The sequence below is a fragment of the Plectropomus leopardus genome, chromosome 7 (genome assembly GCF_008729295.1).
Source record: "Plectropomus leopardus isolate mb chromosome 7, YSFRI_Pleo_2.0, whole genome shotgun sequence".
Classification (NCBI taxonomy): Eukaryota; Metazoa; Chordata; class Actinopteri; order Perciformes; family Serranidae; genus Plectropomus; species Plectropomus leopardus.
The window spans coordinates 25,515,889-25,658,830 of NC_056469.1; the positions used below are offsets into that span (position 1 = coordinate 25,515,889).

The following is a 142,942-nucleotide window of genomic DNA, read 5'->3' on the forward strand; positions in this document are numbered from 1 at the left end:
CATTGGGCAGAAATAGGTCGAATAAACCCGCCCGCGCGGATTCCCCCCCGTGCATGCCACTGCCGCGTGAGACTAGTTCGAAACACAAAAAAGCGCGAGGGCTGTCTCGTCTACTGTACAGTTGCAGAGCACATGCAAAACACCGCGCGCCACAGGAGTTCACCTCTTTGTTTTTTTCCAGAGTTGGACATGTGGGAGTTGACAATAGCTCACGAGACAGTATGAATAATGTGAAATAAATGTGAATATTATTAAATGTTACAGTGCTGTCAGCTGTGTTTTTGAGGTCCTGGGTCCCTTTAACCATTTGATTCCTGGGGAAATTAGTTTGATCTCATAGGGAGAAGGAAATGAGCAACTTTACAAGGCATGGCTCAGCTGTTCAAGGTTATTTCAGTATAGATGGTAGTTTACCTTTATTTTACTTATTTTAATGATTGTTATTGTCAATTTATTTTTTTGTTTTGTATTTTTTGTCTCTTAAAAATAAACTGTCTCTGAGAATGTAAACAGCACTGTTGTTAAATTTCAGTTCTTATGCCAAAAATCAATGAAAATGTACTGTACAAACACACACACACAAAACAGGACATGATTCAACACTAAGCAAGAAATTAGTAAAAAAAAAAAAGAAAAAAAAAATCTGTTTACCCCTAGGCAGTCAGACTACTGACCAGTGGCACTTAATGATTGCAGATTTTTTATGTTTTATTATATGCTGCTATTGTTTTTCTTAAAATATGCTATTGATTTTATCATATGTTGCTCTTGTTTTATTCTCAGGTAAATTTTTGTTTTATTGTGCTATTTTTAGGTTGTAAGAGTTTGAGAAAGAGCCACGGCATAATGCATTGCTTTGCATTGAATGCACACTGTTCTTTTTAATGTATATGACAAAATAAACTTGACCCTAGACTTGATACTTTTCTACTCCCCTCTCCTTTTTGACAACTAATTTTGAAGTATTTATTGTCACCTTTTACTAATTTCTTGAAATTTGTGGGACATTTCTTGCCAAGTTGCCTTTTACCCCATGGTTTTTTAAAATAGAAATTGGGCCAATTTGCTCAAGTTTCAAAGGCTTAAATAACTTGTGCAAGGTGCCTGAAAGCATACAAAAACTGACATTGAACAAGGTTTCAAAAGATTAATTAATGTCCCGAGACACAGTCTTGCTTTCTTTAAAATAAAAACTATCCAAATGGAAGTTTTGTCCAGCTGTGGGGCCCTCACATCTGAACCACCTGGGGCCCCACCTAAAACAACAGTAGATATGAGTAGGTTTGAATGCAAGATAGATGGATTTTAAACTCAATCACTTCAAGGTCTAACTGTAACTAAACTACTCAAATGTGGCTGGTGTCACTTTTATAAGTCACAGACTTCACGGTTTTATATTTTTCTATCATTAAATCACTAATCTGAAAGGATTTTAGGCCTATATTTATTATTATTACACTGTTTTGACAATACAAATAGATGGAACTGACAGACTGCAATTTACTAAAATCATATTCTTATGATTTTATGTGACCATCAAATTGACTGACAGTGACAAATGATCTAATGCTCAAATTCTGTACACGTTTAGTTCACATAAATGCAAAATTACATGCATTTATTTACACCCTTAAACCGAATTCTCTCTATCTCTATGCATGCTGCGAGATTACAGACTGATACTGGAGCATTTTGTTTACTTTTTGGCATTAATCTTGTAGTAAACAGCAGACAGGCACATAATTCACACAGTCATACAACACTCAGTCCACCCCCCATCAGTGCACAATCCATGTGACTGCCACACTCATCCACACCAGGCCAGGAGTACAGTAAATGAGTTGCTTACTGCCACCTTGTGGAGCTAGGAGTGAGACGTTTTACACAGCCATTTATTTCAAGTATATTGATAGTATACTGTGAATTTTAAGTATTGAAAACGATTCATTAGGGACTGTTCATTATTTATGAGAGGGAAGGGGTGGTGCAAAGTGGGGCGGGCACTTCAAATAAATCTTAAAGCACTGAGGAGTGTTTTTTAATTTGGCTTAGAGGAGGGAGATTTAATTTTAAATTATTAGTATTTTGTATTTAATTGAAATACCTCCAAATCGCAGGTGGCCTTGAAAAGCATGTTTTCTTTGAAAATCTCCAAATTCACACCCTTTGTCAGAGCCAGAAAGTGAAATATGGTTATTTATGGCAAAGGGGGGGTCATTAACTTTTGCCGAGTCACTCAAGGAAAAAATATTTGTAGCTCTGGGAGGGTCATGATAAAAAAAACAATCAAACAGAAAAACACAAAGTCACACCTCAGCCACACCCAACTCTGATAAATAATGTACAGTCCCTTACCCTGGAGTAATCTGGCCAATAACATTGGTAAACCTAATTCCTTAAATGCAACTTATTGTATTAACTACATCCTGAAATCCACTGAATCCACAGAGTGATATGAAATTCATAAGGACATAAAGCTAAGTATAACTGTAAAACTTCAATACTGACTTTGGTAACAGTTACAACTTACTGGTGACTAGCAGTTTGTACCATCTTCTGGAGATTGCAGCGCTTTGAACAGGAAATGAAAGGAAAACAAATGATTACACTTAAGGTTTATTCATTGCTGAAATATAATCAACTACTGACTTCTCAGTAAATAATGTGATAGAAATCTACTAAAACTATCATTTTTCTTTAGAAGAAAAAAAAAGCAAGGCTTGACAGGGGTATGAACATTTCATATGTGAATAAAGTGACAAAAAATGTACTTTAAACATATTTTCTTTAGAAGAAATAAAAGGCTTGACAGTAAGAACATGATTGCAACTCAGCAAAAAGTAAAAGGTTGAAGGGGTTAAGTATAAGATTGGCATGAAGACTGATTGGGTTACACACATAAATACATGGAATATTACATTTGTTTCTATTATGATAGGTCCTTGTCCTTAACACACTGTGAAGTACTGTAGAAATAATCACTGCTAAAAAGAGCATACAAATAACATGAGATAAACATGTGTTACAGTCCACTTGTTTAACCTGTTTTCAATCTCTTGGTATAAAAGCTAGGAATATCTCAAATAAATGAAGTCAAGTGAACATACTAAGCAAGGCTTGTTGTAAGTTTCTTCATTTTGGCAGGAGAGGGATCCTTGAAATGCTAATTACCAGCCACTTTGACATTGTATCTATATGTGATTCAATCACTAGGGAATATAGAGCAACCTTCAAATCAAGTTTAACACTACAAACTTCAGGGGATATACTGAATAAACCATCACATACTGTAGGAGTGATTTCACAACCTCAGCAAAAACTTGACCAGAGAACAAACATGCACTGACAAACTATCAACAAAAGTCTTTGTCCCCATGTCCCTACTCCTAATAAATGCACTTTACATTTTTAAAAAATCCTCAGAGCCTCTAAGTGAACAACAACAAGACAAAGTACACAGCAGAGACGTTTATCATACAGCAAGGAGGTGTAGCAGGGAGTCTAGTTATGGGGAAGAGAGAGATACATTAGCAGGTCATTTCACCTAAACTTGTCTAGTAACTGCACAGTGTCAGTCAAGCATAGTGTCAATGCACTTAAGGGGTTAATGAACCTATGGAAACAGTCACGTCTTTGAAAACGCCTTCCAGTATAATCTGGAAGAGTTTCTGGTGATATTTTATAGGATGCTCTACAGTAGTTGTTAACACACTCATTCTAATAGTCAGCAGAGTAGATGTCAACAGAGACATGAGGCAAATTCTCCTAAAAGACAGAAAATGCCTTTTCAAGTCCCTTTTATTTCTCACCTTCCCATTTTAGATCTGAGATATCCCTCTGGTACGCCATTTGTCTCAGCTACCAGGACGCTCAGTATCTGTATGGTCCCTGTAGGTATGGCATCTCCCCCTGACTGTCTCGGGGCTGTTTCTCTCCTTGTCTTTTTGAAAGCTTCAGCCTGTTAGCGTCTCCTCGGTGCAGTCCTTTAGCCCTGCGGCGGCAGGACACCTTGTGCCTGTAGAGCAGTGTGGCATTCCAGAAGCGCATGGAGCAGCGCCGGCAGGAGAAAGTCCCTTTGGCGCGATGGGAGGCCCGATGGATGAAAGCTGCCAAAGGCCTGTGAGACTGCTTCCCACATACGCTGCACCTTAGCCGCTCCTGAGTGGTCAAGGCTTTCTGTGGGTGTTTAACTGCCATGTGGATTAGCAGTCCCGCTTTACGGGAAAACACAGAATTGGGGCATATAGGACAGCCGAAACGTTTCACAGGGACTTTGAGAGACGACAGGATCTGCACCTTCATCCCGCCAGTGTTGACAAGCTTATACCCACCGCCGCCTGATCCTCCTCCTCGCCTAATTGTCAAACGGAGAGAGCCTTGTTTTTTATTCAACTGCCCTCTTATTGTACAACTTATCTTTCTCTTCTTTTTGCTGCCATCCAATCTGACTATATCTTGGGACTCCCACTTATTTTCCCTCCAATCTTTCCTGTTGGACTTTTTTTTTTTCTTCTTGTGTCGTCTCATTTCATCGTGTGTTAACTGGACACTGCAGTCGAGGTTTTGGTGAGGTTCTGGCTGAGTGCCTGGCTGATGATGGAGATGATGGTGGGAGGTATGATGATGATGATGCAGATGATGATGTTCAGTGGAGGGCAGTTCCGTGAGGGGCTGGAACGGGGCGGTGGTGTGGAGCGTACGGCTACGGGATCCAGCTGGGTATATGTGCTCTCCTTTCACCCCGGCTGGGGAATGCGGGTGCTGGGGGGCCATGATTGTGGAATTTGGAGGCAGAGGCTGACAGTAAACTGGAGCATTAGAGGCTGAAGATTGGGCTGCTGCATCGTAAAAGAGGGGGGAGTAACCAGCTGGTGGTTGCGGAGGTGGCTGTTGGTGGCTATGAGTGACAACACTAAGACTCTGCCCTCCGTGGCCTTCTGTGGAAGGCGCCATCTGTAGCAGGGCATTGGTAGCAGCCTCGCTCTCTGATGCTGACTGATTAACATCGCTTCCACCTCTGTTGTCTCCAGACCCGCTGCTGCCTTCTTGCGGGTTTGATGATTCAGGGCGGGTCATACCGTGCTGCGACTGCCTATGTCGGGTGAGGCTGTTGGAGTAAGCAAACGCTTTTCCACACACCTCACAGCAGAAGAGCTTTTCACCCCCGCCTTCATGAACCGTCTGGTGATGGGCAGTCAGGTGGAAGTGGTGGCGGAAGGACTTCCAACAAATAGCACAGGTGTAGAGGCGAGGCGGAGGTGGGGGCTGGGGCTGGGGTGGAGGTGGAGGTTGCGGCTGGGGGTTGGTGTCTTGTGGCTTGACGTCTTGAGGGTAGGAGTAATAGGATGAGGTGCTTGGTGCTTGGTTCTGGCTTCTGTCTTGGGCCACGCTACATTGAGGGTTTGGGTTAAAGCTGTTGAGGTTCTCCGGAGCGGGTGTCGTAGGCACCTCTTCCATCTCCCCTTTCTGGTGGAGTTTGCTGTGCCTCCTGAGGCTCTGGGAGTAACCGAACTCTTTCCCACAGATGCTGCATTTGTAATTTTTTGCCCCGGAGTGGACTGTTTGATGCTTGCTGAGGTGAAAAGCCTCTCGGAAATACTTTCCACAAACAGTGCAGTGATGCGGCTTCTCTCCGGTGTGGATGCGGTCGTGCCTGCGTAGGGTTTCGCGACGTGCAAATCCCTTACCACAGACGCTGCAGAGGTGAGTGCGTGGGAGGCCACTGGGCCCCATTCTGGGGGTGTATTGCCTACGTTTAGGGGGCTGTCCACCAGCAGTGGGATCTTTTTTAGCTCTGGGTTTGCGAGGACGTTTTGGTTTGGCGGTAGGATTCTGTGGATTGCTGCTCATTGCCTCCTGGCTCCCACCACCTCTGAAATTCTTATCCATACCAGATGTAGATGAAGGTGAGCCCAGAGGACCTAAACCAAGACCACCTAGAAGACCTCCTATGATGTCTCCCCTATCATCCCCTCTATTTCCACTGTTACTAGCTGCTGTTATAGCTGAGATTGCATTATTGACAGAGCTAGTGACATCATCCTCTGAGTCATCCAGTAGAGACGAAAGGGGCAGGTGGGGCTGTTGCTGCGGGTGGTGGTGCTGGTTGTGGCTCTGTGAGTGTGGATGCAGTGTTGGGGCCAAGGGTGCCTTTCTCAGAGCTGGGCCCGCCATCCCACTTCCACAGGGGGAGGCACCAGAGTAGCATGGAGATGGATTACCTTGAGAACGATGATCATCATGGTAGCCTGTGTAACGATTCCGAGAGTAGTCAGTGGGGTATTTAGCATCTGTTCTGTCCCTGTCATTTGAATTCCCTCCCCTTCCAGACTGAAACAGACCATCACATCCTAAACCTGATTTTGGTTCTCCTTCCCCCACAATGATTACACCATCTTCTTCCTCAGTTTTCCCATAAATAACCCCTCTATTGCTCTGATAAGTTCCCCCTCCTCCATTACCTCCTCCATCCCCTCCCCCGACTCTGTCCTCACCATCAGATCCTGTCTTGCTGCCCCTTTGTTTGGGTCCCCTACCTGGCTTGCCGCAGGTGCCTGAGGCAGCATGGTTGAGTAGAGAGGTGCTCTCACGGAAGGCACGACCACAGGCGGGACATCGGAACGGCTTTTCCTCATGTATCTTCTCATGGCGTGTCAGTGACTCTCTACGATTAAAAGCCCGAGAGCAGGTGGAGCAGCCATACGGGCGGGCTGACGAGTGTAAAACTCCATGTTGCAGGAGGTGCCCTTTTTTCTTAAAGCCTTTGCCACAATCGGGGCAATGAAATATTTTGTCAGGGCTAGGACAAGAATTGGTTGAGGACTGGGGAGTTTCTTGGGTCGAATGGGGGAGGCTCGGGTCAGACTGCGTTTTAATGTGAATGGGGTTGGGGCCAGTAGTGGAAGAATTGCTAGTACCTGCCGTGGTTGGCTCATGCATGCGCAAATGCCTGCGAAGGCTTGAAAGGTGAGGGAAGCTTTTGCCACACTCTCCGCAGCTATAAACGGGCTCTGAATCACACTCTGTGTTGTTAGGTTGCATTGAGCTCTGGTTATCAGATTTAGAAAGGTGCGAATCATTAGTAACCAGTACTGAGGCAGCAGTGGAAGAGGGAGCAGAGGAGGAGGAGGAAGAAACTACTGATGAGGATGAAGATGATGAGGCAAGAAGGGATGATGGGTCTCCGCTCATATTAGATAAACCAACCCCAGTTCCAATTAAAGCTGGGGGCTGACCATGACCAAGCCCTCCGCCGTTACTACTATTGGCGGGGTTACCACTGTGGCTGCCGTGGCCATGCCCAGTGCTGCTAGTGTTACTATTATCAGATTTTCTCTGTGGCAAATAGCCGGCCATAGCTTTCTTCCTCCTACTGCTACTGCCACTGCTACTATTACTCCCACCTCCACTGCTTTCCCCTTTACCGTCATCCTTAGATAAAGATAAATGAAGTGGTAAAGGGAGCGGCAAACCTGCTTCCTGCTGCATCAGAGAAGCTATCTGATTTGACGAAAGTACAGGGATGCCCTGAAAGTCAAAGCCACCCAGCGATGAAGGCTGGGAGCCTGGGTGGAGCGGGTGGTGATGGGAATGAGAGTGAGGATGAGAAAGAGTGTGAGGTGGAAGCTGTTGCTGCTGGGGCTGCTGCGTCGCCTGCTGTGGCTGGGGAGTGGAGTGGCCATGTGAGTGAGAAGAATGCAAAGCGGGAGGCGGAGCGAGGCTAGTGCTAGGCTCCCCGCCTGTCTGACTTAAACCAATTCCTAAGTGGTTATGGGTTCCCTGTTGTACCAGAAATTGCTCTAAACTAGCGTTAGCAGGCACCCCAGAGAGGAAATACTGATTAGCGGCTAACATGCAACTAAACTGTTGGTGAAGGCTTCGTGCATCAGACTGGGCCCCAACCAACTGGTGTCCCAATGAGCTGACTGCACTGCTGCTAGAGGGGTTATTAGAGGTGGCCACAGATGTTGAAGGGGAAGGAGAGGAAGAGGAGGGACCAGATGATGCCTGGGGGACAGAGAGGCCGGGATGCAGAGGAGGAGGGGGTGGAGGTGCTGATGTTACTAATCCTCCTAATCCCCCAGCACTCCCACTACTGCTACTTCCCCCAGCAAAGTGCTCAAAGCGACCTACACCTGGGTGTAACTGCTCCTGTGCTAGTGCTGCCTCAGACGGGTGGAAAGAGCGCAGGAACTGTGGGTAGCCTGAAGAATGGCTTGAGCTGCTGCTGCTCATCTTGCTTGACTTTGAACGAGAGCTCTGAGATGAGGAAGGCTGTTGTTGTAAAGGTGGGGGAGGAGGGGCACTCATCTTGGCAAAAATGGAGGCAGAATCAGAAAAGGCGTTACCTCTTGACCCCTGCAGGGGGCCCAAGCCAAGTCCAGACAGAAGAGCTCCAGAAGATTCAGCCTGCTGCTGCTGCTGCTGCTGGAGTTGATGCTGGTGAAGTTGCACTTGCTGTTGATGCTGAAGTTGTCGATCTAAACCAAGGCCTTTAAACTGGTGGGCTTGGTGCCCACTTAACATCTCTATAATGTCCAGATTGTATTTTCCAAATTGGAACATTTCCCACTCACTGGCACATGGGGGTGCAGGGCCGAACCTCCAGTGCTAGGAGTGGCAACAATGATCCCACCACTGACTGGTGAAACCCAAACTTTACCCTAAGGGTGACGTTATGCTACTGTATGTTCCAGAACTACTTGAATGTCTTAAATCTTAAGTTCGTCTCTCCAGATAGTTTACTTCTGGTGCTGCTACTCCCTGTTGATTATCCACTGCCCACACTCCAAAATGAGCGGAGTGGCCTGGAAGATGAGTTTATGATCAAAGGGTAAAAGTGTCTTTTAGACAGGTAGAGAAGTTCCACCTATTTTCAACATTGCTTAGAATAGTTTTTATTGAGAAGCAGTTCAAATGACTTCTTCTTGTTTCCTTTGAGAGTTACTGCGTTGACATTATCCTTCATCTAAGCAAGTTTCCTCATCCGTGTTCAGCCAAGACGTTCCTACAGCTGAAAACACAAAATTAACAAAGAGTGAAAGTCATAGAGAGGAACAGAACTATAGCTTTTAATAAAATTTCACTTACTGTCCCTTGCTGAGAGGCTTTTAACCTGTAACAAGGTTCCCCATCCATTAAAGTGGAACTCTGGTATTTTTCAACCTGGACGCTATTTCCTGTGTTTTTGTGTCTATGTGACTCATGGGAAGAACCATTTTTGAAATTGGTCCAGCATTGACGGAGAGGGCTGCAGCAGAACAGGCTGGTGCGTCCAGTCAATTTATGTCCATTAAAAGTGCTTGTTCTGTCACTAACAGGCTCAGCTTGTCATTATGAGTGTCTTAAAAAATTATGGAAACAACCTTACAAAGAAATTGCATTGTTTTTTTGCCAAAGCTTTTAATTGCTCCATTCTGTTTTGTGTCCAAGACTTGCTCAAAGAGAAATCGTTGTACTCCAATACAACAAACTATTACCTGCACTTCTCTCTCCAGCTTTTCTTCCGGCAACAAGTCATGAGATTTCAGAACGAAATTTCTCCTTTAGCAAGACTTGGACTCAAAACTATGGAGCTCCTTATGCCCCAAATGGTCATTTAAAAAAAAAAAAAAAATCTAATGCAAACAAGTTGTTATCTTGTGGTAACAAGTTCATTGTTTTTTGTGCACAATATAATTTTCTCTGCTACATACCAAACAGATCAAACAAAAGGTGCGGAAAAAAATTCTCTGTAGGGGCCACTCCGAATAACAATCTGAGTCTGTTAGTGGCAAAAATAAACACTTTTAGTGGACCAAAATTGACGGGGTGCACCTGCCCTGATTGGTTACATTGTAGCCTGCTTTGTTGCTGCCAGCTGCAGCCTTTTCTCTCAGTGCTAGACCAGTTTCAAAAATAGTTGTTCCCATGAGTCATACAAACATAACGTGGGAAAATAGGGTTCAGGTTGAAAAATACTGGAGTTTCTCTTTAATGTAAATCTATAAAGACGGAAACCAAAGTCTGCACTGTAACATTATGAAACAGAGATTTACCTGACATTAGATGACATGATGATTCAGTATGGTGATTGTACATCACAATATTTGACTGGAGAGAGTATGATGACATTAAGTTAAGAGGAATGAGGTTTAAGGTGCCTTTTCTTATATATGCAATTAATTTTATTCAACCACCACATTATTATCTTTAATGTTAAAGATGCCCTCCACAAATTATGTGTTTTTCCTGTGTTGATGTACCCTAAAATGTTGCATCTTGACTTAACTGATTTGTGAGATTCGTCACTCGAGAAATACATTACGCTACTGAAGAGGATGAGTGCTGAACACTAAAATCTGAGGTTCAAACGTACACCAAGCAAACTAAATGAGGTGTGTCCCAAATTCAAAAGCCAGTCACTGTCTAATCTGTAAATGCAGGCAAAGAAAGGTAAAACCTCCTGTGCAGGGTGAGTCCTTACATGTCATAAAAATCTCAGCCAGACAGAAAGTATCTTTCTGCAAACTTTGATTAGACCTCTGGTTTATAATTACATTATATCAATAAAACAGCATGAACACAGTGTAACATCAGACATTATTGTATGTTTCACAACCACTGATGTCGTGTCAACCACTGCCAGTTACAAGATAACAAACCACATAAAAAAATTAAGTAATACTAGCTACACTTACCATTCTGATAAATCTGCTAGTTGCCGATTTTGGGGCCAAAAAGACTCGTCATGAGTCTGACTGAGACTCAAACCTGTATATGGCCTAGCACAAGCAGCGAACGAAGGCAGGCAGTGATGCCAGATCAATTTCTCAATTACACAGAAACAGTATATCTGCTTCCATACCTCTTCAGAGTTTATTTTTTTCTCTTTTCCTTTTTATGAGGGAAAACCATGTTACACAAAATATTAGTATTAGAGTATTTTTTTAAACATGTCTAGAAGGGAACTTCTTCTTCTTCTTCTTCTTTTATCCCTAGTTTCTTTTTCCATAATGCAATCAACCTACCAAAGCTTGCTTAGTATTGTGAGACAATTAGTCCCTCAGTTTAAGTGTGCATTGTGACCAATATGTTAGATAAGGGAATATAAATTTAAATAATTTCAGTTAGCAAATTTTGACTATTACAGTCACTTTAACATGTTAATAAACATATGCAACCTTTTACGTTTTTTAATAACTTACCACAGCGTGGTTTTGCTGGATTGCAGCACAACCAGAAGTGAATGACAATTCTTTTAATCATTAGATTCATCTTTCCTAAGGAGGCAAACGTTACTTTACCGTTACTCAGCACTCTTACTGTCTGTGCATAAAGCTGTCCATGAAGGTAAATTAGCAGTGACCTTTTTTATTTAACAAATCTACTTCGAGAATGTGACCCAATTTGCGATAATATTATAGACTTGACCCATTTACCCCTATATGCTGCAGCTGTTCTGTGATGTATAGGTTATAATACATTATACAAGGCTATCTCTGCAAGTAGCCTAACAAATGTTTATGGAGGAAGAGGTAGAGACAGAATATAGAAAGATTTAGCAGTGTTGAGTGAAAACCACACCAGACAGCAGATGTCTCGCTTTTGGTTAAATGCAGGTGTGTGTACATAACTGATTATTTGTATTTTATCGGCTCTACTTACACTGGTGGCGTCCCTGCTACATTTTACCATCTGTGCTGTCATAATTCTGCAAATCATGACTTGGAGTTATTATCACAATAAAATTTACAGTTTTCTGGTCTACATTTTGTGCTAGCAGAACATCAAATTCTAGCCTCATACTCACCATATTATCTATCACCACTGACTTTTTTTGTCATTTTTGTTTGAATGTATTTGTTACCACATAGTCATAAAGGCTACTGTCCAGTATTTTAAAAGTATTACATGCAGGATTCTTGGTTACTGTTTTTCACAAGTGAAAGTTAAAAACCAACCCCAGATTCACTTTGTGCCGTTTCTCCTCACTATTTTTGCATTTTTTGGCACTGTTTCTCTTGGATGCCTTGTGCTTACAGTCTGGCAACTGTTTGCTACCTTTTTATAAAGCCCCGACCTCACCTGAGCGCTGCGGGGGTACACACCCAAGAATGGCCCGAGCACAAGAAAAAAAGAAAAACAGATGAAAATACAGACAAAGGGCAGAGTCTTTGCGGAATAATTATATTCCTACATGCTTCTAGTGGGCAAAAGTGATGATTGAGGGGAATAACTTCTGTAAGAGTCTATTTAAGGGTGCAACATTATGATATTTTTAAGGCACAACAACGACCATATCAGAAAATATCACAGTTGAATGGTATCACGGTATATCTTATGACAAAATTACCGGTGAACGAAAACAGAAGTGTTTTTTTTTTATTATGTGCACATAATGTGCTCATGCTGGTTTGAGTTTCCAACCAGTTGCCTTTTTTTCCATAACGTAGATAAGCAAATGCACACAGCATGATAACCTTCAATTTTTATGGTATACTTTGAAACAGATATACTGCTGCAACTCTTATCTGTACATTGTACATTTAGGAAAATCCTGCATAGTATACATTTAAACAACCATCAGTTTCATTCTTAGCCGAAAACCAATTCACATAATGTTGAAATACTCTATATGGGATTGTTTTTGATTCATAAATAATCTGAAAAGAATATTCATAGTGGTCAATCACCTGAGTGGGCAGATTGGGGGATAATTACAGAGTATCAGGTGCTGTGCAGACCCTTAAAGTAGGTCAAGAGGATGACTGGCCAGCAGATATCAAGACACATCCTGTGAAACTGCACATTCTCCATACTGATTATAATTCATCTTGTGCATTGACTCATTTTTATTTATATCTGGTTTTAACTACACTAAACTGTTTTTGTTATATATGTATGTGCAGTGATGTTAAAGTGGATTATGTTTAATCTAAACCCAACTACCATTGGTGTTGTTAGGTTTGGCATCCAAGGATTCAGCCCCAAATGTTTTACATTACACCACTGTGTAGGCATATTTTTTAAACTCGACACAATACATTTTTGATAAATAACAATAGTAAAGTATTCTGTTTTTACTCATTACTGGGGTTGCAATGGTATACCAATTTCACGGTATACAATGGGAAAGAAATTGACGGTTATCATACCATGCAAATTTGCTTATCTTTAGTATTGATAATAAAAATGCAACTCAACTTTATTTTAGTTTTTTTTCAAAAGGAAGGCTTTTTACACACTTTCATTTATACATATTGGTTTCAAGTTTTACATGGTAATAAAATATTTGTTAATATTTGATACTTCTGTAATTGTGGACACCATGACACGGCAATATTTTCTTAAAGGCGATTATACCATCTCATACTGTTGGGGCACCATATACAAAGGCCATGTCCTTTCCACAGCGGCCATGTTCGAGTCCACCCTCAGTCCTTTGCTGCATTTCCCCCTTTCACGCTAAAGCTGTCCTATCTAATAAAGGCCAAAAACACAGGAAGCAACTAAAGAAATTACCCCAAAATTAGCAAGATATTTATAAAAAAAAACCAAACAAACAAAAAAGGAAAACAAAAAAAGAAAGTTGAAAAAATAACAAACGGAAACAGGAAATGACCTGATAATTTTTTATCGCTTAAAAACTATAATAATGTGTATGTAACATAATTTTAGATAGATAAATACTTTTCTCCTTTTTTGTTTGTTTTACAAAACAACAACTATTTTCTAAATTTACTGATTTCTTGCAACTTGTGAAATATTTCTTACCAAGTTGCTCATAGCCTTTTTCCTATGTTCTTAAAAGAAATTAAACCAACGTGCTCAGGGATTAAAGTTTAAATACTTATAAAAAGACATCTGAAAGCTTCTAAAACTTATGTCAATTCAGGTTTCACAGGGTTAAAGTGTATCTATAAGGTGAGTTAACTAGCAGCATAATAGAGCCTGTTCATGGAAAAAAAATGGTGGAATGATCCCCACAGACCCCCCTCTTTACAAAAGGTCCTCAAATCCTAGAAACTCCCCTGAACAACCACCAAGAACAACATGATAAACCTGTACAATTTAAATAAATTAATCCACTTATACCGACTTGTTGTAGCCAAAAAAAGGAGAATAGATCATTTAACTGTTGCGTTATCCATTAGTCTTTTACTACATAGAGGTAAGTTGTTGTTGGCATTAGAAATTGTACTTCTGAAAAGGCAGAAAGTGCACTGCCTACGGTAAAATCACTCACTTTGCTCACCTCGTTATATCTTACCGTTTCCTCTAATCGATGCGATGAACCAAGCGGGGAGTGAGCTCCCCTGGCAGATGAGGAAGATAATCTTTCGCACATTTGTCTGCCTCTCATTTTAGTCTAAATCACCAATCCTGCAAAGAAAGGGCAGAAATGCTAAAATTAACACCAGTGTCCCTCCCGCTGCACAATGTAAACATTAGCAGTATCTTACAGGCGCAAGTAATAACGGATGCACTCGAGGAGGCATCCTGTAATAGTATTGGCTAACATTTGGAAGAAAAAAAAAAGAAAAACATTGGACGCGCTTGCATGCGAAACTTCACGGTTCTCCTTAGCATCATATTTTACACAGGCTCGGCGTGTTTAGCCATTTGGTGCCACACGCAATCTAGAAACCCCACACGAGCTAACGTTAGCCATCTTTGCAAACCACTTTATTAAAAGCATGCCGACTACCGTTAACATCACGACGCTAGCGTTAGCATATACATAACCTATATTCGGCAAATGTTTACCTACACGCCTCCGGTTGCAGAGTTGCAGATGGATGAGGCCTGTCACGCCTTCTTCTAACCGCCTAGCTAGCTATCGTCCGCTTCCATTTCTGCGTGCTGTTTTCCAGTCGTTAGCCAGAGCCATTTTCACTGATGCTGAGCAGGCTCAACACTTACACGGTTCCCACCAGAAATCAGCCGCAGCCGCCTCCTCGCTATTCGGTTACGACCGTTTGCGCCGTCGGGGAGCTTTTGCAAAAGATTTCGACGGCCTCAGGAAAAATTTGATGGTCGTTGATAATATATTTTGGGCAAAAGTGAGTGACGTGTGCTCCCTTAACATCGGTCCTTTCCGGCCCTTGTAATATTTCCGGGTAGCACGAGCGGGGCTCACGGGCGGCTGTGTAGGGCTCACAGCGGATTCACTGTTTGTGAAAAAAAAAGGTTAATCCTCTTTCACAAAAGGTGATCAATCATATTATTAGTGCCCAGTCCACTTCCACAACCCTGCCGGTTTTATCAAAAGTAACCCATCCTCAGTGAAGACTGGAGACTTTCCCCAGGATGATAATGGCTAATGTCTTATAGGCCTGTTATACGCAAAATTTGAATATATTTTAGAGCACTTGAGTAAAAGTAGTAATACTGCAGAAATGAAATACTCTGTTACAGTTTTGCATTCGAAATTTTACTCGAGTAAAAGTACAAAAATAGTAGCATCAAAATATACTTAAAGTACAAAAAGTAAAAGTAAGCATTATGCATTATTATTTTATTAGAATTATTGATTAATTAATGTGCCATTGCTGCAACTTGTAAAGTACAAAAAGTAAAAGTAAACATTGTGCAGAGTGACCCATTTTAGCAAATCACATTATTTTATTATAATTTTTGATGCATTTGTTATTGCTGTATGTTGCATCTCGTAAAAGCTACTTTAAGTACAAAAAGTAAAAGTACGCATCATGCAGAATGACCCATTTCAGAAAAACACATATTGTTTTATTATTAATGTGTTATTGCTGTAGTGCTGCATCTGTTAAAGGCTATACTTAAAGTACAAAAAGTAAAAGTACACAATAGAAAGTGCGTCTTCAGAAAAATACATATTCTTTTATTGTAATTATTGATGCATTAAAGTGTTATCACTGTAGTCAAAATAGATTATTATCAGTTAAAAGCCAAATACTTAAGTATAACACAGAATTGTACAGTACAGTGTCTGAGTAAATGAACTTGACTCCACCACTGGAATTATAGCCTTTTGGCTATACTGAATAAATATACAGCATAGGTTTTAAAAATGTGTTAGTTATTGAGTATCTGAATAATTAGGGTTAAAAAAATGGTCATATTTTGAATTATGCCATAAAAGAATACACATTTAAATTGGAGTAAATTTCAGGGGGGATGCAGGGGACATGCCCGCCTCAATATTTAGAACAAGTGCATTTGTCTCCCCTAATAAAACCATGAGCACTTTTAATTAGACAAAATTAAAGACATTTACACCATGAGCTTATGCAGAAATGCACAAATACTTGCATAAAAACTCACACCACTGTAAAAGTAGCTACAATGAGCTCTGCATAATCTCTGATATACATGTTTAGTTTAATTTGATCGTTTGGTGGAAGGTTTTTGTAGCAGGGGCATGGACCCCTACGTTTAAACATTTGGTTTTTTTTTTTATACAGCCATTCAGAATGAATAAATATATATTTAATGTAAATGTATGCAAAATATATGTGTATTGGGGAATGATATATATTGATTGTGATTAATATCACCACCAAAGTACATTTTATTCAGAGGGGATATAACACGTCCATCTACACCACATCCAGTTTACTTACAGTAATCTCTGTTTTCAGTCCCATTTGTTGCTGTAAAGATAAAAGCTATAATACTGATTCGTTTTAACAAGAAGTTCTCCATGAAATAAGAACTTGTAATTTCATTCACTTTGGCCTATCAGGCACACATCCATAACTCTGACTGTTTCAAAATGTATTGTAATAGTTACAACAACAAAAGTCAACAAACTTTCTCAAGGTATTTAAGCTTTGAAGGACTTCTTTTTCAATGGCATCTCTGCTGCTGTTCCTCTCTCCTAACAACACATCTTAGCCACACATCAACAAACTCCATCACCAGATCAATATGATGATTAATAAATCTTTACAGATAGAGACGGAGCTGTGAGAAAAGTGGTGGGGAACTCAGGAACTTAACCTCAGGCTGAATCATCGTGTTATCATCACAAACATCCTAGATTTGATTCAGTCATTATAATCACAGCGATGTGAATAATTTGAGCTCGCTGCCTCTCTGATATGTAAGGATGGTAATCATGCCGAGGTTAGGATGCTAATCATAGCATGTAGGACTCAAAATCTTTTACTCAGGACCATCAAAGACCCTGAAAGCCTCGACTAACACACATATATTTGCAATTTGAATATTAATTTGTCTTTTACAGCAATTTTGCAGTCTTTCTTGTTGACAGTCGGTGTCATGAAGTGAGCATAAATTGTGGAAAATGGGGTTTAACTCAGCAGATATATAAAGCATTAACATAGAAGGTGACAGGTGTTGGACAGTGTGGGCAGCTTATTAAATTATTTGGAGTGAAGGCTTCATGCAGGTTTTGTCTCAGAGCTGAGGAGCCACTGAACCTCCTGGTGGTGAAATGTGCAAATTACAATGATTGTACTGCATCAGTGGCAGCCAGAAATCAAACATAATATTTTTCGTGCCCTTTGAGTGCCTCCTGTAAAATTTATTTCTGTATCAGTACAATGTCGCCATCTGCTCTTTTATTTAAGCCTTCATACATCTCAGTGCAATAAATGTATTCACAGGAGGTTTTAAATATGAGCTCCATAGCCCTCACCTCACTGCGAGGATCCAGCAGGTACGCTGTGATATAACTCTGCACTCAGATGGTCTCGAGCTGTGAATTATATGAAGACAAATTTCGCCTTTTCATTTCATTTAAAAGCACAGTTGTCCACTCCCACTGGCACTGTATAGCCTTAATGTGGCTTATACAATATCGCCCATCCTCATGCTGTGGGGTTTTGTCACAGAGCAGCTCTGTGTGCTCAACAACTTACTCAAGACTAAATGGCTTTTTTTGGTGATATAGAGATGTTGTTTATTCCTTTGAAACAACAATTGGTTTGATTTCAATGAGCAACTTAACAAGACTTGGGACAAGGGAGTTACCTGAAAATAAGCAAAAATAGTCCCCAAAAAGTGCTCACATTTTTTTTTCTTTTTTACAAATGAATTATTTTTCTGTAACATGATTCTAAATATACAACTACAGCAATTACAAATACAGTTTTCTGGACATTTTCCCCTATTTTTGTGATATTTTTCTAACCCCCCCCCCATTTTCCTACTAAATTTGACATCATTTTCTCATCTTGAAATTTGTGGGACATTTCTTGTCAAGTTGCTTTGGAAATCAACCAGTTTTCTCAGGTTTCAAAGGGTTAAACGGTTTGTGAAAAGCATCTGAACGCAGCACAAGAAAACTGATGTCAAATGTTAAAGTTTGTAACATAAAACATTAATTTGTCTCTTCATTATTTTAGAGTCTCAATTTCAAAACATATCACTGCTGACCAAGCCAAAAGTGAGGCTGGCTGCACAAACATCTTGGTCTGATCTGTCACACGTAGGCACACGTGTCAGATCAGTCTTCTTCTGAGTCTTGGCCTGAAATGAGGAAGACAATTTTGCAAAATTACTTCAGGCTAAGACTCAAGTAAGGTTTTATTTTTTCTTTAAAGTGGCACAAAATGTTGCAGCGTGATCAGAAGTGGCAGATGTTTGTAGGACAACAGTCACATCACACCGGTTTATCCTTTACATTGGCTCCCTGTCTGTTTTAGGGACTAATTTTAAGATCTTATTGATTACTTTTAAGGCTCTTCATGGCCTGTTTCCAGATTACATTTCAGACCTTGAAATCCCTTATGAACCCTTGTGCAATTTGAGATCCTTGTGCAGAGGTCTTTTGTCAGTCCAGGCTGAAGACCGAAGGGGACAGAGCTTTTGAAATCAGGGCCGCGAGGCTGAGGAACGACCGGTATAAGGCTGTCTGAGTCATTATCTTTTATTGCCATCTTATAGATTTTAATTCTCATTTATTATCTTAATTTTAGTTTTTCTATATTTCAGTGACATTTATGTTGTTTTAGTTTAATTAATTCTCCTTGTGTCTTAAATGTGTTTAGTTTTACTGTAAAGCACGTTGTAACTGTGTTTTAAGGTGCTGCATAAATAAAGTTTATTATTATTATTATCTTCCTATAGGTGGAAAATGATCTAAAGATATGACAGCTGATCTGTATGAAGGGTACCAGCTCTCGTCCATCTAGTTAATCAGCGATTATCAAATATGACAAAGCATTTATGGGTATAGAGTAAGAGAAAATGAAAAAGCAGAAGCCATCTGGGGTACAAAAAAGAATAAATAAGAAAGGGATAACAACATTTGCTTATTTTATTGTTTGTTATTTATTATTGTTTGTTAGCCAAGTTGTTTATTTGTGTTGATGTCTTGATAGCTCTTGATTTGTGATAAATGCAATAAAATGCACTGAAAGTGCTACATCCGGCACCGGTGATCGACAAGACTTCACACAGCTTCTATCAGGTCCGACAGTCAACACTGAATTTTATGGGAAATTGTCTGTGTGACCAGCAGTCAAACTAAATCTTGTTTAAAAATAAAATATTGATATCATGTTAATAATACACATATTATGATAATATTGTGTAAATAATTCAGCACCTTTTAAATCATTTCCTTTTCTTTCCGGTCTCGCTTTGTCTCCCTCCCCCAACGCCATCTGGTTGCCTTTTCACTATCCATTAAGTGTAATTTCTCTTTTTGTATGATTTAGTGCAGTTATTGTCACAGACTCTCTGCAACTCCCTACGTTCACATTTTGAAAGTAAAAACAGACAAAATGCCCAATAAACAAATTTAAAGATTAATTTGACGGATGCCTTTATTTATTTTCTCTTTTTTTAAATGTTTCTATAGTTATCATGATAATATTGTTATCATGACCTCTTATGCCCACGATAATCATGTAATAAAAATTCCAATACCATGCCAGTCCTATAATTAAATACTATATTTTGCAGCCTTGCTACATCTACTTAAGTAAAGGGTTAAATATTTCCTCTGGCTGAAAATGTCTAAATTCTTTCAAGAGGACATATACTGTACACATAATTGTAAATTAAGAGTTGCAACTGTAACTTTATTTTGAGAGATTTAAACTAAGATTAAAAACATGTTTTATCTAGTTATTTTTTTAATCATTATTTTGAATGGCCAGTGGAAAAAGTTATTAGACATAACGATAAATTGCTTAAAGCATTCTATTAAATGTTCCAGTTCTCTGGTTTTTGCTTTAATTAAATGTTCAGATCATTTACATTAGTTATTTCATAATTTAAACATTTTACCAACAAACCCTGTGAGGGGGCTGGTTGACACAAATGCATAACATGACTTTAATACAGAATTACTAAATTTTAGAGAGAAAAACGGGAACATTATGTGTGTTTTAAGATGAGAATTTAACCTTTCATTTGCTGCTAGTTAGAATATTCTCACATAAAATTTTCCAGTGAATTGCTACATCAAATGAAAAGTGTGCCAAGGGACTAACCGTTCTCAGTCTCTCCTAGACATAATAGCAGAGGTTGTAGGTGACTCAACCAATTACGTGTCTCATGTAGGAAAAACAGAGACTGGATTATAACTAACGTAATTTAAGAAAACTAATGCAAGAAACCTCATACTCTGCAAGGAATGACAAGACATTTTTTTCCACCAACTTTATTATACAAATTCTTTGTAAGTCACTGTCGTATCCAAGGGGATCAATGCATTGAACAATAACAAAAGGGTCGTTTTCCAAATTTGTAGGCATGAAAATAAATCCTTGAATTTCATTACTGGACACGGTACCTGTCGGTACAATTTACCATCAGTAATGCTTCACATTTCAGGTGGCCGTTAACCATCCTCTCTCTAAATGAATTCATAATGGTTAAAACACACACCATATTCATTCATTTCTGTCTCATAACTAGCTCTGTAGCTCACTTGCCTGTGTGTTAGTTCTCACTTGTGAAAAATAAATAACCCCTGTAATCTTTTAGGAGGCTATGGCAATAGAAAGACAACAAAATGTTATGAGTTTGGCACTGTACAATTCATTAAATACTAACACATAATTTGTTGAATCCTCAAATTAATGCCGAAGAGATCACTCAAAATATTCTGATTGTACTAGCTATACAAAATACAATACTTGCACAAATTAGATTAACCATTTATAAAATTGTGATGATGATGGATATGGCTTGTGAGATATTACAGACTTTGCTACAGACCTTTTGTGGCTCTATTAAAAAAATCTAATACTACTGTATGTCATCTGTCCTATTTCCCTGAAAAAGACACTCAAAGCATTCAGGTTTCCGTTGGCTTTTTCTCCGCCTTTTGTAATAAACATTCATCCGTAGCACACATACATTATGGCACTATGGGTTTTGTGTGTACAACCCATAATATTTTTCTGGGTCAGGCTGCTGCAGCAGAGACAACAGGCCGTCTCCAGTCTGGCTAATAACTCCTGGTCTGTCCCGAACACACATCTATCCATCTCTGGCTGTTAAAACATCGTCTACACATACGTTTAGAAGGCTGCAGATTTTTTCAATAGATATTTTTGTACCCGAGTGGAAACCTAAGTCATCACTTGAGATCAAGAAGTCATAAGGCCGATGTCTAGGCACAGTACACACAGCTGGAGAATTGGCCATATAATAAGCGTCGATGACCTTAAAATCCAGGCATACTGTAACTGCCTCTCTATGAAATGGAGCTGGCATGCATCAAGATCTGGAATAAAAATTTATGACCAGATGTATGAAAAAAAAAAACAAAAAAAACAACTAGTCATGAGAATGCTAGTTATCTAGAAACAATAAACACTTAAATCCCACCAAGTAAAAGAACATCACATCATAAGATAATTGTTAATAATAACCATAACAGTTATAATAATTATTAATAATAACACTCCATCATATTCATAACAACTACATTTAGCACTGTGTATAGGAAGATTGTCCGAATGTGTTTCTGTTTATCTCGTCTCTGTATCCTTCCACATGACTGAACATAAACCGAGCAGTTTCTTCTTTAATTATCTCTGATTTCACATTGATTTAAAAATAAATTTTAAAAAAATCTCTCGATACAATACCCTCCATTGATCAGTCAGCCGTGCTTGTACAGAATGTAAACCTCGAGGATACAACGCTTGTATCAGGTGCAAAGATCAGGGGATAGATTTGTGCAAAGTTTCTTTTTTTCTCTGTGTTTCTCTTTGAACTGTGCTTAAATTGCTCTTGTTTTTTGTACACGTTAATACTTAATACATCATGACAATATCAACACAAAATCAAGAGAAAGAGATAGCTTTTTATATGGACCACAGATATCACATACTACAGTATATAGGATAGGATAGCCCTTAGTATTGATAAGCCTTGTTATTGATGTTTTTTTCTCTTTTCTGTTTTTTTTTTAATTTTTAAAATTTTTAATTTTTACTCATACTGGCTTAAGTGCGTTATGATACAGCAAGGTCTTCGTCGTGAGGATGGCGAGGGCTTCCTAACCATCTGAGTCTCTTACACGCAGGAGAAGGCCTCAGGTTGCCCTCTCTCTTCTGACTCAGCGGCGGTTTTTGTCGGCTTGTTTCGAAGCCGATCCCCTTTGACTGTACAAAATATCACTGACTCGTGTAATTTGTCACCTGGCGAGAATAATAAAATGGTGATTGTCAGACCAGCTTCCTCTGTGGTATTTTCTTTGTATCTCCATAAAATGGCTTTGAAGGACAGTTGCGTAAGTGCAACCTCCGTGTCACGCTTAGTTTGTGCTCTGTAGAAAAAACCTTTGCTCTCCGTGCGCAACCTGCATTAAAGCATGTTGCCATTTTATTGGTAAACTGAACACACGTGTTTCTTGATGTTTAGGTCAAGATATTTTGTGTAATAACGTGACAGATGGCTCTATATTATTTGGTAGCCCATTGTTTGTACAGGTAGGTCCTGATCTATAGATGGGAACTTCAAGGGGCACCCATAACATCAGTTTACACTCCTGTTAGTGTAAATCAGAGTGTGAGTCCCTCTGGGGATCTAAGGTCACATGGAAAACTAGGCAACCCAGGCGTCAGATTGGTAATGTGGGTGTGTCCGCAGTTTAAATCGGGCGCGGAGTCCTGCCAACAGTGTCAGGGGCTGCAGTGTCCCAGTCAGAAGCAGCCTCGTTCGCTCATTAACATAGGAAGCAACAAAAATCAGTTCTGTTTCCTCGTTGTCAGATCTCCAAAATCCCTCATGCTCATCTGCTTCTCACCCGTGAGGTTCAGTTTGATAAATCATAGTCGGCGAGAGCTAAGCAGGTTGACAGTCCAGCAGGTAGTTGGCTCAAATCTGTTAAATTCTGTGATATTCCACATGGTCCTCCTCCTTATCAGCCTCTTTTATCTGAGTATACTTTCATCTGTGAGTGTATATATATATATATATATATATATATATATATATATATATATATATATATTATACAATATATATATTCCTATCTAATATGGCTCCTGAGTACTTTTTGAAAAACATATATAGAAACAAAATTATGAACGACACTTCTGTTGTTTTGTTTCACCCCCTCCCAGTCAGTCTTTCTACAAATAATGGCACCACTGTATATATGGCAATATGGCAAATCTTATTACAAAATATGGCTGATGTAGGCTATCACATAATTGGAACAAATATTCCTCACCTAGATTTTTAATTATACTGAAGTTATTTAATTACAAGATAACACTAATTTGAATAGCCTAAGCACTGTCACTATACTTTACACTGCTAGGTTTATTTCTTGTAGTCGTATATCTAATAGTTAAATGCAGTAGGGTGATCTACTCCCACACCGTTGATGAGGGCTAAACTCTACATTAGGCACAAACCTCACACTGTCACCTCATTTTTACTCCCCGTCCTGATCCCCTGACTCCCTCCTCCTCCTCCACTTCCTGCCGACCCCCCGCCGCTGCCGCCACCTCCCGGTATGAAATGTAGCTGCTCGATGGTGTTCTGCCTTTTCGCTGCAAAAGCCATCCTCCTGGCGCTGTGGCCCCCTAGTGTTCCCGTTCCCATGACGACCCCTTGCCCGGGCATCTCCCCCGCCCAGCCCATGCCCCCGCTCATGTGCCCCGTCATGGCCGTGTTCCTCTCCTGCTCCCGTCCGGACGTGGGGTGAGAGTTCATCTTGATCATGTGGTGCCGGTCGAGGGAGGGCGTGGCGCAGACGTTCTGCTGGGACTGGGCCTTCTGCTGGCGAGGCAGCGTGGGGACGATGCCTCCCGTGTGGGCGTACGGATCTACGACCCCCATCCCGCCCATCCTCTCCTCCAAGTGGTCTGGGGACATGAGCAGCCGATCCTGTCTCTCCTGTCTCTCCTGCCTGTCCTCCCTTCCCCCCCTGTCCCCCCTATCCCCCCTATCCCTATCTCCCCTATCCCTATCTCCCCTATCCCTGTCTCCCCTATCCCTGTCTCCCCTATCCCTGTCCCCTCTATCTCTGTCCCCCCTATCCCTGTCCCCCCTGTCCTGGGTCTTCCTGGTGAGCGTCTGCGTGTTGGAGTTCTTATTGGAGGCAGCCATGGCTTTGTAGTACTGGTGCTGCTGGTTCTTGGACAACCTGGACAGGGTCCCAGTGTTGCCAGGGACGTCACCCATGTTGAGCAGCTGGTCGGTGGACTTCACTTTCCTCGCCGGCTTGGAGAGAGTGTCGTACTGGTTGTACTGGGGCTCTGGAGGATCCAGAGGGTACGGATTGGGGGTGGGTGAGGCCGGCATGCCAGAAGGTGGCGGAGGGATCCAGGGACGGACTGCGTGCCTCGGGAGGGTTCCTCTCCCACTGAGGGTGTAGTCTCCACCCCAGTGGAGGTGGTGCTGAGAGGACTGGAGGGCCGGCTGGGCTGTGTGGGGCCGGCGCTTGGTGGTGCAGTAACCAGACGAGTACTCATCAAGACCTTTCTCTGGAAGCCAAACAAAATTTCTCTGAATTGTTTATCACAACAGTAAATAGCATCAGCACATAATGACGCATCCTGCACTTGGTGCCACGGTGTCAAACGTGTCACCGCGTTCAGCGCTCATGAAGCAGCTGCGAGGGTAGAGAGGGGCACACGGGCTGGTACATTTGTCCTCATGTTTTCAAAAAAATGAAGGCACTTACCGAGGCGTTTGAGCGAGGAGTATCTGTTGAGCTCAGGCTTGGTGGCGCTCTCATAGGAGGGCGGCAGCTGAGCCAGGTTGTGCAGGGAGTGATGGAAGGAAGGCTGGGATTTGGTGTTGTTGTGTTTACTGGAAAGCAGGGTGCCTCCAGCTGCCAGCTGAGCATTGTTCATCCGAGGGGTGCGCTCTGCAGAGACCACAGGGAGAAAACGACTGTGTGTTAAATGAGATTTGGTCCTCTGGATATAACGCACCACACGTAGCTGTGTGTGTGAATCTAACATTCACTGGCAAAGATTTTTAACTGGTTTTCAACACAAGTGACCAAAGCTTTTGATAATCATTATTATTGTTTGGACGAATCTACTTTTGAGCTTAAACTCAACAAAGTCATTTACAGTCAATGTCATTTACATAGAGAGCCGGCTTTCAACAGCTGCCTTACCGATAGTCGCCGTGTGTTTGGGGCTGGTGCCTGATGAGTGGATGAAATTGTGCTGCAGATTGCCCACTGCAAGTCACGAGAACATAAGGTAATCAGCTCAAAATGGAAGTCAGGTAGTTTCCAGTTCAATGACACTTTAACATAAAAAGATCAACAACAGACATTTATGTATCTTCATATGATCTCACATGCACACAGCTTCTCAACATCATCGCGTAAAGATATTTGAAAAGCATTAATCTCCAGATTCCTGTTTTTTTCCATAATGCGTAATAAAATATTGTGATGGTGAGACACAGAAAACATCCTGCATCCACATGCAGACGTGACAAACACGACATGCCTCGGCACACAGTGATGCAGTTACAAATGCTCTGATTGTGCCTCTGATTGTGCTATTCACTGATGCTGTAAAAAAAAAAAAAACCCTCACATCTGTTGTCCTTGCTGGGCAGTCCTGGGGCATACAGATTTTTTGGAGGTCTCCCCAGCGTCCCTGTTCCATCCCCTACAGCCAGAGCCACGCTGTTGTTCCTCTCATCCTGCTGGACTGGACTCGACTGGTGCCGCAACATGTCAACCAGGGCTCTAATGATGTGAGCAGAAAGGGAAAAACATGATGAAATTGATGAAAGGGTATCAGTTAATGGCAGCCTGTTGAATAAAATCTAAATCTTAAAGTTGCACTCACAAGTTTCTGTTTAAGGACTTTTGTGATGATTTTTCATATTTCTCATAACCATTGCAACAGATCAATAACAATCATGAGGATAAATGTATCTTTAGCAGAAATTAGAGCTCTTTGTTAAACCACAAATTGGTAGCGGTGGATGAAAAAGACAAGATACGGTATACAGTAGTGTAGGGTTAATAACGATTAATCAACAATCGATTAATTGGTCATTAAGAATTGAATCAAATGTGAAATGTAACTGATCAATCGGTTAGCTAGGCAATGCCGTCAAAGTATATGTAATATGTTGCTGTGAGCTTTGACTGAGGATTAAACACATTTGGATTAAGTTTATATTAAGCAAAGTTTTTGTTTTTTCAAATGACTATTAGTCGATCATTAATTTTACGATTTAGGAAAGTGCTTACAATTCGCAATGCTAGTGTCAGGATATTTTTGCATGGCTATGTTATAGTAATACATGAATGCAGAGTCTTGATTTCTTATCAAATAAATTGTTAATGCTACAAACACAAAATCAACTTTTGCAAGCAAACTTGAGTTTAAAAAATATCCAAAATCAACATTGTTTTTTCAGTCCACCAAAGTCAATATGCTGCCATAGAAATGATTGAAGTGAGATGAAAACACTAAAAGCTTCATCTTATTAGATAAAAAAGATGTTGACAAAGTTTTCCTCAGGGGGCGTTATTCACAGTTGAAAAAAGGCAACATGTCGCAATATATCACAATGTGTTATTGCAAAACTCAGTATATCACAACACATATAAAATGCAGTAATATTCTATTGTGGCAAGTTTTGTGACAATATCATATCAGCTTTGTATCTGATGATTACGACCCCTATAAATTAGTGATTAAAAATACATCAGCATGCAAGAAATTAAGTGTTTGATGCTCAAAACTTTCCTTAAACCCCCTGTTTCATGTGTCCTTGTCCTCCTCAATGCTGAAATAAAACCTACGCTTTTGTCTTCTCCACATTTCCCCATTGATCCCCTTTGATCATAAGTATGTGTACAACAATGAACCAGTCACTGTTCTTGAATAAGCAGAATTAGGAGAAAGCAATACACTTTCAATAATTTGCTTTCTTTCTTTAAGGGATCAACCAACGCTCTGTATCTGCTACAACCATCATCCTCCACTACCAAAGCCCAAGATAGAAAACTGCAACCTGTACAAAAATCCAAATGCAAATCTTTATTGCCAAGATTACGGGCCATACATGAGCTAAAAAGCCCAGAAAAACCAAAACAACCATGAATCCTACAGCAGCCACTCGGTGAAGATCAAATATGTTTCATCTGATGACTAACAACATTATTCTGAGCCCAGAATGATGAATCTGGGCCATTTATGGAGTCCTGAAAACCTAATTTCATTACAGCATTCATACATTGAATGAAGTGAACAAATCCAGCAGTGAGTGGTGATAAAAAAAAGTACTTTTCAAAGCCTCACCTGGGCATGTTGAGGTCCCGTTGGTTGGCTTCTTGTTGCACCTTGTTGAAGACCACCTTAATGCCCACAGCGACAGCCACCATGAACACGATCACGCCCCCGATGACGAAGCCTGTGTTGTGGCTCTGCTGCTTCAGTGGATCAAAGTCTGGGTCGGGACCTAGTTCCTCTGGTAGCATCATGGCGTCTGTCTGCGGCTTGGCCCAGTCTGGAGAGTCATAGTTTTTACAGCTGTCCTGCTCCAGTTGCCGGCTTCGCTCTGGGCAGCAGAAGCGGTAGTGGCAGGTTCCACAGCAATACACGAAGGTGTCCTTGGAGCAGTTGAAAGCGCTGTCAAAGTGTCCCATTACGTCGTAATAACCCCGACATACATCCATCCATATGTCTATGATGCGGGGTCGAATGGGCGCTACCTGGGCGGCACCTAAGGGAGGTGCAAGAGCATCTGATGAAGTCACATTCTTGGGGAACATGATCTGGGGAAGGGGTCTTGGAGGCGCCTCCAGAACTCCCTCTGAGGTTTCTGGAAGTTTCTCTGGGGTTTTGGTCCTGCCTTGGAGAGCAGCTGGCCTAATGTTGGCCTGCATGGCGAGGAGCAGCAGAGACGGGCTGGGGCCGATCTTGGGCTGCTCAGTGAAAGGCCTCCCTGAGCGGTCTATGTGCTGAGGAGGGGGGGACGGAGAGGTCTCGGCAACAGTGGTGAGCGGGGCAGTAAGGAGGGAGAGCAGGGAGACAGCGAGGACTCGGAGATTGGCGGTGGGCGTCATTTTTACATGACTAAGAGATCTATTTTCTGTTGTTGAGTCAATGCAGTTACAACACTGTATCCGCTTTTGCAGTTTAACCCACTAAAATGGCATGTGAAATATTTAAGTAGCATGTACAACCTACTGGATATTGATGATGTATCAGCAGTTTCATTCAGCAATGTTGGACGAGGAAAATTCAAAGCCTGCTTTTTTGTTTTGTCAGAAACTGAGCGTTTATATGGTGTAATATTAGAAAAGGTCGGGAACCGCACAAATGAGAAGGACTAACACTATCAAAAACAATTGGTAGGTTTCAATAATTGTCGATAATGGTATTAAAATGGTTTTAGTTTGCTGCTAGAAAGCAACTCTGAATGTGTAATGACTTCATCTTTTGCCCTCTCAAGTGTAGAACACTAAAATGGAGGCAGCTTTGTAAAAAGGACAAACTGAAAACAACAATCTTCATGCTTTTAGTCCTTAATGCCTTGTTCTACACTGTGCACTGAACAAAAGGACAAAAATCTGACGTACTGCTGGATGGAATTAATTTTTGTAACCACAAAGGCCAGTAAAAATTTGTAGAAAGGATTTTCAATAAAATATGGCAGTGCTGTACATTCCTGTGCTTGTCATGGCACTTGGACAATAGTCTAGTCGTAGTGTTTTATCAAATGTAAACAGCTTAATCTGTTTTGCTGATTCCTGGACGGCACTGCGTACATTCAGAATTGGCACTTATTTAACTCTTTTGTGAAAAAATGTACGAAATCTATAATTCTCATGTGTTTGTATGCATTGTAAACAATCAAATCAGGCTGCACCACTAATAAAAACCGTCTATTAATGACGCCTGCAGGAACGCATCTCCATGTTAACTTGTTCGAGGCACTCGTCACATCTATAGATACACTGTGTACTTTATCTCAATCTTTTCTATGCTTGGATTAATGTGCATCCGTACTCGCCTGGCACGCACTGTGAGTGTGATTGGGCCGGGAGGGTGATAATGAGGGAGCTTAAGTGCTAGAAGACTGTAACAGCTGAAAATTAGGAGTAAGCATAAACCAAGGCTCCCAGCCTGCAAACACACATTAGAAAATGAGGCAAACGTCACAGATTTTTTAAATGCTCGCTATTCAGCTTTTTAGGCACAAAAAGTTACCCGTGTCATTCAAACCATATCACTAATTAGATATGAAGTGAATGGCACATTGCGTCTCCATGTGACATGTCTCTCCAAGTAAAATTATTTCTGATTTGTCTCCCGAGGTTCAAAGAATATCACTTTTGTTGAGAAATATGTAAATGTGTGAAGTTATTGTGTTGGAGGTGTTGGCAATAATAGACAGAGGCAGATCTGTCTCCCACAGAAATTATAATTATATGTAATTATCAAAAACGTCCCTATCTGTGGCGGAGAATGTAGGCACAGATGGGGGAGACAGAATGCTGAAATCACCGAGGGCTCCACTTGTTTCAGTTACATGCTCCTCTGACCTTCTGAGGAGAGTTCAGCAGAGGGAGAAAAAAACAGAGAGACACAAAGACAGCAGTTCTCCCACTGACTAATGTTCCAGAAATGTTCTTCTGGCGCCTCTAAATGTTCTGCGTGATTTCCAGATTTTCTCTTCAGGGGGGTTTTTCGACAAACCTGGAGTGTCCGCTGGAATGCAAACAAGAGGCATGATTAGGAAGAAGCTCTGCGACCTCACTTAAATGACACAACACAGTTTATTAATTGCATCGTGCGAGGGGCCGAGTTAGTGGTTTGGTTGCAGGAGCTACTGAAAAGCCAGTGATGGAGAAAAGAGAGAGAAGGAGAGCAGAGGGATAAATGCAGGGTAGGGATTTAAATGAGCAAAGAGATTGTGGCGAGCGGGAAGAGCCAGAGGTATAGATGCAGAGACGACCATGAGTGGGAGGGCGGTGTGTGGGTGGCACAGAATCAAGTACATTTCTCCCAGCACTTACCAATACAACATAGCACATCACACAAACAGCACCGCCAAACAGATCTGCAAATACAGTCAATGCCACACACAAGAAGAGTGCTAATCGAGACTGTAAATCAGCCGCTGCTAGAACACTTAAAGGAAGGGGGGGGATGTGAAACTGTACAAAGGCTTGGTGTGAGAGACCATAGTAGGCATTCTGCACACCTCCTTGTAGTCTTTCTCTCCCCTTTTATTCCTCTTGCTCCCTCCTTCTCCTCTTTTCTCCCTCGTTCTGCCTTTCTCTCTCTTTCTCAGATTCTGTGCGTGGGTTGAGGCAGCTAACTCTCTCAGAATAGCACTGCAGCTCTGTCTGTGTGTGAGTGAAAGAGGCAGTGAAAGAGAAGGGAGGCAGAATCCAATCTACACCCATTAGGCGAACCGGATTTCAAAGTCACATCTGCACGTCTCTTGCTCGACACGGTGACACCGATGTCTCAACTTCCATTAACACGTTCCCTGTTCACTTCATGAGGATTTTTTTCAGGGGCCAATATGTGCAAAAACCACTCCCAAATAAAAGTGCAATTACAGCTTTCTGACAAAGAATGATAGCAATTTAAATCATGCAGCCCCCCAAAAAAGAGTGTTTAGTCTTATATCAGATCTTTCCAGCAAAGTGACTCAACATCAGCTTTTCCTGTAGATATTTCTATACTGAAGCAATGCAGCAGCAAGGGAGAGAGAGAGATGGGAACTAAAGGGTGAAGGGCATCAGAACTGTGAAGATGCATCCCCCTCTGAGTTGCACGGCCACTGGAGGGAGAACAAAACCATTTCTGCAGATTCCTTTCACTGCAAGCAATCGCACCAGAGCAAATGAACCAAACGGAGTTGCATTGCAGGATGCTGGGCAGCTGTGCAGACGGCTGTGCATGCAACGATTTCAACAGGTGTTTGTTGGAAATCAAACAAAATGGCCTCTTTTTTCCCTTTCTTTAGACGCTCTCTTGCAAGACAGAAAAAAACGCACTAAAATGTGAATCAATTAAGTGAAGACGCAAAAAATCCTAAACAGGCTGCAATATGTTGATGCAAATTCATTTAATTACAGTGAATGCAGCGCAGCTTCAGTCTAATAAATGCTGCGCAATGACTTTGCATTTGGACATCGACTCTCCACAACATAACCTAACCTTCATTAGGTTAATAAGTTGCAACTTGGAATGAACAAGCATGCGGGTTATGGAAATGACTTGCATGTATCAGTAGGCTAAGAGTGCGTGGGTGTATCCGTGCCGGTGTGTGTGTTTGTGTGTGTGTGTAGTCCGGCTGGATGTGTCGCTCTTTATGTTCAATGTTTCCAAATGTCGCAATCGATTAAAGTGTTTAAGTGATTAAAAAAAACATGTCTGCCGTGCGTAAAGATGTTTCTGTGGCGCAGCTTTCATCCAAATGTTTTGTTTGATGCGTCCAAACACAAACTCGTTATTTTCTTTCTTTAGCCACACTGACAGAAACACACAATGAATGCATCAAAAACAGTTTTTGCGTGGATTTTTGGTAATTGGTGTTGCATGAATCAAAAAGGTGCATAATGTCGTGTCTTACCTGTGCGTTGCTCTGGGGTTTGATGCTGGAGAGGAGCGCTGGGAGAGCCTGCGCACTGTATCTCCGCGTCTCTCAGATGGCAGCCTGTTATTGTGGCAGAGGATGATCAGGACAGCTTGAACTGTTGCTGGATCTGCCACCTGTTTTTAATTTTGCTTTTCACTTGCGCTGCTCCATCATTGATAATCCATCATTGCGGCCGAAAGCGGGGAAAGAAAAAAAAACGCGAGCACGAGAGATAAAGACAAAGAGAGAGCCTGACGAGATGTTCAGAGATTTTCTGATACATGTGACATTCATCTAATATCGGAAAATTCCGTTTGTTTGCACAACGCAAGTTACTGTGCAACTATCCTGCAGAACGCGCGGTAATTCTCAAAATGATAGTGAAAAAATGCCCGAATTTAACTTTTCTCCATCTAGAGTCGACTGAAGCTGGCTCCCTTCATAATTTCCAAGCGAGATAGGTTACACCGCCTAACTGCGACTGGCCTCGCGGAGGTCCGCCGGTGGGGGAGCGCTGTGATTGGTCGCTCAGACTGGCGCTGATGAGACTCTAAACTCCGCCGCTGATGGTCATTAGGCCCATTCAACTGGTGGCGTTCATCTTTATTCCCCTCCATTTCATTTGGCTCTTTAATTGAATGACCCTGAAGACCTACATTTTACTGTCACCGGAAAAAAAAATATCGGTCAGGAATTTATCTGTTCTTTTATACAGACAAAGGATACTAAAAATTGGATTAAACTAAAAAAAAAAAAAAGCTGTCTGTAAATTCAGCAAAAGACCTCCGAGATCCAAAGTGTGTTTTTCTTTGTGTGTGTGTGTGTGTGTGTGCGAGAGAGAGAGAAAAAGAGAGACATGGTTGCCACAGCAACTGTGTCATTATGTTGGTGGCAATTATGAAAGCGATGAAAACGGGGAAGGGGAGAGGATTGGCGCAAAAGCTTTAACACTGGAGCGTGAACGAAACTGTCAATTAGAGCTGCATTGGTAATTCAGAGATTTTCTTAAAGTTAAAGACGAGCAGGGACAGTTGGAAACGTGTAAAAAAACAAAATAAAAGGGGGGTAAGGAGTGGAGGGGGATGTAGTGTGATGGAGCTATCTGGAAGTTGTTTGGCTTCATGCCACCGTCACATACAGTAACTGCCCCCTCACGATGCTCACAACAGCAGCACATGAATGAAGCCGGATTTAGGTTTTTCTGTGTAACAAAGGATTGTGTTACATGGTGATCACACATTAGAGGATGAATCATAATTAGCACTGCATGTGACACAGGAAAAACAGCATGCATTCCCTCAACACCTGACCCACAGTGCATCATATCATTTAATATCAATCTAAGCATTTTTTTTTGTAACCACGAAGTGAGGAGACTTTAGCAGACATATGGAGGTGGATACCAGGTGGAGAAGGAGGTAAGCACTTCTAAAATGGGGCTTGGAGAAGGTGTTAAGGGTTATGTGGAGTCCCAGGTGTCTAAGATGGGCCTGATAATTACCTGCATGGCAGGCTGCTATTTCTACACAGGTGGGTGGGCTGCTGCATGTCTGCAGCGGAGGCTGGTGGAGCCCTTCATTAGATGGTCCAGTGACGCTCTACCGGGTGCACTTTCACTCACTGGTTTGCTGGGGTGGATGCAATTACTGATTCCCTCATAATGGTTATTCCATCACTGCCGAACAGGAGACCACTATAAAAAACAAAATAAAGTGCTATTGTACATTAATGAACAGTAAAAGCAGACACTGGTATCCATTCTCAACTGACATACTGATACAGCTATTATTGCAAAACAGCTTAAAGGGATAGTGCAGGTTTTTTCAAAGTGGGATTGTGCCCCCAGTTTGGAGAAGCAGGCTGGAGTTTGACGTGGAAGTTAAGTAATTTTCCGCAGTGAAGAGAGTGAGCAGTAAAACAACTTGTAGCCACCTAATAAAATTCACACCTAAAAGTTTACGTGTACTATGTGATCCACCTTAAAATCAGTGATTTCCTACAGTAAAATGAAGCCGATAGCTCTATTCAAAGTCAGTGTCCATTGGGAAAAACATTGATTTAACATTGCTGAACACAATAGCTGCCTTGAATTGTTCTTTCATTTATGTCATTGTGGGACTTTGGTGTTAAGAGGAATTAGTTCAGATTCACAAAAGTCACACAATAACACAAACTCACTAACTGATCGAGGCAGCCGTAGACCAGCAGCTCCCATCAACAAGCTAGAGTTACAGTTTTTCTCCAATAGTCCAGTGGCTTTGGCAAAGATGATATAAAGCCTTTAATGGCTTTCCTGTGTGACGGAAAGACTGTTTTAGGTGGTGCTTTTTACCGTTGCTGACCCCTCTACTACACACTGTAAAAATAAACTATTTGTTTTTACTTGGAAAAAGTCTGGGTCTAGGCTGCCTTAATTTTTTAAGATGACTTCATTTGTTATTACAAAATCACCTCAACTTGTCTTTTCCAGGTAGCCTGGACACGTTTTTTTTTAAGTTAAATCAAAATTTTTAAAGTGTGTGTCAGACTCCAGCCTGCTTCTCCAAACTGGGGGCGTGCTGATGGACATTCACTGAATGTAATACACTGACTGTGGTACCCCACACAACTCCACTCAAAAAACTATGAACTATGCATTTAAGTGATACCATCATGAATAATTATGCATGCAAACGAACTCTGAATTAAAGAGCAAATATGACTCATTCTTTTCATTTAACTTCTCTTATTTCAATGTTTTATTAATTTAAATAATTTAAAATGGACACAAAATATCCAGCCGACAGTCTGCACGATGACAGCAGATTCAGAGGCACATTTTCCATCTAAATTAAGACAGCGCTTCAGAGTGTTTCCTTGGGAAATGTAGGCCCCGCATGCATTTAGCACAGAGAGAAAACCTGCCCGAGAAAACCTGCCGGTGCAACGGGTGGGGGAGACAAATTCTATCAAACGTGGAAGTTTTTCCTGCAGATGTTGTCTCGGGTACCCACAAGGCTGGTTGGAGAGCTGGGTAACTGAGAGCACACGCTGCTTTGTAGGGAAGCGGGGGGGTGGGGGAGGGTTAAGCGAGTCACACCACTGTATGCTTAATACAGAGAATAAATGATTCTTCTTTTTTTAAAATAAAAGTATTCTGGCAACCTACCCCGTTCCCTAACAGCCACTGACCTAGGTCTTCACACACAACCACAAGACAGCTGAATATGAACATGTCAATTATAAACAACTTTTCTGAAAATACTGGACAGTGAAACAATTTTAGAAAAAAAATGAAAAAGGGGCTGAGATTCAATGTTGACTTATTTTTTTATACTCCACTGCCGACTCTTTCCATACCTTCACTCAGGTCACAATGTGAAAAATATTTAAAAAGATGATACAATTTTGGGTGACATTAACAATATTTCTCTCCCAATAGTGAACCCACTGACTTCTTACACAATTATTTTGCATTTTCTACCATTGTTTTCTTTGAGTTCCATTTGAAAACCTGCATTTAGTTAAAGTATTATCCTGGTTTGGACCAAGGAAGCTATAAAGTACAGTTATATTTTCCTTGGTTCGGACTCACGGGTGAGCCAGGCTGAGCAGTACACGGTACCATAACAGCAGCATTTACCAAGAAACACTTTAAAAAGAGCTGATAAAGTCTGAGACAATAGTAGTTTCGTCTCATTAATGGACAGAAATTGGAGGCTGTGTTTTCCCGTCATTCATTCACACTAGCCCGAGGGCAAAATATAACGGATGACATGATTCCTGTAGTGAAGGTGTTGTCTTTATCGTCATGTCTTCAGGTATGAACATAATTAACACACCCGTAATACCAACAGGACAAACTGGTGACAAAAAGGAGGTTATGGTATGAGTACAAAGTGGACAGTCTGGACAGGTGGTAGAAAGACTCAAAAAATAGGGAACAAAAACATCATCAGCACACTTCAATATTTATATTTACACACTCTCGCGCCCACACACGTACACACACACACACACTGAGAACTTTGTGGAGGTATTAAAGTCGCCTCAATGCACGCTTTTTATCTGCTTTCTTCTTCCCTGCTACATTGTTAGTGCTACTACTATTAATGCTATTGCTGCTGGTGGTACTGGCTCCGTTCGCTCCGTTACCCAGAGCTGCTGGCACAGCTGCCGCGCTGGGCCCCGCTCTCTTCATGGGGTCACCTGCGTGCTTCTTCGGCTGTGGGCCGTCATTAGGGTCCTGAGGTGCCCCGGAGGTCCCGCCCATGGCGTGGATCTCTGTGAGCAGACGAGCTCGGGACTCATATTCTGCATAGTCCTCTAAGAGCAAACGTCCAGCCTCTTCGTTCAGAGCCGACTCTGGATTCGGATGGATGAGGAGACACTTGATTGTCTGTGGAGAAATAAATAAGATATAATTGTAAAAAAAAATAAATAAACAGTGACGGAAACACAGTGGACAATTGAAACTCAGGTTTCAGCTTACAAGTAAAACGTGTCTGAGTCCAAGTTCTGCCTTCCAGTCCCTCTTCAACACGTTGACACAGATCTCTCCCTTGTGACCCACATTGGGGTGAAAAATCTTGGTCAGGAAATACCCCTTGGGTGGAACCGCAGGGAAGTCCTTCCCGAGGACCAGACGCATTCGGAAAACGCCGCCAGCAAACGGAGTTCCCTCTGTCAAAGCATAAAGAATTCATCTCATGAACAGTATGTCCTGACTGCACCAAATTTGCTCCATAAAAACAAAGAGGGTCATAGAGCGGCAACTGAGTGAGCTAACAAAAACATGCAGAATAAAACTTCTAAGTCACATCATTAAGTTCAAATAGTTTTAATCATACTCTTTTTGGGTCATGATGACAACAATCTCGTTCATTTTAATATATGTGACCTCATTAAATATACTGTAATACCATTTTAAAATAATGACTGATGGAAGTGATACATCAGTTTTGGGTACAGTCTGATACCAATGCTAATACAAGTGTCTAATAAGTGAAACATGCAGAGCAGTTGCTCTGTGGAGGAGTTAACAAAATGTGGACAAGTGTCTGGCTCTTCAAGGCGTACTTAACAATAACAAGGTCTGGAGAAATTAGCTCATAGTGATTAAATTCCATGTGGGTTAAGTGGGTTATGTGTCTCACATGTAATTACCAGCTAAGTGTCACATCTTATGCTGGGTTCACACTACAAGATATTTTTGTCTGTTGCGCTGCTCGCTGTGTCAGACCAGGCGATTACAGAGTCGCAAAATCTTATGACTTTGCCGAGAGACATGACAGACTACACTTTGATCCAGGACCACTCGAAGCTTACTTGCACAATGTCATGGAGAAGAGGGTTTTAGGAACTGACTTCCTGGAACAAGAATGTAAACTAACAATAGTGGTGTGCAAGATACCGACTGTCTTGTGTCTGAAAAAAAAAGGAAAAAGAATAAACGACTGACCTTTCCTCTGTTTCACAATTATGACTGCAGCATCAGCATCTTTATTTTTCTCATCACTCCTCTGTCGTGTCGCCATGTTTACAGTTGAGAAGTGCTCTGTGCTTCTATTGGTCAAAATCACGGTTGCCAGGGGAGCATATCATGGAAGCAAAGACAATTTCTAACATGCTAGCCTGTCCCAGACACAGAGTCAGTTTTTTTCTAGGGACACACTAACATGGGATAAAATGATCGATTGATGCAGCCGACGCTCGCTGTCATTACTAGTCTGACACCCTTTGACGACTGTGTCAGGCTTGTGGCGTGCAGTCTGAACCATGCACTAGCCGTCATAAGCAATGAGCAAGAGGCGTTGACAAGCAAGAGCTGTCATTACCTCAGGGTGATGGTAAAAGCTTCATCAAGTGCATCAAGTGAGATTTGTCTTCACCGCAAAATAGTTACCAAGCTATTTTACCGCATGTGTGGTGGTGGGGGAGCTGACTGTAAACTGCAAGTACGACACAGATGCAACAAAAGTCATATTAAGACTAAAACACGTCAAGACTTAATAATTTTTATCGTAAGCATAACATTATTTACTAGGCACTTGAGAGTAAAGGTAATACAATCTTAGACCTTTACTAATTGCATGAGGTCTTGCTCTAGTTGTTTTAAAGTTGACCTTTAAAGTATACGGTCTACCCCGAAAAAATATGATTGATAGCACGTCGAATCAATAAAATGTGAAAATACATGCTCTGTATTGACCTTTCAGTAATTTCATTTGACATGGTTTTCAGACGTATAATACGCCGACAAAACTGTAGGGCAGAATCAGATCTAAATCAACACTGAGATCTGAGGAGTACTGACGTGTGAGACTATAAAAACTTTGATGAATAAAAGACAGCACAGACAACCGATCTCTGTGTAGACCAGCATGAGCTTCAAGTCCATCAAAAAATGATTAGTCCCACATATGTTTTTATTTAACTTATAATGGCTAATAACACCATACTGCAGTCCTTACCGGGTCCTTCGATGGCTGTATGTAGCTCAGTTATGTCTTCCTCACTGGGATAAATCTTGATGCCCTCAGGCGGGTCTGCTGCTAACGCTGAAACCTCTTTGTAGACCAAGCGAAGAACATGAGGAGGCAAATTCTCCACATTGGAGTTCTGGAGAGAGATACAAAGAACCAACTTGAGTACTGCATTTGTACAAACACAGACATACTACTAGAAAATCAGGGTTTTACACATCAATGTTAAGGACTTTACAGGGCAATTCACTCAATTAAGTGACACAACATGGCATAGTTTTAGAAACAGATCAAGGTTAATTGCTGTTAACACTGAAATATTTTAGTTGTTAATGAGACTTACAACCGATATATGGAACCGATATGCATTTACAACAAAAATTAAAATCTTTCAGTCAATATATAGAATTTGGAATATGACAAACTCGGACACAAAACTTTTTTAAATGCCTTTGGCAAATATTTAATAAAAATTGAGACTTTCAACATCATAATAAGGAAGTTCCCCTCAACTTTTATTATAAAGTCAAATGACAATTTACATTTAAAATAAATAAATAAATAAATAAAAAGCCCCCTGAGATTTAATAAAGTAAAAGTTCCTCCCATGCTGACACTTTCTTTGCACTTTTTAATTAATTTTATCGGCGATCATTAAAACAAAACGCTGATACAGATGATCAGCAAAATACCAAGTATCAGCCAGATAATCGGTCAGGCCAATAATCTGTCAACCCCTAGACAACACTGTCGCTTTTATGACATATTACGATAATAAATTCAATGTGGTTTTTATTAATAAAGAAAGACAAAGATCAACTTTGATGAGAAGTCCAAGCAGCGTAAGACAAATCCACCATCAGACCCCTCCACCTTCTTTCTTACTGATGAACACACATGGTTGGTGGTTTTCTGTGTTTCATTGCTCTTCATAAGACCTTCAGATTAATATCAGCTCTTACAAATATGAAACCTTTCGTCATTTTTGGTGTGCTACCCAGATATTTAATAACGTAATTACCCTATTGAAGTTTAAAAACAAAAAGTTTGAATTTAATTTGTATGCCGTTTAGTGTATTTCTGGCATTTACACAACCACGAAAGCCAGACAACACTGATGACGACTAAGACAATTACAACGTCCAGTAATGAGCACTCAGTCGATAACGTTAGGTAACTTAAACGTTACGTTAGCGATTCATTACTGTTAGCAACATTAGCCTAGCCTCAATCTGATAAGGTTAATGTTATAGCTGCTCGGTAGCTTCATCATTACTTGTACGCTCTTTTTATATAGACAATCTATCTATTTGATTGTACAAATGTAAATGACGGTTCTTAATTAATGTAGGAGACTCCAGCAAGTAGACACAACCAAAATTAAAAGCTCGACGGATGGCGACGGCTAAACATCGGATCAAGCTAACAGCTACTCCGGCTAGCCGTTAGCAATAAGCTCGTCCAACCGACTTACCATCTTCAAGAGGAGTTCTTCTGAGGCTGCGGAGGTCTTTCTGATGTCGGATATGATGAAGACTTTCCGTAATGTACGAAAAACAACTATTTTTGATGAGAACTCAGTCTGGTCTCAGTGTCTACTCTTCTTTTCTTCTTTTCGTTGACACAGGAACAAAAATACGATCCTCGGTTTAACCTAACACCACCGACCAATGGGCATCTTAGTAGTGGTATACGTCAGAAAAGTTGAGCCAATCAAGATACACTATTGTCATTACGTCAGAATTGGAAGCCCTATCAGCCACACAGAATAAGGAATATGACTGTTGCCGGTCAGCCATTGGTCCGTTTGAAAAACTCACACACACCCCTGAACGATAATGAAAAGACACATCTGTTACATGGAAAACAATTAAAATGTACAAGAAAATGCACTTCATATAAAAGCACGAGGAGGAAGAGCATTAATAATACGATTAACATATTGACTGGGTATTGATATTTTTAAAAGCAAACTCAAGACCTACCTTTTTACTTTGGCTTTTAGTTGAACTTTATCTGTTTAGTCTATTTTATTCTTTTACCATATGGTATATTGTTGAATCAGTTTAAAAATATATTATTGTTTGTGGTTATCCTTTCATTTACCTTTTATATACTTTTTGGAGTACTTGATTGATTGATTGATTGATTGACTGAATGATTGATTGATTTGTATAAAGCACGCTTTGTTACAGCTTTGCTTGTATGAAAAGTGCTATACAAGACTGATGGATTGATAGGAAGTTGAAACTGATCCATAGAAAACTGAACTCAAAATTGGAGCTGTGTGTCTGGAAAACACAATCAAGAGGACACATTTCATAATAATAAAGATAAAGGAAGAAATTCACAGAAGTAGCTGGGACACACAGTCATTCATAAGCATATGCAAAACAAAAGAAATCGTCTCATTCAGTCAAATAAAGTATAAAGCATTATATTAATCCCACTGTGGGGAAAATGCACTGATTTGTCCTTATAACAAGAAAATTTCACCATATGGGAAGATGCTTTTTTTCTTGTTTTATTGTGCAAATAATGAAAACCTCATAGAACTGTTGTTGAACATCTTATACCAGGATACTCAACTTGTTAAACTTGGGGCCACTTTTGCAAAATGACAGGAGACCAGGGACCAATTAATCGACAAACATTGTTAATAATATTTGTCAGTAAATAATTAATGGATTGCCCATTTTTGATTTTTCAATATTTGCTGTCCTCACTCATCTCTATCAAGAGGCAAATCCAATCACAACAACCCCGCAAAGCCACTGTACATAGGGGCATATCTAGGATTTAAGGACATTTGGGTTTTTTTTTTCTGGATCTATTTTTTGATCACTTCTGTTTGCTTTTTATGGATTCTAGTCCTTTATTTACACACAACAACAACAACAACAACAACAATCCAGTGTGAATCAGTTTATATTAGAAAATGGTCGGTGGGCATCCAATCATGAGCCAAAAGTTGAGTATCACTGCATGTGTTAAACAATAAAAACCTACTCGCAGCAGTGCCGTAAGCTATAAATGTAATAAAAGTATTGACCATTCTTCCACACGACTCATTTTTCTAAGTTTGGTTTGGATGATTTTATCTTAGTAATAGTTTAAATTACAAGGAGTACATAATCACACACATCCGGAAACATGTCAAGGACATCACAATAAAGGCTTCTTTTCACTGATGTTGTGGAGTTTGGCAGCAATTTACTACCAACAAAGCTAACACAATTAATCAAGACAAACAACAACAAAGAAGTAAGATTAAAAGATTATGAAAAAACCCTTCACTGGCAACCAGCTGCACAGAAGGCACAATATCCCAGGAATGCCCATTATACTTATAACCAAATTTGAAACAACAAATCTCTGCTTTATTTCCACAGTGGCAGCAATACAACACACAACACTACCATAATTTCGTGAGATCTAAATTTCACTGCTGTGGGAGTGCAAATAAGTAGTAACAATGTTTCCACCTCCAGACCTGCATAATATCATAACAAGATTATGTGAATCACATATACCATATATTTCTGTTTTTGTTTTGTTTTATGTGATAACATATGTGCTGTATCTTCACGTGATAAAACTGTCATTATATTTTTTTTTACACAGAGGTAATCAGTACGCTCTTTCGTGTTTTTTTCTTTAATTTCCCTACACATTAATTTTTGTTGTTATTTGTATGCCATTTGTTTGACTCAAAGGACTTAAAATACTTTTCTCAAAAGATCTAACCAGATGTGAAAGGTTTGCAAAGTAATTTATTGTCCATTATTGAAACCCTAAAACCAGATGTAAAAGCAGGCAGTTCATTTACTCAAGTAAAATTAGCCTACAAATACCACATTGTGAAAAGACTGTAGCAAGTAAAAGTCCTGCATAAGTACGTAAATTTAGGAAAATGTACTTAAAGAATAAAAAATACAAGTACCCAATGCAGAAAAATCACAAAACCAACCAAGCAAACAAGAAAAAAAGTCAGAATTATTTTCATTATTAATAATAGCCTAATGATGATGAGAATAATAATAATAATAATAATAATAATAATAAATGACTTAAATGTATATCACCAGAGTTGACAGTTAATTTTCTGTCAATGGGCTAATTGATTAATTAACAAATCACATGTATAAATTATAACTGTTTATTTAAAAAATATATATATATATTTTAAAAACTCGTCTTTTAAGTAAAATTCTTAATTTGTAAAGTAGTTGGCAACTGAAGCTTCAGAAAAATATTAAGTAAAAAAAAAAGTACAACATTTCCCTCTGAGAAGTAAAGCAGTAAGTAGGCTACAAAGTTGCATGAAAAAAAAGACTTAAGTAAAGTCCAAGTACCTCAAATTGTACTTAAGTACAGTGCTTGACTAAAAATACCCAATTACATGCCACGACTGCCAAAAAAATAAACAAGAAAAATATGACATATTTATATTTTAATGCCTAAAACTCACCTATGTAACTTTTAAGCCCCCTCCCACCCCCTCATACTATATATTATAGGTCACCACCAGGGCCGCTAGAGGACGCTTTAACACAGTTGGAGCTGATCTGTGCATGTTTGTGTGCGCAGCCAAGGACATAAGTTTCATTCAACGTTGAATGTATCGCGTTTTTATTCAGAGAATAACACAAAATCACAACAGTTCAACGCGACAGATTTGTTAGCTTCAGTGCTGCCGTGAATACCGTAAATGGGCGTGACAGGCGCGCAAAAACCACAAAAACAACAACATCACAATAAAAACAACGGATCTGCTTCCGGTTTCTGGATGTAGCTGTCAGACTCCAGCATCTCTTTTTTTTTTTTTTTAACGGGGGAGCGCTTTGTCAGCAGGTCAGGAGCTTCATGTCGCTATTGTCGATTAATAATAGTTCCCTTTACCGCTGTTTTGCTATTTGTCAGCGACCAAACAGAGTAGAATCAGCAGGCTGTCACAGTTTAGCCGTCGTTACGGTAAGCTAACGACTTTAAAGTTATCGTTAGCTTCGTCTGTTAGCTACCAAGCTAACTGTATCAAAGCTCGTGTTTACCTGTTAACTGTTCTCATTTTTCTGTGTGTGTGTGTGTGTGTTTTAGTTTTAGTATGAGCGAAGGAGAAGTGTTTCATGAGAAGCAACGATTGGAGCTGTGCGCGATTCATGCACTCAACAACGTGCTCCAGGAGCGGGTGTTCACCAAGGAGACAGCCGATGACATCTGCAAACGGTAGGGGGGCGAATCTGAGGATGGGTCGGTGTTTTTCAACGTATATAATGTTAGCTAAAATATTTATCTGCTCTGTATTAAGCAAAAGAATTAGACAAACATTAGTTTGAAAACAGGGGCATTGCTTCACCCTTTGAAATTTTGGCAAATTGACTTGATTTTATTTCAAAAACGTGAAGATGGCAATGAGCAACTTAAGAAATGACCCAGAAATTTGCAAGAAATTACAAAAAATAAAGCTGAATTAAAATTACCTAAGAAGTAGTGGAAAAACAAAACAAGGTAATTGCCTGGGAAAACCCTGCCTAAAATTACAATAAATCTGTAAAAAAAAAATAATAATGAATATATAATTATTATTATTATATTATTATCAGAGTTCTCTGGACTTTTTTTCCTAGCATTTTCAAAATAATTTTCTAATTTCTTTCAAAAACATGGGGAGAAGGCAATGAACAACAAGAGACTAAATTACCCACAGAATAAGCAAGAAATTACTAAAAATGAAAATAAAAAGATTACCTGAAGACACGAAAAACCAAGGAAATTACCTGAAAACAGTTGGTTAAATTTTAGTAATTCTGTAAGAATAATTTAAAAACTATAATTATGATATATATTTCTCTGGACATTTTCCCTTGCGTTTTTTTCTAAATGTACCAATTTCTTGAAATTTGCAGAACATCTATTTCCAAGTTGCTCATTGCCTGTTTAGCTGCTTTGCAAAAAAATCCTAAAGAAATTTGTTAACAATGGGATGGAAAGAAGACAATGAACAATTTAAGAAGTGACCCAGAAATTATGAAGAAATTACTAAAAAAAACAAGAGAAAATTACCTTAAAAAATCTGAAACATATCAAACAAAAAAACAGGAAACTAAAAAAGAAAAACATAAAAGGAATCTGAATGCAGCACAAGAAAAGTAATGTCAGTCCAGGTTTCAAAGGGTTAAATAAAAAAGTAGTATCCCCACAGTTTGTTGGCCCATAGCCCCATTTATGACCTCAGCCACCATTATTACTCAAAAATTTGCTCACATAGTTTCCCGATCAAAATGTTACGTAACACATATTGTGCAGCAGCTGGTTTTATTTTCACAGTTAAAGCTTTCTGTCCAGAATGATACAGTGTCTGTCAGAGGTGAGACCAACTTAAAAATGCAAAATTTCTTCAGCCTGCAATAGATAACACAGTAGAGTTGAGCGGTACAGTGTGTCTCTCCAAAGGTTTGCATAGTGAATACTATGTGACTGAGTTATTGAGTGAAATACGGACATCCTTCTTCCGGGGTCCACTAAAGGAAAAAACTTTGTCTGTTTTATCTAATAAGATAAAGTCCACTTCCGAGATAAAAAATTTTCAGTCTGTTATTTCACACCAAGAGTTTTTATTGCAGCAAAACTTATCTAGTGGACCAAAAAAGCGATTGATTCATTATTCTTCGGCTACTAAAAGCTTAATTTGTACTTGCAAAATATTTATTTACATAGTGAAAAATAAATACTTGGCATCCACCTGTCAATACAGTATTTGCATGCAAAGTTTTGCAACTCTATTGTTTTTTAGCTTATTCCGTTTTATGAGAAACCTGAATACACTAGCTGGATTAATGCAGAATGTGAACCTTTTGAGGTTTTTTTTTAGAAGCTGGAAATCTACAGGATCAATACTTGAACTGATGAAACTTTATAGAGCGGGTCAGGTCACAAAGAACCGATCAGTGACTTTTTTATTTATATCAGTGTTTTATGATATATAACATTGCCCTTCGAGGAAGAGCAGTGGTGCGGCTTCACGCCACAAAAGCCACTGCAGTTAGTTTGGCTGTTGTTGAGGATGCCATGCTAACTTCATTGACTGTGAAATGAGTCGAGTCATGATCTTGGTAGCTTGTGACCTTGGCTAAAGAATTTCCTGGTGGAAACCCTGTGACTCCATCAACTCAAAGAAACGTTGTCCAAGTTGTTATAAATAAATATGGCTTATCTTAATCAGTTCTGCAAATAAATGCAGCCATATCCTGCTAATTTGCCACGGATGTCGGGCTTGAGAGTAAAGTCCAGAGGGTGGAGATGTTCATACAGAAGAAGATATAAAACAAATGACCTCAGAGCCAGTATCATATTGGACTTTACCTTTAAAATGCTGCGTTGCTCCGTTTCCCCCTCTATGCAGGCTGGCTCCACAGTGTGTGGTGAACCCTCATCGCTCCGTGTTAGGCACAGGAAACTATGACGTCAACGTCATCATGGCGGCACTACAGAGTCGGGACCTGGCTGCAGTGTGGTGGGACAAACGCAGGTGAGTGAGACACCCTGAGACCTGTGAGATCAGAAACTGCGAGCTTTACTGCACTGACATGTCTTATTGAAACAGGGACAGTCCATCCTAAAATACACGTTACTCTGCAATGTACTTTGCATTTTCTGGGCTTGAGTTTCTCAGTTGGTAATGCATGTCTCCCATTTCCATTGTAAATAAACAAATCGCTGTATTGTGTCTTTGAATGTGGTGAGATACTCGAGTCATTATATTGGTAATATTTTACTTCAATCAAGCTCTAATGGACATAGAGGGATTTGGATCAGCGAATGTGGAAATGCGTGTTTTGTCTGTCATTTATTTTAATGACCTCATCTAGGGGAATACATGCACCGCAATACGTAAAAATCTACTTACAGGTTACAAAGTTTATATTTGGAATATGTGTGCTCATTTTAGCCCTTTTTTCTAATAAATTTGGCCCAAATCTCATGCTATAAAGATTAAGAAATGGTAAAACCCACTGGTAGACATAGAGGGCGACCAACAAAATTAATTTATGAAAAAACAACGACAAATGAAGAAGATGCTGTAAATCATTGCATGGAGTTTACACTTTAAAAGCTAATCACAAAGCATCAGCTTTTCATGTACAAAGAACAAAAGCATCTTTTTACACTTGCTGACAGACACAGAGATAAATCTATTTCTGCACAAGTAGCAGAGCATCATGCGGGGCAACCCCGAGGCTTGTTGCATGTTGAGAGCCATGACTCTCACTCCTACGCACAACCCTAACCGCTATGTAAAAAATAGGCTTTTATTTGGGGAAATTGAGGAAGTCAGGCAGTGCAACAGAAGTGCGCGAGGTTGAGGTCACCTGACACCTGAACAGTCCATAAAATATACTGAGCCGAACAGACAGAGAACTAAGAATAAATCAAGGTGCAAGTTTTGTCTGACACTCTCTTTTTTAAAAAATACAGGACGGTTCAGAGCCTTTGTATGTCAAAGGTCCAGGGTTTTATTCTCAATGTCCCGTCACGAGTATCTCTCGGGATCGTGTCCCTCCCACTCCGAAGGCGGCACTGGCTAGCGGTTCGACAAGTTAACGGACAGTACTACAACCTGGACTCCAAACTGAAGAGTCCCGTCTGCATCGGGGGAGAAGCAGAACTACGGTAAATATGTGCATCACATCCTTAAAACGTGTCTATCAAGATATTTGTGAGAAAATGTCATGATGTTGATATTGTAGGGACTATTGGTGCATTCACTAAATATTTAAACAATGAGATGTTTTGATAAATAATCACCAATAGTGTGAATGTAATGACTGAGTGGGTAAAAGGCAAATAGCTGGAACAGTTTGGTAAGTTTAGAAAATGACATCACTTTACTGTAATTTCCCAATCAGACAGAGCGCGTTTAAGCAGCCTGGTGCGGCGTTTTGTTATTGTTTTTAATGTCAGTGAAGCGCCTCGTGTTTTTGAGGAAGTGTCCTAAAAAACGCAAGTTGAGACGTAAACTCAGAGCAGAAAAGGCACCCAATGTCATTGGGGTTTCTTTTTTTTCTCGTTCCAATCAGATTTATTTAAAGGCGGGCAGCACTTACTCATTTATTGGTGGTGGTCCGCCACAATCAAAACATCTGCCGCCACATATTGATTTTATACTTTTGGAGCCGGACTATTTGGAATATATAACCTGTTCTGTCATACATCCCATTACACTCCCAGAGTGCTGACTGTACTTTGGGCGCAGTTGCGGTGGGTCAACTATCCGCCCCACAGCTCAAACTCCACTTGCTGCTGAGAAAAAAAAAAGAACTGAAAGAGCTCCACCTGCGCTGCGTTCACAGACCTGAAAAAACGTCAGAACTTAGAGAAGCGAAACTGAATGATAACAAAGGGACGCACACAGGTCCTAATTCTGTGGGAAAGACTGGTATTATGATATCAAAAAAATCTAAGACAAAATCTGGTTTCATATCACGATAGATGTAATATTGATATATCGCCCAGCTCATGTACGTGTGCGCGCGCGTGCGTGTGTGTGTGCGTGGGTGTCTGTGTGTGTGTGTGTCTGCTCTGAATGAGATCAAAACTTGGCTTTGACGTGCTGCTTGATTTCTGTCTCACGAGTGAGTCATGGCATATGGGTGGTCACATGGGGCTTACCTCACTGTTTGTTTGTGTTAGAGCGCTGCGCTCCAGAGATCTGTCCCCTCTGTCTGTGTCCATGTAACCTTTTATCTCTTGTCCTCCTCGTTTGTCTCTCAGCACATTTCTCAGCGAACAGCTTTCTCAGGACGTGGCAGAGATGCTCCTGGTCGTCCGGCGGGAGGTGGAGGAGGACGGCTCGTGGCTGAACTCTGAAAACCCCAAGAAGTGATGCCTTGGGACGAGACGTACCTTTACACAGCATGGAAGAAAAAAAAAACAAAAAACTCCTCTGGGATGATGACAGACATTTTTTTTTAAAAACCTCATTACAGAAAACTTCTTCAGGGAATGCACTAAAATACATTTAATATCTACACACAGAGGAAATTCCAAAGAGGAGCAGAGGCGGCGTTTGCTCCTGAGACGAAGAACTGTTTCGATTGTAACAGCTGTTAAAGCTTTTGTTCTGATATGACCCATGTATCTGCGTTGTCCTTCTCTTAGTTTTTTTTTGTTTTTAACACTGGGAAGGTGCATCCAAGCTATCAAGGATCGAAGCAAACATGTTTGATGAGTTGTGACTGAACTTTCACTGTTTCGTGGTAGGAAGATTTGCAGTGTTTGTGCATGAAAATACATCCGCAATAAGGATAACTTGACTACTTTAAACATCACCAAGATGACAACGATTTAACGGTCCGAGACTTTTAGGATCAAGTCGCCAAAATCGTATCAGTATGTCAGTCAGTTATCGAGCAGCACCATCTCTTTCCACGACTATTTTTATAAACCTTCTATGCACTGCAGAGTTTGATTTGTTAGCGCTGTTTGTGTTCGTGCGTGTTCACACAGGCAGAGGTACTGTGAAGGCATCACTCAGTGAGGCGTTGAAGGACCACCAGTGTCTTTGCATGTTTTCATCCATTTACTAAAACGTTTTCATAGTGTGCCACATTTTTTAAAAAATGAAAATGTGTTTTGTTTACCTCCATGCTGCCTTTGTTTTCCTCTCATGTAACTTTAGTGTTGAAAACAAAAAAAAATCAGCTTGCAGAGATTTGAAACAAGGTTAAGATCAGTAATCACGACAAATAACGTGACCCTACTATTGTTTTTGCCAAAGTTTTGTCATTGATGTGCGATGATGCGGCTGAATCCACACAGTTAACAAAGCTTTGACGACAAAAAAGCAGGTGTGACCTGGTATTAACGTGCATTTGGAGTGATCCAATCACACGTGGACAGTGTCTGGGACATATCTGACCACATATCTTTTGTAGTGTAAACACGAAGGCCCCCTGATGCATCCTAAACCAGCACGCAACAGGAAAATAACAGCATCAGTGTAGGACGCAGTGGTTGTTTTGGTGATAGCGTGCTAATGCTCTAAAACTTGCCAATTTTTATTTCTAGTTGGACGAAGTGTTCAGAGACCGTCCATCGGACGGACACGTGTTGAATTCTGCCGACTGACACAACCACTAATGTAACTAGCCAGCATGCTACAGAGCAGCTCGCTAAAGTGAAGACGTAATAACTGTGCGGGGCAGTTACGAAATCTGAACACAAGTGGCAGCTGGAGACAAATTATAGGCACCAGTGTGAATAGCGTCGATGTGTCTCGGCTGTCCACTTGTGTTTGGGTCACCAAAATGCATGTTAATACCAGGTCAAAAAAGGCTCTTTGTCCATTTTATCCCAGTTTCAAGTCTCAACAGGTTGAGTTTTTCACAGTTCTGTCATGAGTGAAAGAAGTTAGATCTTTTTTTTTTAATCTAAAAGGTTGCAGGAATATAAAGTACACTATTGCCGACATGTGTAAAATAACTCTGACATGCAAAAACACTGGTTGTGTGACTGTATGTAACCTTTACGTTTGTATTTTGTCTCTCCTATTGATCTATGCATATCCAAAAAAAATCTGTCTCTGGTACACACTAGTGATCAACTCACACTTAAACCTCAGAGCTCAGAGGTTCGTAATAGTGAAACTTATTTATATTAAACTTTGACCTCTTGTTTTAAGTATGAATCTCTTGCAAAGCATTTTTATTTACACTGATCAAAAATAATTAATGCAGTCCTTTTGTTTTTATTTTTCACAGGTTTGAGTGAATGATCTAAGACTCTTTTTTATGCACAGAGCAGATATATTTCTCTCAAATTTTGGTTGAAAATTTGTCAGAAATCTTTGTTAGTGAGGCACATCTCCTTTTCCAAGATGATCTAAACACCTGATACATCAAGATGCTGATTAACCTTTTGAGACCTGATCAAACTGGCTTGATGTCCTTTAAAAAGGCATTGAGCATCTTGAGAAATGACCCAAAAATTATCCCCAAAAAGAAAATACAACCAAAGACAATTAAAGTAAAAGGAAAAAAAAACAAAAAAAAACCCAAAAAACAACAAGGAAATGGCCCAAAATAGTGCTTAAAATATAATATTAATTCTGTAAAACTATTATTATTATGATCATTCTAAATATATTTTTTTGGACATTTTTCTGTAGCTTCTTTAAAAACAGCTTTTCAAATCTACTTATTTCTTGCAATTTGCAGAGCGGTTCTAGTGAAACTGCTCAGAACCTTTTTTTCTCAAGTTTTCAAAAGAAATCAAACCAGTTTGCTCAGATTTCAAAGGTTTAAATACACATAAAGCTGTCTGAAGGCAGCACAAGAAAAGTGATGTCACTCCAGGTTTCAAAGGGTTAAACAGCATCATTACTACGCAGGTGTGTCACAATAAAAGGTCACTCTAAAATGTGCAATTTGATGAAACAACACAACGCACAAGTTTTGAGAGAGTGCGCCATTGGCACCAACGTCCACCAGACCTGTCGCCCGTGAACTGAAAGTTTATTTCACCACAATAAACCGTCTCCGGTGTCGTTTCCATGAATTTGACAGTACATCCAACCAGCCTCACACCCACAGACCACATGTAACCACACCAGCTCAGGACCTCCACATCCAGCGTCTCTACCTGCAGGATCATCTGAGACCAGCCACCAGAACAGCTGTTGCAATAACTGGTTTGCACAAAATTTCTGCACAAACTGTCAGAAACCGTCTGAATGAAGCTCATCTGCATTTTCATCGCCCTCACTGGGATTTTGACCTGACAGCAGCTCGTCATCGTAACCGACTTGAGTGGGCAACTGCCTGCCTCTGATGGCGTCTGGCACTTTGGAGAAGTGTTCTCTTCACAGATGAATCGTGGTTGATAGTGTACCGGGCAAATGGCAGACGGCGTCGTGTGGGCGAGTGGTTTGCTAAAGCCAACGTTGTGAACAGACTGCCCCATGATGGTGGTGGGGTTATGGTATGGGCTGGCATAAGCCACGGACACCGATCACAGTTGCATTTCATTGCACATACCGTAAAACTTCAATTAATAGACCAGGCTGTTATCAAATCATCATAAACTCAATAGGTTTATATTTGGGACAGGCGTCTATATGGGACGGGCTTTAAATTTCCTTTCACAAAAAACTGTTGTTCAGCAAAGACGGAAAATACAATCAAATTATTTATTTAACCATTTGAAACATGGGCAAATTGGCTTTATTTATTTATTTATTTCAAAAACATGGTAAGAAGGTTATGAGCAATAAAAGAAGGAATGATCAGAAATTTAGTGAGAAATTCTGTGAAAACAAGATTACCTGAAAATTTGTCAAAAAACCTAAAAAAAAAAAAAAAAATTACAAATCTAGAAATTATGTGAAAAAATACTTAAAAATTATAAAATAATTCTGTAAAATAATCTTACATATATATAGTCATGATTATTATAAATATAGTTTACTGGACATTTTTCTTTAGCGTTTTAAAAAATAGTCCTCTACATCTACTAATCTTGTTTTTTTTTTTTTTTGCATCTCTCTTGTTTACAGTGACGGTAATACTGTATTTTTTGGTGCTCATGGTGTCAGAAAAATTAACTGAATGACTCACTTGTGCAGAATCTTACCAAACTGACATTGTAAGTAGTATGTCCATACTGACAGAGGTTTAAACAAATATTGTATGTGTGATCTAAGCATCCAGTGGTGAGCCGACGACGCAGTTTAATACACCCAAAGAACTTCTGTAAAAATGAACTGGATGGCAACCAGACCAGCCCTCTAACTGAGACAGGTTTTCATTTGTCAAATGTGCAGCCACACCCGGCTTGTAAAAAAAGGGACTTGGTGTTTAATTTGGACTTTTACTTGAAGTTTTACGGTATACCTGGATGAAATGCAACTTATGTAGCAGCTTGATACACGGCCCCATGTTGTACACAATTCCTAGAGGCTGAAAATATCCCAGTGCTCACACAGTCTGCGTACTCACCAGAAATGTCACCCATTGAGCATGTTCAGGATTCTCTGGCTCGGCGACAGAGTGGTCCAGTTCCTGCCAGTAACCAGAAACTTCACAGAGTCACTGAAGAGGAGCGGGCAAACGTTCAACAATCACTCTCTCTGTGAAAGAGATGCGTCGCACTGCATGAGATAATGGTGACAAGTTACTGACTGGTTCTTTGGGTATTTGTAACCAGAAATGCATTTCTGTAGCACCAGTCACATAAAATCCCCCAAAAAGTATTTTCTCAAGATAAAGCTGCAAAGCACACCTGTGTGATAATCAAACTGTTGAATCAGCACCCTGATGCACCACAGCTGTCAGGTGAGGGGATTATCTTGGGAAAGATGAAGTGCTCACTAACACAGATTTTCAACAAATTTGCAACCAAAAACTGAGATGAAGATATTTATTAAGTGCCTGAAAAAAGTCTTAGATCCTTAAAGGTTCAATGTGTAAAATTTAAGGGGATTTGATGGCATTTCGCGGTGAAAATTGATTACAACCAGCTGAAATTTCTCCTGGTTGGATTTCCTTTGGTGTTTTTTGTTCAGGAGGTTTTTTACCATGAGCGTAATTATCCACAGAGGTCTCTTCCTATCCAAAACAAAGTGATAAAAACATTCACGTCATAAATCAGTGTTTCTGGGACGCTGTTCGGCATGTCAGAGATGGCTGGCTTGCCCATCACATGGCTTGTGTGCTCAACTAATTTCTGATACAGACGTTTAGGAGGTTTTTACCAGGCGCCAGATTATTTTCAGCGGTCTCATCCTCTCCAAAATATACAGACACAGTGATTTAAACCAGCAAAAACACTAAATGAAGCAGTTTCACGGTTCAAATCAGTGTTTTTCCGACATTATTTGGTATGTTGGAGACAGTGCCGAGGGCCTGCTCATGTGTGCTCTTCTTTTTTCCTGTGATAACTGAAGATCCAGACATTCAGGATGTTTTTACCAGGAGCAAAATTATCCACAGAGGTCTCTTCCTTTCCAAAACAAACTGAACCGATGATTTAAACTGGTACAAACAGCAAATAAAGCAGTTTGACGGAACATGTCAGTGTTTTACGATGCTGCTTGTCACAAATGGATTTCTAAGAACAGTCACTTATGTAAAAATACAATGTCTCTAACTGGAGCCAATGTTTGGTTTTGGCTTTTTCTGGGCTTTGGTAGAAACATGGTGTTAAACAAGCACCTGCACCCTATGTAGATATAAACGTCTCATTCTAAGGCAGCAAAAACATAACAATTCTCATTTTTTAGGCGTTTGTACACTAAAAAATATATTTCTTATATTATTTTTCATTTCTGCTGATATATCCCCAATCCCAAATACTAGACCTTTAACCCTGTGAAAAATAGAATCAAAAACAGCAGTGTTGCAACTTAAAGTTTGTTCAGTGAACGTCGCATCGAGTTGTAGACATGAAGAAGATCCGGTGAAGGTTATTGAAGTTATTTTTATTTATATTAGACTCTTGAGTGTAAAAGGATGCCATTCAAAAGGAGCATTGATAACCATACAAACTCAATTCAAGGGTTAACAAGGTCAGTTGGCAGGGACGGGGGGATTCAATGAAATCTCCAACATACCAGACCATATATACACAAAACATCTTGGAGAGATCTCAGAAACCCGATGCTATACATAGTTATTATTGCTAGTTACGGTAGGGCTACTGCAGCACCAGTAGCAAGAATCATATTGCTATGTACCTGCTGTCGTTGCATGGGATTTGTAGTTCTCCACTCTCAAGACTGGAGTGGCAGTTGTAGTTCTCCATTCGATCATTAAAACAGGGTCTTGGTAGCCCTCAAGTATGTTTTTTGTTTTTTTTTTTAAGAGCAAATGTTCATGATTATTCAGATATTATAGACAGTGAGATATACAGAATACCATAAGGTAATACAAGGAAAATACAGAATTGCCACCTATAAAAAGTAAGAATAAAAAAACATGATACCAAGTGAAGGAACTGCATAACCATTCACAGAAAAAAATGTGTATTGTTGCTACGTGCCAGTGCTTTTCTACAACAATATTTATATAAAAACTTAAAAATAAAATCGGTGGTACTGATACATTTAAGAATATAAAACTACAACGTTGTAACGTCAATACCATTCTGACTTGCCTCACCACTGTTCACAGTTTACACAGAGTTTGGACAGACGAGGGGGGAAAAAATTTAGACCAAGTGGACTTGGTTCATATTTGCACAGCCATCCTACCAGCATTTTCATTGTCGGTTATATCAACAGTCCCTTCAGACCTGTTTCTTTTAAGTGCTTCTCATAATAATAATATTTCAGTGGTACTGACGTTACGCACTTTGAATTCACACCTAGCATTCATTTTATTTAGATTAGTTTCTTTTTCATTTCAGTAAAGTGTCCATTCATAAGAAAACTAAACTTCTTTTTTTCTATACATTTCCTAACAAAAAAATAATAATCAACGTGAATACAGGTTCCTCGAATGGGCGGGGTTGGGGTGTGATTGACTTCCCCCGTAACCAGTCAGCATGCTGGGAGAGTACTGTGGGTCCAGAGTGGATGATGGGAGGCAACAGGAGAGAGGTGGAGACGGTCCGAAGGAGTGTTGAGAGAAATAAAAAGAGAGGAAAACAAAATTATTTACAAATGTGATGGTCAACTCGTTATAGGTAAAGAGAGCACGTTTCGCTCACTATCTGACCAACAGGCTTGAACACATTTATACACAATTTAATTTCTTAAATAAAACTCAAAGAAGTAAAACTGTATATATTACTGCTTTACTTCATTCCCTCCTAAAAAATATCGGCTTATAGTCAGTAAAGAAGACTGTTATGCAATCTCAATATGTTCATTATTTTGAAAAAAATGTACTTAAGGTCCACTAACGAGTTTTTGCCGGTTTTCAGCTGTATTTCATGGTCTTCTTAAATGCGTGCAGTTTGCTCAGTTGTAACGGAGACAAGCTAAATTGTCCTCATGAGACTGAGAGACTGGTCACATGATATATTGTGGTCATTTATAGGACGGTGAGATTAGTACTCAGAGACTCCGTTTGATGAGGAAGACTATGAGATGCAGCTGAAAGCTGCGATAAAAGTTAGTGAGCACAGGTTAAAGGGTGATGCTGGTATTTTTCAACCTTGACCATATTTTTGTTTCCAAGTGACTAATGGGAACAACATTTTTTGAAACTGGTTCAGTGCTGAGCAAGACTGCTGAAAAAGGGTGCAATGTAACCACTAAGGTCATGTTGGCGCAGTCAATTTGCATCCACTGAAAGTGCTTGTTTTTGCCACTGACAGGCTCACATTATTGTTTTCAGTGTCTTATATTATGGATTGGATGGTAGACCTTTTTGTTTAATGAAAAAAATCCCTGAAATCACTGTTGCCTAAGTCACCAGAAATTTCATCATCATAAAACATTAAAAGCCGAAGGCAGCAAAATTAAACTCAGAAAAGCTGTCTGGTTTTCTCTTCCCCTGTTCCAACAATCACCAAATCTGGTTTGGTTGAAATAAACCCTTAATTCACTCAGTTAAACGTGAAAATATGCTGCTTCTACACACTAAAATTACTGTTTATTTGAATGACGTCTGGTGGGTTTGGTGATGGCGTGTTTGGGCTGTTTCTGGTTAAAAACTTTAAAACTAAAAGGTCTATCTCTGCAGGTATCATTTCCATAATGTTTCAGACACTAACAATAACAATCTGAGCCCGTCAGTCGCAAAAACAAGCACTTTTAGTAGATGTTAAATTACAGTCCATTATTACTCCACGTGGTTACACTGCAGCTTGCAGCCATCTTTCTTAATATTGGACCATTTTTAAAAACTGCAGTTCTAATTAGTGGCTTAGATACAAAATATGTGAAAATAGGGTCCATATTAAAAACTTAAAGTTACGTTTATTTTTTTTCTGCCAAACTACTCTTAGACTTTATTAAATATGTATTGATAATATATTATTAATACATATTTAATAAGGTCTTATTATTCATTAATTAATAGTAATATTAAGTATTATTATTAATAATTATAAAAAACAGAAACCAACTCATTTTTGTTAATACTTAAAAAATAATATAACTAATATTTCATATCACTGGTTTCTTCACTAACTTACTTTTTTCTATGTATCTGTTTACAGTGAATGAAAATTATTTAATTTTAATTTTATGTCATTAATTAAATGTCATGGTCCTCTTACAAGCTTTTTCTGAAGCTTTTCAACTGCATCATATGGTCTTTTTCAGTGGATCAAGTTTGCTCAGTTGTCATGGAGACAACTAGGCTGTCATAAGACTAAATTAAGTCACATGATGACATGTGATCATAACTATATAACTTCCACAGTGGATGACCATGATTTGTGGTTGAAAGCTGCCAATTTCAAACTAAATGTTTCATTTTTGATTATGTAACATTATATTAATTTTAAATCGTTATGCTTAAAGTAAGGTGTTCTTTAAAATGGTCAGATAGTGATCATTAAACACAAACAGCTCTCAAATTATGCACAAGTAAATCAGAAACAGTGACAAAAATGCAAATTCTTGTTCACGTATCTGCAGCTTTTGAAGCATCAAAAAGAACAAAAGTCCGGCCCACAGGGTCCTGCGAGGTCACCGTGTTAGTCCGTTTGCTACTGATTATTAAAGCGAGCGTGTGCACTAACAGCAGTGGTAAAATGGCACAGATTGCGATGGCGTCACAAGTACAGAGGAACTCACAGAGGGGGGTGGGGACTGCCTGTCAGTCAGGGGTAGGCTCTCATAGCCAGGGTTGCCATTGGAGGAAACGTTTGGAGTCCTGTATAGAGATAGAAAGAGACAAGGACAGAAGAGAGAGGGAGAGGAGCAACGGAGGATGAAGGAGAGAGGGAGACAGGGGTGAGACACATTGAGAAAAGACAGACGGGACGGGGAGGAGGGGGCCGCGGGGTTGACGGGAGCCAAGGACAGGTAACAGGAAAGAAGGAGAGAGAGCGGTTAGAAATATAGTGCGGTAAAACACAGCACTCAGTAGTAGGTATTAGTGCAGCCGGCGTACAGTCCACTCCTGACTGATGATGCACTGCAGGATTTCTACAATAATCTGCAATTACATGCATTTAGAGCTGGGTGTGACTCACCCGTCCCATTTCAGCTGTAATGTTGTTTTCCTAATGAATCTGTTTATCTGCATGATAAACCCCAGAAAGCTTTTAAAGCAATCCCGAGCAGATTCCATTTAAGAGGAGTGGACTGTATTTTTAGTGCTAGCTGAGTTTCTGAGCCTTGACAGTCTGGTTTAGTCCTCGTATTTTCGTGTTAATATCAGATATGGGAGCAGTCAAGACGATCAGATTTGGACATTAAATAGTCCACGATTATTAGGTTTCTCAGAGCTCTAACTAAGCTTGGAAACAACAGTGAGGGAGAAAAAAAGATGAGAAAATTTGAGAAAGAGAGGGAGAACCAAAAAAGGGAAACGGATGAAGAGAGGACAGATCCAGAGAAATAACGTTTTGGACACCACAGTGAAAAGACAGATGATGCAGAGGGGTGTTTGCAGGGAGGAGATGAGGGGTGGGGTTACCTATAGTCAAACTGAGCCTCACATCGCCGGAGTTTTTACGAGCGCGGCCTCGTCAATGACCCCCTCCCCCCAACACAGCAGTAGTCTACTGCTGTTTAGGAGACAGGACGCCATTTGAGACAAGATCTGTGAGAGTGACCGAGCGGCCTACATCGTCTGTCCTGAAACACTCGACAGACGGATAGACAGACACACAGACAGACAGACAGACCTCTGGAGTTGTGTCTGTTTCTCTGCCTACTCTGGAGTCCATATTGACCTGTCTGTGTGTCTGTCTGCAATGCATGTGCTGAACCTGACAATCTGTGGAGGTGGACTACGTGTCTACGTAGAGACAAGAGTGTGTGAACCTAGCTGACTGCACTGCACTGCCACTACGCTCTCTGATATGATATGAATGTTTGTGTTTTGAGGGGGAAATCTATGTGTCTGCACAAAAACATCTCAGTAATATTCAGTCTGTCTCTATGTGTTGTTTAAGCAAACTGTGTACATCCTGGACTTTTAACTCCCTGATCTGGGGGTTATCAGTTTAAAAGTTGCCCATAGGTACAGATCTCGACACCGAAACTCAAGCTTGATGCCCAAACTGTATCTAAGAGCAACCTCCTCCTCGTCTACAAACATCTGGGACGTTCTGTCTGTCTGTCTGTCTGTGTGTCTGAGTGTCTGTGTTACTCACGGGAGGGGCGGCGCGCTAGAAAAGGGGGGTGTCCACCCGGCCCCCGGGTAATTATAGAAGGGGGCCATGGCCCCTCGCTGAGACCCCGAGGCCGTCTGTCTACGTGCCTGATGGGAGGTGAAGGGGTCCTCACTCTCGCTGTCCGAGTCTTCGTACTCCTCGGATTCACTGTCGTCGTCCATGAAAGAGACAGAGAGACGTGTGTCAGCAGAGAAACCACTGTGTCTTCATACTGTACCTTTTTCTCACCAGAGATGTATTCAGTTTTTAAAGTTCCCTTAAATGACATCTTACAAGATATCTCCACGATCCTCTCTGTTCCTGTTCGTGGCTACACCACAAAAAAAGCCCATAAAATTAACAGCAAAGTGCCGTAAAATCACGACACCATGAAACTGTAAATAGGAAAACAATGACACAGTGTTCAAAAGAAGCGCTGAACCAAACAAAATGGTTCATTTTAAAGTAAGAATATGTTGAAATAATGATATTTTAATTTCAATTCAATTTACAGATTACTGTAGTTTAAGCAAAAAAAATGTAATAGAAAAAATATAGGATTCTGTTGCAACATGATTGTTAAACATTTTATAAATTCGTAGCCTACAAATAAATTTTACAAAGGATTTTACAATATTTGAGTGTCACAATTCCTTAAAACTTGAACTTTCCTCCTGCTGTTCACTCTAAAAAAATAAATAACAAAATGTTTTGGCATAACTATTGATAAAATGACAAAAAATTACTTTACCTGCCTATAACAGCTATTTGAAATTGAAAGAAAAATTATGATTGTCTAATGTGTAGATTTGCAATTATTAATTTAAGAGTTTATACATATGGACAGGTGATGGAAAAATGTAATAATAACAGTTTTACAGTTGAATTACAACAGTTTTATATTGTTAATTTAAGGAGTTGTTCCATAAAGTTGCTAAAATATTCACTGTATTTTTACAGAATTATTCTGACAACTACAGCCGCCAGTTTTTCTCTGGAAAACGATGGAATTTTTTTTACAGTGTAGTTAGTTGCTCTTATTCTAAGATAAAACAAAAGAATAAGATGCACACTTCAGATAGTAAAAGTGACATATTGATACAAATTACCACAGAAAACATCAAACTAAAAGGACTGTTGCACAATCAGCACCGGTCACAAACTATCTAATCTCGCTGTTAGCTGATGAAACTTGAAGAGGGTTCCTCTGGATTTCAGGTTACCTGGAAGTAACTTCTTACTCTCTATCCACTCTCTGCAGAATGAACAAACCTGTGACACTGCTACCAAACAACTGAATATGCAAAAAAGACATTTCTTAAAGTGATCTATAATTGGGTTGAGGAGAGCCAGTCTGACATTACTGTACACCCTTTCAAAGGTCGAGTGTGTAGGATTTAGGCATCTAGCTTTGAGGATGCAGAACTAAAACTTCCCTCGTGTGCCGAGCATGTAGGAGAACTACAGTGGCCCTATCGAGAGCCACGTGGTAGAGGACTGTATGTAGATATAAACGGCTCATTCTAAGGTAACAAAACCACAATGATTCTTATTTTCAGGTGATTATACACTAATGAAAACTTAGTTATGAATATCACATAAAGCATTTCTGCCAAAAGAAACCGCTAAATCCCACACACTGAACCTTTAAGCAACACTTTTACATATACCAGTTTTAATTTGAAAATTGTCAAGGGTAAATTTGAACCAACTATTTCCAAAACACTTGTTACATTGTGTAAGTATGATCCAATAGTGGATGATTTGCACATGTTTATAATGAATGGAGGAGCAGAGGAGTACAATTTCTTCCTGGTACTGTGGGAAAAGATGGATTTATTGCTTCAACCCATGTTGTCTCGCACATGACAGTGTTTACACTCGGCAATTCAAACTGTAGAAATGAGTGTGAATGCATGAAAATAACAATCTTGTAGATACAAACAACCAAACGCAGGAAAAGTAACAGCATGTATGTCTATGCACTGTGCTCTCTCACCTGGGGAAGCTCCTCCAGGCGCCGGGCAGAGAGCAGAGGATGGCGGTGAAGGCCAGAGCAGAGAGGAAAGAGTAAAGGGAGAGGTAGAGCAATCCCTCCATCCCATCATAGCACAGGCCTTTCAAAGAGTCGATGTAGTCCTAAAAGAAAACAGTCAGATATAGATGAAAATGAAGATGCATTACTTCTGTAATTAGCTGTCAGTACAGCTCCTGTCATGTATTTACCTTATTCAGACCTCGGCAGTTCAGCAGTGCCACCAACTGATGAAAGTTGCCCTCTGTGGAGTTGAGTATCTGCTGAACCTCCCTGAGTGATTTCTGCAATGATGGGGAAAAAAATTGTGATGAGTTAAAAAAACAAAACACTGGAGAGGCGAAAAATGTTAAATCTTACGTTTAAATTTCATAACATACCTCAGCTTTGGGGAACTGTGTGAGAGCATTTCTGTCCAGACTGGAGAGGTGCGTGTGAATGTTGGACAGCGCCCTCTGCGACTGGGTCAGCAGCTGCGGCCAACAAATCAGCGGAGTTAAACGCTTTTAATTTGCATCATTGCTCAAATATACCATTAATATGCCGTGGGTGTAGCTATTTATCTGGGGAGCGAATCATTTAAGGATAGGACACGTAGCAACAGCTGTGCCCCGCCGTCCTCACATAATTTGTCCTTAAGTGGCCTTGAGCAAGTCTGACATGCAACCTGTTCACTTAAATCAGTGAGGGGAAGAGCGCCAGCTGAACGCCTGCAGTGCTCTGTGTTATATACATGTGACTGACAGGAGGTCACATTACCTGCTGGAACGGACTGTTCATGCGCCTGCTGCAGGTCAGGTAATAATCCAACACATCTGAACAAAACACCAGCGCAAAAACAGATCAGTGCATTATAGAACAGATGTTTAGCTGTCATTATATTAGACTGTGCTGACATAAGCACAGCTGAGAGGTAAATAAAGTGCATTGCATAAATGGGGAAACAACTAGCGCTTGTGTGCAGGGTCACATTGATACTGTACCTGAGCTGGTGCCGGTGTTGAAGTGGGTGGAGTTGACTACAAACGTGTTTGGATCTGAGCAGAAGTCACTGAGAGCCTGGCGATGCAGCGAGAGTGACAGGAAGAGCGTGAGAGGATGACAGCAGAAAAAAAGGGACAGATGAGGCAAAAGAGGGAGGGCGAGAGAAAATGATCACAAGGGAACAGTTAGTAGACACACTGACCGACTGACATACTTACCTCCTCAGACAGCTGACAGCAGCTCACAATATTGTGGAAAATATTGATCTGCCTACATCAGTAACACTCAACTCATGGCCCGCAGGCAAAAATCTGGCCTCAGATAGGGTGCTGAGTGCCCTCCCCAACCGTTTTTAAATTCACAATAAAAATAAAGTGATTCACACTGGACGTTGTTTTTGTACTTTTAAGGTGCCACAGTGCATTAAACAGCATCAAAATAGAGTTTGTTATTCAAAAAAAAGTGACAGTGGAGGGAAGAAAGCCCCCCCCCCCCCCCCCCCTTCCCCAGACAGAAGTCCTCGCCGAGTCCCTGATGTCAAAAATCCTACAAATGTCCTAAAATCTGAGAAATGTCCTAAAATCCTATAAACGTCCTGAAATTCTAGAAATGTACAAAAATCCAACAAATGTACTTAAATCCAACAAATGTCCTAAAATCCTAGAAACATGTTTGCAGCTGTTGCAACTGGCCCCTGGCCTCCTTGTCATTTTGCAAGAGTGGCCCCCAAGAAACGCAAGTTGAGTATCCTTGGCCTACGTGATGACCTGGATAAAGCTGCATAACACTCTAAAATCTATGTGTCTTTCCATTAGCTCGTCACTCATATCCTCCCCTTTGTTTTTCCATATCATCTCTATACACTGCTGTACATTCTGGCCTATTTTTTTTTGAAGAGGGTGCACCCACAAGTGCTCTCAGCTTGAGAACGCCCCACCAGAAGAGGGAGTGAGAGCCACATACAGAGAGTTCGGCGGCTGACGGGAAAAGCGGCGACCCCAGGACAGAATAAAGCGGGCAGGCCCACAGCTGGCCCATTGTTTCCCTGTCAGTGACCATGGACAGAGCGGCTCTGTGTGGACCCACAGGCTCTGGGACCATCTCCCGCCAGCTCCACATGACACTGAGTCTCTTAAAATGGGCAGCAGTGCAGAAAAACAGCCACCATTTACCCTCCTCACACACCCTCAAACCAACCTCCCCCCACCCCCTTCAGAGACCAAACTTCACAGGGGAAACTGAAAAAGAACACTCCTCTGTTTCGAGACATAAAAACTCTCTCTGTGCTTTGTTCTTGATAAATGTTACTGCCTGGATTTACGCCTGCAGCACACTGGTGTTGTTGTCGTGTTTAGGCTTTAAAAGTGGAACAGTGTCCAGCAGCATGTTGGTGAATTTTACTTTCACAGTATTACACTAACACTTCCACCTCCTTGCGTGCTCAGTCTGAAGCCCCAAGGGGCCGCGGTACAGTACAGCAACAGCTTCAAGTCTTGCACTACTGATGGCAATCTGATGGTTCAACTACACTCTCTCTCGCTCCCTCTCTTGAACTGATCTCGAGATGCACTCTCCCGCTCTTCCTCTCCCTCCTCACTCTCGTTGAAAGCACTTCTCTTCATCTTCCATCCTCCCTTCTCGAAGCCAAACGCCCACACACTTGCAAACACACTTACATGAAAAACACGCACTTTAATGCACAAACACATTTTGTTCGCAAACGCGCTTGTGCACACGCACATTGAATCTTTAATCTCTGCCCCCGTTTTCCTGCCTTTTTGGTCCTCTGCCACGGCTGCAGCGTTCCCTAGGAGGCAGGTCTTTTCACAGTTTAGCACAATGGGCACAAGAATCACACACACACACACACACACACACACACACACACACACACGCACACACACACAGAGTTTTGGCCTGGCATCAGGGGTCGATCTCCTGTAGCTCTCTTCCCTCAGCTGAAGCCAGCCAGTCCCTCCCATGACAGTCACATTCTCTTCCTATTCCTCCAGCCCTTCATCTACCCTCCCTCCTGCCGCCTCGGCCTCCGCTCACCAGAGCAGTTTACTGGGTCTACTCACCACTACAGTGGCCGTCTCCAAGCCCAAGGAGCCCCAGCTTAGGAAGAGAGCCAGCCATGCCAGCACGGTCATCCTGTGGGGGGAAGAGCACAAACTCTTCAGCCAAGAGAGAGGACAGCATGACCATCAATCCAGTGTTGTATGATTATGTCTAAAGATACAAGTGTGTGTTTGTGTGTGTGTGTGTGTGTGTGTGTGTGTGTGTGTGTGTACTCACAGGATGAGCAGCCAGCGGGCTTGCTTGGCCAGTCCCAGCAAAATGAACAGACACACTAATGAGGTCGAGCAGCAGCAACAACACGTACGATAGCCACCTTTAGCAAAGAGACACACAAACATACAGCTGATTGATAAATACATTGAATCTGTGATTAATGTTGGGTGTGCAAAAATATTGTTGATCTTAGAATAAAGACATACTGAATAAGCGCAAAACATGGGGCTATTTGTCATTGTAAAAAAGGCAAAAAATGTCTTGCACACTGCAGGGCTCCAGTTATCACTTATTTAATGCACCAAAGTAGAAGTGATGTTTCGGGACACACAGCTCTTTAATACTGCATGTACAGACAACCTCTTGATACATGTAAATCAATAAATACATACCAACAAATAAATACATACATAATCACACACAATACATGTGTAAATATATGTATAAATATGTATAAATATAATATGATCCTTTGTTCATTCAATATCTGATGAAGAAATTCAACAAATATCCTGCAAACCTCATGTGTCCTTGAAAAAAAGATACCAAGTATATATCCATAAGAAACATAAAGAGGAAGACACACGATAGGGTGTCTGTACGAATTTGAGATGGCGTCTTGCAGTGTCAGTCTAGAAATGTTACTTCTACTTTGGTGCATTAAATAAGTGATAACTGGAGCTCTGCAGTCTGCGAGCCATTTTTTTGCCTTTTGACTATTTACTCTCCTTTGGTTCAGCACCTGCCTCAACTTTAGATTGGATGTGCGTGCAAACTTCTGCTTATGTGTACTATTTGCAGGAGGAACTGGAGTCACAACTGAATCTTAATGTCTATAGTTTTATGTTGTTGTTTTAATTAATCTATGGTTTTATTTTATGAGCATTTACTTACTAAGTTTATGAATTCAGTAAAGACTGTGAAATTCTGGGCCAATCTTGATGTCTAATGTAACAATTTGGCTGATGGTTATGCCGATATTTTTTTTGATTGCTGCACCTCCTCTTAGGAATATTATAGGAATACTTAATTTACAAAATGAGCATTTGTGTATCAGTTAGTTATGCTGTGTTATTTTAAACTTCTGATGAAAACTTTGTTTTTCTCACGTCCTCACGGAAAGACGCATTTATTTCTCAGTTGATTAGGGACCATATTAACCCTCTGAAAGCTGAGCAAATTGGCCTAATGTCGATCAAAAACATATGTAAAAGGAAATGAACAAATTATAAGGAAATTACCCCAAAATGAGCAAAAACACTGTAAAAGTACCAGAAGATGACCTAGGCAAAAAAAGTTTTAAAAAATGCTTAAAAATAATTAGAATTCTGTAAAATGGTTCAACATACATAATTATGATGATTATAAATATATGCTTTTGGACGTTCTTCCCTTGCGTCTTTAAAAAATATTTTTCAAATCTACTAATTTCTTGCAATTTTCAGAACACTTGCTCAATGCTTTTTTCTTGTGTTTTCAAATGAAATCAAAACAATTCGAAGGTTTAAATACTTGTTAAGGTGTCTGAACGCAGCAGAAAAGTGATGTCAGTCTAGGTTTCAAAGGGTTAACAACAGCAGAACAATAACAAAACATCCTTTAACAAACACACAATCCAAGACTCATTAATCCAGTCGTATAATCAGTCCTTCCCAAACACATGCATATCAGCAAACCCTTATCACTTCAAACTGAATGAAACACTAACCAAATCTCGCTCCAAATCTAGATTACCATACTACATTTTTAAGTTAAAATACATGTGTTTAAAAAGTTCTAAGCATACTTCTGGACAACAAAAGTATGCATCTACTGCTAGCTCACGTGGCACTGCTGTGCTAGCTAATAATACAGCTCAGCCGAGGAGGATGCAAATAATGTTTTTATCTCGCGCTGCCACAAGCAGAAGCTTCTCGTTCATGAGTAGATGCACGCTAACTTGTGCAAAGTCATACCTTTGGCGGGGGTGGTTTAATAGAATAAAATATTTCCGACATGATACTGCACACAACAATGTCTGTGGATTTTCTTGAGTGACCGGGTCGAGCCTTTTGGAAAGAAAGATTGTTTTTAAGGTTTTGGAATGTATTTTTTTTGGCGCTTTGAGCACCACAAGCCGAGTGCAATTATACTGGAGAGAAGACAGACGTCTCTACATCTGACATCTCAAACACTTGGCAGCTCTCTTCAAAACAACCAAAATGATAAACAGCACTACAGGTAAGAGGAAAAATATTTATTTTTGATTTTTGAATAAACTGTCCCTTTAACAAACCCCTGGTTAGTACACTGTATGCTGACAGACAGGAGCTAAAATGTTCACCAGATTGTCTTCTTTTTTCGTTGAACTTTTAAGCTCAGCAACCTGTTAATTTATCAAAAAGCTTATTAGATTTGATTTGTCATCTTAGTCAGTATGTTTTGGGTGATATGGGAAATATGCAGCGTTTCTTTCATCATATTCATTTTTTTTCCACCTGATCTGGGATTAAAATTTGCTATTTTTGTTCCACTGTTCCCAGAATTAAAACTGCTGAGAAGTGTAATAAGATTATTAGGATTCTGTTAGCTCTGCTGATCCGGGATATGTCTCTAAAACAGAAGTGAGACATCCACTCAGTGTGTGTCTTTGGTCAGCTTGAATAGCTTTATTTGCCTCTTAGATATGGCAGACAATCCACTATATGAGAACAGGGAAGTGATGAAGTTAAAATGAGGCTGAACTTAATTTAACCTCTCACTGGCTAAGGAGATGGGATACATTACATCCTCTGTGTGTGCTGTGTGGTTAGTTTATGAGAAGCAGTAATTTCATATTGTTATTATGCAATATGGGATATAATTGCATCCCAGTGGCCCATTAAGTATCAGAACAGTTTATCATTGTTGAAAGGAAAGTTTCCATTACAATACCTCAAAAAAACAAGCCAACTTCACAAACATGCAACATTTATAAAAAAAAAAAAAAAGCTGATTTGGACAGTTTCCTCAAACTCCTATAACACTGAGAGCAGCGGCATGTCAGTGATAAGCAGTGTGTATGTGTTGATAATTGTGAAATCGATCCAGATGGTTTATGTGCATCCTCCTAAAAATCTGCTCATTTTCCACATCAACTTCTCAGAATCAGGGGCCGACTTTAAGACAATGGGCCCCTGGGCACAGCATTGCAAAAGGCTCCACCACAAATTCGGCATAAACCCCTTCCCCACGAAAATCAGCATTCACCCGCAGATTTTTTAAACACAGATAAAACCGCTAAAAATAGGCAATAGACTGCTTTCCCATTGCCAGTGGAGCAGAGCTGTGTACACGGCTCTGCAGCAGACGAGTGTAGGGATTTGTTTTGATGTGTCTGTGCAACAGGTGAAAAGTAAAAAGCGGCACTTTTTCAGTCACTTTGTCAAACTAAGTACAGACTAATTTGGATCGATGTGTTAGCGCTGCTAAGGCAGAGACAGACAGTAATTAGTGGCAGCATGTAATTACATCTCTGCGGTTAAGGAGCTTAAATTAGTGTTCACCTGATTGTTCGAAGACGCTAAACAGACGAAACTAGTGCAAAGTCAATTGACTTGGATGTGAATGCAGATTGTACGCATTCCCATTGCATTAAAAATCAAGATGTTGGTGAGCAGTAGCAGTTTTTTTTGTGCAGTGGAAATAAGGCTATGGGTGCAAGACACACAGACTTTATAGTTGTTCTGAATCTTTTTTTTTTTGGGTTGTGTTACATCTCTTTGAGAGCTGCAAAAAGATCTTTTTTACTATCTAAGTAAATCAATATGTTTATGTCATTGTTAAACTTCTGGAGTGGAAAACTGACAGATCAGACTTGGGGGACAACGAGTTTTGTAAGTGGAAGAAACAAGAATCCAGATTGTGTTAGTAGAAGAATGGAGTTACGCCATCTATTTTTATTGGAGACATAAAACATGCTTTGGAGGGATTATTATTTCTTGCACAATTACTGAGACGAGCACATACGTTTACGAGCAAAACTATCAGATGGTGGTCAGATTGTAAGAAGAAAAAGAATATAAACAGCTATCAATCAAGGCAGACTGGGAAAGAGATTAACTCTTATTTCCCAGAAAGCTGATCATCGCATAATGTTTACTGTTGTTGGTATGGCAGTAAAGATTAACTTGTTATTTCTGATTCCAAACATGGAACACAAAATTAGGAAATATTGATGTTTCTTTAATTCAGCTACTAAAAACTTTTTTTTGTTGTTGATTTAGGTTAAAAATATAAAATCTTTTTGACTATGGGATTAATTATTATAATATCATAGTTAGACTTAATTTTGCAGGTTGGTTTTCTTCAGAAGTCCAATGGAAAGAGGGTTGTTTGTGATTATAAGGACATTATCATGCAATACCCATTTCTAACTAAAAACGCTGCTGTTTATGTAATGTATGTTGATTAAGGTATTTCCTGTTAATAGGTCTGAGGTGAAATGAATTGGGTAAAAGGTATTTTCCCTCCAGTGAAAGACAAATGACGCAGTTTTTTTCTGAGAAAGGTTACTAAATTTAAGCTACAACAAATTCTGATGAATTGGCTTTGACTCACGGTGTACAGGATTATGTAATTCGTTACGTTACGAAATTCGTGTATCATATCTGTCTTCTGTGTAAGTTCAGGAGACATATGCCTGTCAGAACTTGGAACAGGTGCATTTTTCTCTCCCTAATAAAAACATGAAAGTAGCAGAGGACTTTCATTTTGACAAAATTAAAAATATTTACACCATTATGCAGAAAATTCACCAATTGGTGCAACAACAAAAAAAATCACCAGAGCGCAGGAAATTTGACCCCCAAACCCAACACTTCATATCGGCCCCCCCTCTAATATCCAAACAAAATCTACTCCCCTGATAGTGGGCTATGTATTGAGATATGTATTGAATTTGGAAATACACGCCCCTAAGGCTGGGGATACACTGTACAATTTTAGAAATGTTGTTTGATTTCAACTTATACTGTACCAGTAAATCGTCTGCAATGTAAAGCCAAAGCTCACGATTAATGTGCTCACAATGTACGGACCAATTGTCAAGCCACAACCTGACAGCTCACACTAGGGGAGTAAAAAGGGCCCGTTGGCCCCTGAAGACCATCCTGGCTATTGACAATTATCAGTAAAGATCAGTTTGGAAAAGCTCAGAGGCAGGTATTAGCAACAGTGCTAACAAGGCAGACGCGTGCTGCCTTAATAATCTGCAGCTTTCCTGGGGTCCTGGAGATCAGGGGCAAATTGAGAATTCAGAAAGGGGTGGGTCAGATCTTCACCATCCTAGGAAATGCAAAGTCGCAGACTGGAGGGTGGGTGCAATGTGTCTACAGCAATGTTATTGGTTCGGGACAGCATTACAAGCAGTAATAGCCAAATGAGCATGGCTGCTAGCTAGGTCACTCCAGACTCAGATGGCGCTCAGGGCAGTAAACTAAAGGTCAGCAAAATTAACTTATAGACTGACGTGCATGACCAGTCAAAAATATTTTCAGCGGTTAATCAAGTAACTGTTAACATTTGGCATCCCTAATCCCGGCGGCACATTGTATCATTTAATCTAATGTTATTAAATAATTTATTGACAATGTTTGATCCAAATTAAAGATATACTTTTCAGTTTTTAAATAAAGATGGAGATGTGGACTGCAGCCTCACCTGTAGTCCTCATTGACCATCAGCGTGTTGGCCGCCCAGCCAGGTGAGAAGGGGCTGGGCATCAAGCCGCTGGTAGGCACCACTGTCGGGGCCACAGAGGGAGGTACTGGTGTTAGAGGTATAATGGACGCCCCGCTGATACTGTCATTCCCCAGACCTGCGTCCACACTGGACCGAGCCAGCGAGATGGAGGAGAGGAGGTTGATGACGTTCTCAGATAACCTTCGGCAGTTCCGTGTCGACACCAGGAAGGGTTTACTGCCAGTAAAGAGCTCCTCCAGAGAGGTCAGGGGGCCGGAAATAGACAGCTGCAGCCCAGAAATTGTGTCTGAAATCTTAAAGAGGATAGAAGAATGTGAGGGGAGTTAAGTGGAACGGAAACCACAAACTAGAGCTGATGACGCTCATAAAATCATGGTTGGCTCAGAGTTGTTTTTTCTTTGAGATAAAGAGCAGAAGATTGTGGTTATCTCTGTGCTGCAGCCTGCTAATGCATCCCTCATAATATATGAGACGAGTTAAAGTTAAAGCAGAGAAAAATCCATCACTTGTACTCTGACTTGCAGACTTAAACATAAAAGTGATATTTCTAATTTCCTTTCCCCTTAACATGAAAATACTCTTGAATACAAAACATATCAAGGTCTCTTAAACTGGTTAACCCTTTTTTAACACACTTTTCTTGTACTGTTTCCAGAGGCCTTTGACAATTATTGATGACATTTTTTTCAAAAACATGGGGAAAAGGCAATGACTTACTTGGTCAGAAATGTTTCACAAATTGCAAGAAATTTTTAGATTTAGAAAATGTTTTTTTTTTAAAGCTAGGGCAAAAAAACAAAACAAAAAACTAGGGGAAAACTTTATATGTATTAATCATAATTGCATAATCAAAATTATGTCAGAAAAAGCTCTTGACCAGCTCATTTTCTTTTTTTTGTTGTTTTTTTTGGGTAATTTTCTTGTACTGTTTTACTATTTTCTTGCTAATTTTGGGGTTATTTCTTCTTGCATTGTTGCCTTCTTCCCACGAAGTAAAGCCAATTTGCTTAGGTTTCAAGGGGTTAAACTGAAAATACTCTTTCATAAACAAAATCTCTAGATCTCTTCAGCTGGTTAAGAGAAAAGTCGTTTTGTTTTGTATAAATCATGATAAATAATTTGTTATCTGCCTCATTCAGAATAACATCATTTAAGCCTATTTTTTTGCAGCTACTGCTTTTTTTGTGATGCTTCTATGTTATTATCCAATATCTTACCCGTTTATTACATACTTGTACATACATCCCTGTGTGCAAATATAGATTTACTGTGTAATTAATACCAATACTAATCAATGCAACTGTAATGAAGCTCCTCGCTCTATCGATTGTCACAGATTTTTGGCTACATGTGACCTGCTCATGTGAACGACCATATTTCATTTGTTGTCCTGCTGTTTTTGGTCTTTTGCACTCAGGTTGTAAAGTTGGAGATCTCAGATATTTACTTTCCACACACATATTTATTGCTCTTGAAAAAGGCATCTGCTAAATGCCTGGCCTTATTGTGATCTAAAAGAACTAGAGCATGACCGCGGCCTAACTGTTCAGCTCCCCCAGTTTCACTTCAACTGGCCCTTCACTCAGTCAATGGTCGCTTTGAGTGACTGAAATCACCCAGCATGCACCATCTGAATTCGCAGCCTCCCACTGCAGAGATATTCAGATCAGCCACTTCAGATGTGTGATGTTTGAAATTAGCAGAGCTCATCTTTTTTAATGTAGGGGGTTTAAGTTTAGATCCAGACCCATATTTATGCTACCATATGCCTAATATGTGATATCAGTTTGTGTAGAATTTGTTTTTTTTTTTTGTACTTAACATTATTATATTTCTCATACCATATTTTATAGTTTATTTTGATGAACTTTAATGTGGAGGCTCATGCACACCTTTGAAAAACTTGTGGAGAGGTGCGTAGATGGAAATTGTCCATAGATGAGAAAAAGAGAGAATTCTCGCATGTTGTCCTATTAAATTCAAAAACCTTTGTTGTTCTGTTCATCAGACTGAATAAAAGAACAGAGAAAAAGTCATTCAAATATGTATAAGTATTAAAAATACATGAATGTATTTTCTATTTTTATGCATATTTATACTTTTTTAATGTAATTTTCCTACAATGTTGTTTCTGTGATATTGTTGATTATGGTTTTTCAGTTTTGCAATACGACTGCCTTCCTCCTGTTCGGCAATGTATACAAGTTGTCCAAAAATTACATGATATTGTTATGATTCTGCCCTGGTATTTTACCAGTAGCCTGTTTTGATTGCTGCCTTGTTAGACATAGTTGGTATTAACTGTTTTTAAACTAGTTTTTTGCGGTGACATAACATATCTGATGGTGGGAGGTGTCCTCTGACAGGCTAAATACTCGCAGACTGTGGAGCTGATTGCAATCTCAGCTCGCTGTTGCTCAGAGGCAGAGCAGGTTGTCTTCTAGTTTGAAGGTCAGTGGTTCGATCCCCGGCTACTCCAGTCAAGAAGTTGAAGTATCCTTGGGAAAAATACTGAATCCCAAATTGCTCCTGTGGCTGCGCCATTGAAGTGTGTGTGTGTGTGTGTGAATGGCTACTGAGTGGCAGGTGGCACTGTGTACAGTAGCCTCACCCACCAGTGTGTGAATGTGTGTGTGAAAGCGTTTTGAGTTTGACGCTAGAAAAGTGCTTCACAAGTGCAGTCCATTCCCCATTTGATTGGTCTCACCTGAGTAGGCATTATCTGTAAATGTTTTTTAAAAAAATCAGTTTTTTTAATTTAACCCGATGAAGGTCTGACAACCAAAACATATTATATTTTGATACATTTGATAAGCAAGTATTTAATTTGTAACATGGTACTTTTCAGTGTGTTTGTGCCCATCTCTGGTTAGACGCAGTTACTTGTTAAATGTTAGTTATTCTTCACTTTTAGCAAACATGTGTTTATATTGACTAAGCGTAAGCGTATTCTAAATATTATTCTGTCCAGTGTCCCTCTTTCTTTCCACTGGGTCAAATTTTGGGTCATATTAGACATCCTGCTCTAATTCTAACAACTGATATGTTCATTTCTTTGTTATGAATCGTAGTTAGCTGAAATGACTGACACAGATGAATATTGTTCTCTGGTTCTCCTGACCTGTTTCTCACTACAGTGGGAGGAGGACATTTAGCAGTCTGACACATAAACCACTGTCTGACCACAGGGAAATCGATAAAAACACAAGTTTGTATCTGATTTTCTCTCTCTCTCTGCAGACCACATGAGCGCACACACACACACACACACACACACACACACACACACACACACACAGAGAAGCAGGTTAGATATTCTGCATGACAGTTTACTCGCTGACTTGCAGCACTCACCAGCAGATCGATGGAAGCTAGCGTATAATTGGCTGTGAGAAGAGACGAGGTCAACTGATACATCCCATCATTAGCCTCGCTGTTGCCATAGAAACCGATGCCTATGGCAACACTGCAAAGGGAGAGAAAAAAAGCAAGATGAAAACACTGTGGGAACGTGTGGATGTATATATGTGTGTGTGTGTGTGAGAGAGGGGGAGAAGGGGGTAGAAGAACAGATAGCAGGGGCATAAATGTAATGTTTAATTCAGTGTGTATGTACATTTTAAATGAATGTGACACAAGGAGATGGAGCTGGAGAGGATGGGATATGTGTGCTCTGGATGAGTGTATCAACAGTGGAGCGCAGGGGAAGGAATAAACAGATGATGGGGAAAAAAGCTGACTCTTAGCACTCAGCGGCTAAGCTCCAGCAAGGAAAATATTCGAAATGTTAAACATAGCGACATGTTTACACATCTTTCTGTTATTCAAATATTCAGATTAAGGCTCAGGCCAGATGTTCGTCAAATCCCCTCAAACCCGAGAGGAATGGTATGACCCAATCTCCCACAAAGTATGTGACCCAGATTAGAAAGCAGGGGGGAAAGGGAAAAGGAGGAATGTGTGTCTGCGTCTGTGTGTGCTTTGCATTTCAAGCTGCCAAATGTGAACGCCGTCTAATGCAGCTGCATTTCAAATGTTTTGTTTTTTTTTGTGCTTGTGACAAAAAGGCCACCATCTGGAGGAAAGGGTGTCACATGAAATATTTTCAAGAGGTAAACTGCTGCATTATTTTTTCATACAGTCTAGCGTAGGAGGCTGTGGAGCATCAGAGGAGTACATCACATTACATTATGAGCCATAAGGGGGAGACACGAGCCGCATCAACCTACAGTCTGTATATGATGACATCATTATGACAGCTGAAATCAGATCCCCAGTACATTATGTTCTGTGATATAACGATATGGTCACAGTGCATTTAACCATGCGGGGAATGGACTGGAATACAATAACAAGCACTGCTGAAGCATTAAATTGCACAATAATTTTATTACAGCACACAGCTGCGCCTGTAGCTTTAGATTTAAAAGGTCTGACGGGCGGCCGAGCTTCTCCTTAGTGACTTCTGCTGTACAAGAGTGTCCTGGACAGATGTCAAGCAGGATTTCTTTATAAAGACATATAGAGACAGTGCACTGACTTGATGACTGCATGGTCACCAGATCTAAGGGAAACACTGGTGGGTAAATGACTGCTGTACTGCAGGTGGGCGCGCTGAGATCATCCTCACACACACAGTGATGAGGAAACGCACACAAACTAGCACGCACAGCACTGTCACATGGGCCTTGGTTGGTAAACAGCAACTTAACGTGACCATCAGCTGTCACCCTGCCATCCTCTCTTCTCCAGTGACATTGGTGACTGTGTGAGAGACTAAAAAGCACATGACGATGGTGAGGATGACAGCTTGTGATTCACAGCCTTGTTGCATTTCCACCTAAAAGTACCGTCCTTAAAGGGACAGTTCACCCCAAATTCCAAAATGCATATTTTTTTTCTCTTACTTGAAGTGCTATTTATCAGTCTAGATTGTTTTGGTGTGAGTTGCAGAGTGTTGGAGATGTCGGCTATAGAGATGTCTATCTTCTCTCCAATATTATGGAACTAGATGGTACTCTGCTTGTGGTGCTCAAAGCGCCAAAAAAATATACTTGAAAAATTCAATAGAAATGTCTCTTTCCATAAATCATGAGCTGTTTACTCAAGATAATCCACAGACCACGTAGGAACTACTTTCTTTCTACCGAACTACACCTGACAACTCTAAAAGGAAGCGCGCATCTATTCATGGACGAAGATCTAAACATTAATGGCGTCCTCTTTGGCTGTAGCATTAGCTAGATTAGTAGTGTTAGGTGAGCTCGCAGTAGAAGCACACTTCCTTCTGCGCCATGATACGATTGGCAGGTGTATTTCTGTAGAAAGAATTAGTTCCACATGAAACAAAGATACATTGCCGTTGAGTTTTTCAAATGTATTTTTTTTTTTGCTGCTTTGAGCACCTCAAGCCGAGTGCCATCTAGTTCCATTATATTGAAGAGAAAGCAGATGTCTCTACGGCCGATATCTCCAACACTCGGCAATTCACACCAAAAATATCCAGACTGATAAATAGCACTACATGTAAGAGGAAAAACATATATTTTTGGTATTAGTGGGAACTGTCCCTTTAAGTTAAACGTTGAGGTGCTTATGCTGCTTCAGAGGAAGTTTTTGCTCAATTTATCTGACAGCTATATTTACTGGTTCATTTGGAGTTTGAGGTTTTACATAAAAGCCATAAGATAAGCTTATGACATGCAATGCGGCTTTAAAAATTAAATCAGCTGTATGCAACATTCAGAGCATTTTATGATACAGAGTCTGAGCCAGTATTGTCTTCATATCACTCTCAATTTGGAGGAGATGAATCGGCGGCTAGCAGCTATCAGTGCTAACAGCACAAACATTGCTAACAACGGCAACAGTGCTGACAGAGTTAACGGTGTTGAGCGGGAGGGCGATGCGCTTCTGTGTCGCTGCTGTGGGTCGTGATGGCGTTATGAGCAGTAACTGCCACACAATTAAAGGGGTAAGTATAAAGTATATATGTATAAAGTCGTGGCAATTTGCTAGCCAGTGGGATACACATTTAGGGACTCACATTAACTAACATGCAAATGCAGCTGGACTGTCAACTGCAACAAAAAACAGAGAAGTTCAGATTCCAACACACAGAGAGACTTTATTCTGTCATTTCTTCACTAAGTGTCACGTCACACTGTCTCTATTGGCTGTTTTGACTGTTATGCTAGGCTGGTTGGGCCTACCGGGTTGAGAGCCTTTGTTTATTTGAAAAGGGGTGTGCCATAACAGAGACGATTTGGACCAGGTGTGGACTGCAGGTGACAGATGTTTCTGAGAGCCTCGAGGAAGATGGACGATGGAGTTTCCTCTTTTTCCCTGATAAATTTTGTTTCAAGTCATGCATGTCAGCATGTTTAATGTCAAATAATGTTAAAAATACAAATAAATGCTCAGCAGTGTTGGACCATTGGGAGCAAGCTGATCAAATGACGACCATCTGATCAATTCTGGGTGTACAAGGCCACAGGCCCACATCCTTTAGGCAAACATATATTTACATGGGCAGCAAAGCTCTGGAAGCCCTAGATGAGTGTTTGCCTGAAGTAACAGTATCGAGTGCCTTAGTTGTGTTTGCTGTGACAATAGCAAACAGTGGTCTATTGCTTTTTTAATGCTCTGAATGTCATATACAGCACCTATAAACCTGTGGTTTTAAGCATTGTTGATTTTCACTTCACACTTGGTGTCATTTAAAAGGACTAGTTTGACATTTTGGGAGATATTCTTATTTTCTTTCTTGCGTCAGAGTTAGATGAGAAGACTCTTGTGTCTGTATGTAAATATAAAGCTACATATTTGTAAATATAGCATGTTAGTTCCTTTGCTTTAAAGGTGCTGATAGGCGGTTTTGTTACCCTTTGACAGAGCCAGGGCGACTGTTTCCAAGTGTTTACAGTCTTTATGCTAAGCTAAGCTAACCAGCTGTTGGCTCCAGCTACAGTATAGACATGAGTGAATAAGCCTTATTCTCAAAATGTTCAACAATTTAAAGTAATTGATCAAAATAATACTGTAAGTTTCAGGCTTAAATAGGTCAAATATTCCAATATTTTTCAGAAAAAGGCTAAGAAGTCCAAAACGTAGAGAAAAAAAATATGCTTCAGACATTTGTTTTTTCTTCTGTCCTACAGCATTAATCACCATTAATCCCTCAGATTTATTTTGGGTCCCAGTGCAGAGGGCCGACACCTCGGTTGGGCACCACTGGACTAAACAAGTGTAACCTAGCTGGACCAGGACTTTCACCAGCTTTATGTTATTAAAATGCTGCTTTTGCATTGATGCATCAGTGTTAATAATCTAACAATTAGTGATTGAAGCAGTATTCAGATCTTTCTTCCTGAAGTAGAAATATCAGAATACTAAAATGCTCAACTTAAAGTAAAAGTCTATCAGCAAAGTGTACTTTGAATTTCAAAAACATAAGCACTAATTATACAAAGGGAACCTGTAATTATAATATTGTTATATATTAAGCTATATTATTGTATTATTATTTTAATAGATGCATTTATGTCTGAGGGACATTTTAAAGTTGTTGCTGTTTCAGGTTGTTCAGGTTGTACTGATTGTATATCTTAGAAGATTGTAAAATCATAACCTGTAAAGTAGTCACTACTTGTGACTGTTATGAAGTCATACTTTATCCTTTGCTGATTATGTACTCCTACTAATATAAGATTTTAACCAAAGCTTTTTTTATCTCCTAATGGAGTATTTTACACTGTTGCAGTGGACTTGAGATCTTATTTTTTCTTCCATGACCTGTGTATGTTGTTATTAAATTAAAGAGCTCTGTGGCTGACAATAATATCTGAGTCTTCCTTCTCACCAGCACAGCGTGACAGCCGCCACCGCCACCCACGTGACACAGCAGATGCCCCGCCCCTTCTTCCCGCTGTAGCCGTGACCTGTGCTGGCATCTTCGTCCTCCTCCTCTTCCTCCGAGCCCTCACTCCGGTCACCACGGTGACAGCAGCAGTAGTGTATGAGGAAGGAGAGGACCACCAAGAGGGAGATGACGAGAGCGATGGCTGACAAACTGGACAGAACCAGCAGAGTCTGAGAGAAGAGGAAGAGGAGGAGAAGAAAGGTATGAGTCACTGGATGTGAAAACTGGCACTTTGATTCCATTTTTACAAGTGGAGAAGAGCAATTTGAGAGAGTAAAATACCAACTAATCCTGTTAAATTCCATGGCTTGTCACATTGTCCCGCCCCCATTAAGCAGCAGGAGATGGTGATTAAAAAGGTATGAGAGTACAAACTGTGTGCTTCAAAGAGGCAGGAAAAATCAAGGATGCAGATACATGCTTTATGCAAGCATAACAAACAAATACGGGAATTTAACACAATTAATATGAGATGTTTATCGACCAATTAATACTTATTCCAAAGGTTTTAACGCTTTGCAACCTGAGAAAATTAGCTTTATTTCATTCAAAAACATGGGAATGAGTAAAAGGCAATAAGCAACGAAAGAATAAATGTGCCTAAAATTGGCAAGAATTTAGTAAAAAGTACAAGAAAATTGCCTGAAAATTAGTAAGAATTAGTGGATAAAAGAAAAAAAAGAAAAAAAACAGACAGAAATTTCCTGGAAAAAAAAGCTTAAATATTATAATAATTTATAACATCATTTTAAATATGTAATTATGATAATCAAAAATGTGCCAATTTTACTTAGCTTTGTAAAAATAATTTCCTTAATCTACTAGTTCCTTGCAATTTGTGAAACATTTATTACCAAGTTGCTCATTGCTTTTTTCACATGTTTTTGAAAGAAATCAAGCCAAATTGCTCAGTGTTAAAAGGTTTCAATAACTGTGATATTTCTCAGTAATTAAGAGGGGAGTTATAATTTAAGGGGAAAATTCAATTTCAAAACTATAGTTTTTGTACATCAGTCTGTCGAGTTAAACTATGGAACAGTTTTAATGGAGCTAAAACAATTTCCTAATATAAACCAGTTTAAAATAACGTATAAAAACGTGATTTTCACGAGGTACAGAGATGAAGTTTTTACAGTAACCAGGTGTTTACAGGGGTTACTGTTTATATATTTGGTTACTTAATATTTATTTTTTCCTAGTTTATCTTCCTCTTGTTTTTTATAAATAATGATGCATATTTGTAGATATTGGATTTGGGGTTTTATGCATATATGTTTAATTAATTTGAGTTTAGGTTTAAATCGATGAGAAAGCAATGACTTATGGAGAAGGGGTGAGATTAAATACATTTGTACTTCTTCTCAATCCTTTTTGAATATGTAAACCAAGTCATGGAGTGTTCGAAATAAATTTCCAAATCAAATCAAAGGCATCTGAAAGCAGCACGAGGAAATTTATGTGGCCCCATGTTTCGAAGGGTTAACCCATCAATCCCTGATCTGCACCACGGCAAATATTAATGTCACTAAGCCATATCAGACTCTGCTTTTGATCAGGCTCCATGTCATAAAGTCAACATTACTGAAATGCGTTTTGCTCCACACATATCTACAGTATTATCCTTCATCCATCTGCCCGTCTGTCACTCCCCATTCCTCCACCTTCTCTCCGTCTCACCTCCTGCTCTTCCCAAAGCCCCTCCCCATCGCTCCACTCCACCCAACCCCTCTTTCCCCACGCTCTCCCTCGTTCTCTCCCCCACTCTCCCCTCTCTTTCTTTCTATCCACACCACTGAATCTCTATTAATAATCTGTGACCTACTTAAATACATTCACTGCCACTCTCTCTCACTCCCACTCTCACTCTCTCTCTGCCCGGTCTTCTGTTCAACAACCTCCTCGCATTACTCATTCCCTCTCTCATTCTCCCTCTCGGAGCACTTTCAGTCTCTTTTGTCTTTCTGTTCTGCAGGATAATTTGCGTCCCCCCTCCTTTTTTTTTTTTTTTTGTACCGCAGAGAAGTCACAAACACGCACTGAGACACTGCTGGCTGGAGCATTTTGTATGAGAGCCTGTTGGAGGGGGAAAAAAAAGGATGAAACCTTGCAATTTTGCAGCAGAACCTGCACAGTGCAGGAGCGTGCAGACAGCAGCAGATGTGGAAACCTGCTAGAGGACCATGTTGAATCTCATGCACTCCCCGAAAGCATTAAAATATCTACAGTTTGCATGCACAGAGGCACAAGTTCAGAAGAGCAGTACAGCAAAAAAAAAAAAAAGGTAGATTAGACATGATGAGCTAAGGGGCTCTTGGAGGGGTCGAGTGCAATCTTCCCACCAATAATTAGGTCAATGAGTTGGCATGAGGGGTGTTTTAAAGGACTGTAAATGCCACCATTATTCAGGAATTTATGGACCAATTTAAAGAGCAAATTGCCCATCATCCGGTCACTTAATTGTAGCACAATATACCTGCACAGTTATAAATGCAAGTGGGGCAATTGTAATGATTACGCAACGTGGCAGCTCAGATTGGACAGTTACAGTGCAGCATGTGGTGTGGCAGGTGTCCGTTACCTGCTGGTACTCCCAGCTGTCGGGGACAAAGATGTTGTCCTTCATCTGCATGGTGAGGTCCAGCCGGGGGAGGGCGTGACACATTCTCACCCATATTGAAGGGGTATAGCTGGGCACCGTTGTCATGGCAGCCATTTTCTACTGCCACTGGTCCCCCTCCTCCACCCTGCAGGAGGGAAGTAAGGAAGGGTTAGAGCAACCAGGATGTGAAGGAAGAGCAGAGGGGGCGAGGAGAGGTGAAGGACTTCCTGAACAGGGAGGACAGAAAGGTCACTGCGAGCTCTGCAAACCGCCGCGTCCCTCCTTCATTAGGGAGCAGCGGAGACAATTTATGAGCAGTGATCACCTGAGTAAAGTTAGGATCAAAATGTCAGACGCAGTTACTCGAAAGATGCTCTTGGGAGTGTAAAGCACTGTGCCTCACTCAGGCTGAAGTAAGTGAGCTGCTCTGTTTTTAGTCTGTAACACTGTAACACTTCAGGTATAAGAGAGATTTCTGTGTATGGATTTGCAGATGTATTTGTGGTGAATGTATTTTCTTTTCTTTTTCACAATTTTCACTTTTAACCCTTTAATACCTGAGCACATTGGCTTGATTTCTTTTAAAGAAACATGGAAGGGCTACAAGCAACTTAGCAAGAAACGGCCCAAAAATAGCAAGAAATTAATAAAAAGTTACAAGAAAATCACCTTAAAATCAGCAAAAATATATATATCACAAACTGAAAATGAAAACGGGGCAAGAAAATGACCTCAAGAAAGTGCTAAAAAATCTGTAACATAATTTTAAACGTATAATTAAGATAAATAGAAAAATAGTTTTCTAGACATTTGCCTCTCTTTTTGATCATATCTAATCATGCCCCCAGCTACTTTTCGGATAATTTCCTTTTCACATATTTTTTTGCAGTTTGCAGGATCCTCATTATGTTTTTTTTTCTTCCATGTTTTTGAAAGAAATCAAACAAATTTTCTTTCTGGATTTAGAGGTTTACATGCAAGTGAAGAAAACTGACCCAAGTTTAAAAAGCTTCTGTGGACAGATATTGCAAATTAGCTTTTTGCTGCAAACATTAAACACAGCGCATCTGCTTCTTGTGCATGAACGTACAATTACAATGCTGCTGTGAAATCCATGTTAAATAAACTAAACTATACATGAGTGAATAAAGCTGACTTGTAATCAGTTTTACCTGTCCCAATCTTCACTTTAATATTTTTAGAACAGGAAAAAGACCTCTTTTGTTGAGCATGCAATGTGTTCAGTACTCAAAAGAATAATTAGCAATTTTGGGGATTAATTCACTCATTTAATCAAAAAGTGAGGTGTATAGGATTTAGTAGCATCTGGCAGTGAAGTTGCACAAATGAAACTTCTCCCTTGTGCCAAGCGTTTAGGAGAACTATGATGGCTGATGCAAAAATGCTAATGGTCTAATCTTGAGCCAGTGTATGATTTGTCCATTTGGGCTACTGTAGAAACAACATCAAGGACTGCATAGAGGACCCACTCCATAAGCTGATATAAACGGCTCAGTCCAAGGTAACAAAAACACAACGATTCTTATTTCTAGGTTATTATAACCCAATGAAAACATAGCCATATTACAAACAATTTCTGCCAATAGATGCCCTAAATCCTGCAAACCCGACCTTTAAATACGGTTGAACAATGAATCAAATTTTTTAAAAATCGCATTTTTGAAAAGTGCAACATCCAAATCACAGGCACTTATTGTTAAAGGCAAAATATACACCAAAATATATACCATTTTAAATGGAGTATAGTTGTGCTACAGAGATATATGACAACACAAAACATACTCTTCAAACTTGAGAAAATAAATCTTTGTTCGGTACAGATCAAGATAAAGCAAAATTATCTTATTTCTTCTGTCATCTTACTGAAGAAGAATTTTTTTTTACCTGTAATGAGGTAGGAGGTATTTTGTTTGTGTGTTTTAGTGACATATACCTAACATGTATGTAGATGTGTGTACTGTATGTATGTTTGTGTCTATTTATAAATGTTCGTGTGTAAATCAGAAAAACATCAATACATCAAATTATAATAATCATTAGTAGCAGCCTGGGGTTTTTTTTGCCTTGAATGGAGGGGGATTACATGATTATATGTAACAAATGGCTGTTATTCACCGACCTCTCTCTTAACCTTATGAAAAGGGTATCAGCTATAGGGGCAGCATGGATTATATATGGGGATATATGGGGTCTTTGAAGACGTCTCCTTGGCCGAGCATATGCAGAAGAAGAACGCTGTATATGGCACAGAGAGGAGTGTTATACAAAGAACGATATATTTGACTGCATCCTCAACCACTGCTTACTAAAGCCGGCCAAGAGGGAGAAAGTAGGGTAAATACAAAGGGCAAATCCGGTTAGCCAAAACATACACTGGAATCCTCATTACAATGACGGAGCAGAGGGGGAACAGCGGGTGAGACGGGAGCCTGGTAGGCTTCTGATACCGGCTGCCCAGATTAAGAGACCATCAGAGCTTTACTGTTTAAGAAAGGAGTGTTTTAAGACAACAGAGCACAAGGAGAAGCTTTCACAACAAAAGCACAGATGATTCAATACAAAGGGTTATACAGCGCGATATTACAGACAGATACAATTCTGCATTTAACTCTAACAGGATCCAATAATGTCTGAATTAAAGGCTTTTATTATCTTTTAACGCAGCTGTTGTACAACTTTGAATCGGCACACTATTCCACTCTGCTGAGGCTTTTTACTATCCCCATTGATTCACAATCCTTCGCGCATAATTGGGTTAATACTGAGCATGATAAAAGTTTAGATTTAGCCACATGTCACATTCAACGCCAGACAATTTCCACATTCAGATTTGGGGCGTTAATGGCTCAGAACAAGTTAACAGCTCACCCATAGGCCAGACAGGGCTGCTGTAAGCCCATTACAATAAGCCTGTTCACCTTAATGGTTCCAGCAGCCCAACTGTCACAAATCAAATCATTGCCAACACTCCATTTCCCTTATTAAAACTGTGCTGAACATAATGGTTCGCACACGCTGCGAAGAGTTGCATCCATCCACCACACATCAGCAGTGTAAACAGACTGTGTTGTATTTATGCATTCCTTCATGGCCATTTATCTTGAGTGAATTTATTAGATTAGATGTGTTGTAGGAGCTGTGAGGCAGGTCTATGAGGTGCATTTATCAGACTTTGGAGACGATAAAAGCTTTTTCAGAGGCGTAATAATCAAGCGAGGGAATAATTTCGCAATCAAAAGAGAATCAGTCTACCTGTTGTGATCACTAACATCAATAAAGTGGGTCAATATAGAAAAGCATTTCCTCTGATGGATGACAAGCTGCACTAATAATGATTTTCACCGTGAGGCAAATAGGAGGCAGAACACACCACACAATCCCCATTATTACTAGCTCAGAGGAAAACAATGGATACAGTATAGTATTGTAATATCATAGGGCCGGGTGATACAGCTAAAAATGCTAACATGATGAAAATGTTCATATCAGTTGATATTAATAATTCTGATAAGCTTAAAATAATTTTAGTTTGAAGTTTGATAATGTCAATAAATAAAATTAAATAAATAGTAAAATATAAAATGTAAACGTTTTAAACCCACAGTCTTAATTTCTGCCATTTCTCAATCAAAATAATAACAAAAAACAGACTTTGAAGACATCGTTAAGTAACGTGGGATCATTCATTGTCGATGAAAATCCGTGTGGCTTGTCTCAGACAGAAATCGTGTTCATGGACGAGTTTATGAAGACCCTTATTCATGTCATCTCATATCAGGTAATGAAATAGTCAGTCACTTAACTAACTTAATAACTTAATATTAGCATTTTATAAGTTGACAACCCATACACCTATACTGTAGCTATGTGGCAGGGTTATCTGTGGTCAAAACAACCTAAAATTAATTTCATAAGCGCGTTAAATATTGTTGTAATGTTATAATGTTACTGAACGCATTAGTGGCCGATCTCGTCGTTGTCTTCCTCTACTATGATTATTTATTTTCTTTCTATTTAATTGCAGGTGGCAACTGGCGTTAAAGATGCATTACCAACCTCGAACGTTTATGTTTTTAATTGAAAAAAATGATATCACGATAATTACTGTTAATATTGTGTTGATACACTAAAGCCAAGTATCCCTCTTTTATTCAAGAAGTTATTTATACTGCAAATACTTTTGGTAGCCTACTTGAATAATAACATAACCTGCTTTTTCGGTCCACTAAATAGCTACATGGAGCCACAATAAAATTACTGAAATGAAATGAACAGACTGAAAACTTTATCTTATTACATAAAAACAGATGTCACCAAAGGTTTTCCTTAGTTTGCAGTTAAAATAAGTAATACATTTCAATACGTTATCAAAATAATCATCATTTTGCAAAAAAGCTAAAATGACCATAACAGTGTAAGTGATTTCCACCCCTTATTACTACGCAAATAAAAAAATCCGAATCACCAGCACATCTTATCTGTCGAACAGTGATATCTCTTCTTGCACTAAATTAATTAGTGATGGGAATCAGGCTCGTCAATATAATTTTAGCCCAATTCTTAACTCACTATACATTATTATTGCAATTTTAATTTATATTGGATATTCCTATAACATATATTGCAATATATTGTGATTTATTTACCATTTTTCAACTGCAAATTATGTTCCCAAAGGAAAACTTTGTCAACATCTGTTTTATGTATTAATGAATTTAGCACTACAAGTGATATTGCAGCAAGACAGATAACTTGTTGTCGTGCTGATTATTCATTATTTCACCAGAAGCCCCTCAATATGATATTATCACAATTCTTATGTCACGATACATATGGGATAGTATTCCCATAACATATACTGCGTTATATTGTGATTTAATACAACTGCAAATTAAGGAAGAATTTTTGTCAACATGTCTTTTATCTATTAAGGCCAAGTTTTAAGTCTGTTTTTATTGCAGAAAATGTATCTAATTTGACTAAAAAAACATTTTTTTATAATTATATTAGGTCATCAAAAAATTAACCTGTATTTGCAATATTAATAATCTACATAATAAAAGAATGATACTTGGCATCCATGTGTTAATATAATATTGCCATGCAAACTATCACGATACTATGCTATATCGATTTTTCCCTCACCCTTAAAATTATTTCCGGTTGCATGAAGCACAGTGGTGATGGACATCAGGTCAAAGTTCGGGTAAGATTCTCCTGCAACCCATAAAGTTACTGAAGCAACTTAATGAGGTGCTGATGGGGGTGAGGGGGGGTCCACAGTCCTCGGGAGCAGCAGTTACTCAGCAGTTGTCACAGATAGGAACCCTCAAGTTGACGTGATGTCTCCTGCCAGCTTGTTATCATGCCTCTTACCATTGCATAACTGAAGCCAAATAAATGTGATTTTGAGCTCAGTTGGTGGAAAGGAAAAAAAGAAAATGGAGCGACGAGAAGAGAAGTGGCAAAAAACCACTGACTCTCACCCACCCGTGGGCTCTGAAGAAAAAAAAAAAAACCAAAAAACAAACCAGAGGGAATAATTCTGTTGAGTTCAGTCTTCAAGAAGCTAAGACATCACTGAGAATGAAATCACTTGCGTGATATGAGACTCCATGATGTCTGAATGTAAAGAAAAGGGCCATTTTGTGATGCGGCTAATGAGAACAAGGCTGAGGCATCTCTGTCAGCTGAATTTAGGATCATGTTTAGCACAGGAGATTCATCTCCACCTTCATCTTTTTACGACAATACAGCTCTCCTGAGCAGGAGATATAATTAATGTGGTTCTTTTGCTGCCGAAATGAAGCACATTTCCAATTTGCCTCATAAAATCTGTTATGGTTCACATTAAAGCCTGAGTGGTCGTCTAACAGCCTCCTATCAACAACCTTAATGGCTGTAATTTATGACATCACATGACACACTAAAGGAGAAATTAATTGACGTCTTTGAGAAGGATGCAAAGTTACCTTCATCTACTGCTGTGAAGCAACAAGAAAATTCTAAATCAAAATTCAATTTTCACTTCACATTCATGTGCAAAGATTCAGCTCCGCAACAATGAACCTTCAAAGTGAGTGCAGCTGACCGAAGGTAAGTGAGTGCAGCTCATAGTCAGTAAGTCAGAGCGAATCAGTGCTTTGATGTGTGCAAGAGTCCAGCATGACAAGTTGATGGTGACAAAATGCTTCCACACTACTGACCCAACTGACAAACCAATGCAGGAAAAAATAGTCAATTATCTTGCAGATTAAAACAAAAAGAGGAAATAGAAAACAACCTGGGTGTGAAATAATTGGATGCAATCAAACTGTTACAGCATCTTATTCCACAATCGTCCATTGGAGAAGATTCATCCATTAGGTGTGATAGTTGGAAAGAAAAGGCAAAATGGTGTAATGGTCTCATGAACATCCATTAAACATATTTCAAAATTTTACAGCAAAAATCCAAATTAGCAATACACTGCCATGTGGTGTAATGTGCATTTCTATCATAAATCATATCTTTGCAACCACATCAACAATTAAGCCATAATCGACAGGAGAGAGAGAGATGAGTCTCTTACCTCTGTCGGTTGTGATGGGAGGTTTCTCTCTCCTTCTCGTCTCGTCTCTCTCGCCGGTGTCCGTGAAATATTTACCCACTCAAAGAGGTATACTGCCAGCCATCAACGCTTGATGCTCTTGAAAAAACATCATCCTGAAAAAAACGACTTGGAGACATGCCAAAAATATGTCAAAATGGGGGGAAAAAGGTAAAAAAAAATGAGCCAATAATTCTTGCAGTTATTTAAATATTAAATTGCCAATAATTGTATGGTTGTCTGGTGACAGTGGAGAGGTGCTTGTGTTGATGGATGAGAGAGGCGCTCTCAGTGAGAGCGAGTGAGTGAGAGAGACAGCGAGAGAGAGAGTGAGAGAGTGAGTGAAAGAGAGAGAGAGAGAGAGAGAGAGAGGGATTAAGATTGAGGAGACACCCCTAAGGGACCCTTTATCGTTGCATTGTAGCCCTTCGTAGCTTAACGCCCAAGCGACTTCACAACACGGCGGCAACACGATATTGCCCAAAGATAATTAATCTGTTACTGAGGATTAGCGGGGTTAACCCCCTCACTCACTTCATACCGAGGCACACTTCTAATGCCGACCCCCACCACGCACAGTCCCCATCAACCTGACCAATCTCCGCCAGACTACCACACTGAACCCTGACCAGATTACTGAGAGAAAAGAGTCAAAATGCAGCCAACTGTGTGCACTGAATAATAGTGAAAAGAGATGTTTTTTAAGACATGCACTCACATGTTGGATGCAAAACTCCTGCCTATGATGTTCAGGATGTGTCCAGAGCTAACGTGAGGTAGAGATGCATGTAAAATTAGAGAATAAGCACACATAGATGAATATGGGGAGGGGGAGATGCAGAGGAAGGCAACATGAAATACTGAGGAGGGGAAAAAAAGTGGGTTCCCAGGGAGTGATGCTGAGAGAAAGAGGAGGGAGGGTGAGAGATGGAGTGAACAATGAATATAGAGGCTGGGGGGGTGGAGGGGGGGGAGCAGCATGCAATGGATTTTTAGGCAAAACCAGCTTTCAGAGGAGGCTGCAGGACAGCATCAACACTGATTCAGTGGCAAGGAGGCAGAGGAGAGCATGATGAGAGGGCGCTGATGGAGATGCTCTCTGGGCGATCTGAAACCAGAAATGGAAATTGGAGATATAATGAAGAGTAAAAAGAGTATGGTGTTTGTCTGCCATTGGAGAAAAGGGGGGCAGGAGCGAGCGAGCAAAGAGGGAGGGGGCGGCGTTAGTTTTTCTGTGTCACTGAAAGAGAGTGGGGGAAGGGAGGCAGGGAGATAATGCGAGCAAGGGAGCAAACAGTAGCGAGCCAGAGAGCATACTCACTGACTCATATAGCCTATGTATGCTGTATGTGTGTGAAAGACGACAGAAAATGATATTATGTATGCAAGAGTTGTTCAGGGAGCGTTTTACGCGGCCTCCACGTGACTGTATGTAAAACCACGGCAACAGTACCGCATCCAGGCCATCCATCACCGTGCTGATAAAATATCACCACTCACAGGATTTAAAATAACCAATTCAATATTTAATGTCCTCGACAATCTACTGGTTGTAATTCATTCTAAGAGGCATACAAAGTCATCACTTTTTGTGGAAGCCCATGCATGCAATATTCATTCAAAACAGATAAATCTTGGAATTTAGCTACAACTATTTAATTCATAGCTGTAAAGAAAGAATAATCGTTCCCCCTCATGAACAATTCATGTCTCGTACATAAGCCTTTATGGCAGGTGCATATGTCCTGTCAGTGCAGCTGTAAATAGTAGATATACGTGAAGCATAAAGTTGGCCCTGTACACCGTGTTTGGTCCATGAGATAATAAATAGAGCAAAACAATTTAAAGAATTTTGTATTTTAATGATTTAAAGCTGATTTAAAATAATTTACTTGCATGTTTCTCCCTCACAGCCTGAAGGCAGATTTGACTGTGACCTCGGCATCTACAGCCGGTGATTTTTACACTGACATCATGATTCATAATGTGGGTTTAACGTTGACAAGGGCGGCAACTGATGTTTTCTTTCTAATTAATATTTTGATAAATAAAATTTGATAAAACACTAGAATGTATTTTTTCATTTCTATCTACTAAAACTAACAAGTAAGAAGACTGATGAAATTCACAGAAACGAAACACAAAACACGAAAAATGGACTTGAAGTACACTGGATGCACTTCACCAAAGTAAACATTTGTGCTTTTAGCAAGTTCTGGATGTATTGTTATCAGCTTGCATGAATTCCTTGTATTGTCATTGTGTGGACTACATTCTAGTGTCATCAAAAATATGGATTTATTTAAAAAAAATCAATTTTGAATATTTGAAAGAGTTTCTATACTAATTTTCAACATTATCCATACACCGGTACCTGCTGCACTTTGTGTCTTAATGCTAATGTTCACTACAATCATTCTGCAGTTCTCTGCCACTAACCAAGAAAAAAAGTTGTCACCGTTATGTTTTAGCCTTGTTATATTTATTTTTAATGCAACTTTTAACTTGTATGGCCTCGTTGTCAATTTTCTCTGTGGTAGTGAAAACAGTATCAAATATCAATATTTTTCAAGATTAAAATGATAAATATCCAGTAAAGTGACAAAACAACAACATTGATTTCTCACCTTTAAAAGGACATATAACATAGGCTCTGAGATTAAAAAGGCATTAATTATAGAAAATACATATATTTTAAGTGTAGTGGAACCATTGTGCTTTTGGACCTTAACATAGGCCAGTATAAGTGAACATTGTGCTCGCCATATTAATTTAACTCCCTTTAGGCCTTCATATAAAATTGTATTTCACCCGATTATCTTTAAAAGTGCTTTTTCTCTAAATAATCTTAAACACTTAAAACAGCCATCCGATATTGGTTGAGGGTACATGGATAGTGCAAATTTCATAGGTTACTGCATCATGAAAGCTACAGTAGGTAACTCTTATTAAAAAATAAAATTATTATTATTTGCTGAAACTATCACTACTTTCCCACAGAAGTGCATGAGTCAGATAGTCTGTGAAAAAATGTTTATGTGATGTGGTCAAACTGTCAAACTAAGAAGTGCTGATTAAATATGAAACAAATTCTGTTACTGAATTGCCTATTTCTAGCCTCAAATGTTTTTAGAAACATATTTTAGTGCACTGTTTAGCTGTAAGATAAGAATGTTTGTCCTTGCTGCTAGACAGGGCTTGGTTTTTGTCTCATCTGTTTTCAACATGGAGAGCCAGGTCACAAACGTTCTCGTTTTACAGCTAAACAGTACATCAAGTCTTTCTGTTACTGCATTGCCTATTTCTTGCCTCAAATGTTTTCACAAACATATTTTTGTGCACCAAAAGAAGGAGAGGTTAAGTGCACCTTAACAGCTTTAGGATGAGCAAAGGCAGGCATGTCAATCAGTGCAATCAGAGTAGCACAGTCCTATATCAAGAGGGATTTCAGAAATTGAGGTAAAAGTATACTATAACACACGGACCATAGGCAATAAACTTTATTAAAGCATGTTCTGATACCAGAGCGTCTCTGTCAGAGTGGAACAAAACATACACTCATTGTTCGACTCTGATGAAGACACTCTGTGTCAAAACATCTTTTAATAAAGTTTGTTGCCTCTAGTCCATGTGTTCCAGTATACTTTGGACCTAGTCTCTGATGTCTCTCTAGATATTTAAGTGTACTGTTTAACTGCAAAATAAGAAAGCTCTCTCATTTTACAGCTAAACAGTACACTAAAATATGTTTATGAAAACATCTGAGGCAGGAAATAGGCAAAGCAGCAACAGGATTTTGATTGCCTAGTTTGATTGCAGTTCATGAGTAGTGAATGATATGATTGACAGCTGCATTAGAGACTCCTCAACTCTGATTGGACGTTTTCCCTCTGCTGTGGCTGATTCAAGTTAACGTCATTAGAAGCACTACAAAAAGGAGGGGGTCTTGCTCATCTACTACTATGTGGTTGTAGTGACAGTTTCAGCAAATATGACTAAAAGTTATTTTTATCAAAGTTACCAACTGTAGTTTAAACATACATGTATGTAGTGTTCCCACTCTTCTATCATCGAAGAGTTACTGTGCACACGGTCTCATAAAAACCGTCTACTTTGGAAACCCCCATGGTACAAAGGTGTAAGGTGTTTACTGGCAGACGCCCAAAATTTATACCTTTCCCTACCTTCAGGTCCCCAACCCCTTCAAAAATCCTCTCTCCCTCTACGCCCTCTACCTTGGCCAGCGTCAGGTGGTAGCGCGGATTGTAGGAGTCCCTGTGGAGCCAGCCCTCCTTCCTGAAGGCCTCCTGCAGGCCACTGTTGAGCTGCTGGAGGTGAAGCTGAGGCTGGGGGCTCAGGTACAGCACCTTTCCGTTGAAATGCTTCAGCCTCAAGGGGAATGTCAGAGCCACCGGGGGGTTACGATCCAAATGGGCAAACTGACGGAGGATCTCCCCGGCAGCGGCCACCTCCGCTGGGCCGGACAGATTCAGGAGGCACATGGTGACGTGAAGGCTGGAGGCCGTCTGCCAGTGAGGGGCAGAGGACGGTAGAAGGGCGGTGATCTCCTCTTGCAGCTGCTGGAAACCAGAGAGGATGGCAGGAGTGTTGGCTCTGAAGGTGATGAAGTGTGTGGGTCGTTTTTTAGGGGGGCGACCACCGCTACCACGCTTCTCCTCTCTCTGCTCCAGAGGTGATGATGGATTCTGGCTGATGTTCAGGGCTCCGAGACAACTCTGCGTAAAAATAGAGGACAGAGTGATTGTGTTTAGCATGAACTATAACAGCAGAAAAACAATTTGTTTCAAGGTGACTTGTGCTGTACCCACCAAAGTATCCTCTTTGCCCTCCCAGCTTTCGTGCCATTCTGCCGAATTCCCTTCCTCACGCTCCTCTTTAACACTTACATTCTCTTTGTGGGATAAGGACATTTGGTCTGTTGAAGCCTCAAATCTAAAATCATGATAGGCGAGGACAATTACTCAAGAGGCACAAGGATATAATTGAAATTGCTTTAAAAGTCACATAATATACAATTCTCCTTAATGTGAAATATCTTACGGACACAGTAAAAAAATACATTTCCAAGTTCCTGTGCTGTGTTCTTATGTTAACACTGCAAACATCTGCCTCTGGTTATTAAAGGTTCACAGGAACATGCAAAAGAAAACTGGGGATGCAGTCTGTGTCAATTATGCCCCAAACTAATGTAATGGAAGACAATACCTGTAGATATCAGGATATCACGTAAAGCCATACTTCACAAAAACACACTTGACTGTTAGTTTGTGCTTTGTAATCATCAGCAAAGCAACAGGCTATAAGTTATTATCTGTTCTGAGTTAAATTTAAAGGGTGATCAAGAACTCCACACCTCTTTGCAGACTCCTCCATAACACATGCTTCTCCTTGTGACTCCTGTTGTTCCTGAGAAGTGTTTTCTCGACAGTTTGGCGCTGCTTGTGTTGCGTCAGCAGTGTTTGTCTCACTTTGCTTCCCCTCTTCCAGATGTGTGTTCTCAGTTTGATCACACTCTCCTGCTTCAGTCTCTTCCTGCTCACTAACAGCAGGTGCCTGCTTTTCTGTTGTTTCAAAGCAGTCTTGTTGTTGCTCTTGGCCTTCTGGGTTAATTTCCTCTGAAACAAACATTTGGCCAGCATGAATTTAAAAGAGAAGTACTGGCTTTTGTAAGTTTGGTGTAAGTTGTACATGGTTGTGTGTGTAAGGTGGGGCAGCAATAAATGGCTCTCTCTTACCCTTTACTTCCCCCTCCCCTCCAAAGGGGGGAGCCAGAGATTGACCGGTGGAGCCAAACACCCTGTCAGTCCTGCTGTGGCGGTCCCAGACGCGGTGCCCTCTGTAGGTGAAGTACTGGATCCTGTGTCTGGGCAGGGCCAGCTCAGAGGTGTAATCGCAGTCGCAGGGATTGGTGTCCCAGTTGAAGTCGTTGAAGGGACGCTCCAGCACACCCAGGAAACGATCCACATACCCCACTACAAATTCAGACCCATCCACTGATGAGTCCCACAGGATCCGAGAGATAACATCATCTGCTGTGCGCATGCGAGGCTTTTTGTTCACCTCTGTGGGAGAGTAAGACGTTAAAAAAGTGTTAAAACAAAATAATGTACGGAAAATGTGAATCAGCCCCTTAAGAATATGTGATGATCATCAGATGCCAGAGGAATTCTTGCTCGATATGAAATGACCTTTTGCCTCATATTTTGGCTTTGCGGCTTTCTTCACTTTCTTTTTGTGTCTTTCTGCCTTCTCTCCATCCTGTTTGTCATCCTGGTCAGGTGTTACAGCCCCTGAATCATCTATCGATGGGTTACTAGCAAGAGAGCAACACGAGTGGAAAAAATGTCAGAATATACATGGAAAATATGACAGATGGGGAAAAAAATGCTCTTAGTCTTAATTCCATTTGACACAGATTAACCCTCGTGTAGCATTATGAACTTTGAACAGCCATATTTAGTCATGGCTGAGTGTCAGTGTCTGTCTGGTCTACAATATGAGCAGTGATTGACTAACAGAAATAAAACACATAAAATTCTTCTCAGAGCATAGAAATAATAAATTAGCATTCAGGAATCTATGAATTTAGTGTTAGTGGTTTTGCTACAGTAATTGTCAACATATTTAGTGTTATAGTTATTAAAAATAAATTAACTATAAGTAAAAAAACAATTTCTGTACATTTTCCTATGAATTTCTGTAACCAAGAGCAGCTTAGTAATATATAGTAAGAGGATAGGGTCACATTTTTTTCTATTTTAAAGAGGACCCATTATGCTCATTTTCAGGTGCATACTTGTATTTTGGGTTTCTGTTTGAACATATTTACATACTTGAATGTTCAAAAAACACATTATTTTCCTCATACTGTCTGTGCTGGAACACCTCTGTCTCAGATGCATCGTGTTAATGCCTGTCTCTAACTGTAACAGAGAATAGTGGAACTTTTTATTGTGAAAAAACACCAAGAAAAGCTTCCAGCACGGATATGATCAGAAATTGGAGAGAAATTAACAACGTCAGCAACTAAGTTTACATGTTTAGCTGACGTTAGCATGTAACTATATGTAGCATTGTAGGCTGAATAATGTAAACACTTGCAATAGCGTACCTGGAGCAGATGACCATATAAGGAAATCCTGCACACTGTGATGTCATACTAGCCAGAATAAAAATAACAGTTTGAATATTGTGTTAAAAACAGTACGGAAACCTGAAGTTTTTGCTTATATTACTTCTCTATGTGTTCGCTATCCCTCATTGCAAAACTCACATAAGACACAAAATTCAGAAGAGCATAATATGTTGCATTTAAAACAATATTCACAAGCCAACATCTACAGTGACGGAGTTATTAGTGGCTTAAATTGTTGTAGAATTAAGATTTTGGAGTTCGTTTTAAGGCTACCAAAATGTGAACTTATCCTCTAACATTCATGCAGCTGTGTATTTAAAATTAGCCGCTTTGGTGTCACAATAATTTGCAAATCCATATTATGTTGCTGTTTCTAAAAATGTTTTTTTCACATGTCAAGAATCTAACAAAAAATACTGAAAGTCGGGTGTTTGCTGAAGAAGGTAAGCTGAGCAGACCTGTGAGAGAAACGACATCTGTGGCCAAAATGACACTTTCCCATGAGGAAAAACTGGCACACGTTGACTCCATCCTCAACGCGTTCTGCTGAGTCTGTCAATGATAGAATGACAGAGAGAAAGTAAGAAGGGCAGACGTGTAATGAAGAAGAAAAGAAGTAAAACATGTCTTTAGAAATTCCACTTAGTGGAGGGTATAACTTTTTTTTTTAACAAAACAAGTAAATAAAGAAACTAAAAGTATCTTTATATGGCTCCTATCACAATTCCGCTTATTACAGCATTATAGTAAAACTAATTCACTAAAAATTAACAACAAAAATTTCAATTCCACTTGAAGTCGTATAGCACTTCAAGATGAATATTATTAAAAAATCAGTTACTGGAGCAACAGCATTACAATAAAACCTGAATATCTGCCGCAAATCTTGCTCTCTGTTTACAACACCTGTGTGATGGCGGATGTAAACAAAGGATCGATCCTTTGATCCTTGTTCGTAAATCGAAAGTACAAGAAAATTACCTGAAAATTACTACTAAAAAAAAAAGAAAAAAAAGTACGATAAAAAAAACAACAACAACAAAATGACCTGGAAAAAGTGCAACAATGGTGTAAAATAATTATAAATATTTAAATGTGATGATTTTGATATAGTTTTTTTCTAACCTTTTTTCCCTTGACATTTATCCCCAGCTTTTAAAAATAATTGTCTAAATCTACAAATTTCTTGCAATTTGGCAGGACATGTCTTACCTAGTTGCCTTTTTTCATGTTTTTGAAAGAAATTAGACCAATTTGCACAGGGTTCAAGGTTTAAATAGTTGTGAAATGTGTCTGAAAGCAGCACAAGGAAGTGTTGTTGCTCTATGTTTCAAAGGGTTAAACCAGCAGGCTGGATAAATAAAAAAAATATTTACACAGTATTATGTTAGACTAAGTCATACTTTGAACAGGAAATGATGTATCTGTTTCTGCTGTTTGTGTTTTCAGTCCATGGTTGAGTTGTGACTCCTATATAAGCCTCCACGTCAGTCAGATATTGTAACGTATGCCAAATCATACGTAGATGTTAAATGCACAAACGTCTGGAAATATGATCCTCCAGTCACATGTCCTGAAATCTTAAACTAGATTATGTCTGATTCTTAGGAGGTCTGACATTAGAATGTATAATTTGAATAAAAAATAAATCAGTGATTAATCAGTGATAGGAAAGGTGATCACCAACAGGACACTCACAGCGGAAAATATGATTAACATTTCATTTACTTTCCACTACACTACCAGAGTATAACTCATGTAACAGGTGGCAATGACTCGAACCAGAAGACTGAAATGTCAGCCAAGTAGGCGGGACATGATTGGCTGTAATCTCAAACACATACCACACACCCCGCAATGCTATTTCCAGATAGGAGAACTGGTTGTGACTCACGCTCCAAATCCTTTAATTATTGGCTGTAATAATCTTACTTCCCACTGACACAGCACTGGCTGGCACGGGTTTCCCAAATCTCGGGAGAACATGAGCAAACTTTTAGCAGACGGTCAACTGTTTCTCCGTAAAACATAGGGTGAAGTGAGGTAATGTGGGACAAATGAGGTTTTACATATTGGGCTCTTTAAATATTAGCTGCCAGCAACCAAACATGTTTTTGAGAAACAAATGTGCTTTACATGAAACAATCATTTTTGTTCATTTGAGATAACAAGTATGGGCAGGACAAAGAGTCAAAAAATGTCCGGTCTCTGAACTTGCCAGGAAAAACATGTGGCATGCTTGCATGACTTTCTAATTTTGGTAATAAGACTCCTGCAGCTAAAATGTTTGTAGAATGAGCTTTTTATTATTTAAAATCTAAATATTATCACAACACTGTTTATAAGAAAAGGTTTTAAGCGAGTATTTGACACATTCAGGTAAAAAGAGAGACATTTTTTAAAAGTAAAACAGGCATGTTTTTAGGCTACCAGGTGCCATTAAGTTATGACTTATACTATTTTGTGCCACCTGTAACATTTCAGATATTTCTTGTATTTTTGTCACTTGACAAATATTAAACATCATGTTGTAAGGCCACATCAGCTACAAAAATCCCCCCTTATGCTGCCCCTGTATTTTTACACAGCTCCAGTGTGTGATTATGCAGCATCCCGCAATCAAAAGAGGCATGACAGGCGTGACGTGTAACACAACGTCAGCCTGTAGTGTATGTCACACAACATATGCGTCAGTGGCACTTTATAGAAAATAACAGAGGCATAGCATGTCAATAACAATCATTCATCTTCTCTCTTATATATTTTTTACGTTATACACAGAACAGTAAGGTGGCATAACGGCGTGATATTCCCGCCTTGAGCAGTCAGTGTAAAAGCTGCTTTTGTTACGCACACATACATGTCCAGCGTTGACAATATGGCACCAAGCAAACAGGCAACGAAAAAACAGGGAAAGTGTGGCAGAAAGGTTGGACATGGTTTTTTAATAAACAGCCATAGGTTGGATTTACTGAATTAAAGACTGAACTAATAAATGAATATCACCTTTTTTTTAAAAATATAAACAGAGATTATTGTCCCATTTTACCTGAACGTGTTACCAGAGTGAGGTCGGGGTTATCGGAGTGATTGAAGTTTCTTAATTATTTTACTTAACAAAGTATTGTCCTCATACAAATAGCAGAGAACCATAACAAGTTATAAAAGTAACACTCACACAATTCTGCAGAGAGAGTTTTCATTGGTTTTCTTGGTAATACCAAAAAATGTCCCTAAGAGCCAGACCTTACCTTACAGGAAGTGACTGGGTAAAACATTAACTAGGAAAAAATTCTTGGAAAGTTTTTCTGGATTTGAGCTCAGTGAAGCAGGTGATGCAAGTGAGGGAGGGGATGCAGACAGTTGATATTTGTTGCCTACTTAATTAGAAGCCAGAGCCGACACCTGACTCACTTCCTGATCCCCCTGACACATTTCCAGCAGAGTCCACTTGCATTAACTGAATTTGTTTATTGAAATCACAGAAGTCTGTGCACTTACTCAGGTCATCCTTCACGGTTCAAGACTCCAGCTACACGATAACGTAACCGAAAGCTTACCAGAAGTCCAGTTGTTCACAGTAACACAGAAAAATACCAGAGAGAAAGGTATTCAGTGACAGAGTCAATAACTGAGAAAAGACTCAAATGGATTCCAGTAAGTTACTGGCAGGTCTACTCCACAGATGATAAGTCTCTTCCTTATTTGAAACTTTATATCAGACATGCCCAAAGTCCATACCGGGGGCTGATCGTGGCCCTCAGGCCAATTTTAAACCTGGCTTGTTGTTCAAAATATACTATATGTGGCCCCACTCGTTATTGGTTGATACAGCCGGACCACTTTGTATTTTTTCCATTCACCTCATGATGGCAAGACTATCGTACTGTTTGTAGACAAGCACCAATGTGTTTTCATGAACAGACAACAGACAAGCAAACAAAAACTAACCTTACAGGGGACATTTCCTAATAGGTAGCAGACATGGCCACAGTAAAGCAGGGATGTAAGAAAATATCGATACCCTTGAGTATCGCCAATTATTCTTTCATCATACAGTGTTTCTGAGAATCAATTCAGTATTGTTTTTGGGTTTAAACTAGGGGTAAACCAAATTTGGTTTTTAAGGGCCGATACAGATTATCTGTGGTTAATAAGACCGATAACCAATATTTGGAACCGATATGCATTTGCAATAAAAATTATAATCTTTCTGTCAATATTTAGAATTTATTATATAACAACATCCAACACAAAACTTTGTTTAAATGTTGGCAAGTGTTGAATCAATATCGACTTTGAAAATCATATACAGCAAGTTGCAGGCAACTTTTTTTATAAAGCCAAGTGAAAATTTAAATAAAAAATGAATGAATAAAAATAGCTCCCGGAGGTTTCACTAAGTAAATGTTCCTCCTATGCTGACACTTTCTTTGCACTTTTTAATTACTTAATTTTATCTGCGATCGATAAAATAAAACGCTAATAAAGATAATCTGCAAAATGCCAAATATCGGCGCCGATAATTGTCCAGGCCGATAATCGTTGACCCTAATTTAAACCCCTGACTGCTAGAGAGCAGTGCTTTAATCTGTCCTTGGTCATATGACTGCTACTCCAACCTAAAAACATATTTCTAGCACATTAAAGGGGCTGTGATAAATCCAGATCCTACTGTTCTGATTGTAATGATCAGTATCAGTATCTGTCCTGAAAAGCCAATATCAGTCGACCCCAAATTACTCACAATATTGCAATATGTCCCAATACACTGAATCACACCCTGTGTTGTGATAACTGTGTACTGCCATATTCTTGCCAATACATAATAATCCTACAGCAAAGAAGTATAATTCTTTCTCACTGAAAGATGAGGTGTTTTTTTCTCATTTGTACAGGATTATTTCAAATAACCCTCATGATGTGGGAAGCAGCTGTCCACCAGGTATTTTCACATTACAGCCCCCATTCAAAAAAGTTTGGACACCCCTGCTTTATATGGAGTATCCCATAATGTCTAAATGATAGTAGCCGTTGGAGAAGCATTTGACAAACGCCAAACAGTTACTGTGTATTTGATTTACCTGTTGTGGGTTTCAGGGTGTCTCTGTCACAGATAGGGACCCCTGTCTCTGGACCACCATCTCTCTGGTACTCTGCTGGTACTGATGGCTCTCCTAATCCGTCTGATGACATGCTCAAACCTGTGTTTTAAAAGACACTGTTACTTCAAAAAACACCTGCTGTGCCACACTGGTGTTTGAAGCTATACCTGTTTCACCTGATGATGAATGACAAACAAAAGCGGACACTCCTAAAACTGTAATTCTAAAAACAAACTCGGCTAGTTTTCATGCGGAAGTAATTGTTTGGCGTTCATTAGAAATGTTTAAACAATCAACAACTCCTGAAGAAAGTTACCGTCATATATATAATAATACAAACATATAATACAAATCACATCTTTACTAAAAAATAAAAATCGCCTGAAAGTTATTTTTAAGTGTTTTACATACTAACCGAAGGAGCACGCGATTCTGACTTTAACGCCCTTTGAACCCGAGTTTGTTGACGCGACGGGAATCATGGGTAATGTAGTTTTCATGTGTCTTTAGTCGAAAAATGCTTCTGAGGGAATGTTGAATAAAACTTAACCTTCCCAAATTAACATATTGATTATTGAGTTTCTCATTTCTTTAAAAAGACTCGTGATACCGTCGAAAGTTTCGTTAAAATTGCGAAAAGCTCGCGCAGATATCTGCCATGCGTCACTTGTGCTCGAGCGCGTGACTCTGCGTCATGTGACAGGATCTGTTGTTGCCAGCTAGCAGCAGCTTCACTGAAGGAAAACAGAACAAGGAAAGTGTAGAAAAACTAAATTTGAGACGCTTAGAATCATGTTTTTTTCCGAAACGTACTAAATGAAGAATTGGGTTTGTTTTATATTACTGTATTAAGATGCTGCTTTTGATATAACTGCTTTTTTGGACGTTGCGACCAATGAATGTCCCTTTGTGAAGTAGCATTGAGCACCAGTCATTTGTTGAACTTGGCTCTGTGCTGAAGGTAAGACTGTCTGTCTGATATTATCAGCTGTAACGACCTGCTGAAATGACCTAGTAATGCGAGTGAATGACCAGATACAAATGTTGTATTATTAACTGATTGTTAATGTTCAACTCAGATATATTCAGTACAATAAACATTTATAAAACTTGTTATCTCCCTTTCAGATGAATGCTCTGGTTGCTCTCTGTCACTTCTGTGAGCTCCATGGCCCCCGGACACTGTTTTGCACCGAGGCACTGCACCCTCCGTCCCCATCCCCTTCATCCCAGGCAGGTGCCCCTGTGCCGGGGGACAGGGACAGAGATGGTGACCGAGAAGGTGAAGGGCTGACCATGAGGGCCAACAGCTCGGCCACACAGAGAGGAGAAATGTGTGAGGTGAGTGCAGAGAAACAGCAGATGATATCAACTCAATGGGAACCACCCTTTCCCCCCTCCTGCCCTGACATCAGTGGTTCCCAACTGGTCTAATCATAGAGTCCAGATTTCTTCTTAGTCATTAGTTCAAGGCCGACACACTAGATAAATTAACCCATATTCCACGCTATTTCACAAAATCTAAACAACACTTTGGCTTGTAACACAAAGAAATAAAACATAAGCAAAAAAAATACAGAAATGACACTTTAAAGCTCTGTGCTAGAAATTCACTGTACTACAAAATAAGTGCGTTTTTTACAAACTTGACACACTCACAAGACACTTGTAGCCAAATGGACCCACCAGTTGGGAATCGCTGCTCTACATAACAACGCTCTAGCTATAACTTTTTGGTATGCAGGTGAGCCTGTAGTCCTGTCATGTGTCTTAAAATACTAATTTCCTTCTTCTCCTTGCATCATAGGGATGTCGATCTCTTCCAGCATCTCACCCTGGCTTTGTGAGCATCGACGATGAAACAGGCATTCGCTTCCTGAGCCACCAGCACCCCAGACAGCCACAGCTATTTAGCGTGGTACGCCAGGCCTGCGTACGCAGCCTCAGCTGTGAGGTAAACAGTGACGTACGTCTGCATGTATGTGTGTGTGAGTCACACATCCCATTCACTTCATACACTTCTGTTGCCACTTGGACTTCTACATATTTTCTCTCTGTCTGTTTCATCAGGTGTGTCCCGGCCGTGAAGGGCCGATTTTCTTTGGAGATGAGCAACATGGTTTTGTGTTCTCACACACGTTCTTTATCAAAGACAGCCTGGCCAGGGGTTTCCAGCGCTGGTACAGTATTGTCATGGTTGCTATGGACAGGATCTACCTTATTAACTCCTGGCCTTTCCTGTTACGCCACCTTAGACTCACAATACAGAGCCTTCAAAGCACAGCCCTCAAGGTAGAGTGCACACATAAACAATGTCCTTTTTCAAAACAGGCATGTATTAAGACTTAATCCACAGGCATCTAGAGCATCTCATTTCTTTGAACTGTTCTCTCCAGGTGTTTGATAATGAGCAAGGAGTTTGTCCCCAGAGAGCAGCGAGGATAAACAGCGTCTTCTCACCTGCAGTTTTCCCACACCAAAGGAGTGGCAACGCAGCCCGATCACTGACTTCTCTCACACAGCATCCCAACCTGTGGGCCAGCCTGCACTCCTCCTTCAGCTGGTGAGTCGATAAACTGTCAGCTCCACTGTGCAAGCTGTTGTCTGTAATGGCTCACTTTGACGTGTGGATTTGTGTTTTCACATTGTCTCTAGGCTGCTGAAGGCCTGTGGTAGTCGTCTGACAGAGAAGCTGCTGGAGGGAGCACCCACTGAGGACACACTGGTGCTCATAGAGAGACAGACAGGTAGCTAGTGTTTACCACTACGGCTGGGTATTGTTTAATAAAATTGCAGTGCCATTACCTACAAAGTGATACTGATGTCAGTAGAGCACTTAATTTGATACCTGTTTTTTCTATATCATTCAATACCAATTATGTAAACTGAAACACTCAGTTGTGTAAAATACCACCTTTATTTTCAAACATTTTGGTGGCATCTCAGCACAATTAACTGCCAACATCGTCAAATACATTGCGCTGCACTTCACCACACCACAGGCTGTTTGGGTTGTGGCTGCTGCAGTAGTGGGCCAATCACACATCGCATTAAATGAAAGAATGCGTAAGTTGACTGGCTGTGAGGCAAAACATACATATAGGCATTATGTTTTACATCTGGCCCATGTGAATGCAGTCTTTCAAGAACGCTTTGAGGGATTTTCTTTAAATGTAGTACAAACACCCACCTGGACTCAAGGATGAATTGATTAGATTTTGGTGGTCATGGGTTAAAGGTCAAGATCACTTTGACCTTGTCTAACTCATTCTTGTGAATGCGATATCTCAAGAACACCTTGAGAGAATTTCTTCAAATTCAACAAAAGCATTTGAGTGGACTCAAGGATGAGTTGATTAGCTTTTGGTGGTCAAAGGTTAAGATCACATTGACCTTTCATCCATATCATTCTTGTGAACGTAATGTTTCAAGAATACCTTGAGGCAGTTTCCTCAAATTTGCTACAAACATCCACTTGGACTAACAATGAAGTTGTTAGAATCTGGTGGTCAAAGGTCATGGTGACCTCATAAAACATGTTTTGGCCATAACTCAAGAATTCATACACTCAAACTTCAAACAAATGCGTCATAGGATATAAAGATGAAGGTCTGACATTTTACATCCAAGAGGTCAAAGGTAAACCGTGACGTCCCAATGTTCTGCAAAAACATTTTTCTGGCTATTACTCAGCGTCATAAGTCAGGAACAGAAGGGGAAACATTTGGTCAGATCATAAATTGGTGACACTAATCTTGGGTGCCCACGTTGAAACTGTGCAGACTGTATAGATCCTCTGTGCTGTTGGGGGGCAGATGTGTGCGGGAAGCATCCGTGTTGTCACAGACACAGATGTAAACTGTAAGTGCAACTTGACTGGTGTGCAGAAGCGTACAACCACATAAGCGTAATTCTAGTTTTCTAAATACAAGAAGGACTGAATGCAGTTATCGTTTCACCGGAGGTGTTTTGAGACTACATGGTACTGGGTTATTTACATCTTTACCATAAAGGCATCAAGTACCGATGCCCAACCCTTTTTACAGTAAAATAAAACTTATCAGGAAAGGGGGTATCGTTTACCTTGGCAATGCCTCAACATGTCTTGACTTCCAGGCAATGTTCGGCCTCTTGCTGGAGGATGATATCAGCAGATGTAATTTGTTTCCACAATGTGCCATGGTTTATCATCAGTCTGAAAAGCCTCCTGTGAACGTGTGATTCACTGGGTCAGTCAGTGCAGACACGCTCCAGCCAGCAAAAAAAACAGAGCTGTTCACTGAGCCATTGTGCTCAAATACACAGCCTTTCCAGAAAGTGTTTACACAATTATTAGTTAAGATTTAGAGAGTGATTAAAAGATTTACAGAGATATTTCCGAGTCCAGAGCGGCTCTTAGTTTGTGGAATTTTAATACCCTTTTCCCTTTTATTAATATTGTAAGTACACACAGTTTATTCCTGTTGCACCTGTCAAAATCACAATTACCAAGTAATTAAAACAAGACAATAAAATAAAATAATTACATCATTAACATTAAGAAATATTAAAACAGTGTAAATTGAAGTTCTTTTAAGTTGAATTTCTTTTTTTATGTAGCACAGACTCAGTCACCCTGATACTGCAGGGAAGCTGTTACATCTTGTGCCCACTCGCAAAACTATTTGTTTTGGAATTGAAATTAGTCATAGATAAGAGGTGAAATTGCACAGTGCTGATTTTAGTCTTGAAACAGGATGTTAAGTATCTTGTGTACATGACGCTATATATAGAGTGTACCAGCTCTTTACAAATTTCCCATGGAATTTCCCCCACAGTGGTAACTGGCTTAAGAACATTTGATCATCGCTATTTCTGTGTTTTTGTCATTCTTTGCTTTCTAAAGAGCAAGAAGAGGAAATGAGCTGCTGGGAGGGAGCAGAAGGAGGCGGTTCTACGTCACAGCGGCACCAATCAGAGAGCGAGCTGGGCCTCGACTTCCTGTGTGATGATGCGAAATTAAATGAATTACCCGGCCCAAAATTTAGGTCTCTGAGGCATTTGAGACAGGTAAATTTAGGTACTTTTTCAGCTTGACATTTTTTGTGTGGAAGCTAATAAAAACTGGCATATTATTTCTGATCTAATGGTGACACACACATTGAGGTTTTCATCGATGATGACTTAATGGTGATGATTGTGTTGTGTTTTTATGATCTACGGATGCATTACTGCTTGATTTTAGCTGTGTCTGATAAGGTGTCACTGAGTGCTTTGAAAGGCGCCTTTAAATAATATACATACATTATTATTATTATTGTTGTTGTTGTTGTTGTTGTCGTTGATCGTTATCATTATTTTTATCCTCAACCAAGGAATTAATGGTTTTATGGCATTTTTAACAAAAAGGTCTGTCTTTGGGATCCTTTCCATCCTTTTTCAGACACAAACAAAACACCAATTTGAACCTGTCAGTGGCAAAACCATTAAGTGAACATAAATTGACAGTGTGCTTTTCCCTGAGTGGTTACAGCTGCTGGCTGCGGCTCTCTCGCTCAATACTGGATCAATTTAAAAAGTGTTGTTCCCGTTAGTCACTTAGATACAAAAACTTGTGAAAATAGGGTCCAAGTTGAAAAGTTACTCTTTAATGACTATGAAATAATTTAATTAGCATTTTTACATCAGCTCAAACTCTGTATCTGTGAGCTGCTGCACATTACAGTCTGATTTGTCCTGCAGGTCCTCGGGGCGGCAGAGTTTCGTCAGCTAGTGTGGCACGTGCTCATGGGAAATCAGGTCATATGGAGAGGCGCAGACCCCGGGCTCATCCAGTCAGCTTTTACAGTCCTCAAGGTAGATAACTTTACCACTGTATCCTTTTCTGCCCTGTTAGAAGAGGTAGTGTTATTATCACAATGCTAAATATCAATAAGGACAAGTGACCTTGAGCACCTGTGAGGGTCCTCATTGTTTTTAGCGAAGGTATATGTAAATGCACAGTTTAACTCTTACAATCATAAAATAGTAAATTCTTCATTTCATACTTTCATACTGCAGTTTGATTAAAAAAAAAACGATTCATACCTTCTGATTAAAATGATCAATACCTTCTGACTGTCCTCATTTGATGTGATATAAACTGATTGGTTTGGGTTTCAGTTATTTCTCCACAAAGATATTTTTGTGCATTCAATTTCTTTCTTTTTTTTAATATCTTCCAAGTTTTGCCTGAAGACGTATCATTATTTAAGCTACCATTACACACCTTAAAACGTCTTTGCCCATACACGCTTCCCCGACCTTTCAGTGCAAGATACACAAACGAGACAGAGCATGTAACTGTTTTCACAGGACAATCACGGTTTCTTTTTACTGTGGAAAGATATCTGAGTGTATTTTTTGTATGTGATCCTTTTGAAATGGTTTTCCATATTGGATTTTTTTTTTTTTTTTTTTGTTAATTGTATATGATTACAATTAGATTGTTGCAAGATTTCTGCTTCCCAGGCCTTTTTCATGCAGACACAATGACTTGTCATCTGGGGAAATTCTCAAGTGTTAGCGAATAACATTAACAATGACTCAGCTCTTTTCCAAAATTCCAGTAAGCCATGACAGTGTGACAAAAATTCCCTTAGTCCCTTTTTACACAGCCTGTTCATGGCGGGAATATCACGCCGCGATTCTACCTCCCTGTTATTTATAAATAAGTATAACACCCAGTGGGGGGGCAGAGTTGCCTTTAAGTTTGCAGCGGTGGTCTGTGTAAAAAGACCATGGAGGAGACGGGTGTGACGTTTTGACACTGTGTTATTTATGCAATCCTCTGTCGGGAGATTTAAAAAGCAGCAAGAAGCAGTTAGCAGCTAACTCAAAAAGGTAGAACAGCGGCCGAAAATGGGTAGACAGTAAGTGGCAAAAACAGGACAGAAAATGGTTGTTACTGTAATGTTATGCCATTAGCATTGGGCAGCAATAGCTCAGTCTGTCTTGAATTGGGGACCGGAGAGTTGCCGGTTTAAGTCCCCGTATGGACTGTGGACTGGTAGCTGGAGAAGTGCCAGTTCATGTTCCTGGGAACTGTCGAGGGGCCCTTGAGAAAGGCATCACAAATGTAATTTCCCTATTTCTTTCTTTTTGTCTTTTTTTTCTTTCTTGTTTTGAAAGCTTTGCTGATGCATCTGTTATATGTCACACTAGAGGCCAACACTATTGAGTTACACACCTGCCACACCTTTATTTGCCTCTTGCAATGCCGTTATTGTGTTTTCCCGTCTATATGTGTTTCCCCTACCTAAACCTGAACTGAGGCGGGGGGGACTATTTGATGGGGGAACACATTTCAGTACCGCCATGCTAGCTAAAGTCACACTCAGTGTAAAAATGCAAAGTCAATGTAAAGAGGTGACTTCTTAGCATTTCTACAGTACAATCTCTGTAAAAAGGGCTACTGAAGCAGCATGAAGGTTACCGAGAAGTGAGGGAAGTAATTGGAATTTAGCCATCACTAATTGTAGTATTTATACTTGTGCTTTTCTTAATGTATCATGTTAAAGTGTCTTCTGTGACCTATTAGTCAGAATAACAGAGATGGCCATGTTTATAATCTGAATCTCTGTCCTGTTTCCCATCAGTCTTTGCTCCCAGTAGGCTGTGTGCGTTCAGTGCCATACAGTGCTCAGTATGAGGAGGCCTACAAATGCAACTTCCTGGGTCTCAGCCCTGATGTGCCCATCCCTACGCACGTCAGCTCCTCAGGTACAGGAGCCTCTGTGGACTCACACTACTATATGTTACTATCAGAAGTCTCAAAGAAAACTTCTGTTACAAGTTGTAATCTTGCACATATAGGTCACATTGTGTTGATTTGATCTTCCTTTTGTTTTTCCTGTAGAGTTTTCAGTGCTGGTGGATGTCAGTTCAGAGAAGAGCTGTCAGACCTCAGCAGCGGGTGAAGATGATATCTCCTCGCTTTTTCAGTTCACCATCAGTAGTGCCAACACACAGCCCACAGACAGGGGTGAGTGAGCATACCTTAAGTTATAAATAGTCACTGTATGTCTGCTTTCACTTTCAGTGTCACAAAATATACAGTCATTTGTCTGTTGGTTCAACCTCAAAAGCAAGAAGTGCCTATCTTTGCCAAGGCAGAACTTAATTTGAATTAAAACCAGAATTTTTTAAATGTAATTTGGATGTGAAACTGCATCTATAATGTTTTGTTTTGATAGCATTTTCATTTAAGTAAGAGCAGAGGTGAATGTGAGGAGGAAAATGTTCAGACATGTCCCAAACCAGGATCTGGATCTCCATCAAATAAGTGATCTGTTCTTTGTCCCATAGCCTATCTCTCTGCCAGCTTTCATTCGAAACTGTTCCATCAGCAAGTTTTTGTGATAGCACATGGACAAAAGGGACCAAAAAACACAACCTCCTTGTTGGAATTATTTAAGTTGGCAAGAAACATGAAAGCCAAAAAAGGTTGCACTTAGACTTATTGAATAACAACCATATGATGAACTGTCAAACAATCTTTGTTTCTGTTTTGTCAGGTCCCACGTTATTGAACAAGCTGGAAGTGGCTCTGTCTAATGAGAACTTGTCTGTGGACGTCGTGTCTCACTGCCTGCTGTGTCTGAAGGAAGAATGGATGAAGTGAGTAAAGTTCAATCATAATTTATAGGAAATAACCTTTAAAGAAAAGCTATTGTGCTCATTTTCAAAATCAGAAATACTTTATTGATCCCTGGAGGGAAACTGTGGTTCATTACAGTCGCTCTGATGCCAGCAAAGTGAATTATAGCAAGTAGAAAGAAGTACCAGCTCAAGTATATAAAGATAGAAAACAGAAAATACAGTAAGAGTTAAACAATAAGCATAGTATGTAAATATTTAAATATTTAAAATAAAGTATGAATAGTATGCTGAGTATGTAAGTGTGTAAAATATAAAGGACAGAAATACAGTAATGGACAATTAGTACTGAATATTTAAATTATAATATGGATAATGTGCTTAGTTTATAAAATATAAAACTGCTTTGTGCTACAAATTTTTAGGTTCATACTTTTTTTTGGGTTCCTTCTTGAACATGTTTACATGCTTTAAAAAAAAAACCACATTATTTTCCTCATACTGACTGAGAAGGCTTGCTGCTTGAGCACCTGTCAGCATTTCCTGGTTTTCCGCATTTCTGCGTCACTGAGTCATAATTGGAGCCAGAAAATGACTGTGCTATGAATAATCACAAATAAAAGTTTCAAACACAACTGGATGTGTTCTAACAGGAACGTGATCCGAAATCGTGGTGAAATTAACAATGTCGCAAACCAAGATTTCACGTTAAGTAGCTACATATAACATTGAACTTGCAGCGGGGGGATGATTGTAATGGAAAATAACTGCATTTTCTACACTGAGAAAAATCACCAATAAAAGCTTCTAAACCGAAATCTTAACAACCATAAAAGTTCCAAAAGTATTATCCAAAATTGGGCGGTAAACCTGAGATAAGAAGTTTCCCCTGACATTAGCACCCGTGAGGGTCCTAATTATTTGAGCTAAGGTAAAAAATCAATGCACAATTTAAGTCTTGCTATGTTTTAACACTGAACACTTTCATTCCACACTGTTGAGGTTAAAAAATACTTGTGAAATGATGATTTCAAATGATTAATACCTTCTGACATGACTGTATCCGATGTGGTATAAACTGATTGGATTGGGTTTCAGTTATTTCTCCACAAAGATATTTTTGTTCTTTCACTTTCTTTTGACATTTTCTGCATTCACTTTCTTCTCTTCTAACTCTTGCCTGAAGACATGTTATTATTTAAGCTGCCATTACACACCTTGACATCACTCCTTGACACGACTGTAACAGAAAATATGGACACTTTGTACCATGAAAATAACCAGTAAAAGCTTCTTAACCAAATCTTTACAATTAAATATGTTCCAATAGGAATATTATCTGAAATCAACCAAGATTACATGCTTCCCTGACGTGTAGCATGTAGCATTGTACTTGCAGCCTGGGAGTAACTGTACCAGAATATAGCAGCACTTTCTATTGTGACATCTGTGAGGGTCCTCATTGGTTGAGCCAAGGTAAAAAAGTAAATGCAAAATTCAAGTCTGACAATGATTTAACACTAAACACTTAAATTCTATACTGTTGGGGTTGAAAAATACATGTGAAATATGATTAATTAAAATGATTAATACCATCTAATATTACCGTTTCTAATGTGATCTAAACTGATTGGACTGGGTTTCAATTTCTCCACAGACATTTTGTGCAATCTCTTTTTTTCTGACTTGCAATTCTTGCCAGAAGACATGTTATTATTTAAGCTAAAATTACACGCCTTGAAATCACTCCTTGACATGACTGTAACAGAATACAGCAGCACTTACTACAGTGAAAAATCACTAATGAAAGCTTCTAAACTTAAAATCTTCAAAACTGGACATCCAAAATCAGGGATAAATTAACATTATCGGCAACCAAGATTACATGTTTCCCTCATGTTATGTAGCTACATGTAGCAATGCACCTGCAGCCTGGGAATGACTGTTTCAGAGTATTGCGGCACTTTTTACTGTGAAAAATCACCATTAAAAGAACAAAATTTTACAACCAGACATGTTTCAGCAGTAATATAGTCCAAAATTGGGGATCAATTAACAACATTAACAACCAAGATTACAGTTTTCCATGATCTTAGCACGTAGCTACATGTAGCAGTGCACTTGCACCCAGGGACTGACTGTAGCTGCATAGCTGCACTTTCTATTGTGAAAAATCACCAAGAAAAGCTTCTGTACACAATCAGACATGACAGGAATTTGATACAGAATTGGGGAGAAATTAACAACATCGCTAACCAAGTTTACAGGTTTCTGTGATGTTAGCATGTAGCTACATGTAGTAGTGCCTGGAGCAGATGACCATATAAATAAATCTGTCACAATTTGGCCTCATCTTGGAGCCAAAGTAGAAAGAAACATACAATAGTTAATTTAGAACAGTGTGAAGCCTGAGGTTTTAGCTCACAGTGAGTACTTTTACTGACGTTTACCTTATTATTTGAAAGTTAAGCCATTTTTAATAAAATCATCGAACATTGTTACGTTATTCGTATGACAGAAAATGTGGAAAAGCATTGAAGTTCCCTTTTATTCTCATAGCTTGTTCTCTCTCCTTCAGTAAAGTCAAGGTGCTGTTTAAGTTCTCCAAAGTGGACGGGCGAGGGAGGGAGGACACCCAGAAGGTTCTGGCCCTCCTGGGCGCCACAGGGCCGGGCGAGGAGGACAACGTCAGGCTGCTCAAGTTCTGGATGACTGGACTCAGCAAAACCTACAAAAGTCATTTAATGACAGCCGTCCGAGGAGGGGAGAGGAGCCCCAGCCAGTGACAAAGAGGAGGAGGAGGAGGAGGAGGAGGAGGTAGAGGGGGTGAAAGAAAGGGAGCTGAAAAGGGGGAAATACTAATGAAGGGAAAGTGAAAGCAAGACTCCTTTCATCATTATTTTGGGACTTTTAGTGGAGTGAAAGAGGAAAGTGAATGGATGACAGAAATGCTCTGACTCATCCATTATTGTCGTTTTAAGTAGAAATGTACCGTTCCTAACACTGATTATTATCCTGCACAGATTAACACGTATGGTCAGTTTGGATAATGCATGAGGGCTTTTGTTTGTCAAAGGGGATTATTGTAGAAACCTCTTCATACTTATATGTGAAGTTTAACTTATTACAGACTTTGCACTTTGTTCACTCTTTACTGATGTTTTAAAATGAAACAAATTAATATGAACTCTCATTTTGATATCCTGTTTTTAAATTCCACAATTGGCTCCATCTTGTGGTGAACAGGAAGAATAAAGAGGGAGTGAATCGGAGGAGGAGAGCAGCATTTCCTCTGCCAGCTCCCACTCACTTGTTTGAGTGGCTGTCGGCCAGCAAGCCTCAAGTGGTGTAAGACAACACTTTTAAGGTTTTCTGGTGTCCTGAAATGTACAAAGCAGTTGCATAACACGGCCCTGCTCCAGTACAGCCGACCACATCAGCAGGATTTTAGATTCTTAATGAGCCAGTCTCACACTGATCCACTAAAAAGCTGCGTTTTTGTTTTTTTTCATACCACAGTTAATTGAGCTTGTTGTGTTGCTGAAGCTTGCAGACTTCAGTCAATAAAATTCAACAACATACGGTTTTGTTTAAAATCAATGGGGGGTGTTTTTTTCTTGATCAGTATGCATGTAATGATTGTGTAATTTCAGCTCATTTTGCAGCCCAATTTAAATGGAAAAGTGAATTTGTAGATATTAGGATTGATTAGCTTTCTTTGCAAACCAAATCCAAGCCAAATTGTCTACTTCTCAGCATTGTTGGAATGCTGCTGCGTCTTAATAGAGTTTTACCTTTTTTTGTTTTGCTTCTCTCTGAAAGCTCAGATCTGGATTTCATTTTGCAAGTTTCACTAAAAGAAGCACAAACCTAATTTGCAGCAGCTCCACAAATTAGTTGCATATTTACTCTCCTCAATATGCAAGCAATGTATGAAACAGGAAGACGGCTCACTGGCTGGATATTTATACCCGTCATTAAAACACACAGTGTATGTGAAGAGGTTTGGAGTTGATGGTACCTCTGGGAGTGTTAATGCTTTACTTGTGGTGAAGCTGCTGCTCTCTAGTTTCCTTTTCCTCACAGCAGAGCTGGGATTTTGGGAAAGTGTCTTGACTTCTTTGGCTCGTGTTCAAAAAAGGACACAATTTCTCTTTGACATGAAGAAACAACTTTGCACTTCCTTCCTTTCATTACTGATTAACTCCCCTCGTGAACAGAGAGCCAAAATAACATGACACCTCACACAACCTGAGGGGACAGAACAACACATCACTGACGGGATGATGAGAGCTGTGCACAATGTTGTGGACGTCACAGTCACACCAGCCGTCTCCGTGGAACCGATCTGAGCAGAAATGACTGCAGAAAGCTATCACACATGGAATGACTTGCAAGTTCTGGCAATGTGTTGCAACCCTGCTTTTAGAGGAATGTGATTCCTGATTTATAAAGAGAAAAAAAAAGCAGATCATGTGATGATTAAACAGGATGATATTGCGCACTGACTCTGGAGGGATAAAGACTGGGGATCCACAGGCACAGAGGTGTGGGGGAGAGTCCAAATGAAAAACATACGCTCCAACTGCATGACTAAGCCTCCTTGGGCCTGGTTTGGAGGGGGGGAGGATGGGGGTGAGAGGGTGGGTGTCAGGGAAAGTGGGGAGCAGGGGGGGAGGGGGCCGGGTCAGTCAATAGTGAGGTAAAACGTGTGGCGGTGGGAGGGGCCGAGACTTAAAGGGAGCAGACAAGCAATCCAGCAGGGCACTTTCACTTTGAGCGGAGTGAGGATACACAGAGTGGCCAGAGGGAGAGACAGAGAAGAGGAGGCCAGTGTCTCTCCCGCTTTATCCATTAACCAGTTTTTCGAGGGAGAGAGGAGTGGCTCAAATTAGGCTGTTGAGGAAGATTCTAGGTCAGTAGTGAGAGGGAGAAAGGGAAAGAGATATAGTGCAAAACAAACAAAAGCTTTCATAGGGAAAGGGCTGCAGCCACTCAGGCTTAAGTGGGAAAATCCAAAGTGAGAGAGCAGGATGGCGTGAGAGGATAAATGAGGCATTTATTGGAAAGTACCAAAAGGACTCAAAAGGAAGGAATGTATAAGGGATGTCAGCAAGAAGACTGAATATCAGACGGTGAAAGAGAAGACACAGCAACGCACTTTGTGTCAAAGACCTCAAGAAACCACAGAGGAGGAAACTTAGCCTTTCACAGACTGACACAAAAACCCGTCTGCAGAGTGATTGCCGTCAACAAGAGAAATGGAGAAGTGTCCATTCTTAGAAAGATAGGAAGGATGTCACTGCCAGGTGAGAAACGCAACTTTACTTTTGTGACTCTGTAGAAAAACAGTGAAATACTAGAACTAGTACTCATATAGCCATGTTGAGTCAGTGAATCAAAACTGATTAGTTCTGTCATTTTGCATTGTTACGATAGCATTTCCGGTGTCTTAATTCAATTAGAAGTATTGCAAAACCAGGCCATGTTTCATGTTTTTCTCTGTAGAAATGGCTAATTGAGGCAGGAAATGATGTAACACTTTTTCGTAGGTATGCAGTTTGAACAAGCTACAAAACCACAGAAAGTTTCCAGCAATTATCTGAATGTGTTCTGTCTCTTTTCTCTCTTTTGACTCATGCCTCCAACAGTTTTGCTGTTGCTATCACTCTGGACTGTCCGATGTGGTGGATGTGACTTTGACCGGGAAGGTGTGAAAAACATCAAAACAACTATTGACTCCAATCCAAGTGGATTTGTAAGTTCACTTTTGACTTTATTCATGTTTTTTTTTGTGTGTCCTTTCAGTGTTTCTAAAATGTGCTCTCTGTGGAAATTGTATTTTCTCATTAAATGTATTTACTTCACTTTCAAGAAGACAATCTCTTGTATTGACTTCTTCAGTTAGATGGTATAAAAAGGCGGTCAAAGGTGAAGATCTCACACAAATGAATGACAGCAATCGGCTCTGCATTGTTATCTGATAACCTGCAAAGTTAACAATGGCAAAGTGTGTTTATGACAGACCTGCGTAGCTCGACAGAGTCAACAGTCAAACAGGGTGTAGTTTCACTTCAGTGGATGATTATGTTGTTATCCACACAATTACACTTCTCTTGTCAAACTCAGTCGTTACTATAGTTCATTGTAGTAATAATTAACCCTTTGAAATCTGTGCAAAGTGGCTTCATTTCTTTCAAAAACATGGGGAGAAGGCAATGAGCAGCTTAAGAAAAAAATTAACCCAAAATTAGCAAGAAAATACTAAAAAAGTACCAGGGAATTACCCTGAAATCTGGAAAAAATAGAGAAAACCCCCCAAAACAAACAAACATAGAAATAATCTGAAAAATGTGCTTAATAATTTTCTAATAAATCTGTAACACAATTTTAAATGTCTAATTATGATAAATAAAAATCTATTTTCTAGACATTTTCCCTAGCTTTTAAAAAAGTATTGCCTAAAACTACAACTTTCTTGCAGTTTGAGGAACATTTCTTACCAGTTGCCCATTACCTTTTTTCCCCCATGTTTATGAAAGAAAATTAACCAAGTTGCTCAAAATTTCACTGTTTAAATAATTGTATATGTATTGTAATTGTTAATCCAGGTTTCAAGTGGTTCAATTATAAATGCTAACTTATTTCAAAGTCTGTGGGTGTATTCTCATCTTTTGCCTTTGCTTTCTGTCTCTCTTCCAGCGGACAGTATTTCCTAAAGATTACTATGTAGTGCACCGCTACACAAAAAGCATGCTCTGTGACACTGATCCGGTGAGTTGCTTATCAGATAAATAGAGGAAATGGGGCTTGATGTGCATTAAGTGGCTCGGACATCTTCAAGTCTTTCCACACCATTAGCCTCTGGTTTCTCTAACAAGATAATCATTAGCTTCTACCTCATCTCCAGCTACTGTCAACAGGCTCTGTAACTGCTAAGTTTAGCACAAAGCTGTATCATGCTGCTTCAAGTCTCGCTTGTAATTGAGCAATTGATGTGGTTCTTGCGGTGGTTTGTCACATGTTTTGCACACTTACTCTAACTGCTTTATATTCTCTCTGCAGTGTTGTGTGTTCCCTGCTGCAGTCGTCCTCCTGGAGTCCTGGCACGTGCTTCTTGGAAACCTCTGGGATGAGCACCTAAATCACTCCTTAATCCTCGATCTGAAGCACACACTGGATAAAATTATAAAAAGGAACAGAAATACAGAGGTAGGGTTTTATTTCAAATGTATACCTTATTGCATGTTTTGCTTTACTCTGTTAACTCTTTGAAACCTGAGCAAATTGGCTTGATTTAATTCAAAACAATGAAAAGAAGGCAATAAGCAATTTAAGGAGAAATGATGCAAAAGATAAAACAAAATTAGGGGTCAAGAAAATTACCTGAAAATGTGCTTCAGAATAAGAAATAAATATTATTTATTTTCTAAATCTACTGTTTTTTTTGTGCAATTTGTAGGACATTTCCTGCAGAGTTGACAACTTTCTCTCCATGTTTTGCAAGAAATTGCACCAATTTGCTCAGAGTTCAAATATTCAAATACTTTTGAAAGACATCTAAACCCAGCACAAGGAAATTGATGTTAAGATTTCAAAGGGTTAAATAAAGTTTCAAATACATCATTTTCATGCAAAAACAGGTTAGAAATATAATCATTTAATATGTGATTGCATTAATATTTCAATCAATGTAAAAGTGCGTCAATATAGGTTGTACTGCTGAAAATCCCTTCAATGGGCCTCCTCTTCCTCTCACTGTAAAATCTTTGATTAAAAGAAATCTAGGATTACCTTGAAAAATGCAAGTAAATATAACTACTATTCTTCATATGTGCGTACTTTATATCAAATTGTTAAGTCTACATAAAAGTTAGTTATATTTACTGGATTTTGTAAAGTTGTTGCAACTTAGAAATGACCAGTTTTATTAAAACAATCTTAAGCAACTTTGGTAAACAAAGTTTTCTGTGCTATATATCTGCATTCTGCTGGTTTCAAACTGCATTTTCTTAAACAAAACATAGCTTGCAGATCTCCTAACTTCATCATTGGCAAAATCCTTTTTGTCATGATCAAGTCAAGTCAGACTAGCTTTGTTTACTGAAGTTTTAACAAGGAAATTTCACTTGTAACAACAACTCCACAAAATTAAAATAAATAATAAAATAATAAATACAGCTAACTTTTAAGTAAACAATTAGATATTACGTAAACATAAATTAAAATGAATAGTTACATTTTCTTTCTTTTTTCAAGGCAATCAGTTTCCAAGATCATCTTAATTAAGACCTACTTGTCGGATATTACAGTTCATTAAAAATATGAATTTGTTCCTTGTTTCCTTCTCTCAGAGGTTCCAGGAGGAGACGGACCTTTCCCAATTCTCCCCATTATCTTCCTCTCCTGAAGAACTCCTCAAGCTCACGTCAGAACTTCTCACTCGATGGCTCGATGTCGGGTGCTTGCCTGAGATCGAAACCTGCTCCCTGCCCACTTTGCCGCCCTCTGTTGAGAGGAAGGACTACGGTCCATCGAGGGCCAGACTCTTGACCACCCGAGCTATCAGCAACGAGGAGGAAGGACAGCTCGATAAGATAATAGACAGTACGCAGCCTTCATCCAATGGTGGTCCTCCATCCCTATCATATTCCGCTTCTGTCTGGAGCCCCTTGCTATTCAGACTCTACTGGTGGCTGATGCCATAGTTACTAAAAAAGGATCTTTTTTTATGATGCACACAAAATGCAAGACATTTCCTGGCACTGAATGTTCGTTTTCTTATATTTGTGTTTCAATGCAGCAAGCTTTGTTAATATGAAGTGATACACAGGTTGTATTTAATGTCCAAAGTTAGTTCACGTAGTCCGCCGTGCAACAGTGCTCTGTAACATCACCAATATAAACATATAGTTATCCTCTCTAGAGCAAGCCACAAGCTGCAGCCAGCTATGCTCTTCATGCTAACCAGAGATAAATGCTGAGTAAGCCAATGCACATAAGCCATCGTCTGTTGATGTGGAATTCATCACTGTTTACAATGAATGTTATGTATATGTAAGATATTACAGTCTGTGGGAGTTTACTTTTGTACATACCTGTAAATTAAAGACATTTAGATATATAAACATTGTTAGTTTTTGATATAATATCCCAAAGGTTGTAAGCTATATTTATTTGCTGTTTGGTCATCAGTGATGGAGAGTACATGTAAAGGTCCAGTGTGTACAATTTAGTGGCATCTATCAGCATTAATGTTATATATTATTCATTGCTATGTTTCATTAGTTTATAATCGCCTGAAAACAAGAATTGTTGTGTTTTTGTTACCTCTCCGATGAGTTCGCCATGATGATGGCTCAAGATATTTTCGTTTTTGTATCAGCCACGTCGATCTCTTGGACAATTGGAGCATCGTTTCAGTTCAACCTCACCACTAGATGCCACTAAATCCTACATACTGGACCTTTAATGCACAATTTTGAGGTACCTTACTTGAGTATGTCCATTTGTTTCTATTTTATACTTAAACTCCACGACATTTCAAAGGGAAATGTTGACATTTTTACACAGTACATTTATCTGACAGCTGCTTACATAATATTTAACAACTGTTAACTTTAGCTTCACATGCATCAACAATACTAGTCTCACAGGATTACAGAGAGAATTTTCTGCATTATACTTTTACTTTTGAGACTTTAATATATTTTACAAACAATGCTTGCATACTTTTACTAGAGGTGTGGACTAAGGTCACAAATTTGTGACAAAAGACTCCACTTGACAAAATATTAAAGACTTTCGACTCAACTTGGACTTTAACACCAATGACTTGTGATTTCACTTTGACTTCTGACAGCATTCTTACTTTAAAATGTTCAATCCAATTTGGGAAGTGAAATTTATGGACATTTTTTCAATATAAGATGTGTTAAATACAAGACAGCAAGACTTACACCAAATTCCTTCTGTTGTTGTTGTACTGGTTGATAGTGTAATTTGCTATGAAAATACAATGTCAGCACTACTTTTATGTTATTAAGTTTTAACAAACTTGTTTTAACTAATAAATGTACAATGTAAGACACCTTTATGATTTCTGTAAATGTAATGTGTTATTTCTTTCCTGTTAAAATGGCATTACATGTGGTGAAGAGCTCATTATGACTTGTTTAGGACTCTGAACTGAAAACTAAGGACTTGACATAGGATATGTCAGTCTTGACATTAGACTTGAGATTTACTTGTGACTTGCAAAACAATGACTGACTATTACTTAAGTGTAATTTTGAGTGCAAACTGTACTTGTAACAGAGTTTGGTGTTTTTGACTTGGGACTTTCCTTTGGACTTGAGTTCAAAGACTTCAGATGAACTTGTGATTTGCAAAACAATGACTTGGTCCCACCTCTGACTTTAACTTCAGTATAATTTGTAATGTAGACCTTGCCTCTAACTGAGTATTTTTACACTATGGCATTGTTATTTTTGCTTAAGTAAAAGATCTGTGAGCCACTGAGAACGGTTAGATATTTATATTTTCGTCCATTCTGCTTAAACAAGTTAGATTTTGTTTATAATTTTGCATTCCAGCAACATGACACAGAGTGTGTGCAAAGCGTCCAACATTTATGTCAGCTCAACCGTATCTGCCGGCTCTTTTAAAGAGTCATTCCAAGAGTGCAAATGCTCCAAAAGTATTTTGGAACTGATAAAAAAAAAAAAAAACTGAAAGAGGGGTTGCAGATGAGGAAGGAATGTGCTCTGGATCCAACAGGACCCCAGAGATGATCTGAGTCCTGTCAGGATCTACACACGAGAAATAAAAAGTCCGCCATTTGGTGCTTGCACTTGCCCCTGCATGTACACACCCACGCATGTAGGCCTATTGTGCACCGCTGTCGTCACAGGATCCTCCTTACAGTTTCATAATCCTTAAAACACAGAGGTATGTAGCTCTGGCCACTATGGGAACAAACTTTTGGCTTGCACCCCGAGTTTTCATTGACCTTTTTTCCACTGAACTTGTGTCAGAATTTGGAAGGACAAACGTAATACAGCATAAATGCACATTACAAAAAGTTAGATAATGCTAGAAGACAAAATGTTTGACAAAAACAAAAATCAGGGCAGAGGCTCAAATGCTATTCTTCTGGACTGTGGACAGTGCACATTTCCAAGCATCTGTTCCTGGCAAAAACTTGAAAAGAGAAAAAAAATATTAAAGGCAAAAACGTGAAAAGAGAAAAAAAAATATTAAAGGGATAGTTCAGATTTTTTGAAGTGGGGTTGTATGAGGTACTTATCCATAGACAGAATATTACATACAGTAGATGTCAGTTGGCACACCCCCAGTGTGGAGAAGCAGGCGTCTGACTGGGGGGATGGGGGTCACTAACAAACCATATTTTAGCCACCTAAAAAAGTCCCACCCTTCTCTGCTTTACCTTAATGTGAGACAGTGATTTCCAACAAGAAAATTAAGTTGTTACATTGCTCTCTTCAAAGCCGGACTCCATTGAGAAAAACACTGATTTAACAACGCTTAACACCGGAGCTGCTGGTCTGCCACTTCCTTGTTTGATTCTGGTGTTAAAGAGAGTTAGTTTGGATTCACCAAAGTCATGCAGCAACACAAACTAACTAACCAAAGCAGCGGTGGATCAGCAGCTCCTGTATTCCATCAATTTTCATCCGCTTGTCCGGGTCCGGATCACGGGCACAGCAGGCTGAGCAAAGTACTCCAAACATCCCTCTCTCCAGCAACGCTTTCTAGCTCCTCCTGGGGGATCCCGAGGCTTTCCTAGGCAAGACGAGACATAATCCCTCCAGCATGTTCTGGATCTGCACCAAGGCCTCCTACTATTTGGATGTACCTGCAAAACCTCTAACTGGAGGGCATCATAAGACGTCCTGATCAGATGCCTGAACCACATCAGCTGGCCCCTTTCGACGCAAAGGAGGACGGGCTCTACTTCAAGCTTCCTCTGGATGTCGGAGCTCCTCACTCTATCTCTAAGGCTGAGCCCAGCCGTAACACGAAGGAAACTCATTTCAGCTGCTTGTATCTGCAATGTCATTCTTTCGGTCACAACCCAAAGCTCATGACCACAGGTGAGTGCACGTGTGCCCTGCAGACATAACTCTTTCTCAACCTTGTATTCTGCGAGCTAAAAGAGTGGTGTCTTTGACAAGAGCATAGATGGTGAACTGAAGCTGTTAACTGCTTCCCAGTTGGAATGGGCTGTCCGACAGAGAGGTACGGCAGTAAACATACTCTCTATATAACGTAATCTTAAAATGATATTGATTTTTTTAGCGGGGAGTTTTGGCTAAAATATGTTTTGTTGCTGACCCCCATCCACAGCAGTACATTGTTGAGCTTTTGTGTTGGCTCTTCTGGCTGATGGTACAGCTGGGTTTTAACATTTAGAGGGCAATCACTACACATAATTTTAACAAAATATGTCAAATTTTAATACTTTGCATTCAAACGTCAAGAGGTGACTCTGTATACACTACTAAATACCCATTTATATTGATTTTCATTTGGAAAAATGGTTTGGGATTGTAGTAAGTCTTGAAGAAGACATGGCCCAAAAATGAACAAAAAATGTACAAGTTCTAAGAAAATTAAGTGAAAAAAAGCAAAAATAAATTAAAAAAATACAACAACCCAAAGTGCCAAAAAACATATACATACATACATACATACATACACACACACACACACACACACACACACACACACATATATATATAATAGTACACTTGATTATATTTTAATATTTCTTTCCTGTAAAATAATTAGATACAATTATTTAATTTAATAAAAATATTTTAAAGGTCTATATTAATTTATTTTGATTTTCTTATTTTAAAATTTCTATAAAATAATTTTAAATATAAAAATATTACGACCCGGGAGAAAATCACCCACAGCGAGTCACATTACATAGTTGCAGTTTGTACACATGTTGCACTTACTTGAAATAAATGCAATAATGTGACTCGCTGTGGGTGATTTTCTCCCGGGTCGGTAGGTTTACATGATGACCCAAAAATGTGGAAATGATTTCATCTAATTTTCTAAACAAATGTTTCTCTGGAGAAAGTGAGGGTGCGACCCTGAACATCCACTTAAGTCTCGTGATATCCGAATTACATTTATGTTTAAGCATCGGGCAATTTCCGAGACAAATATTTGCAAGTCTGATTTTTCCTGGCAGCATGGAGCCAAAGAGGCCAGCTGAATTCCCGTAAACGGGGGGAAGAGGACAAGGAGAGAGAGTGGGAGAGACAGAGAGGGGGTGGGTGGGGGTGAGGCAGCAGCAGCAGCAGGGTGTTTAAACCACGTGGCCGCTCCACAAACCGGAAGTAAGCAAAGATGTCTGCGCCCGATGAAGACACGTTTGCCGAGGAAGGAGGCGAGATGGAGGAGATGCAGGAGGCTGGCAGCGACGATGATGAAGGAGTGGAGATGGAGGAGGAAGGAGCGGACGGAGAAGGGGAGAAGAAAGTGTATGTGCCCGGGATCGAGCCGCTTCAGCCCGGAGATGAGCTGGAGATGGACCGGTCCGCGTACCGCATGTACCACGAGTGTCAAACAGGCGAGTTGCACCGAGATCTAGCAACTATTGAGACACACTGACACCTCTTTATAAGTGTTGTCATAATGCAGGAGCTGCAGTATGAGCTGGTGTTTGTGTCCAGGTGCTCCGTGTCTGAGCTTCGACGTCCTGAGAGATGGAGACGGAGACAACAGGGAGCAGTTTCCTCTGTCCATGCTGCTCTGTGCGGGCACACAGGCGGACACAGCCATGAGCAACAGGTACAAAACTCCAACAGAAACCTCAGAAACAGTGTGTGTTTAAAGGTTATTAATGCTGACAGTGTTGATTTTCCAAGAAGGGGTCGTTTATTGCAGAGAAAACTGAAATGCGATACTTAACACCAAAATAAACAACAAAAATGCACATTTTTCCTCTCACCTGTAGTACTATTTATCAATCTGTACTGTTTTGCAGTTTCCCAATGTTGGAGATATGTGAACTCAAAAAGTGTGTGACTTGGCAGCAGTGCTGTAAATAGTGGATCGAAATACGAAGCCCTGCCCACTGGCCAGACCACCTTTTTTGGGCCTTTTTACACCTGGATTAACATGTTTCCTAGGTTTTAAATCACAAGTGGACAGGTCTGCGTCATCAATGCGTCTTGAGATCCAATCACTCAGATCACATTCAGAGGTGGTCTGGGCTGGATATGGTCAAATTATTTCAGCAGTGTGTTCGCTACATAAACTGTCTATAAAGATGGACAACAGCAGTTCCCCCCAAAAGTGTAACTTTTCAATCTCGATCGCCCCCTGGTGTCTGTACACAGTATAGGTCATAAAGCCCGCCTCGCCATGTTAGTGAATGGGACAGGGGCCAAACTATAAACTCAGAGCACACACCAAAATAAATCATTCCCAAAGATGGTTTCTGGAACTGAAGATAGTTCACATGAACAAACCTTGATGTTTGTTCATGTGTTTTTTTTATAAGTTCGGTTTTAATGAGGTATTAAGTTATTCAAAAGGGGAATTTTCTGCCATGTTTGTATATCATATCATATCATATACAGTTTATAGTTCACTAGAATTAGAGCTGCCCACTTGTGAGCCCATCACCTTAGACACATGTTAATAGAGTTGTGAAGTAATGAGTCCTAAAACGCGGAAGTCCGTCAGCATTTTAGCACTTCCAGTTTCTTCGTCTTAAAATCTATGGGTTTTCGGTAAAACACCTTAAATAAGGTCAGTGGTTAACACAGGCCATAGATTTTGAGATGTTTTGTTCTGCAACATAAAATATGTCCGCTTAAACCTGATTTTTGAACTTTTAAGGTTTTACTCGTCTTTAAAAAGGCGGTCGCTGACAAGTGGCTAAATGGGACCACAGTGTTTGTCGGGGACGTTAGACGTCATCACAGTGGACACAGAAACTCATTAAACTCGCTGCCTTTCCAGCTTTACAGAATCACACTCAAACTTGTAGATTTATTTGTTTATAATATTTTTCGATCGTGTTTTATCATGTTTTTACAGTGTTTGTTGTTGTGACGTTTAAGTCGTGCGACGGCGATGTAGTTCGTGTATAGCCTAACAATAGCTTTTTGCCTCTGGCGATTTCATTTATGCTTCATAACACACAAAAGTGGTGTTCATCTGTGAAGACTATCATGCTGAAGAAAACGTGTAAGTCTCATAAACTAGTGTTCGTCACAGAGCTTATTTTTGGCGATGATCGAAAATCCCATTCAAAAATCCCATAATGTTTTTGACGAGGGAACCAGTGCGATGTTAACTTCCTGGTTGACCTACAAAAATGTGAGACCTTTTAAAAAAAAATAAAAATTACCAAATACAGCTTTAAATGGTAAGTTTGATATTTCAGACCTTTTGAGAAAAATCATTTTCCCCTCAGAAGCCAAGCTTTCTTTTTTCTTTTTTCTTTTTTTTTTTTTTAAATAAATGATGACTCATTTAAGTTCACTTTATTGCATCACTTTTCCAGTATCAACAAACCACTTACAAACCTGTTTGGAGTAACTATGTACTATGAACTTTAGCACTGTTATGGAGTTTAGGTGACTTCCCATTATTCCCAACATTTAGCATAGCTTTGTGCACCTTCACCTGATCGGAGGCCAAATTGACTGAAAATATGTGTAAGTACTATAAGATACTCCATTATAAATAAAAGTCCTACACACAAAATAGTTAAAAGGGACTCTGGATTATAGAGAGATAGGAGGTTGTTCTAGTTTCTAGAGTGCTTATTATAATTAGAGGCACTGTGTTCAATTACTGTTGTTAATTTTAATTATGAATGAATTGGTTGTTAATTGTTCTGGCACTTCTCTGGTTAAAACAGACTGCTAACACATCTTTGTATCTAACAGGACATTAACCGGAAATCTTTAACACTGTAATGATACTCTCAGTTTGGTATAAAAGCACAAATATTTAACAAGCATAAAGAGCAGAGCATTAGTAGTATTAGCATTAGCATTAGTATTAAAAAATACTAATGACTGAGAGATACTAGATTTTTAAAAATATTTTAAAAGGACAGTTTACCTCAGAAATAAAAGCACACATTTTCCCATAACTTACATGTAGTGCTATTTATTGATCTAGATTGAGTTGCAGAGTAATGGAGATATCGGCTGTAGAGATTTCTGCTTTCTCTCCAATGTTACACCCCGTCCACTGTCTTGAGGAGCCTCGTAGGCAGCTTGCTGACATGTGGGGGGGTCGCTATCTTGATTATGCCCATCCAGTCTTTCAGCTATAAAAGCTATATATAAAAAGAACAGGTGTTGACTTGTTTTCTCCATTTCTCCAGCTGACATCCACCCAGCATTTTTGGTTTTGGTTTGGTTGTTTTGTTCATTTTTATATGTCTGAGTTTAATAAATTACAATAGATTTTACTAAATCTCGTGTGTGGACTCCCTCCTTGTTAGATTCACTTTGGATGGAATTATTTAGAGTCACCAGAGCGCATCGCTCTGTGTGTCATGCAGCTGCTCATGCTGAGCTCTCATTATTTTCACCAGGGGCAGATGTAGTGATTTGGGGGCCTGGGGTGGGGCCACAGGCACATTGCCTCATTTTCAACCCTTCTCTTAATTTAATATAAAAAATCCCTAAAATATGTCTTCAGTTTTGTTAATGATAGTAAAGAAGTCCTTGAAGGAGAAAGGCTGGGACGCACTGTACACAATCCAGCCATATTTTAGGTTTTAACTTGATCTTATTGTGTTTGCAGAGGCATGGCATAAAAATTCAAGTCTAAGCTGCAGATTGTTTTTGTATGTCTGCTTCAAGGCAAAAATCACAGCACAGCGGGGCTTTTGTTTTGTTCTGCACACTTTCAGTTTTGTTTTGACGCCATCCACGCTGCACTAAAAGAGACAGGAATTTTCAATTGTAAAGGGTCATTTGAAGGTTATTGGCAGAAACTTACACGATATTATTTAGCTTCACACTTTAGCTCAGCACTTGAATACAAACAGCAGTCTGGGATAGACGATGCACCACTCTAAAGTAATGAATAAAAGTGTCCGTTTGTCATCTACATCCTTTTGAATGCATCATCTTATTTTCCTATTGCAGACTTCTCGTCATTCGCATGCATAACCTCCATGGAACAGAGAAAGACAAAGAGGGGGAAGAGAGCAGCGATGAAGAAAGTGATGAGGAGGAAGATGAGGATAAGAAACCACAGATGGAGCTGGCCATGATGCCTCACTATGGAGGGATTAACAGAGTCAGAGTATGTTGTGTGTCCATTTCTAGGCAGGCATGTGTATAAAGCGGTCATGCCTCCTGTATTACAAAGATTTCTGATTTTTGCTTCTGATTTCCAGGTGACTCAACGTGGAGAGCAGTCACTGGCTGCCGTCTGGTCAGAGAAGGGACAGGTAGAAATATTTGACCTCCGACCTCAGCTGGAAGCCGTGCACAGTTCTGCTGCTATGGCTGCTTTCATCAACCAGCAAAAGGAGGCCACGGCTCTCTTCAGCTTCTCAGGACACATGACTGAAGGCTTTGCTGTCGATTGGTCGCCTACAGTACCAGGTACGTCCTTAACCTGCAGTAACTTGCACACATTTTGTTTTTTTGACACTAAAGGTCAATTGATCAGACTTTATTTGTATAGCACTTTTCATACAAGCAAAACTGTAACACAAAGTGTTTTATACAATAAAACCAGAAGTCCCCCCTTCACAAATACACATACACACACACAAGTGATGAGTACACAAGGTTAAAAAGCAAGACTTTGTAATTAATTAAAGCACTAAAATAAGAGTGCATATTAAAATCGTACACTGAGGAAATGCTACCTTAAGTGAGGAAACACCAGAGGCAGGATAAACAATATCAACATATATATAATATTAATAATAAATTAATAAAATACTCTAAATAGTACATAAAGGGTAAATAGTAGGATAATAGCACACATATTGATTGGTCAAAAATGTTGAAAATATTAAAATAACATGCCATCTCGTAAAACAGACTAAAATATAAAATAAATAGTCAATAAATAGATAGGTAAAGTAAAATTCAAAGCCAAACTAGAAAGGTAGGTTTTGAGTTTGTTTTTAAAAAATATCAAATTAACTAATTAAAGGTATGCTAGGACAGTCGGTTGTTATTTGTAAACATGCTCATCAGCAAAAGTAAATGTCGACCCCAGATTCACTGTACTTTGGTCTTTTGCCTGGCTATATTTGCGTTTTTTGTCCCGTGAACGCTGCTTACAGTCTGGTACCGGGTTACTATGTTTTCATAAAGCCCTGACCTCACCTGAGCACCCATAAACATCCTGAACTCAGAAAATGAGAAGAAAATAAGATAATACAGGCAGAGTGCAGAGTTTCTGCAGATAAATACACTGCCATACACCTCCAGTGGGTCATAAGTAATGATTGAGGAATTTCTTTTGTATGAGTCTATATAATGTTTTTATTAGGAAAATCCTGCATTGTAAATCTTGAAAAAGTAATCTCAGGTGTCCACCCTACGTTGTGAACTGTAAGTGTAACTAAGTGTGTCCTCGACTGCATCTAGTCGACTCTATAACGTGTGAGAAACATGAGAACAGTCTGTGCTCAGCGGAAAATATAATTTTCTCTCTCAAACGCTTAACTGTCCCTCCATCTGTCACCACCGCATCAGAAATTTCTGTGTAAATTCCAAAACTGCAACCTTTTGATTTCAGACACAGCCACACTGTCCTTTTGACAACATCTATGTTTGCTTGTTGTTTTACAGAAAAAGAGCTCAAAAATGATGTCCAGACATCTGATCCACCCAGATACAAAACAGTTCCTGTGCTCAGACCATAGCTAAATTGTAACCTGGGGTACTCTACTAAATAAATATGAAACAAACAAATAGGATCCAACAAATATCCTCCTTGGCAGTGGTTAAAAAGAAAAAACGTTATGCAAAAATGGTCTGCAGTAATGTTAGGGATGCACACGTTGTAGTTTTGGAGAAGTGGTGTCAAACTTAAATCAGTTTATAGGCCACATACAGCCCAATTGATTTTGATTTTGTTTTATTTCTCTTTATGATTTTTAAGAAATGTATTACATTTTTATAAGTTTGACAGGGACCAGGTATTATACAAAGATACAGCTAAAGGCTAATTTTTATACCCAGTCCCTGGGCAAGTAAACAAATATAGAGTACAAATGGTGTAAGGACAAATATGCAATACATACAACCCGGGTTATTATCGCTGATCACGATGTACATAGTCATGTGGCATTTACTGCCTAGTTAATAGCAGCTCGTAAATTTAACTCTGTAATTGCATTTTTGATTTTCCTTTAAGCACATTTTTAGTACTGAAGAGAAACAAAAAGAGTCTGGGGAAATGTTAAAATGGAGAGAGACGGAGCTCCATTTTTATACCACCAGAACGGCGTCAGGCATTCTGTTTTCAGGTTCTCCGTCCCGTTCTTGTGAATGCAATATCCCAAGAACATTAATGTGTTTTAAAATAAATTAAATTATGTAACTCCCAAGTATTCAAACCGATAGACGGTTCCAATAATTTTTCGCCTTGAATGTGAACATCTGGATCGGATTGAATATTCTGTCTGATGGAAAAAAAACATGGCTTTTTCCACACTTGATCTCTGGTAGGCCAGACAAGTAAAACCATTGCACAATAAACTATAAATAACAGCCTCCATTTTCCCCCCTTTCTCTTAGTGTAAAGGACGACATTCAGGAAATACTCGTCCGTTTACAACAGTCTGAAATGTCTTGAGAAAAATAAGTGCAGTTTCAACAATATGTCAGTTTTTCCACATCCAGTCAGTCCGTTCCTCACTGTCATTAAATGTGCTTTTTCCATACGTTTCCACTCCTAATACCACTCCAAACTAAATTCTTTCATACCAAAGTTGTTGCTATTTTGCACAATGTTCAATATCTTTAAATATGACCACAATAAGTATTCATCGTTTTTTCAGAAAAACGGTATCCCGGTCAGGTTGGGAAAGCTTCTGAAACAACATTTTACATGAAGTAGGCTACTAACTTGTTTAACTTACTCCTAAAACCTGGCACCTCCTGGCCTGGCTCGCTGCCACTCAGGCAGCATCTCTCATGTGAGGCAGTTTGTGTCTTTCATGGCCAATATTACACAATATTAGCTGCTTAGTCACTCCAACAATCAGTGTCTCCCTCACGTATGCTTCTTTCCTGTTGGTTGAGGTTTCTACTTTTCACCAAAGTTGAACTAGCAGGATGTGATGATGCCAATTTGTTTAGGCACTGGAAGCAAATATTTTATTTGCCTATTCACACAGATTTAATGGAAGTGAATGGGAGGCAAATATTTGCCAATTCTACTTTTGCAGATGTGTGACTGTACACTAAGTTGTGTAAAGTCATCCACTGGGCCAGAGTGTACACATTGGTGGGCTGGTTCTGGCTCTGGGGCAGTATATTTGACACCCCTGTTATAGAGAATAAATGTGCACAATTATATATCATAAAACTGGAACACATTGAGTTGGGCAGCTCAAAGCTGTTTTTGCATTTTTATTTTTTTTTTTTAAATATTGTGTTACTGTATGTGCCTTTGCAAAGGGTTGTTTTGGATCTGTAGTCAAAGAGGGACCCTCGGCAGGAGTGTAGAAGGAGTTATGATGGAAAAATGGGGGGAAAGAGCTTGAATGAACTACTAGAATAGGATGGGAATACATTTTTTTAAAGATTTCTTTTGGGCATTTTCACCTTTATTGGTAGGAAAGCTATTTGGACGGGCTAGTTTGGAGAGAGAGGGGCAGGCGACATGCAGCAAAGGACTCAGACTATATGGGGCACACTCTGCCTGGTGAGGTAGAGGTCGCCTCAGGAATCAAATATTTTAACCTTAAATTCGTCAGACATCATCCTGAATATGTAGACAGGTCACAACTGTGAAAATACTGATTGGATGATGTGAAGTATAATTACAGTATATGTGTGTTTCCGTAAACCAAGTGTTTGTACTTTTCTTATCAGGTCGTCTTGTCAGCGGAGACTGCAAAAAGAACATCCACGTGTGGGAGCCACGAGAGGGCGGGACTTCATGGCAGATCGACCAGCGACCTTTCAGCTCCCACAGCAAGTCTGTGGAGGATCTGCAGTGGTCGCCCACTGAAGCTACAGTATGTTTGTAGGAAAATAGTGACACAGTGGGTCAGACTGAGGTACCATAGATGGTGTTTTAGAGGGCGGCACGGTGGATCAGTGTAAAGCACCGTCTGCTCACTGCAAGTTCGTCTTCTGTTCAACCCCCGCAAGGCAGTAATCTGTGTGGGTTTCCTCTCAAACCTAAAATACATACATGCAAAGTGTTACACATGCACATTGAGTTTTGGCCACAATGCTGACCTCAGAGTAGCTCCACTGATCCCAAATATTTCAACTGCTTTGAATGGAGGGGATGAATTTCTCCACAGAGATTAATGACGTGAGACTGAGCTCATCAGCTGTATACAGGTGTTAATGTGGAAGGACAGGGTGTGGCGTGGGGAATGAATGATTGGAATGAATGAAACTATGCTGACTACTGAAACACCACCTGTGCGCACTGAAACTATGTGCCATCACAGTGTTGAAACCAAGAAAAACACTGAAATATGCAATGTAACAAGTCACCAAACTAGTTTGTGAATTTTGGATGTGACTGCAGCTCTTAGGACGCAACTTAACTGACTGGAATTTCTTAACAAAGCAAGGTTTGCAGAAAACATCCATAAATTATGATCATAGAAAGCCAACTCACACACACACACACACACACACACTAAAAAGACAGAACAAATACATTTTACAAGAATTAGAGTTCCTTGTTAAGTCTTATTTTGATGCGAGAGTTTTGTCTTCTCTTGTGTGCGACAGGTTTTTGCATCGTGTTCGGTGGATCAGTCTATTCGTATCTGGGATATCCGTGCCCCGCCCAATTCAATGCTTTCAGCCAATGAAGCTCACTCATCAGACATCAACGTGATCAGCTGGAACAGGAGCGAACCATTCATCCTGTCGGGAGGGGACGACGGGCTTCTGAAAGTGTGGGACCTCCGACAGTTTAAGGTAAAAAAAAAAAAAAGTTTAATTTGCATGTTTAAAAACAGTAACTTTTTTACTCAATGCAAGATAATTCAGCTGAGCATTTGTTGTACAGTTACTATTATGTATTGTTATTGTGTTATTGTGTTGTGTTGAAGCCACACTTTTTAACGTCTAGAAAAAATAACTTTTTTGTCATATTTGCTAAACTGTCACTACAGCTACCAGAAGCACATGAGACAGTCTGAAAAACTTATCTTTCCTTTTCCCCTCACATTGCTTCTTATCGCCTTAACGCATGTAAACAGAAACAACCAATCAGAGCCGGGGAGTCTCTATTGCAGCTGTCAATCTTGTCAATCACTACCAACTACCAAACTCGGCAGCGCTGATCAAATATGAGTCAAGATTCGGTTACTGCATTGCTTATTTATCACCTCAACTGTTACGGAACATTTTAGTGCACTGTTTAGCTGTAAAATGAGAAAGTTACACTTACATTTAGTTAGCATTTTAGCACTCCAGGTTCCCTTGTCTCTTTTGTTTGTATACCTTAGATAAGGTCTGTGGTTAACACAAGCTAAAAAGACTTTAACGTTTTTTTCTACGACATAAAGTACATCAAAAAATACCCCACTCAAGAACTATGAAACTTTTACGCGTCTAAAAAAGGAGGTTGCTAGCAAGTGGCTAAATGAAACTACTTGTCAGTGGAATATGTACAATTCATTTTGGAAAATTCATATTATGCATATTGAAAACTCAATAAAATCACACTTAACATATCAGTAACGAAACACAATAAACAGCTGCACGCAATCGTGCATCACAAGTGAGAGGAGATCTTACTGTTTGATCAGTGAGTGCCATCCCAACAAAGTAACTCACCCTTAGTGCCACAAAACAAACATTGCTTGAGGTATAACACCATTAGATAATCAAACAGCTTCACAGTTCAGCCCCACCTAAATAATAACATTGTTCCGTCTTGTGCCTGTTACACAATATTGTTATTACCTCGGTCGCCTCACCTCCTAATGCTGGAATCCACTTTAATTTGCCTTGAAGACACACTTCTACACCCTGTTTAGTTCTTGCTGAAACTTGTGAACAAAAAGCAGAAAATACAGATTTATACATTAGTCTTTATGTTAGGAATAGGGGTCGACTGATATTTTTTTTATCAGGGCTAGTACCAATGCCAATTAATAGTAGTTTAAGAGACTGATAACCAATGTTTGAACCTGATATACATTTACAATAAAAATTAAAATCTTTCAGTCAAAACTGAGGATTTTAATGATCACAAACTTTGACACAAAACCTTGTTTAAATGCCTTTAACAAATGTTTAATCAAAACTGGAATGCTCAACATCATATACAGCAAGTTCCCAGCAACTCTGTTTTTGTTTTATAAAGTAATGTGAAAGTTTAAATAAATAATGAATAAATAAAAATACCTCCCTGAAGTTTTTATGAGGTAAAAGTTCCTCCCATGCTGGCACTTAATAATTAACATAGAAAGCCAATACAGATAATCGGCAAAATGCCAAATATCTGCCCCAATGATCAGCCAGGCTGATAATCTGCTGACCCCTAGTTAGGATTGATGCTTTTATTGCCTGAAATTGTTCGGGATGAATAGCTGACACACCTCTTGTTCCACCCGTACCTGCAGACTGGGCGTCCTGTGGCCAACTTTAAGCAGCACAGCGCTCCCATCACGTCTGTGGAGTGGAGCCCCGTGGACTCGAGCGTGTTCGCCGCCTCTGGAGCGGACGACGTTATCAGCCAGTGGGATCTGTCCGTGGAGTCATGTGACGTGGGCGCCAGGGTGGAGGGAGTGAAGGACTTACCACCCCAACTGCTGTTCCTGCACCAGGGTCAGTCGGAGATCAAGGAGATCCACTGGCACCCGCAGATACCTGGTGTGATGATCTCCACGGCTCTGTCTGGATTCAACGTGTTCAGGACAATATCTGTGTAGTGTGTGTGTGTGTGTGTGTATGAGTGAGAGAGAGAGAGAGAGAGAGAGAGACATATTTTTGCATTTGCATGAAAAGTACACTTTTATCGTGTAATGAGCAGGAAACTCTTAATATGTTTCATTAGCGAGCTTGTAATAATGTACATAACTCTGCTGTGTAGGTAATAATTCTTTTTTTTGACATTTATTGGCCCATGCAGGCGCCATATGGTGTTATAATCTTTACTATTAAACTCTCAGTCTGTATGTTTTACAGATGTGTGAACTATTTTAGGCATTTCCTATTGCATGCTTAAAATAAAATGTTAAAAACTGGCATAGGTTCTGATTTCTTGAATTGGTGTTTTCCAACAAAGACTGGTTTACTCTGTTTTTTTTTATCTATAATGGTGGAAAGCAACAGAATTATTTTATTTTAGGCAGTGGTTATACATAAAAGGATCTTCAGACTAATACTTAATTGTACAATCACCTGATATGCATACCTAGTCCATGTCCATGGAAATCACCACGGACAAACCAAGCACTCTCTAAAAAGGACAATTCATGTTTTTACGTATTTGCGTCGGCTAACGTAGTTAGCAGCCCCCCCCCCCCATGACAAGAGCATCAGAAAAAGTGATTTTTTCATTGTTTTTAGTGGTTTAATTCACTGGGTCTGTTTGTTTTGGAGAGGAGGAGAACTCTACAGATAATTCAGCTCCCAGTTAAAACCTCCTAAATGTCTGGATCTTATATTATCAGAGAAAAAAGGTGAGCACACATTAGCAGGTGCTAGCCCAGCTGCCCATCTCCAATGTGCCAAACGGCATTGGAAAAATACTGATTTGTAAAGTGAAACTGCTTTATTTGGTGTTTTTACTGGTTTAAATCTCCTTGTCTGGTTGTTTTGAAGAGGAGGAGACCTCTGTGGATAATTCGGCTCCTGATGAAAACCTCCTGGACAATCTACACTGAAAGAATTCTAACCAGGAGAAGTAACAGCTGGTTATAATCTGCAATTCTCAATTTTAGATGCCACTTAATCCCCCTAAATCTTGCACACTGTTCCTTTACTATTTCACTTTTTTTTTTTTTTTTTTGCTTTAAGGCATCATTTACAAAGAAAATAATTATAGCACATGCTGATAAGTATTCCAATATCCCAATAATTGTTTTATTGTTTTCACTGTAATCATTATTAAACCACAGGATAACAAAGTTGTTTAAACCAGCATTTTTCAACAGATGAACACATGGTCTCTCCCTTTTACAGCATTATGAAACAAAGTACTCTTTTTTTTCTCTCAAAACATAAGTATTATTCAGGCAAAACCACATGTACAAAAATGCACCACTGGTCCTGATCTACAATTGACCTTAAAATCCCATGATTGTCTTAGCACTGCAGTATTAGTCCAGCCTCCCAGCAAAAAAAAAAGCTTTGGTAACTTCAAACATGCTCAATAACTGCGCTCAGAAAACAGATGTGTGAGACTGATCTGAACCCGAGAAACTCACAGATTTGGAATGTGACAAATTCACAGTAACTATTTATACACAGGATAACTTTCTGTTCTGACGCCGTCTCAGGGGACCATTTGTAAAGCTCATCAAATGCATCAAAACATCAAGAGAAGACATGGAGATCGTAATAAACATGCAATATGAGAAATAATTATTAAGACACTGATATAGCACATAATAATGCAAGAATACAGCTCTCTTTAAGGCACTATAACATAAAGCTCAATGAACACAACACCTGTTGCTTCAGATGGCAAATGTAAGACATTGTAAAAAAAATTAACAAGCATCATTAACTTAGTCTGTTTCATGGCAAAGCTTCCAGGTGAGTGAAATAAATCAAAGTGCTACAAACCTTTCACTGTAATAACCTCAATGACACTTTGATTTTTCGGATCAAAATAACATTCTATTGCAAATCTGTTACCCTCACAGATAAAACATGAAATGTCTTTTCCAGTTGAGCAACGTCGTCGAACTGTAAATCTTTAAGAAAAATCCAGTTTGCATTCTGTTAAAGCGTCTCGTTCAAATGATACTGAAATGATGAGTTTTGGAAAATACAGTATACTCGATTTTAATAACAGCAAGGATGTGTTCTCAAAGGGATCCCTATAGACCAATTTCATCATCAAACTCATCTTCAAATGTGTAGCCCCGTCCTACTTCCTCCTCCTCCTCCTCCTCCTCCTCTGAATCAGTCTCTGAGTGGCAGCTGTCGACCCTCCTCCTGTCCAACGGGGTGACTCCTTCATACTCCGAGCTATGTGACGAAGCCGGACTGGGTGGCAAATCTACTTTGTGATTGGTGAACTCGGTTTCACCTCCACTGACTGTGCTCGTTGGACTGTGACACGCCAGCTGATCCTCATCCTGGAAGTCAAACCCTTGACCCTCTTCCTCTTCGGACGCCTGGCGAATTATCTCCTCTCGTTTGTCACTGAACCGCACTTTTGGTCGTAGCCCCTTTGGCTTGATCCCGTCTTGTATCCTGCCATCTCCCACCTGGTTTCCAAGGTCCGAGTTCTTCCCATTAAGCTCATTCTGCATGTTCACAGACATCTCCGCTTTTCCCTGCTTTGTCTCCACCGCAGATGTGCCACTTTTGGCATTGAACACTTCCTCATCAAGCCCCAAACCGTCCATAACCCCGAGTACGTCCCCCAGCATAGACGGCCCTAGATCGAGGTCCAGGTCGAATGAAGACACTGACTCGGAGTGCTGGAGCTCATTGTTCTGCGGGCTTCCTGGAGCATCTGTGTGAAGATCACTGACCTCCACGTGAGGGTCATCAGCTGGTGTGCTCCCCGTGTCTGGGTTAGCCTGGGTCGGGCCAAGAGTGGACAGGAAGGAGGTGTCCCCAAATGCATCACCTCCTCTCCCAATGTGCATCGTGTGGCGAAAGTCACCCAGTGGAGCTGAGATCATGGTGGGGTCCAGGCGAGGGGCCCGGGTTGATTTGTGCAGCGGCATGACTGTAGACAGATTAAGGAAGAAGGAGGAAAAACATTGAGTTATTTTTGTATGATAGCACTGAGTGAATGGCGGTAAAATAAGATAACAAAGTGTTGAAAGCAACTGAAAAACTGATAAGAGAGCAGCAGCAACACTTCATCCATATTGTGCAACTTTGTGGGACACCAACGAGCGTTTTGGCAGTAGAGCGGCTGTGAAGGCCATGCTGAGACTTGTACTTGAGACACACTCATGCAACGCTAGCACATACTTTTCTCTACCCTCAGGGGTGTGTGCGGATGAAAACATGACTGTAACTTTATCTACAAAAAAAAACTGAATCTATGAAACAAAAAAACATGACCTGTGCTGCTTTGGTCGCCATTGAAATTAGTTTTAAAAAATCATATTAAAATCAAAAATCATAAGTTAATAATGATTAAAGAAACTTGAAAACAGGATTACCAAACATATTTAAATTATGCTTTACAGGCTTAATGACAATGTATTTGTGAAGCTCTAAAACGTAAACGTAATACGTTTGACAAATCATTCTTTTTAGTGTGTGTGTGTGTGTGTGTGTGTGTGTTAGATTAAGTAAGGGGAGGGGGCTATCATTCAGGCCTACCCCAACCCTCAAGACTTTCCAATAATAACTAAAGTAAGTGGCAGATGATATTATTTATATATATAACGCATAACTTACACGAAGCGCACGCGAGCGTTACACTAATTGACAAAACAGCCGCAACGTTGGTATCAATGTCAAACTGATCAACTGATCCGAGTGAGCGTCACCGACACATTCAAAGTATTGAAAACTTACTTTAAAGGGAATATTCTGGTGTTTGGTTGGCTCGCTCCACTGTATCCAACTTTTTCATCTGGCTTTTTGACTTTCGCTTCCCTCTCGACTTTTCCCTCGCTCTTTTTCTCGCCGTCGCTTGCCTGTGTGATTTTTTTTCTTTCCAAAGGGATGGGCATGGTGTGAGGAAGTGACGCGACAGTTATTGGGGAGAGCTGGATCAAAAGTATCTGTCGACTTTACCAGATGCTGTTAAATATAAACGAGACGAGCAGTCAAGTTTCCACAGACTGCTGCGAAACAAAACACTGCCGATTTTTTTTAGGTTATAACAGAGAGCCGAATTTTATTAATCAAACAGCAGCGTGTTTGTAGGTGAATGAGGGTTAGACGATGCGTAAAAACGTATCCAGTTAAAAAGTACGAAATTGTAACTTTCATGACGTCACATTTATTTTTATGTTTTTATCGATAAATTGGGGCAGAACTGCAGCCAGGATTTAGAATATTTTTTTTATTATACTTTTTTTCCCCTCAATACCATTTGTATACATACAGTTTCCAAGTTAACAATTTAAGACAAAGAAATTTTTCAAAAATTAAAAATAAAATAATAATAATAATAATGAAATACATCCTCTCCAGATTCTGAAAAAAAAAAAGAAAATTATGTTGAACGTACATGTTTGCAAGGGTCAACAATGAAGCTGAAATCTTTAAGAGGTCATTTTGAGGTCTTTTTTTTTGTTTGAAATATGTTTGCTGCGCTGTAATGATTTGGTATCTGGTCATAATGCTGTGGTTGCTAAATTACCATTTTGGGTCCAAGAATGTGTAGCTATTAGGGGCCTTTGGATATGTTGAGTTCCTATAACGATACTGTTGTTTGTTCATGTTTGACTAAATAGGTAAAAGTTTGAGTAATAATAATAATAATAAACAAAAAGAAAAACAAAGACAAAATAAACAATAACGGGATACGACAAACAGCCTGTTTAGTGCACACATTTATCTAAATTAGATACACATATGCATACATGTGGACCTTTACATACTTAAAGATATGCTCAAATGCACAAAATACATGCATTCAATACTGAGATCACAAGTCAAAAAGTCATGTCACTTCTGTTAAATTTGTAAAATGTTTTAAATAACCCTTTTTATATTTAAATTATTCAGTTAACCATTTATATTTTCTGCAAGTTATTTTTTTAGCAATATTCTGTATTTTTAACTCCAACTCTATTTTGGCTGATCTCTCTCTATACCAATATTTTCACTTCCCACTGTATTTGTGGTAATACTCATTCCCAAGCCCATTTGTGTGTCTTAATATGTTTTTTTTCTTCCAAAAACATAATATAAAATGTAATATTTAAAAATAAATTGCCTACAACAGTTGGGCACTAGTTTTTAGCGAACATTACTCAAATAAGAGTAAATTATTATCATTTTCTAGCTGAGGAAAATATGAAAATATGGAATATATTGAATATTTAAAAAAATAAATAAATTAAACACAACTCAAATTTAATAAACTGTCTCAGCTTGGTCTTTATTTTTCAAATATTATCAAGCTTCTTTTGAGGAAACTTCTACATAATCGACTAACTTGGCCTCCCGAAATAAAATGTTACAGATTTATTTCCCAACATGAATGTTAAATTACTGTTTAAAACTCTCTACATTAGTTTAAAAATACTGGAATCGGCCTAAAGATTGCTAAGATACCCAGTTTCTAGAAAAATATGTTAAAATTATTAAAATACTTGACAAATTTCACTACAAAGGGTTTGACTGCACACTGACTGATGTTATGATGGAATGAAGTCGGTGAAGTAAACACTCCTGTATTGCATCACTTAGCTGCCAACAGCATATTTTTCATTTTTCAGTCGGGTGTATAATTAACTCACATATTTAACCTCATATGCATTCACTCACACAACAACCAAGAAGGGAATCATCTCTAAAAACAACTGGAGAAAACCTGAATTTGGATCAATGTCAGGAGTGGTGATGCTATTTAAGAGTCAGTATATTATTCAGCTTCCTCTGTGGTTTAAAGAAACGGAGGCATTACCAAACACCAGGTATTCACACAATAGTAGTGGGTAGTGAGTCATTGTTTGCGAGCTCTTGTCACAAATGCTCGACATATTTGTGCGATGATGTAGCCAACAAGACAACAATAGGGATGAAATATTCATTCAGCAGGCACATGATATCATTCACTGTGAGAAATCGGCCGGAAATTACAACACTGTGTTTAATTCATTTGAAGGCTGTGCATCCTGACATCAGGTAGGACAAATAAGAGATCCTTCATTTTTAATGTAGATTTAAAAAGACATTGAGTTAAATGCAGTATTGTGGTGTTTATTTTATTGTATGTCAGTATTAAAAGGCAATGCAAATAGTTTAGAAATGACAGATTTTGTTGTATGTGTGTGAGCACGCTCCGCAGAGACTTACAACAGCAGGGGAAATTTGGGGTGATTAAGTGTGGGAGAGACTGTTTGACAGGATATGACTCCCCTCTCTGTAACACACACACACACACACACACATCCTGCAGCTGTGTGTGCTGCACAGGAAGTTCAGAGGAAAAATGTATACCCTGATGAGTGAGCACGTATAAGATCTATGATTTAAAAAAAAATCACAAAGTAAAAACAAACATTGTATTTTTGATTGGATAAAATAATAGCTGCCTCTGTGAAAATTGTACTTCATACTTATGTTATATTCGGTGTCGGGAAGGTTTTTAAATGTAATAATTTACAGGTTACTAGTTACCCTGTTAAAAATGTAATAAGTTACATTTTTACAATAACTATTTTAATTACTTCATTAAAGTAATGTAATTTATTACATTTGATTACTTTTTAAAATTACTTTTCTAACAAATGTTTAAAACAGGGCAATTACACTGAAAAGACCCCAAAACATTAGTGCATAAATGTTGTGCTCAGATCTGTGTCAGCGGCTTTGCTGATCCACATTGTCCAACAATATGCCAAAAGAAGGAGTTCAAGAAGATGCACAGCACGAAGATGAAAAGCAACAGAGTGAATGTTTTATTCAGCGTATAAAGTTTTTACCGAAAAGATTTATTTTCATAGGTAACCCCTTTTTAATCACCAGGACTGATTAGTATGCCTAACTGCAATTTAATTCCATATTTTTTCCTCAGTAACTGTAACTGATACAGTTACATTTATTTTGTAAATTAATTACTGTAACTACTTACATCTAAATTACTTCCCAACACTGGTTATATTTTATACTATAATTATACTACATTATACTATTTATTATACTATGCTACTTTATATGGGTTAATTGATATTGTTTTTTTCAGGGCTAATGCGATACTGATTATTAGTATATAATGAGGCCGATAACCGATATTTAGAACTAATATGCATTTACAATAAAAATGAAAATATTTGTCAAAATTTAGAATGTGGAATTTAACAAACTCCAATGCAAAACTGTGCCTTTAGCAATCATTTAATCAAACTAAACCTTTCAAAATCATATACAGCAAATTCCTTGCAACTTTTTTTTTATAATATTCAGTGAGAATATAAATAAAAAATGCATGAATAAAAATAGCTCCCTGAGGTTTTACAAAGGAAAAAATGCCAAATATAGGCCCTGATAATCTGCCAGACAGATAATCAGTCAACCTTTACTACTTTATCCTTATATCTGTCCTTATATCTAGATTCTCTTTTTGTTACTACGTGTGTGATTTTATTATTATTATTATTATTATTGTTATTAACAACATTTAACTGTTTAAGTGAGAACAACTGCTCTTGTAACTGCTTTTCATTTGACAGTAAATAACCTTGAACCTTGAGTTTTTAGCTTGAATGGTGTCATGTTGACAACACATGGGTGAAGGACACGTGTTGAGATAAATAGTATTAAGTAGAGATTACATGTTTATCGGTGATTAGAGTAAAGTAGTATATAGTCACCATAAACTGAATATAAACATATTATTTAATCTACGCCTGTCAACAATTTGGAGAAAGTAGGGAATATTGAGGTAAATTGTTCCTGAATTTTGCCTGTCAGGCATAAAAACCGCTTTGCATTTGTTGTGATTGACAGGCCAGTAGACGAATATGACTCTAATCCGAGCCTTAAAACGGAATTTGATGGGTGGACCCTGTATGGGGAGAGACAGAAGGTGGGCTAACCAGGGTGTAATCTTTGCCTGAGAGAATATACTCAGGGCTGAAGGGCGTCACTTAACTTGGCCAGTTTTACTTATCTGCCATTTTGTATCAGCGCTGTCTGTTCAGAGGAAGTTGGTCGTCAGTGAAGAAGGAAACAAACATGCGAGTGTTCACTTAGTTTGCACATTTAAGAAAAGCATATTACCGTTTGACTTGTTTAGATAGATTGGCATAGGTAGCAGTCAGTTGCGTTTATTTTTTATCTGTTCATCGTCGTGTCAGATTTCATCTTGTTTACGTTTTGCCTTTAGCAGGGGAGCTAACGCTAACGACGTTAGCCGGCTAGCTTAGCTAGCAACTGTCCAAGCGTTAGCTTTCTAACGCTAACAGTCTGTGGCGAAATGGCGGCCAACACGACGCAAGTAACCCCTACAACAAACTGGTAGGTCGCACTTTGTGGCTACACAGCACATGGGGAATTACATAAATGAAACATAGTTTAAGACTTAAGCGTTAAAATCGTGTATGATGTGACTGAGGTGGTCAGCTATAATCTTGAGTCAATCGTAATTAGCTCAGCTGAGGGTGTTGACAAGTGTTAGCATACTTAGCTACATATAGGCCGTTGGTTTGTATAATAGAAAGCTTAAATGTTAGCTGCTTACGATAGTTTTCTATACTACTGTATCAGTGTCAAACTACGTTATTGGCGATGAAATTGGGTGCAGTTGACTTAAAAAACAAGTTATAAGACTGTCTTTTTGGGTCAGGCTTCCCAATCACATGCTAACTGTAACATAAGAACAGCTACAGTTAGCTAACGGGCGATCAAGATGATTAACGTTAACAAGCCAACGGTTAATCAACAGAGAAATAGGTCAAAGTGAACGACTGTAATCATTTAAACCTGTCAGACACAAGGAATATAATTAAAATTTTACAATCGAAAACCTGTTCTGGAGTAAAACGTTAAAAGGAGATACATACATTTGTTTTTATAGAGGGATGTCCCGATCAAGAGAGTTTTTTTGTTGTTTTTTTTTTTTGCCCCTGTCGGGTAATATAGCTGGATGATGCATACTTCAAGTGCTTTAACGCTATTAAAATACATTTAGTGTATATGCTTGATAGTTTAATAGTGTTGTATTACAATACAAGTAACATGTCTGCATGGGTCTTATTACAGTTACACCCATTAAAGCATTTATTTGTTTTACATAATCAAGTAAACGGTGTAAATGTCTTCAGAAATTGCTCTCATGTCTACTCAGTACAGCATTGTAATATAAGTAAAGATCTCTATCTATGAACAATGTCATCATAGTTCCACTTTAAAGTATTGTTGTAGCTTGACTTAAACATCCCCAGTCACAACAAAGAAAAACGGTCACAATTCAGATCTTACAGCATTATGGTAAATCTTGTTCATTAAAAATTCATCAAAAATTTCAATCCTGCTTAAAGTGGTGTAGCAGCTTAAGATGAAAATGAAAACAAAAAATCAGTCCCTATTTATTGGAGTAGCAGTATTACAATAAAACCTAAACATCTGCCACAAATTGTGCTCTCTGTTTATGACACTCAGGTATCATATACAGAGGACTTTGGCAGCATATGTGCTTCATTAAAAAATGCTTTAATCTGGGCCAATACTGATCCATCCAATCTGATCCAGACATCCCTGTATTTATATCATGTTAAAGTTATTTTAACCTGTGCTATTGATCAAATCAGACCATATTATATAAATGCTGAAATACTGATCGTCCTCTGTTGATGGCAGGTCCTATGGTGGTTCTGGAGACGGCCAGGTTCATGAAAACCCAGAATGGGAGAAAGCAAGACAAGCACTGGCATCTATTAACAAAAGTCAGAGCTCTGCTAAGACTACACAAGCCAACCGGACAGCAACAGCAGAGGTGTGCTTTTGATCTTTTCATGTTTGCTCACCTTGTTCTACAACCTGAGATCTAGAAATACAAATGTGTACACAGAAAATCTAAATGAGTAAGAAAATTCTGATCAATCACAATGTAATTGTGGGCTCCTTATTCACAGTTATTTAGCTATTCATCGTTAGAGACTGTGTATTTTAAGTACATTGGACCCCATTAATCATCTGCATAACAAGAAATGCAAAATCATTCACACTATTGACATAATAAAAAGTGCATTAATTAACAATTACAGTAATAGTGGATAACTACGAATTACTTCCCCCTGCATTACTTGGACCTACACAATGCTCTTACAGCATTAATTGTGCAGAAATTGTATCACCATACAGAACTAATAAGTGCCTGAAATGCCAAATAGGTGTTTAGATGTGTAATTCGTAGGGCTGTGCTCGACTTTTCAGTCAAATCAGATTTGGCTGTTCAATATAAACATTGAAGATTTGGTCTTTTTTCCATGTAAAGTTGAAAAGTGTAACTGTGCTCAGCTGGATGTTCACACAGCATGACAAGGGCATTCATGTAATTCAGTAAACAAGCTAACGGCACGAACGACGGATCAGAAATCTGCAATAATATTTTTCGCCAGAGACTTTGTCATATTCAGTTGCTTTGAGCTGTAAATTCACAACTATGGAGCAGAAGGTTTCTCCTCCCTCCTCCTCCTCCTCCTCCATGCCCCTGCATGCGTGCGAGCTGCAGCTCCCTGTACCAAAGAGCAGCGTGAAAGTCATGAGCGGTCACTGCACAGCAAAATCAGTGGACCAAAACCATAAGCACACTGACTAACAACACCCCCCCACCACCACCACCACCAACTCAGGGGTCACTGACAGGGAGCAGCTCTAGTTATTAACGAAATGTCTAGAAACATGATCTGTTTTAGTGGTGGATCATAACCTGTTTCACAAAGATTTTTTTATAATTTTGTAGCATTGTCATTTTTGTCCATTGTAGACAATATTTGCTGTGTTCTGGATTAAAATAGTAAGTCTATTTGTGCGTGTGTGTAATTTCAGGCCGGTCAGTTTCAGCCAGCAGTAACTGACTCCGTTGCCATTCAGCAGCAGCAGCAGCAACAACAACAACAACAGCAGCAGCAGCAGCAGCAGTACTATCCATG

At 39.5% G+C, this 142,942-nt stretch overlaps 11 protein-coding genes across 15 annotated transcripts in view; 5 read left to right on the forward strand and 6 right to left on the reverse strand.

Moving 5' to 3' along the window:
- Positions 1–1,849: 1,849 nt before the first annotated feature.
- Positions 1,850–15,101, reverse strand: si:dkeyp-69b9.6. Of its 3 annotated transcripts, none has more exons than XM_042489449.1 (4): positions 14,905–15,101; positions 14,252–14,364; positions 6,537–9,013; positions 1,850–6,248 (listed from the first exon to the last, which is right to left on the reverse strand). In XM_042489449.1, exons 3-4 carry the CDS (start codon positions 8,563–8,565, stop codon positions 3,871–3,873), a joined length of 4,407 nt encoding a protein of 1,468 aa, XP_042345383.1. In that variant the 5' UTR covers positions 8,566–9,013; positions 14,252–14,364; positions 14,905–15,101; the 3' UTR covers positions 1,850–3,870. The 3 variants fall into 3 exon arrangements, with proteins under 3 accessions (XP_042345383.1, XP_042345384.1, XP_042345382.1); XM_042489450.1 differs by having other exon boundaries at positions 14,753–15,101; XM_042489448.1 differs by having other exon boundaries at positions 14,749–15,101.
- Positions 15,102–23,442: 8,341 nt separating this feature from the next.
- On the reverse strand, positions 23,443–32,687 carry LOC121945139 (protein shisa-7). Its single transcript, XM_042489164.1, has 7 exons — positions 31,987–32,687; positions 27,693–30,107; positions 25,968–26,122; positions 25,535–25,600; positions 25,091–25,276; positions 24,454–24,890; positions 23,443–24,342 (listed from the first exon to the last, which is right to left on the reverse strand). Exons 2-7 carry the CDS (start codon positions 28,457–28,459, stop codon positions 23,818–23,820), a joined length of 2,136 nt encoding a protein of 711 aa, XP_042345098.1. The 5' UTR covers positions 28,460–30,107; positions 31,987–32,687; the 3' UTR covers positions 23,443–23,817.
- A 2,048-nt stretch (positions 32,688–34,735) lies between these two features.
- Positions 34,736–40,100, reverse strand: ube2s (ubiquitin-conjugating enzyme E2S). The gene is made up of 4 exons (XM_042489935.1): positions 39,931–40,100; positions 38,445–38,592; positions 36,464–36,654; positions 34,736–36,370 (listed from the first exon to the last, which is right to left on the reverse strand). The coding sequence occupies exons 1-4, from the start codon at positions 39,931–39,933 to the stop codon at positions 36,011–36,013; spliced, it is 702 nt and encodes a 233-aa protein (XP_042345869.1). The 5' UTR covers positions 39,934–40,100; the 3' UTR covers positions 34,736–36,010.
- A 3,137-nt stretch (positions 40,101–43,237) lies between these two features.
- On the forward strand, positions 43,238–50,142 carry josd2 (Josephin domain containing 2). 2 transcript variants are annotated; one of them, XM_042489938.1, is made up of 5 exons: positions 43,238–43,310; positions 43,554–43,682; positions 45,859–45,984; positions 46,932–47,126; positions 48,228–50,142. In XM_042489938.1, exons 2-5 carry the CDS (start codon positions 43,561–43,563, stop codon positions 48,337–48,339), a joined length of 555 nt encoding a protein of 184 aa, XP_042345872.1. In that variant the 5' UTR covers positions 43,238–43,310; positions 43,554–43,560; the 3' UTR covers positions 48,340–50,142. The 2 variants fall into 2 exon arrangements, with proteins under 2 accessions (XP_042345872.1, XP_042345870.1); XM_042489936.1 differs by having other exon boundaries at positions 43,265–43,430.
- Positions 50,143–53,910: 3,768 nt separating this feature from the next.
- ttyh1 (tweety family member 1) lies at positions 53,911–87,607 on the reverse strand. Its single transcript, XM_042489162.1, is given in 16 exon segments — positions 53,911–55,009; positions 57,202–57,280; positions 58,731–58,898; positions 60,730–60,869; positions 60,957–61,049; positions 61,146–61,238; positions 61,525–61,580; positions 61,749–61,824; positions 63,831–63,903; positions 64,048–64,103; positions 64,105–64,144; positions 69,724–70,058; positions 73,120–73,231; positions 77,627–77,856; positions 80,265–80,430; positions 86,878–87,607. Coding segments are annotated over 15 exon segments (1,770 nt in total). The 5' UTR covers positions 80,400–80,430; positions 86,878–87,607; the 3' UTR covers positions 53,911–54,925.
- Positions 87,608–90,514: 2,907 nt separating this feature from the next.
- On the reverse strand, positions 90,515–99,653 carry leng9 (leukocyte receptor cluster (LRC) member 9). Its single transcript, XM_042489161.1, has 8 exons — positions 99,572–99,653; positions 99,136–99,255; positions 94,510–94,603; positions 93,105–93,229; positions 92,652–92,978; positions 92,270–92,531; positions 91,725–91,848; positions 90,515–91,631 (listed from the first exon to the last, which is right to left on the reverse strand). Exons 1-8 carry the CDS (start codon positions 99,636–99,638, stop codon positions 90,963–90,965), a joined length of 1,788 nt encoding a protein of 595 aa, XP_042345095.1. The 5' UTR covers positions 99,639–99,653; the 3' UTR covers positions 90,515–90,962.
- Positions 99,654–99,861: 208 nt separating this feature from the next.
- On the forward strand, positions 99,862–111,372 carry flcn (folliculin). 2 transcript variants are annotated; one of them, XM_042490762.1, is made up of 12 exons: positions 99,862–100,117; positions 100,285–100,497; positions 100,964–101,122; positions 101,227–101,448; positions 101,553–101,719; positions 101,812–101,903; positions 104,042–104,205; positions 104,878–104,991; positions 106,773–106,896; positions 107,033–107,158; positions 107,691–107,793; positions 110,351–111,372. In XM_042490762.1, exons 2-12 carry the CDS (start codon positions 100,285–100,287, stop codon positions 110,556–110,558), a joined length of 1,692 nt encoding a protein of 563 aa, XP_042346696.1. In that variant the 5' UTR covers positions 99,862–100,117; the 3' UTR covers positions 110,559–111,372. The 2 variants fall into 2 exon arrangements, with proteins under 2 accessions (XP_042346696.1, XP_042346697.1); XM_042490763.1 differs by having other exon boundaries at positions 100,964–101,110.
- Positions 111,373–112,523: 1,151 nt separating this feature from the next.
- Positions 112,524–116,900, forward strand: zgc:174888 (uncharacterized protein LOC558116 homolog). The gene is made up of 5 exons (XM_042490774.1): positions 112,524–113,081; positions 113,424–113,530; positions 114,475–114,546; positions 114,838–114,984; positions 116,127–116,900. Exons 1-5 carry the CDS (start codon positions 113,069–113,071, stop codon positions 116,478–116,480), a joined length of 693 nt encoding a protein of 230 aa, XP_042346708.1. The 5' UTR covers positions 112,524–113,068; the 3' UTR covers positions 116,481–116,900.
- Positions 116,901–121,124: 4,224 nt separating this feature from the next.
- Positions 121,125–132,215, forward strand: grwd1 (glutamate-rich WD repeat containing 1). The gene is made up of 7 exons (XM_042490827.1): positions 121,125–121,384; positions 121,488–121,605; positions 124,938–125,097; positions 125,192–125,402; positions 128,862–129,007; positions 129,744–129,935; positions 131,591–132,215. Exons 1-7 carry the CDS (start codon positions 121,162–121,164, stop codon positions 131,897–131,899), a joined length of 1,359 nt encoding a protein of 452 aa, XP_042346761.1. The 5' UTR covers positions 121,125–121,161; the 3' UTR covers positions 131,900–132,215.
- An 818-nt stretch (positions 132,216–133,033) lies between these two features.
- Positions 133,034–135,850, reverse strand: cdc42ep5 (CDC42 effector protein (Rho GTPase binding) 5). Its single transcript, XM_042490114.1, has 2 exons — positions 135,687–135,850; positions 133,034–134,880 (listed from the first exon to the last, which is right to left on the reverse strand). Exon 2 carries the CDS (start codon positions 134,876–134,878, stop codon positions 134,018–134,020), a length of 861 nt encoding a protein of 286 aa, XP_042346048.1. The 5' UTR covers positions 134,879–134,880; positions 135,687–135,850; the 3' UTR covers positions 133,034–134,017.
- A 4,146-nt stretch (positions 135,851–139,996) lies between these two features.
- leng8 (leukocyte receptor cluster (LRC) member 8) overlaps positions 139,997–142,942 on the forward strand; it is a 12,781-nt gene continuing 9,835 nt past the window's right edge. The window contains 3 exon segments of the mRNA XM_042489599.1: positions 139,997–140,306; positions 141,648–141,783; positions 142,839–142,942. The exon segment at positions 142,839–142,942 is cut by the window's right edge and continues 70 nt beyond it. Coding sequence (XP_042345533.1) covers positions 140,266–140,306; positions 141,648–141,783; positions 142,839–142,942 — 281 coding nt within the window. The 5' untranslated portion in view covers positions 139,997–140,265.

What these genes read in the sequence shown, in the direction of transcription:
- si:dkeyp-69b9.6 (XM_042489449.1), bottom strand. Translation starts at nt 8,565, where the DNA reads ATGTTCCAATTTGGAAAATACAATCTGGACATTATAGAGATGTTAAGT. An exon ending in AGGCACCTGCGGCAAGCCAG is followed by an intron (nt 6,249 to 6,536) that starts GTAGGGGACCCA and finishes ATCGTTACACAG; the next exon opens with GCTACCATGATGATCATCGT.
- LOC121945139 (XM_042489164.1), bottom strand. Translation starts at nt 28,459, where the DNA reads ATGACGCCCACCGCCAATCTCCGAGTCCTCGCTGTCTCCCTGCTCTCC. An exon ending in CAAACACACGGCGACTATCG is followed by an intron (nt 25,277 to 25,534) that starts GTAAGGCAGCTG and finishes TGGTCTCTGCAG; the next exon opens with AGCGCACCCCTCGGATGAAC. An exon ending in CCAGGAAGACCCAGGACAGG is followed by an intron (nt 24,343 to 24,453) that starts GGGGACAGGGAT and finishes GATAGGGGGGAT; the next exon opens with AGGGGGGACAGGGGGGGAAG.
- ube2s (XM_042489935.1), bottom strand. An exon ending in TACAGCCATCGAAGGACCCG is followed by an intron (nt 36,655 to 38,444) that starts GTAAGGACTGCA and finishes ATGCTTTGACAG; the next exon opens with AGGGAACTCCGTTTGCTGGC. An exon ending in GACTCAGACACGTTTTACTT is followed by an intron (nt 36,371 to 36,463) that starts GTAAGCTGAAAC and finishes ATTTCTCCACAG; the next exon opens with ACAATCAAGTGTCTCCTCAT.
- josd2 (XM_042489938.1), top strand. Translation starts at nt 43,561, where the DNA reads ATGAGCGAAGGAGAAGTGTTTCATGAGAAGCAACGATTGGAGCTGTGC. An exon ending in GCCGATGACATCTGCAAACG is followed by an intron (nt 43,683 to 45,858) that starts GTAGGGGGGCGA and finishes CCCTCTATGCAG; the next exon opens with GCTGGCTCCACAGTGTGTGG. An exon ending in GGGGGAGAAGCAGAACTACG is followed by an intron (nt 47,127 to 48,227) that starts GTAAATATGTGC and finishes TTTGTCTCTCAG; the next exon opens with CACATTTCTCAGCGAACAGC.
- leng9 (XM_042489161.1), bottom strand. Translation starts at nt 99,638, where the DNA reads ATGATTCCCGTCGCGTCAACAAACTCGGGTTCAAAGGGCGTTAAAGTC. An exon ending in AGATGTCGTTTCTCTCACAG is followed by an intron (nt 93,230 to 94,509) that starts GTCTGCTCAGCT and finishes CTCTCTTGCTAG; the next exon opens with TAACCCATCGATAGATGATT. An exon ending in ATGGAGGAGTCTGCAAAGAG is followed by an intron (nt 91,849 to 92,269) that starts GTGTGGAGTTCT and finishes TCATGATTTTAG; the next exon opens with ATTTGAGGCTTCAACAGACC.
- flcn (XM_042490762.1), top strand. Translation starts at nt 100,285, where the DNA reads ATGAATGCTCTGGTTGCTCTCTGTCACTTCTGTGAGCTCCATGGCCCC. An exon ending in CTCTGAGGCATTTGAGACAG is followed by an intron (nt 104,206 to 104,877) that starts GTAAATTTAGGT and finishes TTTGTCCTGCAG; the next exon opens with GTCCTCGGGGCGGCAGAGTT. An exon ending in CTGAAGGAAGAATGGATGAA is followed by an intron (nt 107,794 to 110,350) that starts GTGAGTAAAGTT and finishes TCTCTCCTTCAG; the next exon opens with TAAAGTCAAGGTGCTGTTTA.
- zgc:174888 (XM_042490774.1), top strand. An exon ending in TGCTCTGTGACACTGATCCG is followed by an intron (nt 114,547 to 114,837) that starts GTGAGTTGCTTA and finishes TTCTCTCTGCAG; the next exon opens with TGTTGTGTGTTCCCTGCTGC. An exon ending in AAAGGAACAGAAATACAGAG is followed by an intron (nt 114,985 to 116,126) that starts GTAGGGTTTTAT and finishes TCCTTCTCTCAG; the next exon opens with AGGTTCCAGGAGGAGACGGA.
- grwd1 (XM_042490827.1), top strand. Translation starts at nt 121,162, where the DNA reads ATGTCTGCGCCCGATGAAGACACGTTTGCCGAGGAAGGAGGCGAGATG. An exon ending in GAGGGATTAACAGAGTCAGA is followed by an intron (nt 125,098 to 125,191) that starts GTATGTTGTGTG and finishes TCTGATTTCCAG; the next exon opens with GTGACTCAACGTGGAGAGCA. An exon ending in GGTCGCCCACTGAAGCTACA is followed by an intron (nt 129,008 to 129,743) that starts GTATGTTTGTAG and finishes TGTGTGCGACAG; the next exon opens with GTTTTTGCATCGTGTTCGGT.
- cdc42ep5 (XM_042490114.1), bottom strand. Translation starts at nt 134,878, where the DNA reads ATGCCGCTGCACAAATCAACCCGGGCCCCTCGCCTGGACCCCACCATG.